Source organism: Tursiops truncatus, chromosome 1 (genome assembly GCF_011762595.2).
Source record: "Tursiops truncatus isolate mTurTru1 chromosome 1, mTurTru1.mat.Y, whole genome shotgun sequence".
NCBI lineage: Eukaryota > Metazoa > Chordata > Mammalia > Artiodactyla > Delphinidae > Tursiops > Tursiops truncatus.
In genome coordinates, this window is record NC_047034.1 from 1,819,514 (window position 1) to 1,958,164 (window position 138,651).

The window sequence follows — 138,651 nt, forward strand, 5'->3', positions numbered from 1 at the left end:
CGAGGACCTCAGCGCAGAGGAGTCGGCTGGGCCTGGACGGCCAGTGGGGAACGCCAGGGGCACTGCCCGTCCACTGAGGTCGGGGCCACGGGGCGGCTTGTGTGTGCATTCCGTTTCATGTTGATTTGAGGTGGGGTGATGGAATAATTCTTTTTTTGTTGGTTTTTGTTTTTTGTTTTTGCGGTACGCGGGCCTCTCACCGTTGTGGCCTCTCCCGCTGCGGAGCACAGGCTCCGGATGCGCAGGCTCAGCGGCCATGGCTCACGGGCCCAGCCGCTCCGTGGCATGTGGGATCTTCCCGGACCGGGGCACGAACCCGTGTCCCCTGCATCGGCAGGCGGACTCTGAACCACTGCGCCACCAGGGAAGCCCTGATGGAATAATTCTTGATCCACAGCAGGCACTTCTGAGAGTGAAAGAAGCATTATCACGATCAACCTGGCCCGTTCTGCGCAAACTGGGACATGAGGTCACCCTAGCTGTGGCCCCTCTGGTCCATGGAGATCCCCAGGGGTGGCAAAGCCTAAGGAGGGGTGGGCGCGCGTGTCCACGCCGTTCCGGTCAGGAATTTCTCTCCTGGGCCAGTTACAAGACAGGAGAAGCAGGCAAGGGAAGAGGCTGGGGAATGGAAGGCTCTGGCCCAGCCCTCCACGGCATCCCAGCCCCCAAGCCTGGGTTTCTCCTCAAGACCCACATACAGCGTGGACACCTGAGGGGCCACGGGACATGTGGAGCAATTTTTCTGATGTTTGATCACGTGCTTGCTGCTGAGGGATGCTCTCGTCCTGGGGGGCCTGGGGGCCACAGCCTTCTTCCCCAGAAGGCCAGCCGAGGTGGTGCTGCCTTGCAGGAGCCCGGGACAGTCAGGGACAGGCCCAGACCTGCCGGGCGCCTCTCAGCCTGGGGCATAGAAGGGGCGTAAATCTGAAAGCTCAAGATGAACGGCCGGAAACCTCCAGGTGGAAGAGAATAGGGCAAAGAGACCAAGAGGGTCATGGAGGCAGGGGGTGGAGGGGAGGCAGAGTGGCCTGTTTATTAAAAACACAGAGGTTCTTGTTTCCTGGGCTGTGGTCTTGTGGTCCCGAGCACATGGCGGATTTTCTCTGCCAGGGCCTGGGCGTTGGGCCTTTCCGCATGTCTCTTGGTGGCAGGAAGCAGCTCGGGCCAGAGCTGGGGGCGCTGCTCTGGGCCTGGCCTGCCACGTGTCCAGCCTGGCTTCAGTGACTAAGGCCAACTCCATGACACTGGTCTCTCCTCCCCTCTTCAGGGGACCCCCCTCAGGGTTAGAAACAGTCCATGAGTGGAAACTCATCGCGGTCAGCTGAGAATCCAGGCCACTGCTGATGGGTGTCAACACAGCAGAGAGGAAATGGTCCTCCCTCTCTCCATCCCACCCGGGGGCCTTCCTAGGCCAACGGGCCCTCCTCCCTCTGGACGGCTGGAGCCCGGGTGGCCTGGTCACCTGGGCCAGCCTCACCCTGCCCGTGGGATTATCAGCTCCTGGGGTGAGGGAGGCTCGCCATCACCGCGACTGGTACAAGCCTGAGATCAGAGGAGATACTTAATAAGTAAATATCCGACGCTTTGAACTAGATGGCTTCCAGGAGCATTTTTATTTCTGGCCCTTTATGGGCTGTATATTTAAGCCCTTACCACTTCCCCCCTCAATGTTAATTTTTCTGTACAAATAATCATCTTAACTCTTTTGGAAAAATTTTGAAAATTATCTCGCCTTTTTCATCATAAAAACCACAGTCACGTCGCAGAACGTGGAATAAGAAAAGGCGTCCCAGCCCTCGTGAAGCATGACGTGGTGAATTTCTTTCCTACCAGTGAAAGACATTTTCAGAAGTGGAGAATTCGTCTGTAATCCCATTATTCTTGGGCTTTCTGTTTTGTCAACATTCCATTTCAGATGTTCTCCACGTACATAGATTTTACACAACTGTTTCAGAGGCATGTATGTCATCAGAATGTGCCCTGTTCTATAGTCTGCTTTTCTCAATTCATGCAAATTCACATTCTTCTATGTTGCTGAATTTTCTGATCCCTTAATATTGGACATTTAGGTTGTTTGCAGTATTTTTTGCTGTTATAGAGATTTGTAATGAGTAACTGCACTTACAGCTTTTTTCTTCTTTCACTGTTTTCAGGGTATAAATGCCCTCGTGAAGGTCAAAGGCTATAAGCATTTTCCTGGCTTGATACAAATGCTTGCAGTGATCAGTAATCACCTGGCATTGTAGGAGGGTATGGGTTCAGTGCAATCTTGTTAGAGACATTCATCAGTAAAATATATTTTTCCACTTTAATAGGTAATGAGGTCAAATGGTACCTCATTTAAATCTACATTTCTTTGAAAACAATAAGACTGAAAATCTTTCTAGATGTAATTCCTCTTATGTGAACAGCCTAATTACATCTTTCAGACATTTATCTATTATAATCTTTTGTATTTCTTATTAATGTGTATGGACTATTTTATTTAGGATAAACCATTGTCCCATTTGGTTTAAATATTTTTCCAGACCTTTTTCTTAGCGATTTTTAATTTTTTGTTTTACATTTCCATAGTCATTTGTTGCTTTTAGCAGTTTCAGAGTTTAGAATGTTATCTTCTCTTTGATGATCTAAAAACATTCAATTCTATTCTTGTTAAAATTTTGTATCTTTTTTAATCCACCTAGAGTGTGGTCATTCTTTTTAGATTTCTGTCGAAATTCCCCAACACCACTAAATTAAAAGTATTTTTAAAAACCCTGCTGTGTTGTGATGTCAAGTTCATCATGTACACACCTCACACGCTATGTCCGAGTGTCTGCTTCTGGCCAGTGAACAAACGGGTCAGATTGTTACTGACCTGAGTTTGGCTCCCACGTCAGTTTTATAACTTGACAGTTGTGTGCAGCTGGGCTCCAGTTCCTGTGTCTTAGAGCGGGCGGGAGAGGGTCTCCCTGAGCGGGTGAGGATCACATCAGAGAGCCCTGGGGAAGGCCCCCCTCCAGCAGGGTCTGAGCAGGGGGGTCAAGGGCTCCCCCCCACCCGGAGCTGCCAGGCTCAGCTTCCCCCAGCCCCATCCCCTCTTTGCTTTCTGTGCACACAGTGGGTGGTGGGTAATGATTTGGAATTGCTCTGGGGAACTACCAAGGGATCATCCCCATCTGGGGGCTTGTAGACCTGACCACCACAGGTCCCTGGGCCTGGGCTCATGGGTGGTGAACTCCACGGGGTGAGGGGGCTTCTGCTGCAGATGCTGACGGGGCTGAGGCAGACAGGTGGCATTTTGCCAGTTCTGCGGTCGACGGGTTAACGGCCCGTGTGTGTACCTGTGTGTGCATTGTGCATGCGCGTGTGTGCATCCGAGCATGTGTGCCTGTGTGCGTGTGCAGGGCAGGGAGGGGTGTCCAGGGAAGGAAGGCGGCGGTCCTGCCCCTGCCCTGCAGCCTGCCCAGCCGAGGGGCCCCACCCTGGCTGCCGGCCGAGCACTGTGTCACATGCTCGACTGTTTCAGAAACTCTCAGGAAATAAACCTGGGTGGCTGGGAGGGGGCATCAGTGTACCCCAGGTGCGCCGAGGTGACTCAGAGTGAAAGCGCCTCAGGGCTGCGACCTCACTGCCAGCCTGCGGGTCGGGGGTGGGGGTGGGGGTGGGGGTCGGGGGCGGAGGGTGGCTTTCAAGGAAAGGGAGACTCCATCCCCTCCATGGCCGGGGCGCACACAAGGCGGCAGGAACCTGACAGATGGGCGGCAGGGAAGTCCCTCGGCAGGACCAGGACCCCAGAACGTGTTTGGAAAGGAAGTCACAGCTCTCGGTAGCCATTACTCAGCCCACACAGGCTGCTCGCTAGGACCTGCCATTACTTTCCAGTGATTTCACTGAAAGCTGGAGTGGGAAAGTGGGTGCACATTTCTAGTCATTTCAGTAGGAACTGGAGCGGGGTGGGGGTTGGGGGGCGGCTCTCTTGGTTCTGTGACCCTGCCCTTCCCACCCCATCCTGCCCGACCCTGCCCTTCCCACCCCATCCTGCCCCTGCCCCTGCCCTTCCCATCTGACCCTGCCCTTCCCACCCCGTCCTGCCCCTCTTACCACGGGGTGGATGCCCCACCTGTCAGGTAACAAAAGACAAGAAGAAAATGACGCCCTGCTTCCCTGAGAACCGCTCTCAACGTTACTGGAGAGGATGAATTCTACCACATGAATCAGCATGACTCGAGGCAGCCCGCGGCATCCTGTCCCGGGTGCGGGCAGCGGGGCGGCCTCGCAGAGAAGAGGACTGCGTCGGGGGCAACGTGATAAGCGGGGTGATGTCCTGAGTGGCCCCAGCGCCGAGGGGTCACAGTCACCCCAGCACCATCCTCCCCGCAGCTCGACAGACACAAGAGGAGTTAAGATAAGCCCAAGACCGTCCTTACAGTTTGACCTTTTCTACGAGTACCTTGATGACTTACCTCGGAATGTCAGACTGTCTTCTTTTCGCGGTGTCTACTGGGGATCTCCCTGCCGGTTGCCATGACAGTGACCCGGCCGGCTGGGGAGGGCTCCCGAGGCGAGGTCCGGGCCCAGGCGAGGCGGCCCCGGGGTTGTGGGGGGGAGACACTCGAGATGCATCGGGACCCGAGGCTCACCTGCGAGAGCCGCCTGACAGGAGACTGGGGGCGGAGGGAGGCGAGGATGGGACACGTGACGGGGGTCCGGGCCTGGGTGCCTTCCGTGCTGCACGGGGGAAGGAGGAAAGGATGCTCTTGAAGGTTTCGGCCTTGGTGGCTGGAGGCTGCCAGGAGGGAGTTGGTTCCACTGGGAGGTTTGCTGTTCGGTTCCTGAGCAGGTTGAGCTGGGGATGGCCGTGAACTTCCAGGGGACAGGTCAGACGGATGGTGGCGGCGGGCGGGGCGTGGGGGGCCGGGACCCTGAGGGGCTGGAGGCCCCGAAGGAGGGCAGGGGGCGAGCAGGGCCTGGGGTGGGCGTCGGGGAGTGCGGAGCTCTGAGACAGGCCCATAACTCGCGGGGGGAAGATGGGGGCCCAGAGAGAAGGTCAGAAGGTCACCGTCGTGATGACCCGGCAGTTTGGAATTTCGAGCTGCCCCCGGGTCCCAGGGAATGCTGTGTGAACCGGAGGGGTCAGAGCGGGAAAGCCAACGCAGGGTTCTTACTTTGAGGGCAGAAATATCTTTAGTAGGAAAGCAGGGGTGGCCCAGCAGAGACCAGACTAGGTCTGGGTCTGATTTTCAATTCCGGGCCTCCACTGACTCACCTGGCGAATACTGACTCAGCACTGTTATGTTTACACACGGATCGCAGGGTCAGGGATGTAAGCACAGACTTCCAGTGTCCGCAGGCACAGCTGTGTGCTCCCCCGGGGCCCCGCGCTCCGCCACCTTCACACCCTGTGGGACGTGGGACGGGCAACACAGTGGCTGCCTCTGGCTCCAAGTCAAGAGGGTGCAGTTTACAAGCCGCTACCTTGCTGAAGGGCCGTGGTCGTAAAAGTAGGCCCTTACGGCGACTCAAAATTCAGGTCTGAGACCACGTTGCACGCGCGTCCTACAGCTAATACTGTAGGACCGTCTTATGTTCCTTACAAAACTGGCTTTCATGAGACTGAACTTGCTGCCGTTAAGGAGAAAAGGACTCGCTTGCCCCCATCACAGTAGAGACTCTACCAGCTGTTTTCAAGGCCTGAGTGCGTCTGCCTGGAGGCAGTCGAGCTCCCTGACGGAAGGGACCCTACCGTGGTGACCCTCGCACCTGACGACTCTTTCCCCGATACGTGTAGTCAACCTGTTGGCAGGCTTCGTTTATCTCCAGTACACTCGCGATCGCTCCGTCTTCCCATCCTTGTGAATCCAGGTATTCAAGGCCACGGGAACACACTCGGCTGGTTTTAGCTGCTGCTGCTGTGTGGATGTTTGGAGAACTGGGCACCAGAGGGAAGCCCACCTCAACCCTAAGGGCTGTTCCCCACCGCCGGTGAATGTGTGACCGCCTTTTGCAACCGTCAGACTGCGTTGTCTTTTCACGCCACAGCACCTACGGCAGCGGGAAAGGCTGCCCCGTGTGGCCTGGGCGGGGAGGGGACCTGAAATCCCCAGGCTGACACGCCGGCTGGGACGCCGCCACTTCTTAGCTTTGTGTCCCTGACAGAGTCACTAACCTTCCAAGGCCTCGGCACCCTCGTCTGTAAAATGGAGATGTCAATGCTCGCGTCTCCACGGAGAGCACGTCAGAGGACCCTTCAAGTCCTCAGGCGATGTGAAAGGGGACGGTTTCTGCTTGGTCGGGGCTGAGAACCACGTTTCCTTTCTCACATCGACGAGAACCACCGCAGCCGAGTGTAACTGTCAGCGACACGCGCCCCCCTGTGTCTTCAGCCTGCGGTGCTTCGCACCCCAGCAGATGCTCCTGAAGGAGGGCGAGGATTCAACCACCTCAAGCCACAGACTGGGGTGGAGCAGAATAAATGCATCAGGAGCTGAGGTTCCACAGTGGCTTCGCTTCGTATGGTAAAAAAACCCCACAAAAACCCTTCGCGGGCCTTAAAATATGTTTCTGTTAACTCAGTTGCCTTTACCCTCTTCAATGGAAAGTAAAAAAATCCTTTTTTTCTTTCTTTCCGACATAAATAGGAACTCACTCTTGTTGGGGCACGTGGAAGGGAACCCGGAGAGAGCGGGCCACCGAGACGAGGTTCTAGAGCCCCGACGTGAAGAGCAGCTGACGTACCCCCCAAATGACACAAATAGTTAATTTCTCATGTGTCTCTGAGAAGCAAAACTGCCATTTTAAGGAGATGCAGGTCTACTTTTTAAGCACCCGTGATTCTGAGGGAGGGCAGAGCTTCAAACTCACGCCCGATCCCTAGGTCAGAGCCTCACAGCCGTGTTCCCTTTGCTGTTATCTCTCCGCGTGGACAGGTTACGAAATAAAGGCGCCTGTTCCTATCCACCAGGCTACCTTCCTCTGCCCTGAGTAAGGACTCCCAACGAGCCAGGCCAGGGGGCGCACTCCCGGGCACCACGGTTTGCGCACGCTTCTCTAGTGTCGCCTGAGTCTCACGGTTAAATACTTTCAGTTTTGAAAATGGAAGCGCAACTCCGTGCTGAGGCCCGAGTGTCCTGTCAAAGGACCAAAGGCGGAGGACGCACTTGGGCTTGGCAACCGCAGACATTTCTTCAGGTGTGGAATTATGCGGGAAGGATTTCTGTTGTTGTTAACCGGTTGTTAGATCTTTCTTTTTTTTAACTGCTCTGCTCTGAACGAGGAGAATCAGCAAAATCAAAGTGAAACTTAGAGAATAATGGCCAAGACCTGGCTTCCCACCGCTGCCAGAGACGGCGGGGTAGGCGGTGAGGGGGTCGCCTCAGCAGCCGTTCAGTTCCAAAGGTACAGAGGGTTAGTTCTGACACGATTACTAACTCACCAGAAGGAAGTGAAGCAACACGGACAAAATTAGTGTGGGACGAGCACAAACACTTACACGCCACCACAGAGACCGTCTGAGCCGAGCACGGAAGGCAACAGACTTTCAGCACTGCCTAAGTCAGGGTTCAAACAACATCTAGTATTAGTGGCCTCTTATGAATATCTCAACTGTTCAATGTAAACAGAGGTGAAGAGATAGGAGAAACGATATGATGAGTTTGCCCAAGTTCAATTTTTTTTTTTTTTTTTTTTTTTTTGCGGTACGCGGGCCTCTCACCGCTGTGGCCTCTCCCGTTGCGGAGCACAGGCTCCGGACACGCAGGCTCAGCGGCCATGGCTTACGGTCCCAGCCGCTCCGCGGCATGTGGGATCTTCCCGGACCGGGGCACGAACCTGCGTCCCCTGCATCGGCAGGCGGACTCTCAACCACTGCGCCACCAGGGAAGCCCTCAAGTTCAAATATTACCCCCCAAACCCGTATTTTATTCAAGAAACAGAAAAGGTCATTTGGTGCCATGCTTTTATTCAAATGAAAGGGGAAAAACTACACGGTACCAGGAAGTAGCAAATAGGACAGTCCTTTACAGCACAGCATCGTAAAAAACCTGTAAGCGATGCTCCGGGGCGCACGGTAAGCACACCAGACACTGCACCGCCCGAAGTGCCCATGAAACCACATTAAAAAGCTGAATTCGGCTTTAAAAACAGCCAAATAAAAACGGTTAACAGTCGTTCGAAAGCAAAAGGGAAAAGCCGAGAGGAATGAAAAGCTTTCCAAGGCTGTGTCACGTGGCAGAATCTGACAGGCCGCACTGGTAACCGTTACGGGTCTGTTTGGCAAACGTAACTGAATAATTGTCCTAATAACGTGACCCTCCAATGAAGAGAAGCACCAATGTGTTTCAATAGGGTGGACGGATATCTCCAGACTGTATGAAGTAGCGTAATTTTCATGTGTATAATTTTCAAAACATAATTTAAAAAAGATCTGCAGACTTAAATAGATCCATATTCTTTCCGCATGAAGAAAGCAAAACATACTGAGAGCGAGGAACTTCTGTGGCAACATTCACATTCTACCTTTAGACACTGTGGACATTGCTGGACACACACAAATTTGAGAATAAAGGGTGGTCCTGTCCGGTTTTACATAGTCGGTTCCTCCATTGTCTGGCAGCCAATTTAAAAAAATTTAATGGCCAAGTAATGTCACCAAGAAGATTGCTTTGATGAAGGAAATTTAATTGCTCGAAAAGAACAAATTTAGTAATGTAGAACGCTTATTAATTCTCCTTTTGTCTCTATTATTTACCACATTTTGATTAGATTCACTTACTTGTTTTTTTTTTTTAAAACTAGTCAATCTAAACATGTATTTGACAATCATTTCCTTCTCATTGTGATAGAAACGGTTGTCTGAAAGGTAACATGTGCAGTCCCCCAGTTTAAATCTCCATATATTATATACACAGTATGTATACACTTAAAATACAAGAGTTACATATATCCTGGTCTCTTACATGCAAACAGTAGGTCACAAATAGTTCTGAGCTACACATATATCTTGCACAGGTACTGGAAAAAAATCTGTGAATTTTTTTTTTTTTACAGTTTTAACAAATATACATAAATATAAGGACATAAATTACAGTAAAATATTGACAGCATTTGAGAAAATGTTGACAACCCAGATGCACTGATGCCTAAAGGCCTTATAATAATAGAAAAGTACAGTTCAGGGACATCTCATTCCTACTCTTTTTAAAAAATAAGTAAATACATCATATGAGATATTAGTTATTTCTCTAAACAACTCAGTTAGAGAAATGTATAAATTTTAGTCTCTACTTCCCGTGAAAGAAAACAGACTACACATCTCATATATGCTACAATACTGTCTTTCCCTCTAAGTTTACACGGTTGTCACAACACTGAAACATAACAGGGTCACAGAATCATTCAAGTCTTTTCCTGAGAATGAAGTTTTTCCCCAACTAACCCTCTGGTATACACTGTTAAAGGAACAAAGACCACATAGAGAAGATTTCAAGTGTGTACTTAATCTAAGCTGAACCACTTGAAAAGGATAAAGAAGAAGAAAAACTCAACGTAAGCAAAAGAATGTGAAGCTATTTTAAAATTAAAACGTAGCCCTTTGTACATGTTTAAAAATTCTAAATATAATTTTTTATATCAGTTATAAATATAATGTAAAGACCTCTTGAGAACTCATGGCAGGAAGTCTTACATCCTCTGATTCCGAGACTATTCTCCAAGTGTCCTTCACTTCCGCCAGCTTATAAAGTGACATACTTTCAGAGAGATAGAAAGCCTTTTTGTTAAAAGAACAATCCAAATTATTCTGAGTTGGCCAGAAGTGGTGTAAAGACAGCACTGATTTAATCAGCAACTTCTTATAACATCTTCTTGGTTAAGCTCATGTGGTTTAAGTGAACCTATAGCAGCTCTTCACGACTTCTCCTCTTATTTAATAGAGAAACATTAATACTCGAGTGAATAATAAATATGGAATTGTAAATACTCAGCAGAATAATTCTTGCAAATGCTCTAACACCATTAAAACATGAGGGTTGCTGTAAAGCTAAACACTAGTGTTTCTCTCGGCGTCCTAAGGAAGACGCAAGTTACCTCTGAAGGCCTATTTCCTACTCGCATGATCTCCACGTGAAACAAAATACAAAGGTATCTTGGGACAAACCCCCAGCAGAGAAAAACAGCAAAATAAACCATCTGAAGACAGGCATGTACGTTAAAAAGTTCTTTAAAAAAAAGCAACAAACAAAACACACAATTCGTAATCTTAGCCGTATTTCAACTAGTGTCCATATGAGAACTCAGTGCTTCGATGTATCGAATACCGAGCAGGCGAACCTCCACCTGTGAGCTGGACAGCGCGTCACCGCCTGGCCTATCACCCGTGTGGGTCCTCCTGCACTCCAAACACTGCGGTCTACATTCCAGTTGTCATGACAACAGAGCTGGATGTCCAGTTTCAATTAATAAAAGTCTGTTGGCAATTAGAAAGGTTTTCTATAGGCAGGAAAGATGAAGTGCAAATTTAGCATGAATGTTTTGAAGCGAGTATTTCCCGGTTCCTATGCTTTAGTGGGCAAAAGTTTCTTGGGCGTCACTGGTCTCTTGGTCTGCCATAAATGGCTGTGAATGGTAATGGCATCAACACTGGCAGATAAAGTTTTAGCGGGGATGTGGCTGAACTGTTTCCTGTCAGAATTATATTTGTAAAGGCCCTCGATCATCTTTTTAGTGATAGATTTAGGGCCTATCCCAGTCAGCTTATTAATCTCTTCAGTCTCTGGGCAGTAAGTGTACAAAGACCTGAACTGGCAGCCTGAATCCCGGAACAAGATTAGGAAGTTGTTGGCATCTGACTTCTCCATCTCCTTTAGGATAAGAAACAAAAATAAAAGCCCTTAAACATTTTGCTGAATATAATTTATATAACTGTGTTACATTTCTTGGCCAGTTTTTACGACATGTAATTTAAAATATAAGTTCTTAGTAGCCGAGATGAGGCATGCAATCCACGTCCAGCACACGGGGATTGAGATGTGTGCAGAGACCTTACCGCTGAGGTCCTGTTGGCTGTGCCGGAATTGTAATCCCGGAGGGACTTAAAAGGGCTGCAGGGTCTGCTAACTCTCGGTCTCAGTCAAACTGTCTCTACCACTAACAAGCAGGCACTGGCGATCTCCTTCGCAACAGAGCTTCATTTTAAAAAAGGCAGATCACGTTATCTGCATTTATGAAACGTGAATGAGTGACTCTGGGCAAGAAAATAATTTATAATTTTATATTATCATCTTAAGTCTATGCCTAGTCTTTAATAAAATCTGCGGTCTTCCAGAATCCCGTTTGAAAGTAAACTCGGTCTAACAATGAGAACATAGTTAACAGATCTTTCATATGCTATTGAAATTCTAGGAGTCCCCTGAAGAGCATTTCCTCCTGAACTGAAAGAGAAGACTCCGACAGTTTTACAGTGTTGCCAAGTCTAATTTTCATGCAGACATGCTTACCTCCAGTATCTTTTTCTTCTGACCTTCATTTACTTTTCCAGCCAAACAGCAATGCGCTAAAGCATTTTGTATTATGTGCTTATTGGACTTTGCACTGGGTTCTTTGAAGAGCTTTGGTCCTGTGGCAGAATTTAATAACAGTAGTAAAACAAAAACAGCATTCCTACGTCAGAAATACGACTGTGTTTAAACGATGCGGCTGTCCCTACGCTGATTACACTCTGTGATGGAAAACCACATTCTGTGCCTGAGGGCCTCTGGCTGCTCTGCAGCGGTCAGAGCAGGTCAGAGCACTGCTGCATCCCCAGGGACACCCCTGGGGGCCTTCGCGGGCCTTGCTGTGATCGTCGCACTGCCCGTTTCCCCTCTTTCTCGGGTTTGGTAAGGTGATTGGTGAGCTTAACGCACAATGGGACCGCAAGTAACTTTAGCTTTTAAAAGACAAGAAAAAGCTTCATCTTTTTCTTCTTCCGCACCTCTGGGGTTTTTTCTTAGCATTTTTTTTTTCACAACGGTGTCTGTAAAGCACAGAAACCCTTTCTGCCACTTTGCTGGGACATTCGCGCTCGTGAAGGGCCGTGTGTTGGCAGGCTCCCTCCCCCTCACACTAACTCAGCTCTGCCCCGAAAGGCCCTCGGTAGTGTGCCGAGAAACTGGTTCTTTGGGAAAGAAAAAACATGAGCCCTGACCTTTACCTATTTCTAGAGTAAACTACTCCTACCGTGGCTGACTCAGGGCCAGCAATTGTTCTGCAGCCGCATAATTCCTGGAATTTTACAGTCAGCCCGTGAGCTGGTCTGAGCTGGTCAGGTGCGTGCCGCAGGCCTGCAGCTCTGGGCTCCCAGCGGTGCTGCAACACGGCCATTAAGCTGGCCTTGAAGGCTGACACGCTGCTGAACGGGGCTGTCGTAGAAGCCATAGAACAGGGAGGGAAAGCTCACACCAAGTCAGCCAGCTTTGCCTCCCGGGGCCTTTGGGGGCCACTTCCAGGGCCACACGGATGCAGGCGGGACGCGGGCGGCCTCTGCTCCTCCGCACTTCTCCTGTCCTCCCACCTACCTCTCCAGGGCGCTCACATTTCCTCTCCTGCTTCTTTTCTTTAGTTCTTACCTACTTTCCATTCCATGAGCTTTTCCTTCAATAACACCTCTGCAAACAGAGGCTGGAGGCGGGCCTGACGGGGACGTGCAAGGCTGGGTGCCCTCCTAGACCCAATGCATTCCCATGTCTTCTAGAGCCTCTCAACATTTTTTCAAGACGCACTGTTCCAGATACTGAAATCCCAGCGTTAGAGCAGGGGCTTGGTGGACTCTAGCTGTTCCCAGTACTCAGGACCGATGCACTGCTGAGGGACCCTCTCTAAAACTTCTTCAAACCCAAACCACAACACAGAAACGGCCTGCATTTTTAAGGGAGAAGTAGAGGAACGAGGTGTTAAGTGGTGCTACTACCTTTTAGAAACTTACCTTAATTCTTCTGGGACAAACCATATCACTGAAACCGACTTACCTGAAAGCGACCACCTGCGTTCACTGTTTCGGATCAGTCTTCCGTGTTTAGACCAAGAGGCAAATCAGTGAACCTTTCTTAGCACAGCCTGCGGTTAGTCTCAGCCCCATGTTAAACTGTTTCCCTAAAAATGCACAGGCACTGACCTGTGTACTCTGTTCCAGAAGCCACAGAAGAAGTGGTCGAAGCGTTCTCCCAGTCCTTCTCGCCATTTCTACTGCCACAACGGCTTGGGGACAAGAAGCCTTCTACAGACTCTGATCTAAATAATAAATAACATTTTAATGCCTCAGATAGAGAAAAACATTTGGGGTTCAGAAGGGTATACGTGAGCACCAAACACACTCAACCCAGAGGCTTTAAAACAAGAGGACGGTGATAACTTCGTCTCATTCACAGCTATACATCCAAGTCCTGAGAACTCAGCAGGCACTCCCTAAGTGTCTGCTGAATGACAGAATGAATGGTTTGTCCACATGACAATCGGCAATTAACGCAGTGGGGTGGTGATACAAAGATCAGAGCTCAGAGCTGATGACTGTCCCTAGAAACGCTCTTTTCTGTATATGGGTGTTATAGTATAAAATAATGAAATACTGATTTTTAGCTTCTAAGGTACATATATCCTAGAGAAAGAAAGAGACAGCGTACAAAAGAGATCTTTCCTAAGTCACGAGCAATAATTCCTTACTTTGGAATTATTCTAAAGGGGAAGAAAACTAGAGGCCGGCACTATACCGATGAGGTACTTTCTGTTTTTACCATGATTATATCACAATCGTAGTGGCAACGACTGATGTACAATTACGGTTAATGTCTTATTGGTGTCATAATTCTAAAATTCTGCAGGATAAAAAACTGAAAGATGAACAGACCTCTTTACATATAAATTTCTTTTAACAGAAACCCAAACTCTCCTAGCGAGCAACACTTATAAACATTTGTGACTATGGTCCGTTCACTGGGAAATACAAAGTAACGTTTTCTATGAAAACGCTTACGCTGCAACTTACCTCGGGGTCCTCCTGCCTGAATGCACACTCTCGCTGTCGCCTGTGTTCAGTGACGCCAAAGAAAGGCTAGAGACTGAAAAGACACGATAAATTTGTGATCCTGAATAAAAACAAGATTAGAAATTCAAAAGGAACAACTGGAAAAGAGTCTGCTCATTAGGCAACACCAGCATATGAAAACGGAGCTCACGCAGTTTCTTTTCCTTTTTAGATGCATAATATGCTTGCATGCATGTACGCACAATTTATTCAAAATGAGCAAGGAACTACTTTTGAGAAATAATGAAATAAGTGAGGAATTAAGAGGTACAAACTTCCAGCTGGAAGATAAATGAGTCACGGGGATGAAATGTACAGGGTGGGGAACATAGTCAATAACTGTGTAATATCTTTGTACAGTGACAGGTGGTAACTAGACTAACCCTGGTGATCATTTTGAAACATATGGAAACATCAAATGAATCACTATGTTGTGTAACAGGAACTAACACAGTGTTGTAGGTCAATTATACTTCAACAAACAAACCAACTCATAGATAAAGAGATCAGATTTGTGGTTACCAGAGGTGGGGGGAGGGAGGGGGAACTGGAAGAAGGTGGTGGAAAGGTACAACTTCCAGTTACAAGACAAACAGTCCTGGGGCTGTGATGTACAGCAAGACGATTACGGTTTATAATTTATCTAACACTGCTGTGTGATATATGACACGAAAACTGCTAAGAGTAAATCCTAGGAGTTCTCATCACAAGGAACAAACATGTTTTTCTTTTCCTTTAATGTTGTATCTATACGAGATCAGATGATGGATGTTCGGTAAATTTACTGTGGTCATCATTTCATGATGTATGTAAGTCAGATCATTATACTGTACATCTTAAACTTATACAGTGCTGTATGCTAATTATATCTCAATAAGGCTGGAAGAAAAAAAAAAAGAAATAATGACAAAATTAATTGCTGTTAGGATTTATTCCAGAAACAACGTGGTAATATGAGATATAATACAGTGATTATAAGGAAGAAGTTAACAATAAGAAAAATTAACAAAGAAATCAACAAGAAGAATAAAATATATTTAGGAGTATCTAATTACCAGGTAGAAAATTAATTTATTAATTTCAGCCAATACCGGGTATCAAAAATTTTCACTGACTAGAAAAGGTAGAGTTCTCTTTATTTTTTGAACTGAAGTATAGTTAATTTACAATGTTGTGTTAGTTTCTGGTGTATAGCAAAGTGATTCACTTATATATTATATATATATATATATATATATACACACATTCTTTTTCAGATTCTTTTCCATTATAAGTCTATTACAAGATACTGAATATAGTTCCCTGTGCTGTACAGTAGGTCCTTGTTGGTTCTCTATTTTATATATAGTAGTGTGTACCTGTTAATCCCAAACTCCTACTTTATCTCACCCACCCCGTCCCTTTTCCCCTTTGGTAACCATAAGTTTGTTTTCTATGTCTGTGAGCATTAGAGGTCTCTTTAAACAGTCAATGTTATGTTATTTTCCTTCAGTTTTAGAATTACTCTAGGAATTCTCTAAAATTTTCCATGGCATTTAGTTTTAATAAAGTAAACATTAAAAAAATAAGAATATGCATGTTGAATTTAGAAAAAAATATTATCTCAACTCCAGAAATTATAAATTTGGATTTTTGACCATTTATATCTTAAAGGAGGGACTCATGAACTCCTGATCTTATATTCCTGGTTCTACTGACATGTTCTGTACACATTCCTGGCACACAATGCTTATCCTTCAATTTACCAGTACAGAAAGGGCAGTTAATGATCCAGGGAGCTGACGTCTGCGGGCGAGCTCCCTGCCAGGTTAGTGTTTAAGCTGGATGTTCAGCCCCTGCGTTTGCTCTGTTGGCCATAGGCATGCACACATAATACACTCAAGTCACCGGAAGCATCCTCTGCTCGTTCTGGTTCTGCACACAGGGAGTGTGCAGTTCAGCCCCGAGCACCCCCTGCCAGCGTGACTGCCCGGGCTGCTGTGGCTATGAACAGACTCCTCACAATGCACGTGTTACCTGGAGGACCTTTTATGGGTGTTTTGGGGGATTCAATGTGGTCTCTGTGGATAGACTTCGGCCGCTGCTTTTTCTGCTTTGCTCCCTGAGGCCGAGGTTTGATGACCGTGTCCATGTCTTCCATGAGCTTCAGCTGCTTGCGCCTCAGGTACTCCTGCCGGATGAACTCCCGGCGGGCTCGCTCATCCTCCTTCTTCTGACGTTCTTCCTCGGTTTTACGCCTAGGAAACAAGCGGGTACATTTCTTTGTGCACAACACTGTCAGGTGTGCGCTTACGTGAGAAGGAAGAATGATTCAGCCCCTGGGAAACTGGTTCATTTAAAATGTACTTGAGGGCTTCCCTGGTGGCGCAGTGGTTGAAAGTCCGCCTGCCGATGCAGGGGACGCGGGTTCATGCCCCGGTCTGGGAAGATCCCACATGCCGCAGAGCAGCTAGGCCCGTGAGCCATGGCCGCTCGGCCTGCGCGTCCGGAGCCTGTGCTCCGCAACGGGAGAGGCCACAACAGTGAGAGGCCCGCGTACCGCAAAAAAAAAAAAAAAAAAAAAAAAAAAAAAATGTACTTGAGATCATTTAGGTCACTTAAATATACCATTAATAAGTAAGTACTTAAAAAATGCGTGTGTGTGTGTGTGGAAAATTACTTTCAATTAATGTTTCTGGAGAACTTTAAGATGCCTCAAACTCAGGATAAAAATATGCAACCAAGTAACACTTTGGGAAAATAACTTCTGAAAAGCACCCCAAATCAGCGTCGTCTCTATATTCTGCAAAGGTCCCTAAACACTGTTAACAAGAGTCAGGGGGACACCACCTCCCACGGACCCCGCGCAGCGGCCCCCACCTGGTCTCCTCTTTCTTGTGCTCCATCTCAGCTTCCAGCTGTTGCTTCCGCAGCTGGGTCTCTTTCTCCCTTCTTAATCGTTTCTCCAACAAAGCTGCCCGTTTCATGGCCATATCATTTTCTGCTTTTTGATCATCCTAAGAGTGAATGTCATTGAGAAAGAGGAAACATCTGAGGCACCAATATCCTCACGTTCAATGCTTGTGGCCACATGGAGGGGTCACTCTTAATAACTGAAACTCCAAACTGTCTAGTGAAGCTCACTCCAACCGCACCATAGATGCACATGTTCCAAAATTATGAGGGGAGAAATGAATTAAAGTGGTAATACTTTTATCAAGTAACAGAGGACACCAACTTCTTTGATTACATGTTTTCAAAACTTAGGAAGTTAGCAAAGAACAACATAAAAAGGAAGAAAAAAGACAAAGTTTTTTTGGGCCCTGATAAATAACTGATAGAGTGGAGAGTTTCCCCACAATTTTTAAAACTGCATTTAAATTGTATTTAAATAATGCTTAATATAGAAAACTCAAGTAAAAGCATCAAAAAAATTAGCTACCCAAAGCTGTATCACATAAATGAAGCTATTGCTCCATGATTTTTTTTAAAAAGTTGAGGTCCTGACAGTTTGCTTGCTGGGTTCTGAACTATACCACAGGTTTTCCTTTGAAGAGAAGACGAGCATACTCATACTCCTAACCCCAGAGCTAGTTTATGACCTGTAGGTGTCCTGAGCCTGCCCCAGCTTCTACCTGAACGCTCAGGGAGCTCAGAAGTCAGGAAAGTAACCAGCTGTAGAAGTGGTTCCCTGTCGTAAGGATGCCTTGCTTATTAGTTCAACAAGTGTTTCCTGCGTGTCTAATACATTCACAACATAGTGTCAGACATTACAGATACTAAAATATGAAAAAGATAGGGCACCTTAGGTTAAGGAGCTTCTAGATCCCACGGGGAAGAGGTACAAACAAGGTGCTTTGCACAGAAACCCAGAGAGAGATGAACTCTGAATGGAGAAAGTCAGAAGATACCCTTCAAACAGTCAGTCCAAACATTCACACGTCTGTGTCAAACAAACTACACACACTGCAATTTGCCAGGCACTTTACTATGCTCTGGGGATAAGGAGATGCAGTGTCTCTAGGAGTTCACAGTCTAAGAGAAATCGTAACAGAAGCAGATCACAAGGTAGTTGGAAATTCTGGGTCAGCAGCATTACTATGAGGATGTTTAGGATACAAGAGACCCAGAGGAGAACATATTCACATCTACCCAAGGAATCATGAAAGGCTGCAGCAAACAGATGAGGCCTGAAGTTAGTCTTACAGAACATCCCAAACAGAGTTATGGGGGGAGAGGGTGGACCAACAGGCTTGGATCAGTCTGTGCAAGGCCCCTGAATACATGCTGAGGGGTTTAAGTTTATCCAACAGGCAACTCTAAGAGACTCTGTCGAGTTATGCTACCAAGTGGCAGTGTGACGAATGGGACCATGACAGAGGCAGGGAGCCCCGTGAATGAGCTATGACCACGGTCCAAGGGGGGAGTACTGGGCAGTGAAAACTGAAGTGAGGAAACGAGGGTAGAGATGGACTGTGTGTTTTACACCCAAGGATGCCCCTCTGTTCTCCTTTCTCTGCAGGAGCAGAGGTAGCAAGGTCTCTAAAATTAAACACATCTATTACTGTCTACAGTAGCAGCCTATTAAAAAAAAATAGTAGTTCTACACGGTTAAGAGACAAAATACAACCCACATTCAAATTTCTAAACATTAAAAAGGGCCGAGAGGGCCATCTCTCTATGACCAACTTCAAAGTAAGTTACCAGGTTCCAATATTTAATGATCCTAAGTAAAACTAGCAGTTGTAACCACTTCAGTATTCGCGGGTTTTGACCCCGATAGGACTGCTGTACGTTTCACTTAAAACCTGAAATTATAAACTGTTGCCACTGAGTGCTGTCTTTCTATCTATATTCCCAATTGTGGAGCTATTCAGGATCACAAACTATTTACTTTAGTCCCTTAACTAAAAAGAGAAACATGAGTAGCACACATATACATGTTTCTGATTATAAAGAACCCTGTATTATTCCCTATAGGGAATTTGGAAAAATGTAAAGATGCAAAAAGGGATGACAGGAGAGACATTTTTAAATACTATTAGGCTTTTCTGGTTCTAATACCTATGATAAATTTCAAGATCTTACCATCACGAGGTGATCCTGCTCAGTATTTGTGTTAGTTGGCTGTAGTATTGTTTAAACACATGTCACACCCAACACCGACCCTGAGATTAGGGGTCATAGGCTACACCTTCGCCAATGCTTCTAGAGAAGCTATTTCAATGACAACTGCTCCAATTATGTACTTTTAAATGTTTCACCTTGCACGAGTCTGTCTGGTCAGTTTTCAAAAGATTTTTTAAAAAACAATACATACAAGGGAAGATGGTCAGTATTAAGAAAATAAACTAAAACAGACTCACATGCAATGCCAAGTTATGAGCTTTTTACAAAGTGGCCACTGAACACCTTTTGGAAGAGTGTGAATCACTTGGTTTTCAAAAGGCTTTGGTGAAAGTGAGAGAGTCAGAGGGACAAAAACCGCACGTCTAAACATGTACCACGATGTGATGAAAGGAGGACTGTTCTAGAAACCAGTGTGCCCGAACAGAACCGCAGTCCACCAGGGGCGGGCCAGAACACATTTTAGGGTTAATGGCAGACCTGGAACGAGAAGGGCGGCTGCTAAGGCAGCAAGCGCGCCGACTGAAAACACCCACCGGCGAAGAGGCCTGGGCCACGCGGGTCGGCTTTACCTTAAAGAAGAATCCACAGCATACTTTCTGGTCGTCATCAACTGGTTCTTTATCACTTTCTCCGTCATATTTTTCAACAGATACATCAGCCTTTTCAGGGGCTTTCAAATCTGAGAGGGAGACTTCAATCAGATTAGCACTTTTAGGAGCAGCGGGTGGGAAGGCAGGTCTGCAAGGAGGCTCTGCAGGCTGACTCACGCGGTCCTCGCTCCGGGCGGGCCGCGCCAGGCCCTCGGGAGCCGCAGGGGGCGGAGCCTGCGCCTCCTCGTCCTCCGGGATGTGCCCGTGCTGCTCCCGAGGGCCCGTGGACCCCTCCCCCTCCTCCTCCCCCTCCTCGTCCTCCGCTCCCTCCTTGCGTCCGGACTCCTTCGCTTCCGGCTCTCCGCCGCCCCCCAAGCACACGAAGGACCTGGTCTGAATGGGGACCTGACTCGGGGAGAACCTCCTGAGCCGAGGGAGGCTGTCCACAGAGCGAGGGGGCGTCAGCGTTCGGTGCAAGGGCGTGAGTTTCAATTCATTTGGCCTGGGAGTTCTCTGAGTTTTGACGGAGAAGGAGGCGCTCTTCCTGGCAGCGGGCTGCGGAGACGGGTGGGCAGGGCGGGGGGCTTCGGCCGGCGGCCGGTGGGGCTTCCCTGCGCGGGCCGGCCGGTGCGGAGAGGGCGGGGGTGGGGAGATGACCCAGGCCTGCTGCTCGCGCATGTGCATCAGCAGCTCCTGCTGCAGCGCCAGGCGCTGCATCTCCCGCTGCAGGACGAGCAGGGAGGCGTTGAGCCTCTCGATGGAGCGCGTGTGCTCCAGCAGCTCGCCGTCCTGCGGCGGCTCCTCCGCGGGGCAGGCCGGGCTCCACGGCCCCTCGGGGTCGCCGGGCGCGCTCGGGGACGGCGGCCACCTGCCCACGGGGCTCTCCGTGCCCTCCTTGGGGTCCGCCGGGGACCCGCTCCTCGGCCCGTTCGCCTTCTGTGGCTCCTTCTCCGGCGGCCGCTCCGCGTACACTTTCCCGTCTTCCGCGCCAGCCGCCTCCTCCCGGGGCGGGGAGGGGCCGTCCCCTTTCCTTTTCACCACGGTGAGAAAGGCCGTCCGCCCCATCTTCTGCCTCTGCTTGGTGAACGCGGCCTCCATCTTCTTCTTCTGGGCCTCGATGGCCCGCCGTTTCTCCTCCAGCTTCATCCTGAGATGCACCACCTCGGAGGCCAGCAGCTGCGTGGTGTCCCGGCCGTGCGGAAGGCCCGTGTCCTCTGGGGTCTGTGCCCAGGCCACCACGTGAGGGATGTTGAGCTCCGAGCCCTCCGGCGTGGTCTTCTGAGAACTGCTGCCGCTGCTTTTTCCGTCGGTGTGATTCAGCTTCCTGAACTTCTGTTCGGCAAAGCTGGTCATCTTCACGCCGGAACTGGAGGAGGCGCTGCTACCGGGCTGGGACTTGGTGCTGACGGTGCTGGGACAGGGACTCAAGGCCTCTCTGGGGTTGTAGTCCTGGAGGAATTTGGATGTGTCGTCCACGTCAGAGTCCAGACTCACGGTGTAGTCTCTCAGGGAAGAGTCTTCATCCATAGTTTCCGGAATGTCCTCTGAAGGGACGTGGATCCCCGTGTCCACCTCCGTGTTGTCAGTGACGGGGCTCGAGGCGCCTTTCGTGTCCGCCATGCTCTCGGGACTGGACTGGCTGCGCGGGACGCTGCAGTTCAGGACGCCCATGTCCTGGCTGTGGAGGAAGAAGCCGTTGGCAAGCTGGTCCGGCCGAGGGGTGTGGGCAGGCTGCTCGGTGTCGTGGATTATCTGTAACGCCTCTTCGATGCTGGGGGTCCCGACCTGACTGCCGAACTCATCGAGGAGCACCCTGCTCTGCAGAGCTCCATTCGGAAGCCTGTGAGCCATGTTCTGCTTAGAACCTACTTCGTTTGTGTTTAGGGGCACGTAGGCCGTCAGGTGGCCGTGAGAGCCCACCTGAAGTTCTTCTTCAATGCTTCCTGCTCCCTCCTCCCCATTTACTGGCTTGAAGGACAGATTTTTCCTAATGTTCTTGGATACACGACTGTTGTTCAGAGTAAGTCCTTCATTACTAATAGAACGAGTGATTCCTTGGTTTGGAGTGGATCTCTGTATACTACTTTCTTTATCGAAAGAAATATCAAATGAAACGCCATGCACTGATGATCTAAAAAAAAAATTAAAGAGAAAATCTTTAAATAATCCCAGAAAGGAAACAATCTGATATCACTGAACAGCAACAGTTATTTGAAATTATGCTTCCTTCCTTTCCCATTTCTCATAAGCACATTGTCCTCAAGGCGAGGGTAAGGCTGTCGGGCCACCCGGCACATTTGGCCCCTTTGCTCACTCTATCATCGGCCCACGTTGCCCTTTTCAAATGCAGGTACTAATTAAATTGCAATCTGGCTAACAAGGGGGTGGGGGCGGGGGATGAGCAGTTCTTGAGAAGGTGAGTACACTAAAAGCAAGTCTCTGTGTACCTTTTCTCCTTGGGCCATGTCCCTATGAAGCCGTCAACATAGGACATAGATGAAGACCTTCTTATTCCTCCTTCAAATGCATAAAAGTAAAAGTCATTGAAATCATGTTAAAAAAATTTAACTTACAATAATTTAACAGATTTCACATAAGGTAAGTACATGTGGAGAAATAAAGATCATTTTGTTAAAAGCAAGCATAGAGAAGCAGCCCTTTTACTGTGTCATATGTAACACTTTTTAGAAAAAAGAACTGGATACTTTTATTCACATTTATTCTCAATCATTTTCTAGTTAACCACTTAAATGGCATTTTCCTAGGCTTTTTCAAATACATTACCTGAGGCTGAAGGATGAGCTTGGGGACGTGAGTGTCTAGAAGGCAAATGAGGACGAGAGTGTGTAAGCGCAGCTCCTTCCCCACTGCAACGTAAAATACACGTCAATCAAATGTCATAAAGTGTCTAGCTCTTGCATACAAATTTTAGATACAACAGCTGAAGTCGGAAACAACACTGTCACTTCCGACTCTCCATCCTAAGTGAAAAAAAAAAATAATAAGGAAACATAATATAGTGTTTAAACCAAAGAATGGCGGTGATTATATGTATCTATTCATTTTATGTCTTTTAGCCCAAGAGCTTGAAACACTACTTTCATGTACAGCTCAACGTCCTTATGAAACAAGATACGGCACATTATTTTCATTTTACAAATAGAAAGACTGAGAATTAAAGTAAAGTCGTCAACTTGCAGTATTCTGGTCGAATCTCAATCTCTAAAAGTACAGGAATGATGAATCCTTGTGAAAGAGCCTGGCACCCCCTGCTCGCGGGCAGTCTGCATGTCTTTAACATTTACATTTCTTCTGATTTAACTCCACCCTGTTCCAGTTAATGCAGCGGATCACACAGTCTACTTCTCAGTTTCTGACGACATTTGGCTACAATTTAGTTTTTCTTTTTCTACGTTTTCAGTCCACCACGGCCTACCTTGTAGCAGGTGGAACTAAGCATCCCGACCCCAATGGGCTGAGCCTAAGCTGGGAGCAGGACGCCGTGACCTCTGCAGCCCTCTGCGACCACACTACCTCTCGGCTAATGCAAACTGCGAAGGTGGACAAGCAGCTAAAGGATACAAAGGTAAGCCACAATGCTGCGTTCTTATTATTTAATGAAAGCTTAATTCACGAGCTTTCCAGAAGCAACAACGCCCGGAGCACGTGCACACCTTCGCTGTCGCTTAGCTCCCACAGCCCCCGCCCCTGCCCCGCACATCAGTTTCCTCTCACTGGCGTCCTGGGTCGTTTCCTGGGAAACCCGGGGAGAGGACCCCACGCTGCTCCCTGTCTCGTCCGTCTCTCTCATCCCCGCTCCAGTAGCCTTTCCGCAACCTCTACCCTTCCTACATCTACAACAGGAGCATAATCCTGAAGAGATGCAAGTTCAGTTATTAAAATAGGTTCACTCTTTTCTTCTTCCCCAAGAAATGGCTAAACCGTGGTACCTTCCTACAGTTGCCTTACTTCACGCCTGCACAGAGGATTTTGATGTGGGGTGATTCCCATACAGGTTAGTAGCCAAGCGTGTGCAGTAGCTGCTACCAACGTCTGGCTTTGCTGTCTTCTTCCTTTGGCTTTTTTTCCTCGTAAGGTCACCATTCAGGTGCGATAACATTTGTAAATGTGGCTGCATTATTCCCAGGAAGAGCAGAAATCCTTGAATCCTTCCCCAAAAGTTCTACAATGGGAGAACTACAAATGGACCATATGGAAACTCATAGAAATGAAAGGATTACACAATGACTCTTCAAGGAAAAGGATTCAGACATCCATCTGGTTATAGGAAGTTCTTCTGCTGGGAGAAAGGAAAAAGGTAGCCACTCAGATATCTGAGAGACAGAGAAGGAATGAGCCTTCCAGAGAATCTTAAGACATTTCCCAGTGTCAGAAAGGTGGAAGGTCGTCCACTCAAGTTCCTAGAAATAATAATCATGGAATAACCTAGTCTTTAGCTGGAAAGTTTCAGAGGTTTTAAAGATTTAACAGTACAAGAGTTACGACCCGGAATACTGAGTGTTTTCTAAATTTTCAGGGAAGGAAATGCCACTATCCAACCGACCCAGGAAAGCACTGAGGAAGCAGCGTGTACAAAGAAGTTTCCGACGGGATAAAACAGAGACGCTCCTGGATCAGCCACACTCTAACCTAATCCCTTTGTGGTAAATCTCAGGGGTGGTTACGAAATAGAAAACTTAGTGGAAGTAAGAAAATTTATAGGAGTCAATCAGAGGGTAAGGGAAGGAAAATGCCTGCTTAATCTGAAGGAAATACTTAGCGAGATGAGAAGTGCACAGCGCTAAGAAGCCCTACCGAAGGCAGTAAGAGTAATATAAGGGTTCTGTCCGTGCTCATTAGCACACAGTGGAGAGAGAAACTTCTTAGATGTGAGGAGGGGGTGACAACTTCAGTACAAGTTCATATTTCATGCAGAAAGATTCAATTTCTTACTCATAATTTTTAAAATGTATTTTTAATAGATCTGCTTGAATTTCTAAAAAAATCCCCAAATACATCCGTTTTAAACTTAAAATAAAAATCAGGTAAGTTAGGGAGCCCAAAGTCAATACACATTTTAGGTTCTAGTAAATACGCATTAAAAGTGCTTATAGGATCTGCTGAAAGACAGTTTTAAACAAATTAATGTCTCTATCACATACTTGGGTCAGAAGTCAGGATTACCCGGCTATTAAATGTTTACTTTGCTTCCAGTTCAGTTCCTGATACTAAGAACTAAAGCATGAGATAAAGATTCAACAGGACAATAAATATTCCACTGTGCTCTATGAATAGCTACAGTAACCAGCAAACAAAACAGTAGGGAAAACTGCCTCAAAGATTAAAAAATTATTAAAAAATGGAAAATTAAAAAATCTCCCCCTGGCCTAAGAGCTACCTGTCGTTTAAGCATCATATAATCTCAATTATAAACAAGTTATGCAGCAAAAGTTTAGTTTTAGGCCGATTACTTGGACTTTCCCACCTTTCAGTGCGATTCGTAAAAGCCTATCTATGAAACATTCATTTCAGTGTAAAATTTCAATTACGGTGATGTTAAAACAGGCTTTAATAGGGTAAGTTAATTGAAACGTACTTAGTTCAAAGTCCAACTGAAACTTTAAAAGCTCTAATGTAATAAGATTTTGATTTCCTGAGTGAATGGAAGCAATGTTCTGGACTCTACCTTGGGGTGAAGTCAGAGCTGTCCAAGGCGTTTCTCTGGGCAGCAGTTAAGACAGGATCTGAGGGCAGATCGTCCACAGGTTCAGCTACAGGAAAGGAAAAAAACCCTCAGAATTACATAGTTAGCATGTTTCCAACACTGCTTCAGGAATTATGAGCCACAAATAAATGTTTAAGTTTAACCACAATTTTCCTTACTACTTATAGAGAAATCTTAGCATATTTAATTTTCTCCTTAAATAATTTTCAAAAGGACAGATTTTCTTTAAACTGTTCTTGGAAGTGTTCTGGCTTAAAAAATCCATTTGACTGGGGCTTCCCTGGTGGCACAGCGGTTAAGAATCCGCCTGCCAATGCAGGGGACACAGGTTTCAGCCTTGGTCTGGGAAGATCCCACACACCAAGGAGCAACTAAGCCCGTGCACCACAACTACTGAGCCTGTGCTCTAGAGCCCGCAAGCCACAACTACTGAGCCCACGTGCCACAACTACTGAAGCCCACGCGCCCTAAAGCCTGTGCTCTGAAGCAAGAGAAGCCACCGCAATAAGAAGCCCGCGCACCGCAAAAAAGAGTAGCCCCCACTCGCCACAACTAGAGAAAGCCCGCGCGCAGCAACAAAGACCCAACGCAGCCAAAAATAAATAAATGAATTTTAAAAAATCCACTTGATTAAGGCTAATTGGGAAAAAAAGGCTTAATATAAGATAAATAAACGTATTTAAAACAAAAATAAACGAGTGTCTAATTTTGCTAAAAGCTTTCACAGAACTTCAGTTACACATGGTCACTTTTACATCTATGAAATAGTTGGTATTTTGGTAATCAATTAGAGACAGAATTTCATTGGTTAGTAATTAAAACCACGGGTATAGTTTACATTTTTGTAAATAACGCTCATTTATTTTTTGCTTTGGAGGCCTAATATAACAGCTGTTGAATATTTTGAATAGTGGGCTTCACAGATGAGATCACACAAAGCGACGTACATGAAAACTCCACGTTAACGGTGAAAAGCTGTACAGTATCGTTTGTGGTAACTACTGAAGACACCTGGCTTTACGCAGTGGCTTTCGGGAAGGGCCTCGGCTGCTCTCTAGGTCTGCCTCGTTACACGACAGCTCGGCCCTAAGCAGCTCGGAAGCACAACAGGTTAAACACTCATTTCCTGCATGTTTTACAGAATTTGGCCTGGGACGCAGTGGGCCAGCCGACTGAAGGCAGCTCCTTCTACTCACCAGAGTGGTATCGCCCTCCCACGTCCCTTACCCACTGCCGCCTGAGTACGCAGTTTTCCCTCCTTCTTGATCTCTTGCTCTTCTTTAATATTTTTTGAGGGAAGGGGTGGGGATGGGGAGAAATAAGGGAAAATACAAAAATGGGGCACCAAGGAAAGCAGCTAGCTAGCTGGGAGGCACAGTAATCCCACTTCGTGCTGGGCAGACCGCTGGCAGCAGGAAGAACCCAGAGTTACGACGGGGGCAAGTTCTCTAGTGGGCCCACACTTATCATGTGGAATTGATTTTCCCCTACAGAAATTAAACTCTGGTCTTATAATGGAAGCTGATGGAAAATTTGTTCTGCTTTAGAGAAAATACAGAGAGATTTTTTTTTCTTCATTTCCAGAGATCTTTACAGTAACTTACCCCTTTATTTCTTACCAGTGTCCTTATTATGAGCAATCAATAGATCGTGGTACCGTAACAATCACAAAACCTACTAGGGTTAAGAATAAATATAACAAGCCCCTATATGGTTTAAGGGCAAGCTCAAATTACAGTTTAAAGCCAAGCCATAATTTGAGTGGCTTCTGGGCAACAATGTTAAAACTCAGACTCTGACAGGGAACAAAAAGCTAGGGATGGGGGTAAAAGATGCAAAGAGAGGAAAGTGGGAAACAGTTAAAGCTACAAGTTCCACAGCATAAGCCGTGGAATGCAGGGCTATTCTCGCCACCCCCTTTGCCTCCCCTACACCATGTCTGTCACGGAGAATTTAGTGGCTTTGAACGCTGAGAGAGAATTTATCAAGGCTAGCCTAGGACACAGCAACAGGCTTCCCTGTAAAAGAATAACCAGGTGAGGCTATCTGAACGCTCCATCCTGCTTGTTTACGGGAACATTGATCACCTCCTTGCGGACGAGCATCGCGGGGCTGGACGAAGGAGGGCTTCACGACCTCAAACCACCAGAAGAGCTCCGCCATGAACACCAGGTAGTTACTCTGTGCGAGAGGCAAGAAGTTAGGAGAGAAAGCAGGTAACGCCCGACCAGAAAGCAATGACAGGGAGTTACCTATTAAAACACAGCTCGAAATAGCATTCACCCATCAAAATCTGTGATTTTTTTTTAAAGAAATGATAAAGCTTATAATCCCTAAGGCTGTGCTGTGGGTTACCTTCTCAGAAGCTTTCCATTCTCAGTTATATTCCTTTCTCCTGGATGTTTATTCTTCTCCTCAGCTGAGTCCTTCCTGCTTGGCTTTTACACGTGCTCAAACCTCTGCCACTGAACGCAGCCGAAACCGGCACGCGATCCTTCACCCTCCGGCATGCGCCCACGTGGCCTGCTCATCGCTTCGGACTTCTGTAACACCGGCTTCTCCCACAACCTGCTCTCGGCCCTCCTCTCCCTAATCCACTCCAGTCTGGCACTCAGGCGCCCTCGCTCTGAGCCAGCATTTGCTCAGGTCACCAATGTCTGTGTCACTAAATGAAACAGATTTTTTTCGTCTTCGTTGCCCCCAAGCCCTCAGCAGCATTCGATACCCCTGATGTCTGAAAACTGCCGCCCACACCCACCAGCTATCGAACGGCCCCCAAAGGCACAACTGCACTTGCACATGCACTTTCTGTTTCTCTCACTGTGCCAGTCGTCTTCCCCACAAGTCTGATCAGATCCCACCCTTATTTCCCTGAATGGCAGCCACCTTCCCGGCGCACAAAGCAAACCTGGGAGTCACCGCGACACCGGCCTCTTTCTCCCCTCATACCCGATTCACCGCCGAGGCCTGCAGGTTCTGCGCCTCAACAGCCCTGGAATCCACCCACTTCTCTCCACCTGCATCGTCACTACCCTCACTCAAACTGTTTCCGCCTCTTGGTCAGCACACGGTCATTTCTTCTTCGGCTTATGAAGCCAAATTTTTCAAAATGCAACGCCCCTTCCCCCGCTCACCCTTGCCCTTGGGAGACTGACTATAGTTTACAAGCGGGTACCTGATGGGGTCCCTTTTCAGTTTCCCCAGCTTCATCTAATACCATAGTCTCCAGGGTTCCTCATCTTACCCATCAGACTATATGGTCAAAAGGACAAAGCTGTGCTCACCACTACATCTTCAGTGTTTAAGACAGTGCCTGGTACATAATAGATGTCCAATAAATATGTATTGAATGAACATAGAAATGAATGAATAAACATATTATAAGAAAGGCCAGTCACTGGCAAAGCATCGAAATGTTGATACGGAATATCTCTGGGTAGTACGATGATTGTGATTTATAGTTTTTCTTTATACTTATAGTATACTTTCTAAAACCAAAGTATAAAATTATATCTAAAGCATTGGTGCTAGGTTCCAGCTCTACTGGTACAGTTCACTGAAAGCTATGTGTATCTTTTGGAAAAACACTGTTGAAGTACCCCATAATTGTCTGTTGATAGGAAATTAATTACTATCTTAAGGACCCTGAAGCTCAACATCACTAATCATCAGGGAAACGCAAATCAAAACCACAAGGAGATACCGGCTCACACCTGTCAGAATGGCCATCGTCAAAAAGATAAGCGATAACAAGCGCTGATGAGGGTGTGGAGAAAAGGGAACCCTTGTGCATTGTTGGTGGGGATGTAAAATGGTGCAGCCACTATGGAAAACGGCATGCAGGCTCCTCAAAAAATTAAAAATAGAACCACCCTATGATCCAGCAATCCTATCTGGGTACATAAGCAAAGAAAATGAAAACAGATCTCTTGAAGAGATATCTGCACTTCCATGTTCACTGCAGCCAAGACATGGAGACGACTCGAGTGTCCACCAGCAGATGAATGGATGAAGATGTGGTGTACGTGCAGCCACGAGAAACAAGGGAGGTCTGCCATTTGCAACCACACAGACGGATCTCGAGGGCACTGTGTGAAGTGAAATAGGTCAGACGGAGAAACACAGATGCTGTACGGCATCACTTGTACGGGAAATCTGAAACAGCCAGACCCACAGAAACAGAGAACAGAGCGGTGGTTCCCAGGGACTGGGGTAGGGGAAATGCGGGAGTACTGGTCAAGGGTGCAAACTCCCAATTATAAAATGAATACGTTCTGGGGATCAAATAACTATAGTTAACGGTAACTGTATTATATACAGGAGAATAGCTGAAAGAGTAGATCTTAAATGTTCACAACAAAACTGGTAATTATGTGACGTGATGAGGGTGCTGACTGATACTATGGTGATAATCGTTCTGCTGTATAGAAGTGAATCAAATCAACACGCTGTACACCTTAAACTTATACGATGTTATATGTCAATTATGCAAAAAATTTATTTTAAGCACCTTGGTAAGATAACTGTCCTAATAACATAATTGTAATGTGTCTGGCCACTAGATGTCAGCGTAGTAAGAAATAATTTTCCCAGTAACTAGTTTATGAAGAGAATGTCTTTCTGAATTTACGATGATTAAACAGCAATAAATCTGTCACCATGTTCCTGGAATGGTACCAGATTAATTTCATTTAAGAGCTCTTCTTTCCTTCTTTCAGTTAAGACAGTCATGCAGCTGTACATTAACGTTCTTAAACACTGTAAATGATATCAAAGAATACAAACATACGGAACATAGAATAAAAAGTAAAAGTGCGCTTTAACTCCTCTCCCTCAAATCCTACTACTGCAGTCAGAAGAAACCACTGTTAACAGTTCCGTGTTCATCTCTCTACAGACCTCTTCCCACGCCTCTGTATGTGTGTAGATGTGCACACAAACAGAAAAAGGATTTTTAAAACATATGTAAATTGCATCATGCCGCACATAAGGCGTGCTCCCCGCACGCTTCCCTTAGTAACTCCCAGCGAGCTTTCCGCCTCAGTAAGATACCCCTGCCTCCTTCAAACAGCTGCTTTACAAGACGTTTCAAGTGTGGCCCTCCCAAGGTGAACTGCTGCCAACTCTTCACCACCACGAACAATCCTTATACGTCCTTCTGTGCACTCTGAATGTGGTTAGACAACGCCCATCTGCCCTCTAAAAAGAGCACACCGGTTTACAAGTCCGCCACGAGGGGAAAAGAGGGCTCGCTCCCTACTCCCCACAAACAGCTGTTACTCAAGTTAACAAATGACAAGGCGGCCAGCACCATGGACCGAGCAACCTCTTGCGGGCTTAGAGCCTTAAAATACTCATTTGAGGTCAAAACTGTGGTTCTAATAATTTAGCAGAGAACACGGAAAGTGACCAAAGTCTTCTCTGCAGATAAGTATCTATTTTTAAAGTGCCTGATTGAAGAAAATGTCTTTGTATCCGGATCATGCCCAGACTAAGTTGATCTAAACATCAGGGATATATGTTATTTATTGGAAGTCCAAGGTATACAACTTAAGCAAATGTAACCTTACAATTCAATGTATTTAACGAGGTCATTTTTCTTCTTTGAGATCTCAGTAAAAGTATTTAAAATTTTTAATAGGAAGCGCCAGAAAAAGTATTAAGATAAATATGAAAATATCTCCTAACTTCCATTTTGGTAAAAACGGCAAAGTGTAAACATTCAAAATCAGTCCAGGTTTTTCTTGTGATGTGCTGGACAGTGGGGAGTGAGCGCTATTCTGGTCAACAGGGGCAGTGGCTTATTCTGGAAACGCCGTTGCCCCTGGCTCCGTCAATCTGCCTCACGGTAACCGAGGAACGGGTACAGGAAAAAGAGAGAGGCCGGAGAACAAGAATTTAAAGCGTCACGAGGCACTAGCATTGCGCTGGGAGGGGTCCTTTGGCAGCTTCTATGAAGGTGGGCATCGCAGGTGCAATTAGGACTGACATAAAGCTGTCCCTCTCGGACGTCAAACAAATCGATTGTAAGATCATTTACTCCTAAAGCCTTTAAACAGAAGTGTTAACTTCAGGCAGGTGTACGAGAGCCGTGAGCTGCAGCTGCCGGTGCCAACAAGGGCAGTGTTCCCACCATGAAGTTCTGGAACCTGTAGCTCAGAAGCCATCACGCCTTAGACACGCGTCTGTCTTCACCACTAGAAAGAACGCCCTGAAAGGACGGGGGGGGGGGGGGGGGGGGGGGGGGGGTGGGGGGGGGTGTGTGGGATGTGTCTTTGTGTTGTCTGCTGAGTTATCCCAACCACCTAGAACACTATGAGGCGCTCAATAAACACTTCTTGAAAGAAAGGCACTAAGCAACGGCCCCGAAGCTAAGAGGTCATGTGATGTCCTGAAGCAAGGGACAAGTGTATGGCTAGTAAATGCGATGACTTCCTAAAAGGTTCATTTCCAGGTAACTGTAATATTTCCTTCCCTCTTCCTTTCCCAAGGCTTTGCCTCAAGTTCTGGGACCTGAGGGCCCCTTCTTCCCAGACAGAGTCCACAGTCCTGCTGAGTGTCCCGAGCGGCCACACCTCCTGCACGCTCCCCACAAGCGGCAGCAGCCCTCCAGGACCCAGAAACGCTTACTGGCTCGTCCGCTGTTTTACTAACAACATCAGAACAATGGTTTAATTCTGTACTATGACATTAAGTTTAGCTTTGCGCTACAAAAGAAACCTGTAGCTAACAGTGTAGGTTTTTAAGAAATAAGAAATAAAATAAAATCAGCAGAAAAATCAAACAAAAACGATTTTTTCAAGAGTTCTTTTGCCTGAAATTACAGTTAATTTCGTAAGCTTAAAGCAGCTATACTGTTTATGTACCTGGTTATATGTTTTTTCAGCAAACTTGAACAAACAAAGGGGAAGAGGATGGTTGAAATACCTTTATGGAGGAAGCGGCGTACAGCATGTCTTCCAGGGCGAAATGGCAACACTGGTTCAAATATTCTTGGCAAAATTCTTGAATCAGCTGCAGATTATAGAGGCTATCAGCCAATGACATGGTTTCTTTCAAGCAAATATCTTCAAACAGGAAAAGAGCCAGGGTTAATTCTGATAATGTACATTTCATGTTCATTTTGTTCATACCTTAATACAGATACACAACTACGTAGAATCTGTCTGACCCACACATGTAACGGCAGTGATCACTACACAGAGGCTTAGAGACCAAGCACTCCTTCGCTCAACCACTTCCTAGAATTATACATAAATGTTCTTCTTAAAAGAAGCCGTCATTACTTATTAAATTTACTGTCTTAAATATTTCTTACCATCTATCCGCAGTTTCGAGACATTTCAGTGGAACACTTACCTTCTAATCTGACGACACCAGGACAGTAAAAATGAATAAGGGCAGCTAACGCACAGCCATCCGAGCCGTCTTTCAACAAATTTTCTACCAACGGAATGCAAGGCAGTTGCTTAAGCAATGTCTGCTCTTTCCTGTAACGAGCCTACATTTAAAAAAAAAAAAAAAAGATGAAAATGAATAAGTACTAAGCAACATACAGGAAAAAGACAGTATTGTAGATTCCAATGTATCAGTAATAAAATATAAGTCAAGAGAAATGAGAACTACTCACCAACATCCTTCTTTTCTAAACATTACCTAGACCTCACTTTACCAACAGCACTTTGGTTCTGAAGCCAAGTACTTAACGTAACATTACAGCGCTCATTTACGTGAAATTCACTTAGCCTAATTTACACGTGAAAGCATCACAAAATGGATTTTGACCATTTGTTATCCAAATCATCAGTTCTGCTCTTTTGCAGATGATGAAATTCTTTCACTTTAAGGGTAGACTTCACTTAGACCACACGTTCTCACATGGAAAGAGTGAGACTCGAGCTGAAAGAACGAGGAGAGGCATCAGAGTTGGGAGAGCGGGCAGAGGAATGTGAAACCATTCTTAAAGGAAATGTGGCGAGAAGAAACATCACTTTAGGAACTGGAATAATATCCAATACCACGAAGATATTCTGGCTCCTCATCTGAATGCTGAGACGATGCAAATAAAGTGTAACGACTTGGCAACTGAAAAACACCCTCCTGGTTGAGGTCGCATTAACCAATAACAGAGCAAGTACGAGGGTTTCTGCTCCCTCGCAGAAAAACAGATGAAATTCTTGTTTTCTAAAGACTGGCTGGCGTGAGTGGATACAAACGTGTAAGGCGGTTCTCTAGACATGAGACGTGCTGTAGAACTCAGAGGTCACGAGAACGAGCTCTTAAGCCAGACCACCTAGGCTCAAGTCCTGGTTCTGCCACTTCTTAGCTCTGTGATCTTGGACAAGGTACTTCAGTGCTCATTTCTCGCTTTCCCCATCTGTGAACTGGGGACAATCACAGTACCTACTTCACAGCAGCACGAAGGACTACAGAAGATGATGGACAGAAAGTGCGATGCACACACGGGCACACAGCGGGTAATCGCCAGTGGTCAGCTGCTACTAGCTATTAGCTCTCCTCAGGCCAAGAAAAGTACTGCTGAAGGCTTAATGAAGATGCACCCTGAAGTACTTTCTTAGCAAACTTTACAATTGTAGTGGTTACTGATATTTAAATACAGTTTTTTTTTAAGTAATCAAAACTAATTTTTCTTCTAACTGCATCTAACCTGATTATATTTCATAATTAAAATACAATTATGAAATATAATACTTTCGTGAGAATAACAGAAAAATATTATAATTTACTGAAAGAGAAAATTTACTATTTGGTGGTGAGGTCAGATTTCCTCTAAATGATATCCCTCAGAAGAGCACACACGTTCAAGGAGACATTTATCCCTATTTCCCTGTCACTGGCTACTCAAGAGCAAGGTTCATGGAACATCTCTTCCTCCGAAGATTTTCAGAGGAGCTTGTTCTTATGAATCAGTGGGGACTAGACATCTGTGTTTAATGGTATGTTCCAAACTCACAGACTACCTATATTCAGAAAAAAAAAATCACACAGATACACTACATAAATTCTTTAATTGATTACTGACTTTTACATAATCCTTAGAAAACGGCCTCATTTTGCTGCTGGCAGACGGTTTAAAAATCAGCCATGAAAAAAGAGGAGAGAGGAGGGGAGGAAGGGGGAGAGAGAAAGCAATCAGCCAGTGGCCTCTTCCGGCCTTACGCTGCCCCTCACACTTGGTAGTAAGCACCCTTCCAGGTCCTCTTGGGCCGGCTAGAAACAAAAGAGTCACCTCTTGGGAATCCCCTACATGGGCTGGGCTCAGGGCCAAACTTCCCAGATCTCCAGGTCTACCCTTGTTTTCGGCCCACGGTCTGAACTGGACTGAGCCGAGTGCCCAGAGTCATGGAACAAAGAACTGAACTGTGTGCTGTGTTGTACCGCACCCTGCACGAGGCACACACAGACACACACGTACAGAACTCATAAGGCTGCAGCCACAGAGGCCCACGGCTTAGACCAATCAGAGGTTTATAAGTGGCACGCCGAAACATCTTCCTGAAGATTATATCCTAGGAGAGGCATCAGGTAAACCAACTTTTAATACTCCCTGAAAGTTCATCTGCAGTTCACAAAGGGTACAGAGTCTTTTACACTTGAACATGCTCTATGCCTCACAAACTTACTGCTCTTTCTACAAATGGAGAAATCTGGCATTTAAAAGGGACATACTTTCTATCTTTCAACATTATGGTGCACTTCTAAGTTACATTTCTGTTTCCGAGGGTGTGAAATACTTAAGTGGTCTAACCCCCAGATGTCACCGTGAAAGATCAACTCTTCAAGTCAAACCAGAATTGAATCTAGCTCAGGTCCAGTGCTGGGAGGGACACAGAACCTGTCACTTCTTTATTACACAAAAAGTATCCTCTACAGTTCAGGCCAAAAGGAAATGATCCTTTCAAAGAGATGACTTTACAATACAAATAATTTACATGTGCAATTCATATTCACTTTTACTAACATTATTAAAACTAATGCAAATCTATAGCCATACTTTTTTTGTTACCTGGTTACTGATGGTCTGTGAATACTGACAGACTAGCTTACACTTTAAATTATTTTTAAAGCTTCTAATCCAAAATTTGACTAGATTTAAAAAACCTTTCTGTTTTACATTATGATCAAAAACACCTTAAAATCCAATCTCTACTTGTGACTAACAGAATTATACGTAATGACCATATCGGCAAGACATAAACGATACCATTCTACAATTACACTTCTGGAGAGCAAGTTGAAGAAGCTGTGCAAACTTACTGGAACCAATTTCCAAAACCATTTGGAAGGAGACTTCAGAGGAAGCAGCAGGAAGAAAGAGGAAGCAAAAGGTAAAGGGAAAATTCATCAGAAGTTTTTAAAATTAACAAGTTATAGTAAAGTTTCTGTTAGTGGAGTTCCAAGTTTATAGTTCTCAAAATATTTTTTAAATGTTAATACTTTACAATTTAGCTTAAACTATAGAGGTTCCTAACGATAAAGACCACCACCTTCCCTCCCCTCTCTCCTCTCCCAACATGGATGTGCGTTTTTAGGGTACCCAGGACGTGCTGTGTACTTCGGCAGCAAAGAATTTTACCTCCCAGTTCTGGGATCACACATCACGTTAGAAACTAAATTTATATCACAAGAGGGAGTAGAGAGATTCTAGGGCTGGACTTGCAATCATTAAAATTCTTAGACATTAGGAGGCCAAGTCTGATAAGGTAGACTTCTTCCCAGAAGGAAAAGAAGAAAGACTGTTTCACAAGTGCATGAATAAAAGCAAATAACAATGTAGAATGGAACACAATGATCATTTCTTTTAACGACATAAAGAATTTCTTTCAATTAATGCGGGATAAAAAACCAGTTGGCAATTCTCACCAGTTAGTATTTTTATAGAGTCTCTAAGGCAAGTAGCTACTAACACAAAGAGAATGTAAATGTTATTAATTTTACTGTCTAGGGGTGTTCCAAAGAATATAATTTTATGTCTTTAAGCAGATGAATATACAATAAGCCCATCATTTCAGATAATATGAGCATAATTTGTAACTGTTTATCTTGGTATTTCCTAGCACAGTTTTCTGGCAGCCCTAAATAAATATTTGTTGAAGTGAACCAAACTAAATGGGGTCTGAGTTAAAATTCATATTCAACTTCTATGCAGAAAGTTTTTCCCATAGAAATTAATAGCACAAATAACATTATTCGGAAAAATAATATAAATGAGGTATTTTCAAGAACTTCAAAGATCAGAAAAATGTCATCTCAAGAATCAGAAAAGTACCAGCTTCCCACAAAGAGATAATATTTCCAATAATTTTTTCTTATTGCATCAGGAAGAATAACCCTAATAATTTTTTTGCATGTATTTGCATCTCTCATTTAGCCAAAAGTTTTTGGCAGCTGCAGTTATAATAGCCATAAAAAGTGCACGAGCAGGACCAGAGAGCAGGAAGCCCCCGGGAACGCGTCAGGATTCCCAGTGAATGACAGGAATTTCAAAAACAGGAGTTCTCTCGTTTCTGAGACTAGAAGAATCCATAACACAGAAACTGACGACAACAAGAAATTACTATGGATTATACAAAACAGAAGATAAGCAAAGGAGTCTCTCGTGGTTCAAATGAGTCTGCATTTCTTGCAAAATATTCAATACTTGACCTTTTTACTAATTCAGACAACTCTGAAAGAGCTCCCCGTGGCTGCAGCTGGAAAAACGGAACAAGTCAATACCACAGACTGGATTGTAACCCAAACTATACAACACACACTGGAGCCCATAACAATACAAATTAACACAGACTGGATTGCAACACCAAGTACAGAGCACATACACACCCATCCACACTGATACAAATAAACGGCTGAAGGACATAAATAGATGGAGAAAGTACGAATCTCACTTACAGAATTCCAGATGGTGTATAAACTCTTCCCTTCAGGGAGGGAGCTTAACTTCCCTCTCCTGGAACACGGGGTGGATTTAGTGACCCACTTCCAAAGAAAAGAGCATCAGAGGGGGAAACAGAAACGTTACAGTGAAGGAGACCACTTTCAGCAAGTGGTCAAGGTGGACACCATCAGTGACGAATCGCGTTCAGGCCACGTGCTCCCTGATGTGGCGTGATGAGATGTGAAGCCACTTCTGTGGTGTTCTTCTCAAAAGGCCCACAGGCCCAACCTCATCACAGGACACAGGAGACAAACCCCAATTCGGGGACACTGGTAAAACACCCGGTCAGGACACAAACTGGTGTACTGTACATAAAGTCTGTAGTTTAGTCAATGAGAATGCACCAATGCTATTTTCTTGGTGTTGCCAAGCAGGCCACGATTACGTAAGATGCTAACATCGGGGGAAACTGGACGAAGCTGTACTATCTTTGGAACTTCTCTGTAAATCTAAAATTATTCCACAACAAAGTTGATTTCAAAAATAAATACACACGAAATTAAGTGAAGGTGGCCAAAAGGCACAAACAGTTACAAGATAATAAGTACTAGGGATGTGATGTGCAGCGTGCTGTCAACACTGCCGCATGCTATATAGGAAAGCCGCTAAGGGGGTAAATCCCAAGGGTTCTCATCACAAGGAACAGATAGGTTTTTCTATTCCTTTATGCCGTATCTATACGAGAGGATGAATGTTCACTATATCTATTGCGGTCACCGTGTATGTAAGTCAAATCATTATGGCGCACACCCTAAATTTACACAGGGCTGTATGTCAATTAGATCTCAATAAAACTGGGAATGAACGAATCAATGAACAAATGAATAATGATGGACAGACACAGATTATAACCCATTAAATAAAATAAGAATCCATCAGTTCATACAGATAATAAAGAGAGGATAGGTAGACTGATAAATAGATGAGGTCACATTTGCTTATAATAGAATCCTAACTAATAAACGTAGAAGAAATGATAAAGTTAGAGAGTTGCCATTTGTAACCGCCATGGTAAACAGTAACTGAAGTAGGCGTCGTCAATAAATGCTAAGCCCAGGAGGTGGGGCAACACTGAAGAGGAACAGAACATTTACAGTCTCAAAGTACCCTCCTCTCCAATTACTTATTACGGAAGGAAAAATAATCATCATGCAGTCAAAAAACCCAAACAACATCTGAACCAACTGATCAAAGTTAGTATCACCTAGTAGGGGCAAATGGATATCACACGCCTCTGGATACAATACTGGGAAAAGGACACACTTTACATAGTATTCTAGGCTAAAGAAAGCACAACTTAATCTAACGATGAGGAAACATCAGAAGAACTGAAATTGAGGGATAGTCTATGAAAATGACCTGTATTCTTAAAAAATGTCAAGGTCACGAATGAAAAAGAAAAGCTGAGGGCTGTTCCAGTTTAAAGAAGATGAGAGATAACAACAGCTAAATACCTTACCTGACCCTGGACTAGATCCTGGACTAGAAAAATATATAAAGTTCAATTGGGATGACTGACAAAACTAGAACATAGGCCGTAAGTCTGATCAAAGCACTTTATTGACATTGTTACCTATCCTGTGGTCGTGTAAATGAATAGCTTTCTTCCTAGGAAATATACATTGAAATATTTAGGGGTGAAGGGGTATGATACATGCAACCTTCTTTCAAATGTTTCAGAAAAATGTACACATATATACGTCTGTGTGTGCAACATGTAATGCACAGAGCACACAAAATGTTACACTGATGAATCTGGGTAAAGGACGTGTAAGGGTTCTTCGAACTATTCTTGCACCTTTTTGTTAAATCAGAAATATTTCAAAATAAATGTTCTTAACAAGTTATATTAAATCCATCCCAATCCAAATCTTTGTAGGGTCTTGTACCCAAATGCACAAGACTACTGATCTATAAAGCTGCTGAAGAAACCTCATTTTTATAGTACTCTTAGGCACTAGGATACTAGGTTATCTAACTAATGTGTAAGTTTCTTCAGACCAAATCATCTTTATAAAATATTGCTTGGAGAAAAAAAAGTTACGGTACCATCTCTGAATTTTAAAAATGTTTAAATATATACATAAATGTGAAAGTTGATAAGGAAGAATTTTGTTTTTACAAGAATGTAAATCAAGAATATAATGATTCTATTTCTAGCCAAAGCAAATAGTTCAAATGCCCAAAATCCCACTGTTGGGTAACAGAGCAAGGCTGCATCACCTACTCTGTGCTTGGCAGTGTGCTCTTCATGAGGACCCCGTACTTCACAGACTATGTGAAACGAACACTTACCTTCACAAAGATTTTCACAATGAGAAAAAGGATAAAATTCATTTGAAAAATGAAGGTATTGAATCTAAAACATGGCACAGATGAACTTATCTACGAAACAGAAAGAGACTCACAGACATAGAGAACAGACTTGTGGTTGCCAAGGGGGAGGGGAGATGGGGGAGGGATGGAGTGGGAGTTTGCGATTAGCAGATGCAAACTATTGCATATAGGACGGGTGAACAACAAGGTCGTACTGTACAGCACAGGGAACTATATTCAATCTCCTGGGATAAACCGTATGGAAAGGAGTATGAATAAGAATGTCTATATGTGTATAACTGAGTCGCTCTGCTGGACAGCAGAGATTAACACAACATTTTGTAAATCAACTAGACTTCAATAAAAAAGTAAATGAAAACAAATAATAAAAGAGGAAAAAATGAAAATGAAGGTATAAATGCTATGCTTGTGCTCAAGTAAAAATGTGTACTGACCCAAATATTTAAGTGAAGCACACTCATTCATTCATTTACTCAATCACTCACTCAGCAAATACTGGCTGTGAGGTCAGTATGTACAATTCCATGGGCCAAGTGCTGTGAAAAAGTCGGAGTGACGTGATCCAGTAGTGTCTGGATACCATAGTTTGCTTTTCTTAAAGGTCACTTAATCTGCAGTTGTTTGGAACACAAATAGCATTTTTTTCCATAGAAACAAGGTTTACTGGATCCTATGTCAGCATATAAAATCCCCATTTAGTTCATAATGTGTATGCAAAACTACAGAATTAAATCATATATATAATAAACGAGGTTTCCATGGAAATCCTATACCGCAGGATGATGCTGAACCTTATTCCTGATTAGAGCCAGGAGCAAAATGGGGGGTGGGGGGGGGCAGGATTAAATCCATCTCTAGGGCAAGGATTTCTACTACTAAAGGGAGGGAAAGAGCAAGGGGGGAAACTGGAAAGGGCTGGGGGACTCAAGGGACAAGGCGGGGGCAGAGCTGGGGGAAGCAGGGAAGCGGGTGCAGATCTCCACTGGGGAAGGTGGTCAACAAAGACAAGAATCAAGCCCAGGGAAACCACTGTGACCCCAAGCACCAGATTGAGACAGAAGTGTAGGTGGTCTCCGCACAACTTGCCTGGCGCAGCTGGTGATGCACAAACCAGCTTTTTCCCTTTCCCTCCTCCGGTCTCCTCTCTTACAGAGTATCAGTAACTAGCAGCATTCGCCCAAAATGAACAGAAGTGCTGTATAATAATGAAGAGACTTAAAATAACCCAGATGGAAAATAAAGTCTCTGCATAAGATAATTTCTTATACCTCAATTCAAATGCTAGACAACATGTTTAAAGGGCTCTCATTATAATATATTTTAAAAGATGTAGGAAATATACTTTAGGTCTTAGTATATAACAAACACAAACACACAAGTGTTTGGAGAAAAAAAACTCTAAAAGCCTGTTCAAGAAGTTTAAAGAATTAATCCGTGTTAATGTTTCTTCTTCCTTCACAAAATAACCATATGTACAACTTATAATTCCTGGAATGTAATTTTAGAGGCTGGTCTTACTACAAGTCATTATAAGGCTGATATATTGAAAAATGTTTTCCTGTTTCATATATTTTATCAAACAAAGACAAACCCATTATTTTTTGCCAAAAGAATGTCAGAAGCTGAGCTCTAGTCATTAACAAATTTTCCTAAACACCGTCATCCAATTAACCTTCATTTTGCACTGCTACTTACTTGGTATTTATGGAAAGGCTTTCTACGGTACAGTTAAGATCACCAAAAACTAATTTGATGAACACACTCTTAACGCTTCCCCAAACAGCACACACATATGAACACAGGGTCTCACAAAGGCGCCTTTTTTTCTTAAGAACATGTACCTTTTGGCCTCCTGAAGCTTCCACTGTGTGGTGGTCTTTCAATTTCTGTGTTTGTTCCATTATGTCTTTCAAATGTTCATTTACCTTAAAATATAAAAACATTAATTTGAATTTATAGTCAAATATAACAGTAAAATAACATGTACCTTAAAATGCCTGTGTTCGGATCTCTGATGTCAAATACCAGTACCACACAAATGAACAGAATTCCATTTTCCCAACCAGAAAAAAGTATTTTACAGGTGTTGTTTGAAATTCTAAAATTCATGACTTTACCAAATATTTGTTGAGTACCTAGTACACGTCAGGTACTAGCTGGAGTGCTAGGGGGAAAAAAAGGTACTTGATAACTTCTGTTTTAATGCTTGGGAAACAATAAAACTTTTTTCAGTAAAAAGTTTACAATCTCTTTTAGGACTGCTAAGTGAAAATTATTTTCCTCAAAAACACTCGGAATCAAACTCTTTTTTTTTTTTAAATCTCTTCCTTGTCTTTTATTCTTTTCTTTAAAATAAATTTATTTATTTATTTATTTTTGGCTGCGTTGGGTCTTCGTTGCTGCACGTGGGCTTTCTCTAGTTGTGGCGAGCAGGGGCTACTCTTCATTGCGGTGAGCAGGCTTCTCATTGCAATGGCTTCTCTTGTTGCAGAGCACGGGCTCTAAGCGCCCAGCCTTCGGGAGTTGTGGCACGTGGGCTCAGTAGTTGTGGCTTGGGGGCTCTAGAGCGCTGGCTCAGTAGCTGTGGCGCGTCGTCTCAGTGGCTCCGCGGCATGTGGGATCTCTGAGCCGGACCAGGGCTCGAACCCGTGTCCCCTGCATTGGCAGGCGGATTCTTAACCACTGCGCCACCAGGGAAGCCCTGAATCAAATTCTTAGGCTGTGATCTCATAGGCATGTCCCTGGATCATGAGTAGGTTTTAGTGTGGTCATAAGGCCACAGTTAAAATACATGAAAAAATTTTGCATATGGGAACTTCTTAGGGAGAAGGTCTGACTTATCTATCAGATTGTTCAAACAGCCCATAATTCAAGATGATTAAGAGACACTCTGTCTAGTGCAAAAGTATTTCTTCAGAATAGTTTAGACAAGTTTGGATTCTGAATCACTGATTTTAAGGTCAGTCCAGTAATAATAAGCAAATGTTCAAGTTAATTAATAATGGCATTCTGGAAACTCGGAATGGTACTATCAACCACTGTAACTCTAAACTAAATCAATAATTTTCTAACCTCTTCTGCTGCTTAAAATTCAGTTCAGTGCCTAAGAAAAAAAGACTGAAGAATTTGAATTTATGATAAATTTAACTAACAGTTACGATACACTCCGAGGCGTCAGAGGGAATTTAACCAACACACAGATTCATCTTGGGCTGTACTGCCAAGTAGGCTGCCGTGCTCTAAGATCTTAGGGCGCCGACCTGGCAGTGTAAAACACTCTTCCGAAGAGACAGCAGAAGCAGAAGCGACCCGGCTCTGACTCAAGACCCCCACTCACAAGCCACGACCTTAATAATTTCCTGATACCTGAGCCTTCGTTGCCAGCTGGAATAAAACCTACTTCACAAGAGGTCTGGAGACGATGGCTCTAAGACGGTCCCCAATGATCCCCCTGAGCGTGGGCAGGGCCTATAATTTGCTCCTACCCAACAGAATACAGCTAAGGGGATGGGATACCACTTTGGCGCTTACGTCTCGCACACTAAGCCCCACTCTCTCCTGCTGGCTTTGAGGAAGCACGCAGCCATCCCTCGAGCTGCCCTACAGAGAGACATGCATGGTAAGGAGCTGGGGGCAGCCTCCAGCCAGCAGCCAGTGAGGAACCGAGGCTCTCCGTCCAACTGCTGGACCTAAGCCCTGCCAACAACCATGTGGGCTTGGAGTGGACCCTCCACACCCAAACTTTCCAATAAGACCCCAGGCCTGGGCAACACCTTGACCCAACCTTGTGACAGACCCTGAAGATGGAGCATGCAGGTAAGCAAGGTCTGGATCCCCGACCCACAGAAACTGGTAATCCTGAGATGATTATAATAAGTGAGCAAATAACTGAGCTACCAGAAGTTTTAAGCAGTTAAGTTTGTGGTAATTATTACAGCAAAACAACTAATACAGAGAATAAAAGAGATAATGTATAAAATGTACCAAGTAAAGTGCATAATACAGAGCACAGACCCCATAAATAGAAACTACTGCCCTTACTTAGAAACAATACACCCCCAATGTAATTCCAGATATTACATGTCTGTAAGGGCTTTAACAAATCCTACTCAAAATACTTTAAGTTGATGTAATGGCATAAATCATCCAAAATACCAAACTCATGATTATAAGCAAATTTTACATGTTGATAATTCATTAACTTTCTAATAGGGAAACTACACGGAAAGTACAAGACCTGGTCACTTCAAGTTATTTAACCTACCTGGGTACACAAGACAGATAAATGAGATAATTAGCTTAGTAATTCTTAAGCCAGCTCCCAGATGCTGGTTAGAAGGTTCTAGCACTAAAGTTGAGTCGTGACATTCTTTGCGCAACTCACGGATAAAAGTTAAAGATGTGTGTGTATCAGAGAGCCCATCGCGACTTGGAGGCGGTTCACCGCTGGAACGAGCGCTGAGGACCAGTGAACTAGAGAACATACAACGAACAGCCGGCACTGGCATATGAATTAAAAATAAATGTGCTAAAACGTCACATGCATTTTTAAATATCCATTAATTTAAAAACGGACACTAGCTTTTATTTAATTTTTTTCACTTAAAAATACAAAATAGTCCTGTGTATCCTTGCCTTGATGTAAGTCTAAAGTCAGTCAATACTTTTTCCTTCCTCCTGAATAATACAAAAACCTTAGAAAGGCTTTAATTCAAATCACCTCCTCTCACCCCTCATGTTACTTTAACCTAGCAACATAGTTCTTCCTTTTTAAGGGCCTCAGAATTAGGCACGATGGTGATTTTTTAATAACACTTGCTTAGATTTACCCATGTGCACACCAACCCCCCCTTTTTATCATTGCTTCCTACACCCCACCTCTTCCTCTAGGTTCCCCTTCTTTCTTCCTGAAGTACAACCTTTCAGTACTTCTTTCTGCAAAGGTCTGAATGATAGACCACCTCTGTCTGAACAAATCTCGATTACAACTTTAGTCCTGGGCCAAAGTACAGAACTCTAGGTTCGTCGTTATTTTTCTTCGGCACTTTGATGATTTTGCTGCACTGTCTTCTGGCTCAACTATTACTGCTGAGATGTCTACTATCGCGTTCCTTTGAGAGAGACTGTCTTTTATCTGTGGATTCTGCAGTTTCATTGCTATATATGTAGGCGTGGATTTATTTTAATTTCTCCTGCTTCAAACTCACGATGGTTCCTGAATTTGAACGTCTATGCCTTTCATCTATTGTAAAACATTTTCATCCATTGTCTCTTCAATTATTCTCTCCCCAGCCTACCCACTCCCTGTTAACTCCTTTTGGAATTCCAATCAGGCCTCTAGGCAAGTCTGTTAACCTCAATGTCATCTATCCCATCTCATCTCTCTGGGCTGATTCTGGGTAATTTCTTCTCGTTAATTAACTCCCCTCTTCAACTATGTCTAATCTTCTGTTTAATCTTTTTTTTTCAACGACTAAAATTGTCAATTTCTAAAGTTATATTTTATTCTTTTTCCAATATACCCTCCACGCTGCCTTATTCTTTCCTATGGCCTTTATTCCGTGTTTTATTTTCAGCCACTCAAGCATTTATTTTTGTCTTTTCAGACTGCTCTGCTCTCTGCAGCTCCTGCGTGTGGGCCTTGTTTGTCAGGTTTGCTGACTCTCCCGTGTACGTGACGGCATCTTCATCATTTCCTAAACGCTTGTTGTTGGTACTTTTGCATCTGCGAGAAGAGTGTCCCTCCCCCACTGCTGGGGACTCCCACGGTTTGGGTGTAGAAGTGACCTTCAGAGCAACTTTACCTCTGCTGGTCTGCCAGGTGCCAGGAAGATACCACTGGCCTGGCACTGGGCTTTCTGGTCATCTGTCGCCCCCCACCCCACGCTCAGTCCAGGAGGCCTCCTCCCCAGACCTGGAGGGAGATGCAAAGTCAGCCCAAGACGACCCGACAGGCCGCATCTTCTCGCCAGGGGGTGGTTTAGGTGTGGGCCTGAGAACCACCCTCCTGGGGGAGGCCTTCTGGGGGAAGGTTCCTTTGCCGATAGCAGCGCCCAGAAGACCCTACTCTCATCTTTGCCGGGCACCGTTATGACTGCGCGTGTGCGACCTCTGGAATCACCGCAGCCATCGTAAAACCACGCGTGGAAGTAGCCCCGTGGCAGGGCTGGAGCCCCTGCGTTACTGACGACACTAACACCGACAAGGCCCGCCTCCAGGTGGCACTTAAGAGCAACGACATCGCGGCTGGTGTGCTCGTTTCCACTGAGGGCGCGAGCTCTTGGTGGGTCTCCACAGAGGTCACGGTTCCAACTTCCCGCAACCGGCAAAACCCACGGCCTCCTCTGGCACCCAGCGACTCTCGAGCCCCGGCAGAGGCTCCACGGCCCCTGAGAGGCCACCAGAGCCTGCAGCCCCACTTTGTTTCTGGCACCCGACAGTTTCCTTTTCTGTCTCTGATGCTCAGCTCTGTAGCATAAACCTTTCCAACTGCATTTTATCAAACACGTCCAGGAGTTTGTAACAGGAAGGGCTACTGCTGAATGTGACACGCTGCCAAAATAACTAAAATGTTCTGTCCCGGCAACATGTGTTACAAGGCGTCATAACGTCCATGCATCTTGAAGCATTTTGATGGATTTACCAATTATGGGGGGGAGGGGTTGATAGGGCCCAAACCTGGGAAAGTTTATAACTTTTTCTGGGTTTTTGGTTTGGTCCTTTTTCTTAGCATTTTCTTTTCTTTTCTTTTCTTTTTTTTTAAGTTAAAAAAGAAACACTTTCAAATTCAATATCAGGTAGTTGTAACTGATCTGTCAGTTTGGAAATATCTTCATGATTTTTTAAATAGTCCTTATCTGATTCTCTCCACAAAGCAAACTGGTCACATGTGAACATTCTGAACCACTATTCCTTCACTTACTCATCCACACAGTCAACAGCGACTTACTGAACTCCGGACGTTATATTAAGAGGCTATAGGGACACAATGGTGCATAAATACAGTCTAGTCCCCGTCCTCACGGAACAAGGGAGACGGAACAAAAAAGGAAAAAAGGGTGAAAAACTCCCCCCCACAAAAGCAATCTGTAAGGAGTGGTACAAATCAATAAAGAGGTGAGTAGAAAATCACAGGAGTGGGGAGACCTATCTTGGCAGGAACACTGTCCCAGAGGCGGGCTCTGAAGCGGCAGCCACGACACAGAGGAGGATGAGAGACAAGCAAAGGCCCTGTGGTGGGAAAGCCCGGTGTGTTCGAGGGAGTGAAAGAGAACAGGAAGGCTGAACCCAAGGGGGGCTACAGATGGAACTAGAGAGAGGTAGGGCCGAGTAACAGAAGGCGCCTGTATTCACAACTCTCGTGTACCCTGCCTGACTTAGCCATTGCAATCTTGTCCTCTGTGATCTTGCTTTTTTTAAGTTTAAGCTCATTTACAGTCAACAATGCTGATAACTATTCTAGCCATGTAATTCCCATTTTTCTATGGTAGCTTTTTTTTTTTTTATACTTGTATTATCCAGAAGAAAAGGCAACTAGGTCAGGATGAGGCAAAATAAGAGCCAGAAGGAGAGCGGAAGGTGACGTCACACCCAGAGAACAGACGCCGACGCCGGGGCTGGTGGAACCGGCGAGAAAAAGCTACTCTGAGCTACTCTGAGGTGCAGGTTCAATCAACTGGTTCCAATCATGACCTGAAAACGGAAGAGGACACGGCTGCCTAAAGGTGCTGGACGTTCCGAATCAGGTGATCTCCTTATCTTCCGTAGACTCCGGAAGTTCTACAGCGCCGAGCCTGATTCTGTGGCTTAAACTCCCTCTTCGAGGTATTAAACACCACCGCTTTGCCAAACACGGCACTAGTCCAGGCACTTACCACTAAAAAAAGAAAGATGGGCACAGTGCCTGTCCTCACATCGATTATTCTAGTTTGTTCAAAGGATTAAACTCGGAAAAGTGCTATAAAGGAAACAGAGCATCACAGTAGAAAATAAGACTTGCCAGGTGCCTACTTTGGACAGGCTGCGAAGGAGAGCGCCATCCAAGCTGAGAAATGATAGCGCAGAGGCACCGAGCCGCACAAAAGGCTGGGCGATGGGCCACCCAGGAACGGGAAGCATCGCGTCCAAAGGGCCAGAGGTGAGCCCCGCAGCTGGGATGAAGGTCCTGACCTGGGTCGGGCTGGGGGGTACTTCGTCGGCACTGGTCCACTTGACATTTTCAGTGTAAGATGTGAACTCAGCATGATCCGAGTGGCCTGAAAGCAACACCCTGGGGGTCCTGGCTCTGGTCCTGCTGAGGCAGCAGGTGTCACCCGGAGCTTCCCGGGGACACCGAGGAGAGCTCTGGACACGACGGCAGGACCGGGAGGGGGAGCCGCTGAAGGAGGAGCGCGCCAAGTGCGGTCTGCCTGCGTGGCTCTGCCCTCAACCCACGCGAGGCTGAGTGGCTGGACTCAAGCAGGGAGCTGCAGCCCCGGTGGCTTGAGGAGCAAAGGGGTCAGTCACCGGCGTGGCTGGGTACCAAGGAGGAGCAGCCTGGCCGGAAGGACTCGTTCACGGAGGGGACCCCAACCCACACGGAAACTGCCACAGATCCTTGGCTGGCCTGCACTGTGCTAGCAGGAAGGGGCCCCGGAGCCCAGGGAGGGGACAACTGCTGGGACCCGGCAGGGAGGTGGCGTGGCGCTCGGGCTTGGGGAACGCCCGGCGGTCCCGGGGCTTCACAAGGCTCACGTGCGAATTCGAGACGCGGACAGAAAAGCAGCCACTGGATTTGTCCCAATGGGAGCCTGCAGTGGCCTCAGCAGCGACTTCAGGGTGGGAGTGGGGGAGGGGACGGAGAGGTTCTGTGAACAGAGAAACAGGGTCTGAGGTGGATGGGGAAGCTTTGTTTACCGAGATGGGAGACAGCAGACCAGCCTTATTCTTAGAGGACGACCTGACAGGGAGGGAGTTGGGTGGCGGAGGAGCGTGAGTGCGGCCCACAGACCAGCGCTGGGGCATTACCAGGAGCTTCTCAGAAGCGCAGACTCTCCACCCCAGCCCAGACCTACAAGCTCCCAGGAGATTCTTTTTTTTTTTGCGGTACGCGGGCCTCTCACTGCTGTGGCCTCTCCCGTTGCGGAGCACAGGCTCTGGACGCGCAGGCTCAGCGGCCATGGCTCACGGGCCCAGCCGCTCCGCGGCATGTGGGATCTTCCCGGACCGGGGCTCGAACCCGCGTCCCCTGCATCGGCAGGCGGACTCTCAACCACTGCGCCACCAGGGAAGCCAAAGGTGAACGTTTTTAATAGTGGGGGTGTGAGAGTGAGGGAAAAGAGTTAATCAAGAACGGAAGGTCTGCGGTGGGTCGTGAAGGCCACGTGGTTTCTGACGATGAGTGGGTCCAGGATAGGACCGTGATCCCTACAGCTAACGAGTGGAGGGCAGAGTGCCACATGGGCCTTTGACACTGACGCCGATACTACAGACCACGATGGCAGGTGCAGGAGTCTTCACACTTAGCTTCTCGTTACAAGCTCCACGCAAGCACTCAGCGGAGGACACCTGAAGATGCAACTGCTTTTCAATCCGTTCGGGTCTGTCTTGCTCACAGATAAGGTCTGATTTCTCTGGGGTTACAGTTGTAAACGAAAGAGAATCAAGAGGAATTAACTATTCAAATTGGTAAAGGGAGTGACAAATCGACAATTGAAGCATCTTCAGAGCACAAATAAGTAATCACAGCTCTATAAAAATTTCCAAGAGGAGGAATCTACAATCTATATAGTCTTATGCAAGTCAGCCAAGCAAACCTAAAAATCATCTCGTTGGAAATGAGAAACTTACTTCATTCCTGGATGTAAAAAATACTTACTGAGCGCTTGCAGCGTATAGTTAGTTCCCTACTTGGAGGGCTCTGAATTTTCTAATAATCTAATATGAACTAGATTAATCATTAAATGTAACTACAGATATTGTGGAATACATAAAATCTATTTCCTTCATTTTAACAGTATATATATATTTTTAAGTCTAAAGGGAATGGGAAATTTCAAGTAAGATCACACAACTTTCGTTTTCACTTTGATTTCAAACAAAAAGAGTAATGGAACCTGTCTTAGTCCGTTCAGGCTGCTACAACAAAAATACCACAGACTGGGTGGTCTGTAAGCAACAGAAATGTATTTCTCAGAGTTCTGGAGGCTGGGAAGTCTGAGATCAAGGCGCCAGCAGACTGTGTCTGGTGAGCCCGCTTTGTCACACGGCAGAAGCGGCGAGGGAGCTCTCTGGGGTCTCTTGATAAAGACAGTGGCACAGGTCCCACGCATGAGGGTCAGGCCCTCACGACCTAGCCACCTCCTGACACCACCACATTGGGGCTTATGACTTCAACACATGAGCTGGGGGGCAGGGGGACACAAACATTCAGTGTGCAGCAGAGTGAGGATGTGTGATGTTTTCTGGTTCTGAGACTTTTTTTTTTACCCGAGGGAGCATATCCCTACCTTATTTATCCAGTACATGACGGCATCCTCGATGTCATAGGGCAGATCTGTGGCTTGGAAGAAGGCCGAGTACTGCTGAGCACACGCGGCCACCTTCTCCACACTGACCATCTCCACGGTGTAAGCCATCATGAGGGTGTCCATCATGGCCAGGTGAGCGCTCTGGAAACAGAAACCGAGAACAACCGTCAGAAACGGCTGCTTCTATATGTTTACATATTAATAACATTTCCTTACGAACAGGAGCAGAACTCAAGGCTATGGAAGACGAGCCTTGGTGAGAAAGCACAAATGGTCCAGGCCAGAGGTGAGCTGACGGAACCCAAGTCATCTATCACTCAGATACTTCCTGAGGATCTATGCTCAAGACACTCGCTATCTCCTGCTCAGAGCACGCTCCTTTTGCTCTTGTCCTGCCTTCGAAAATGTCGCGGTCATCGGCTCGGCAACGCAACTTCAAACTTCAGAGCAGTCTCTGAGTAAGTGCTCTCCTCACTCCTCTCGTCCACGTGGTAGAAATGTACACATGCTACTTGTAAGCTGTCTCTCAAGGCTACCCTCCTGGTCTGGTGGCTCCGCTCCCATTCCCCTGAACAAGGCAAAAATCCTGAGTTTCCTGTGGCTCCAACTTCTTCCTCACGCTCTGCATCCGGCACAGGACTTCTAGTCTTTCCTTTGTGGCTGCTTTTTGGGAGGGGTGGTTTCGAACAGAAACGTTATATGGGGGGAGGGGGGCGTTTCTTAACATTTCCCAACATTACAAAGTATCTAAAGTCGAAAGTACCCTCTCCCCATCCTGTTTCCCAAGAGCGTCTACGGTTTGGTACGTATTCTTACCAAAAATGTAATTTTGGTAAGAATTTACACTGCTTCCTATTCTTTGGCGTCACAAACAACGCTACAACCTTGTGTGTCTCCAGGGACGATTCTCCACCGTGGGGCTACTGGGCCCGAGAGCAACCGCATGCTAAGTTTTGATGAATAATCACTTATCTGCCCTCTAGAAAGGCTGCAGCAACTTTCACATCCCCCAAGAATGTTAGCAAGGGTGCTTGTTTCCCCACGCTGTTTGCCAACATTAGACATCATTCCCTTTTTATCATCTGTATCGGTCTGAAGGTTAAAAACCCCACTCTTGTTCAGGCTTTGCATTGCTCTGACTGAGGACGGGCATCTTTTGTATGTTGGGCAATTATTTGTATTTTTTCCTTGGAAAACTGCTTGCTCATGTCTTTGGCCTACTTTTCTCTTAGGTATACTCACCTTTCTTTATTTCTTGATTTGTAAGGGCTCATTATTTATTAGGTACATTAGCTCTGGATCATTCAGGTAGCAAATACTTTTTCCTAGCCTGTCTTTGGACTTTCAACTTTATTCGGAATGTATTATGCTGCAGAGAAGTTCTAAGTATTTACTCGGTAAAACCTGTCAATCTTAACGTTCTCCTTCACGACTTTGGAATTTCTCCCAAGTTTACAAGAGGCTCCCCCCGCACACCCCCAAGAATATAGAAATAGTAGCCTCTACTTTTTCTGTTATTGATACTTTAAATCCACGTGGAATTTATTTTTGAAGACGTTATCAACTAGGGACTAGTTATTTTTCCACATCAGAGACGTCATCATATCAGAGACGTCATCATATCATGCTCCCCTGAAGTCTACCTCGTCTTCTATATAATAAAGTCTAAAGCCCCTCCCCATCCATCCAGTTTTACAACCCACATTTCCTTCCCCCAATCTACATTCCATTTAGAACAGCCTCAGAAGAGTGTCTGCTGCTCCCCAAACCTGTCGCCAGGCTTCAAGCTCCCATGCCCTCACCTGCTGTCGCTACCTCACACTGCAGACTAAGTCCTGTTGTTGGTCTGACTGTCACCCTCTTTCCGACCCCCTTTCCAATCAAGATGGATCATTCTTCCTACAGAGTGAGTATACTATTTATACTTGCATGAAATCCTTTTCTTCTTTGAGTTTTATTGCGATGTAACTGAAATGCCACGCTGTGTGAGTTGAAGGCTGGACATACAGATATTGTGAAACGATGAGCACAAAAGGTTTAGTGACACGTGCACTGAATTCTGACTTCATTATCTGAAGCAGGGCACGGAAAACAGTATCTGTAAGAAGCTCCCCGGATGAGGCTAACGAGAAGCTGGCTGAGGACCACAGACTGTCTTGCTGCAGGACAGGCACCATCTCCCTGGTGAGACAGCGAGACCCCAAGGGCAAGGGCACTGTCTGAGCATCTTCGCACTCCTACACCTCACACGGTGACTGACAGCGAGCACGGGCTGAAGGAAGGAAAGGAGCTGGCCTGCTGCTCATAAAGGGCGAAGAGCTAGCTCGACTCTGGAGGCTGAGGAAGTGGGTTCTGACTTGGAGGTGGTGGACCAGCGTACTGAAAGCTTAGCGGTGTTTACAGGAAGGCAGGTGCTCTGTCCGAAGCGGTGCTGTGCTGAGGGCTTTATTAACATACGAGCTCTTCCAGTTCCAATCTTTGCGGAAGTGAGGCTGGAGATAATATACATTTGTTATAACCCTTAAAGCTCTGAAGGGAGCATCGTTTATGTTTTTAATGTGAGGAAGCTGAAGCTCCAGAAATTAAATAGTTCGTCCAAACCCATGTGCTCCTCCTACTGCGTCGTGCGGTTGGCAGAAGCTAAGTCACGTACCAATAGTTAGGCAAGAAATATGTTCTGGAAATGGTAAACAGACATCATATGCAAGAAAGAAAAATCAGCATCATTATTTGAACCTCAAGTCATATTTTCACATTCTCCCTCTTTTTCAGGCGGCTACTGTCCAGAGAGAGACCCCAATTCCTTTTCAGACTCAGAGTGGACACGGGATCAACCGCAGCGCGCCCTTCCACTCAGGTGATTTCTGCGTCCTCTCTCTATTCACTCGAGCCCTAGGGAGCGGGGTCCCGTCTTTCTCATCTTTGTTCCCAGCACAAGGTTTTGAGGGCAAAGTCTCAGTAATCAGTATTTACAGCATTACAAAGCATAACTCTTTTGAACAAAAATGTGGGAAAACATCTCAGGAGCTGTAAAACCATTCACCTCCTCTTCACTAAGACTCTTTCTCTTGGCAATTTATTCTACAGATACAATTTAAGGGAGAAAACGGAGCTGTAGGAATGAAACTGACCGTTACAGAATTGTATATAACAAGAAAGGAAGCAATGTTACCACCACAATGAGCAATTTATGCCATCCTAAGCTATTTAACAATAGGGGAAAATGCGCACAGTACAATGTTGAGTAGAAGAAACAATGCCATACTATAGCAATGCTCAAAATAAATATATACATATAAATGGGCAGACGTAAGCGTATGTACACATACACCTTGAATATACATATAATATATATATATAAAAAACAGGAAGGAAAAGGAATGAATAAAAATAACACTTACTTAGAAATGACCTTGTTATAATATGCAAAAAATACATTAAAAATCTATAGTTTACTTCAAAACTTAGGATAGTAAACGCTAAGTATAATTAGTAATACATTTTCAGAACAAAGCTCATCTCACTGATTACTTCACTTCCTAAATTTAAAAACAGACTTAAAAAAATTCCACTACAGTGTTTACAGATATTTCCATAAGACGTTCACCCACTTTTAAACTAAGAACCTTCAAATTTTATTATGATTTTTTTTTACCCCTTAACTTTATGAGGTAGAAGTAAATTTAGGAATTATATATAACAGAAACTATATACATAATGACTCTAGAACGCATCGACAGTGAAAGATAAGCTGTAGGCTACACTCAATCCATTTGGGACGATTTATGTCTCTAAATAAAATACACGCATTTAATTGTTTACCCAAAGCATTGAGGTCAGAATAACAATAACGGCAGCTAGCACTGAGTGTTATGCTCCAGGCAATGTTTCCCGCGTTTGTGTCAACTCACTTGATAACACAGCGCTGTGAGATGCACTCTTATTAAACCTGTTTTACAGATGGGAGAACGGAGCCACCTGTCCGAGGTTACAGAGCCAGGAGGTGCGGAGCTCGCACGGCCCAGCAGCAGCCTGCAGACCCCAGGGCTGGGCGCCGCGGTGGCAGTGCAGAGCCCGCCACCCAGGAGCAGCAGCAGAAAGGCTAGTGAGGAAGGAAAGCAGGAAGGTTCCCTGCATTTTAGTGAAAAAGGCAAGGACAAGGAGGCCCGGGAACTCACTGAGGCCTCTGCTAGCTTCTAGATCTGGGTTACAGGTTACATTTTTGTTATCTCCGACCAGTGGAGTCTAGACAAAAATGATTTACATTTAGGTATCAGAAATGAAGGTTAAGGCTATTAAATAAAGAAGAGCATCGAAGTGTTGTAGGTAAGAAGGCTGTTAATGAGCCTCACAGATTAATAACATCCAAGTTCTACTATTTCATGGCTTTTTTATTCTTTTATCAGACGCAGGACTAAGAAAATATTTCCGAAACTGAACTCAGGCCTGTGGCGCAGTGGCCAGTGCACCAACCGTGTCCAAGCCCTCTTAGAGGGACACGGGAGGGAACAGACTTAACAGATGGACACGAACAGGAAGAATTGGAATTATTCTGCTAAAATGGCACACAACAGCATATACATATCACGCTATAGTTTGTCAAAGTTAATTCCGATTCAGAAAATAATATTTTACACATCATTTATTTATATAAACAAGTTCACCAACATTTTCATTTATCCTTCATTTACATGGAGATACAAGGAAAACAGCACTTAAAGCCCTACTGAGATACCACTTCCCACCAGGAAGGCTATAATTAAAAAAGTCAGATAATAACAACCACTGGCAAGGATGTGGAGAAATGGGAGCCCTTGTGCCCCGCTGGCGGGAATGTTAAATAGTGCAGCCACTGTGCAAGAGTCTGGCAGTTTCTCAGAGTCTGCCCCAGCAGCTCTGCTTTTAGGTTCATTATACCCAAGAGAAACGAAAACGTGTCCACACAAAATCTGTACACGAATATTCAGAGTAGCATTATTTGTAAGAGCCAGAAAGGTGGAAGCAAGCCAAACGTCCATCAACTGATGACTGGATAAGCAAAAACGATACCGCCATGATATTCTGAATGGAATATAATTCGGCAATAAAACGGAACAAAGCCTGACATAGGCCACAACATGTGTGAACCCGGTAAACAATGTTGTTTTCTAAAATGGATTGTGGCAATGCTTACACAACTCTGAATATACCAAAACCATTGCACTGTACGCTTAGAATGCATGAACTGTATGGTGTGCCGATTACACCTCAAGTCGTTACCCCCCGAAAGATGAGATTGATTTATGATGCTCTGCTGACCCTTTTCCAGTGCAAATACCTCAAAAATGACCGTTTAGGTCTAAGTTAGGCAGTTAGCTATATCCGTGTGTTTGCAAAGTATCTTCAGAAGGACTTCAAGGTGAAGGGACACATTTTTCTGGACAGTGAAGTATTTTAGATATTATTAAAAAATAAATTAACATTTGCTTACTACCATAAGTTTGTTTCCTACATAACGTTAAGCAGGAAACATCTATACATGAATTGATGACAAAAAGAAAAATAAATAAATACGCTGAGTGAATTCTATTTTCCTCCCACAGATATTTATGTTCACTTTCTTTTTTTTTTATGTTCACTTTCTTAAGGCTGCAACTAATCTGGATAAAAGGTATAGTTTACTTTAGAAGATTATTATTTACGATCTTTCTTAGATACCGTTCATTATTTTAGTAGCTAGGATCTTAGCGATAGATTTCTATAGTTGGTATGAGAATAGAAATTTTCCAGAAAAACAATTTATTTCCAATCATAATGTTGGTCCCCTTATATGATAAGAAAATCTTAGCGTATCAAAAATTCAGGCTATCAAAAGTAGGCTGGACTCACAAGTGTAGGTAGTGTGCTACAGGAGGGGCAAGGTTTTTGCTAACATCACAAGGGTCTTTGGCCCAATGAGTGGAGTAATTTGATTTGATAGTAATACTTGCTACAAATGTAAAAAAAAAAAAAAAAAAAAAAAAAGTAGGCTGGGCCAAGGAGCAAAAAGCACTGGCCTTAAAGACAAAGGCAGGACTTCCCTTGCGGTCCAGTGGTTAAGACTCCACGCTTCCACTGCAGGGAGCATGGCTTCGATCCCTGGTCGGGGAACTGAGATCCCACGTGCCATGAGAGGCGGCCAAAAAAAAAAAAAAAAAACAGAGGCAGACTATCACTGAGGCAGTCTATCACTGAGACAGCAAAGAGTTTAGCTGTAACCTACGGGAGGATCCAGGCATGGCTGTTCCAGTCATAATGATGCTGTATTCAACCTGTAGTAAACACACTCAGGACCAAAGTGGGCCAGCGTTGTTCTGCTACACCAGACGGAACGGTGGAACTGGGCGCCTTGGCAAGGGAGGTGATGTCCGTGAGGTTCAAACTCTTAACATGAATGACATTTGCTTGTGACCACACAAAAGTGATACATCGATTTTATTTGGACGCATCTGGTTAGACATGTGAATGGGGTAAAGAGAGAAAGGTAAAAAGTACGATTACCAGCATGGGACTGTTAGCACGGTGATGCTTACTTAGCTGCCATTTAACTCTGCCTAAATTGAAAACATACCGTAGGACGCACAATAAAGCAGTCGAGAGTTCTCTTTAATCTGTGTCCATAAGGGCGGCACGAGCATCTGGCTTACATTCTGTCATTTGCACTTGGTGAATCTGATAATCACACACCCAATGGAGAACTGTTTCCGAGATAATGTTGAACCAAACTGATATCAAGCTTTATTACAAAAGGAACACATGCAAGAAACAGTGCAGCCCAAATGTCTATCAAAATGCAAGTCCCAGGCCAATGAAAGAAATGCTGTCTCCTGAGCAGCTCCATCACTTCCTCTGGACTATATTTAACCTCAGCTGGCAAGTTAAGGATGTTTGCCTGAGGCTGCACCGGGCGGACGCAGACAGGGACTGCACATTAGTGGCAAATAAATACGGTAAACACAGGAAATGGTTTACAGCAGTGGTTCTGAAACTGGCTCATCATCAAAAATCACAAATTTCCTGGCCCCAAACGTCATAGGGGCCCCAGAATAGCATCCTGACAGGAGTCCTGCTCCCAAAGGCCCTCAGCACGACAGACTGACAGTGACGTCACTCCACAACCCAGCGCCGTCAGGGGCGTCCCGGGGCCCACCGCCCTCCAGGGTCTCCTCTTTACTGCTTCTCTGCGTGAGCCTATGGTCCAGGAGCGCAGGTGACGAGCAAGCAGAGTGCCTGCGTGCAGCCTTGACTCTACACCCGCTACGTAACCCTGGGCAAAGCCCTCAATTTCTTTATGCTTCACTACCCTCAACGGCAAAGTGGGCTGACAACAACAGTACGGGCATTCCGTGCCCTGACGACAACACGGTTTACGTCAAGAACAGGGCTGGGGTAGGCACCTCTGTGACCAGGAGGTAACCTGGAGAGCCCGGCTTCCACCGGGCTGGAAGCTGCCCCAGTGCGCAGGGGAAACTGCACAGAAGCGAGTGTGGACGTGCTGCGTGCTTTCTAATTAGAGGCTGGCTGGTGGACGATGACATGATGACACAGATGGACGTGGATCTCAGCCAGCAGAGGTGGACCCGGGAAGCAGTGCAGCTGTCCCCAGGCAAGACTGCACTCGCGGGGCTGCCCTCGGGAAAGGGCCCTGGGCAGGTGCCCCTCTGAAGAATGAAAAGGAGAGAAGGCTGTGGTGGCAGTTTTGGACTGGAGGCTGCCCTAAGAGCTCATGATCCTACGTGTACGTCTCCCCTAGCCTAGAAGCAGGAACACGATAAATATACCTGTGCCCATTTCCACATTAAAATAAACCCAAGGCTCTTTAGAGAATGGCTGATTCCAAGTCAGAGACAGGAAAAGCACAAAGTGAGCCTGGAATAGCTAGTTGGGTCAGAAAGAAAAAAGTATTCAAAGACTGCTGGGGAGCTGTTAAAAGGATACAGGAGTCAGCCTAGCGGGGCGTCCCATTGGCCAAATATGGGCCCACGTGAATACAAAAAAGATTAACAAGAATGAATCATAACACAAGTAATCAAAACCAAAATGAATCCATGAGTCCACAGTGATGATCACTAAAGGGGAAAGGAGGATGAGAAAGCTTTTCTTCACAGAACAATGCCAGGTACGAAATATAAAAGGAATGAGAGAATTTTTAAATCACCATATTGCAACCACCACTGCAGTAATTCATTCAGGCACAGATCACCCAGAGATGCTAAAACCGCTAGGTGGTGTATCACTGGGAAACACAATATGCAACAAATGTCAAAGTAACACTCCACATAATGTCCCCGGTTACAAAGGGAAAAGTGGTCAAACTTAGAATCACCAGTAACGGGACATGATAAGATTTAATCAAGAGTATAACACATCACCTATTCATGTCATAGCGCTCATGTCAAAAGATTTTACTTGGGCTTCCCTGGTGGTGCAGTGGTTGAGAGTCCGCCTGCCGATGCAGGGGACACGGGTTCGTGCCCTGGTCCGGGAAGATCCCACATGCCACGGAGCGGCTGGGCCTGTGAGCCATGGCCGCTGAGCCTGCGCATCCGGAGCCTGTGCTCCGCAACGGGAGGGGCCACAACAGTGAGAGGTCCGCGTAACGCCAAAAAAAGAAAAAGATTTTACTCTGAATCTTGTATTGATATTCTTATCCCACAAAATTACGTTTACAGAGCAAGCTTTAAATGCTGTCTAGCTAAAACAGGAGCTGCTGATACATGCACAGAATTAGCTGTTTCTGTTTACCTTTTTAATTCCTAGGTAACTGTTGGTGGCTTTCTCCCCAAACCATACCACACAAGGAATGCATTCCACATGTGTATCTGTCCATTAAACAAGTCATCAGATGGGTACAGGAGAATGTACGGCCTTAATGAAGTTCTAATCAAGCGATACTTGCCAGTCCGGTTGCTACAATTAGATACAGAAACTGAGGAGTTTTCAATAAGCCAAAAAGAAAATATATATAAAATCAAGAAAAAGGCTTAAAGAATAAAAGGCCTTCAACTGAGGTTACACATAAGCCCCCTAAACGATTCGTCAGTACACAGAGCAGAGGTCGGAAAACTGTCCTGGCATCAGTGCCATCCAGGTGAGGCAGGCTTCTCTGCAGCACCCCTTCCAGAAACAGCGCCACTCCTGAGAAATTTTAGGATCTAAAGTGAAGATAAATTTTATTTCTTTTAGTTACTATTTTGCTTTACCACACATTAAGTAACCATTTTTATAACAAGACATATGTAAATATATTATTTTGAATTAATTAACATACTAATATTCAGTTTACAAAAGACCTAGGAAGAGAAATAGGGCAGCAGAAAGCGATCACAATTGCTAAAATTTACTGACCTCTTATCGCAGGTCAAGTACTACATTAGACGCTTCCCCGGCCTACTCTAATTCATCCTCACAACTGTGGAAGGTAGACAACAGTGTCGTTCCTTACATGGACAAGAAATTGGACCGCAGAGAGCTTCAGAACCAGTCCAAAGGCAGACAGCTATTTGCTGCCACCCGAGCCTGTCCTGCTCTAGCGACAAAGGGCTCCAGCACCACCACTCTGCCTCATCAGCAGAGACGCGTTTGCCAAAGGGCACAAACCATTTCTGCTCCAAACTGTAGCATTTCCTTTCAATCTTAAACGTCCATCCTTCATACACTTTTTTTAAATCAAGCTTTTTATTTTGAAATAATTACAGGTTCACGTGCAATTGTCAGAAGTAACACAGAGACGCCACGTACCCTTTACTTGGTTTCCCCCAACGGTAACATCCTGTAAAAAGCACAGCGTAACGTCACACCCAGGAGACTGCATTGACACAATTAAACCGCAGAAGCTGTCCATCCCAAGGGTCCCTCCTGTCGGCCTCTTACAGCCACATCTACCTCCCTCCTGCCCCTCCCTCTCCTTAGACCCTGGCAACACTGATCTGTTCTCTGCTTTTACAATTTTGTCCTTTCAGGAATGTTACGTGGATGCCATCATACACTATGAAGCTTTGGGGATGGGCATTCTTTACTCAGCGTATTCTGTGGAGATTCATACAAGCTGCTGTATTTATCCATCGGTTGTTCCTTTTTATTGCTGAGCCCCAATAAAGCTCTTGAGACACTGATTGCTTGAGATTATGACTGTTAACACTTCTATAAATGTACACACGTCAGCTTGAGCTACACGCTGAACATCCGACAGAAACTATCTCACGTACACTTTTAGGGGCCTGCTAAATAGATTACGCTGAAGTACTAAATTAGTCAACATCACAGGTGGCTGAACTTTCCCAGTTTAACTGGCCTTTCTTATGAACATTTGAAGCTCTAACTAAAGTTTGCACTCTTAAAAAGAAGGTTGCAATGGCACAGTTAAAGTAAGAAGCAGTTTATTTTTGGTCAGTAGTAACTGAATTCTTGACCTAACCAGCTTATACGAAAGGTAAAGGTCTGTGAAGGTGTTTAAGGAAATAATAACTATAGGTGGTAGCCGCCCCAGAACACGTCTTCGATGGACAGCACAGGAAAAAGTCTAGAAATGTAACAGACCGCTCCAGCTCTCAGTGGCATGTCAGGCTCTCCAAGCGGCGACAGGAGGCGGTGGGCTCAGAGATACCTGTACACGCGGGGTTATCCACTTCCTACCAAGCGTGCTCAGCCCGAAACAGACGAGCACACGCACGTGTGCACCTGTACACACATACAGAAAAATGCCAAGCCTTAAAGATTTCACAAGGACTTGTCGGGCAGTGAATAAAATGCACATCTTAGTTCTTGTGCTTTTGTATGTAATCTTCAGTTGACTATTTTTAACTCATGAGAAAAAAATCTAAGCTAATTTCTACTCATTTCTTTAGGTCTTGGACTACACATGGCATCACCCAGAAAGGTTTCCCTGATCACTGCTCCCCACCTCTGACTAGATTGGGCTTAGGTGCGTCTCTGGGAGGTTCCCCAGCACCTAGAGCAGCAGCAGGTCCCATGAAGCAGTTGCCTCTTCCCTGTCTGTCCCTCCTGCTGGACTCTACGTGTTCCGATGGTGTAGCTCTGTATTAACACACATTAGGTGATCAGCAGAGGAGAGCCTGCCGACGAATGAGCATGCAAGACACACACAGTGTAGCGCTGACTGGGAGAACCAGTCCTCTCATGACACACCCTAGAGAACTGAAAACAGGTATCCCAACAAGAACGTGCAGATGAATACTCACAGCAGCACTGTTCATAGTAACCAAAAAGTAGAAACAACCTAAATGTCCATCAATTTATGAATGGATAAACAGAATGTGTTCTACCCATACAATAGAATGCTTGTTGGCAATAAAAAGGAATGAAGTATGGCTATGTGCATAGAAGAACCTTGAAAGTATTATGCAAAGTAAAGGAGCCAACCAAAAGGAGGCCACATATTGTATGAGTCCATTTATATAAAATGTCCGGAATGAACAAATCCGCAGAGACAGAAAGGAGACTAATGGTCGCTGTGGGCTGTGGCAATGGAGTGGGGAGGTTCGGGAGGAACTGTTGATGGGCTTAGGCTTTCAGGTGTGCGGTGGAAAGTTCTGGAGCTAAGTAATGGCGACGACTGCACAACACTGTACTTAATGCCACTGAACTGTACTCTGTAACATGGTAAGTTCTATGTTTTATATAGTTTATGATAAACAGATAAATAGATAAATAAACTGGTCATACAACCAAAACAAACCCCAAGATTTTTCCATTATTAATGAAAGATTTCAACCCATAGAACCAAAAATTTAAGTGAGCCCTTTGCAGAATATATATAAAGAAAAATGCACATAGGCATCTCATAGTCAAACTTCTGAAAAAAGGGGAAATCTTGAAAGAAGCCAAAATATTAATATATGAAGAAAAACAGAATTAAAAAGAGAAACAGAGAAATCCAAAATTAGTTGAAGTTTTTAATACTTCTTTTTCAAGAATCAGTAGAATAACTGAACATAAAATCAGAAGGGGTATGGAAGACTTGAAAAGCATCAAGCAAAATGACCTGATGTTTACAGAACACGATACCAAAGAACAGCTCTTTTCAAGTACACATAAACACTCACCAAGACAGATTCAAATGCTGAGGCATAAAACAGTCTCAACATATTTAAAAGGACTGAAATCATACAAAATATGTTCTCTAACCACAACAGATGTAAATTAGAAATCAATAATTAAAAAAAAGGTATCTGGAAAACATCTAGGTACTTGGAAATTAAATCATCTGAATTTCTATGAGGCAAAGAAGAAATCACCAGGGAATTCAGAAAATATTTTGAACTGAATGGTAATGAACAACATTCACTGGTTTTTGACTCCATGTCAAAATTTGCAGGTTGCAGCTAAAGCAGAGCTTAGAGGGCAACTTATGGCTTTCAGTGTTTTTAACAGAAAAGAATACTTTTAAATCAATTACCTATGATTCCATCCTTAAAAAGCTAAAAAAAGAGGAGCAAATTAAATCAAAATAAGGAGGAGAAAGGAAATAATAAAACTAAGAGCAGAAATTAATGAAACAGTAAAAAAGCAAAAAAAAAAAAAAAAATGAGGGCTTCCCTGGTGGCGCAGTGGTTGAGAGTCCGCCTGCCGATGCAGGGGAGACGGGTTCATGCCCCGGTCCGGGAAGAGCCCACATGCCGCAGAGCGGCTGGGCCCGTGAGCCATGGCCGCTGAGCCTGCACGTCCGGAGCCTGTGCTCCGCAACGGGAGAGGCCACAGCGGTGACAGGCCCGCGTACCACAAAAAAAAAAGAAAAAGAAATGAAAGCTGGTTCTTGGAAAAGATTAATAGACTTGATAAACCTCTACACAAATTAATAATATCAGAAAAGAAAAAGGGGGCATCACTACAGGTTCTACAGATATTAAAAGGATAATAAGGGAATATTATGAACAACCTAGTGCTAGTAAATTTGACCAATTTAGATGAAATGAACAAAGTCCTTGAAAAGACACAAAATAACCAAAACTGACATAAGAAACAAAAAAAATTTATGGCTGTAAATATAATTTACAGCATTTATAGCATTCACCACCCACCTAAACCTATTTTTTTAATGAAGTTGTAATTTTAAAACTTTCCCGCAAAGAAAACATCAAGCCCTGATGGTTCACTGGTGAATTCCATCAAACATTTAAGGAAGAAACAATGCCAATCTTAGACAAAGTCCTTCAGAAAACAGAAGAGGAAAGAACATTTTGCAACTCAACATGTAAAGTCAGTATTACTCTGATTCTGAAACCAGACAAAGAAATTAGAAGAAAAATATCTTTCATACAAATGGCTGCAAATACCCTGGAGAAAATATTAACAAATGAAATCCACCAATATATAAAAGAGATAATACATCATGACCAAATGAATTTAACTCCAGGAATTCAAGATGTAATATATATATATAATATATATATTATGTGAGAATCAATATAATGTGATTATATTGATAATCACAATATATTGTGATTATATATTGATAATCACAATATATTGTGATAATATGTGAGAATCAATCAATGTAATTCACATGTTAACAGAATAAATGAGGAAGCCATATGATCATATCAACAGAGGCAAAAAAAGCATTTGACAAAATACAGCACCTATTCATGATTTAAAACACACACATACACAGAATTCTTAGCAAGCCAGGAATAGAAGAGAACCTCCTAAACTTGATAAAGAACATCCTACAGATATTCAAAATTCCTACAGATAACATCATGCTTAACAATGAGAACCAAATACGCTCTCCTTAAGACCAAGAACAAGGCAAGGATGTCTGGTCTCACCACTTTTATTTAACATTGTCTGGAAATCTCAGGCAGTTCAATGAGAGAAGGAAAAAGAAGGCAAACATACTGGAAAGGAAGAAGTAAATCTGTTTATTCATGAACAACAGGATCGTGCATGTAGGGAATTCTGACTACTGCACAAAAAGCCTACCAGGAACAAATGCAAGGTTGCAACATACAAAAATCAATGTTCAAAATTCAACTGTATGCCTCCGTATTAGCAATGAACAATTGGAAATTAATTTTTTAAAATTCCATTTATAATCAAAATAAAAAATATGAAATAAAGTAAAATTTCACAAAATACGTGTAGAACTCATACACTAAAAACTACAAACACTGCTGAAATAAGTTAAAGAAGACCTAAGTAAATTGGGAAAAGATAGCATGTTCACACAGGAGGAGTCAATAGTGCTAAAATATCAATTCTTCCTAAAATGATGTATAGATTCAACACAATTCCAATCGATATCTAAGCTAAATCTAAGCTTTTTTGTAGAAATTGACAAGTGACTCTCAAATTTATGTGGAAATACAAAGAACCTAGGATAACTAAAACAATTTTGACAAAGAACGACAAAGTTCAATGACTGACACTACCAGATTTAAGACTTACTGTAAAACTACTGTGATCAAGACTGAGTGGTGCTGGCCTAACAGACACATGTGTCAAAGTCAGTCAGTGGGGAAAGGACGGTCTTCAACAAATGGTTATGGAACAACTAAATATTCTGGTTAAATAAATAAATAAACCGTGACGCTTCCCTCCCATTATACAAAATAATAACACTCCAAAATGAGTCACAGAACTAAACGTAAAAGCTAAAACTATAAAATTCTCGAAGAAAAAACAGAGAAAAAACTCTTTTACAACCATGACATAGGCAAAGACTTCTTAGGACATAAAAGCACTAACCATAAAAGAGAAAAATTATAAATTGGTCTTCATGAAAATTTCTGGAAAGACATTATTAAGAAAATGAAAAGGTAAACCACAGACTAGAAGAAAATATTGGTAATACATATAATGGACAAAGGACTTGTAGTCAGAATATAAAAGAATTCTTAGAGTAAGAAAATAAAAAGCCCAATAAGAAAATGAGAAAAAGATTTAACACACAAAAGACAACGTATGAATGACCAATAAGCATATAAAAAACACTAAACTACATTAGTCATCAAGAAAACGGAAATTAAAACCATACGGAGATACTGATTCACACTAGAATGGCTAAAATTAAAAAAACAACACCAAAAGTGTTGACAAGGATGTGGAGCAACTGGAATCCTCATACACTGCTGGTGGCAAAATTAAAAATACAGCCACTTGGGCTTCCCTGGTGGCGCAGCGGTTGAGAGTCCGCCTGCCGATGCAGGGGACACAGGTTCGTGCCCCGGTCTGGGAAGATTCCACGTGCCGCGGAGCGGCTGGACCCGTGAGCCATGGCCACTGAGCCTGCGCGTCCGGAGCCTGTGCTCCGCGACAGGAGAGGCCACAGCAGTGAGAGGCCCACGTACCGCAAAAAAAAAAAAAAAATACAGCCACTTGGGGAAACTGCTGGACAGCTACTTAAAAGTTAAACACGTGCTTACATATGGCCCACCAATTCAACTCCTAGGTATTTACCCAAGGGAAATGAAAATATATGTCTTCACAAAAATGGACACAAATGTTCACAGCCACTTTATCTGTAATAGGTCAAACCCTGTAAGCATCAATGTACACCAACAGGTGAATGAATACTGTGGTTTTCATCAAATGGAATGATACTAGGCAACAAAAAGGAACGGACGACACATAACAACGTGACCGAATCAACAAAGTATGAGCGAAAGCATCCAATTTCAGAAGTTCGTTTTTCCCTGCAGCGGTACGTGCTGGGAGGTGGCGGCACTGACTCCTGGGAGCCGGGCACAGGGACAGCCGTCACCCTCGGACCTCCTCCGGGGACCCCTTCTGGGTGCGCCGAACCATGGATGGTGTGGGGCTGACCCTGATGCTAGGAGCTTCGGCCTCTGGGGTGTCTCTGGGCATCTCCGAGCTCAACGTGAAGACCCTGGTGAAAACTTGAGAGTGGACCACGTTACAGATTGAAAAAGGAGCCTCAAAGGAGTCAGTTCTTAAAAACTCAGCTTCCAGAGATGAGTCACCCGTGGAAAATGGGCTGTCCGGTCTGCGAGGAAGGGACCTGGAGCTGTCTGACGTGTTTTATTTCTCCAAGAAGGTATTGGAGGCCACTATGGAAGATGAAGTGACCCAGCGGTTCTCCTCAGAGGAGCTAGTGTCATGGAATCTCCTCACAAGGACCAACGTAAATTTCCAGACATCCGTCCGTGGCTCACCATGGTGTGGCGCTGGCCGTCACAGTGCGCTACTCTGTCCTACTGCCTCTGAGAATTACCTTGGCTTTCACTAGGATCAGTTTGTTGGTTTACAGCAAGTACCCTGGTTGGACAGCTGTCAGGAAGCAGCCTCAAAAACCGGCTGAGTGAACTGGTCCACTGCCGGATCTATGTTCATGCCCTCCCTGTACTACTCGCTATCATAACACGCAGTACAGACCCCAGAAGGGAGGCATTTGTGTTGCAACCATACCTCCCTGTAGATGTTTTATGTTGACAATGGATGGATGCTATGCTACGGTTGGCCAGGTGCATGCATGGTGGATGGGAATTATTCAGAGCTATGGTCAAGGCCTGTCCACATGTCTGGTCCGAACGCTCAGAAATGAAGGCCTGACACCTGGTTACCAACAGACTAAAAGAACATATTGCTGATAAGAAAAAATTACCCATACTCATCTTTCCTGAAGGAACTTGCATCAACAATACTTCAGTCATGATATTTAAAAAGGGAAGCTTTAAAACTGGAGGAACCATACATCCAGTTGCAATTAAGTATGATCCTTAGTTTGGTGATGCATTTTGGAACAGCAGTAAATACAACACGGTGAGCTACCTGCTTTGAGTGATGACTAGCTGGGCCATTGTCTGTGCTGTGCGGTACGCGCCCCCCATGACCAGAGAGAAAGGAGAAGATGCAGCCCAGTTTGCTAATAGGGTTAAGTCTGCTATTGCTGTACAAGGAGGGCTGACTGAGCTTCCTTGGGTTGGAGGGCTGAAGAGAGCCTAGGTGAAGGACGTCTCTAAGGAAGAGCCACAGAAGAAGCACAGCAAGATGACTGTGGGCAACGGGCATCTCAACACGGAAGCAGACGGAACGCCACCCAGGCTTTCCAGAACTAGCCCTCGGAAATGGAATGTGGTGGAGCTTTTTTTTTGGGGGGGGGGGGTGCACTGTTTTGTTTTACCGTTTTTTTTATTGTTAATCTTTTCTACTGGATGACTGTCTCTACCTCTTTATGCCAGAGGCAGAATCCACGGTGCCCTTTTTGGCTTTTGTTGTTGTTACAGCATTAGCCTCATGAGCTGTTAAGTAGTTTACTGAGTTTCAACATGTTCTGCCTTTTGTAAAACGACTGTGTCACTGTGAATTGAATGAAATATTTGCACCGGAAAAAGTACTTCTAAAACATCTGTGGAACTCAGTTGTGTTTGGAACTCGTTGATACAGTAATTCTCAAGAAAATACCCCGAGCTGTGTTCGTGATTAGCTTTCTCACGCCCCCTCCTCCCATTTCCTTCTATCACTTAAACATGGATTTCGCATCACTCGAGTTACTGTTATGGTCTTGTTCTACTACCAGGTTGAAAAGAAAAATGGAGGACAGTATTTAGGAGAAAGGACAGATTTGTGGCCACTTGATCTGAAAGGTGAAAGGAAATTAAATATTTTTTACTAGCGTGCTAGACGAGACCTTCTATTTGGTGAGTTTACCAAAGAAAACGAGTCCACGTTGCTGTGTGCGCACGTCTGTATGTAGGCAACTGGCGAATAAGCTAGCCAGCAATAGGTGATAATGTTTTTAGTCTTCCTTGTTTGTACGCTAAAGATCTATACTTAAGGCCTCTCCCGTCTACTGATTTGTCTGATCTTGTAACCAAACACATTTCAAATAGGAGCCTTTGACAACTGCGAATCCCACTGAGTGTCTTCAGCGGGGGCAGGAGTGAAGGAAGCACTGTTCCTCCCCTTCCACCCCTTCGTCCTTTATTGCAGAATTTTCCCAGTTTCTTGAACAGGAAAATAAGTGGTAAAACTACCTTTTGGAAACTGAGCTTTAAATTTCTTTAAAGGGGAAAGTAAGTGTTTCCCGACTCTGCAGCATAAGCAATGTTGATAGCAATATAGTATCATCCAAGTGTTATTTCTCTTCCGGTAACCATGTAGAAAATGTGACACCGTTTTACGGTGAATATAAGTAAATTATACATTTCTAAAAAAAAATAAATTAAAAAAATAAAAGTTCATACATTATGCTTTCATCTATATGAAATTCTAGAACAGGCAGAACTCACCTACAGGGACAGGAAGGAGACTGATGGAGATCTAGCATGGGATGCAGATAGGGATCTGACAGCAGAGAGGCACGAAGGGATTTTGGGAGCCAATAAAAACATTTTATATTTTAACTGGAGTAGTATTTACATGAGTGTATACATTTGTCAAAACTCAAACTATTTACTTTAAATAGGTACACTTTATTTAAATGATGCCTCAACAAAGCTGATTTTTAAAAAGAAAGCTCTGACCTGAAAGTCACTCAGACTTCATTGAGATTCCTCTTCTTCATCTGTTAAATGTGGATAATACATAATTTCTCACCCCACAAGGCATCAAATGAGACCAAAGTACATCAAAGTACTCTAGAGGTTGTTCTGTGACACAATGATTTGTAGTGTTTTATTACTTCAGGTATTAGTCAGTGTATGACTATGGGATTAGCCTGCAGAACAATTTATTACCTGAAGATAATCTTCAAACTTCATAATCATTTATTTTTTTTAATTATTATTATTTTTTGTGGTACGAAGGCCTCTCACTGTTGTGGCCTCTCCCATTGCGGAGCACAGGCTCCGGACGGGCAGGCTCAGCGGCCATGGCTCACGGGCCCAGCCGCTCCGCGGCATGTGGGATCCTCCCGGACCGGGGCACGAACCCGTGTCCCCTGCATCGGCAGGCGGATTCTCAACCACTGCGCCACCAGGGAAGGCCCCGTAATCATTTATTTTTATGTTCCCCCACACAAATGCTACATGGATCGATACTTTAAGGAATGAAATTAGGAGTGTGCCTGGCCCACTAAGAGTGGGGCTGCAATGAGCCACCAGACAGTGGAAGCAGGAAAAGACAGCCACCATGGGGACAGCAGAGCGTGCGCTGCTTTACGGAAAACCCACGAGAGTAGATGATTATATCCAACACATCGCGATTTAAGTACAGAACGTCTGTGTTTTTCAAACGTCCTAACCATAGTGACCTGGGCAAGTTTTATTTTTATGACCGCTTATATATGGCAGCTCAGGCTCGTCCACCACCACTCAACATAACTGCTGCCACCTCATGCCAACAACGTAGAATGACAGCTATGTTCTTTCATTTGCTAACCAATGTGACATTCCTAGTAGAGCTGAACCAGCCACATATGGTGTACTTCAAAGTATGTTTGTGTTTTATAGCTTTCCAGATTTGAAAGTTTTCCAGGCATATGGATATGCCGAGCCAAAAACTGCCTCAAATCTCAAAATCGAAAACATGTTGCATAAAATACACCGAAATATGCTTCATCATATAAAAATAACCATCAGTAAAAGCTCCAGTTAACACTCAAAAAATTACCCGAAAGGAAGTTGGTCAGCAGATTTCTTTCAGCTGGGTACGTATGAAGACTGCACCTGACAGTACTAGCTTTACCAGAGAAAAAAAGACAGTGAACCACACGAGGTTCCGACACAATCATAGCTGTTCCCTGACGCCCGCCATGCAGTCAGGACTCACCTGCCAAGCACTGTCTACGGGGAAGAGAACAAGGAAGGTCATGATGTCTCTCCCTGGCGACGTGGAAGGTTACCGCCCAGGTTTTTAGAAACTACAAAGACAAGTTAAAGTTGAATAACAGTGGGCAAAATGTCACAAGATTTGGACACAGTTATGGCAGAAACTCGAACAGCAAAGGAAGAAGTAGGAACACCTTTCCTCCAAGCCACCAAGCAGAGGTCACCATTTCCTTCCAGATGAAGGCCTGTTGGCAAGCAGTGCCGAGACACACAGGCCACAGCGGCGGAACTAAGACACCTAGCTTCACCGAGGCCGGCATCACGGCCTCTACACGTAGATACTGGCCAGAGGTAAAGAGCTGTAGATCTGGGAGGTACCTCACTAGGTAACTGGCAGGAAAACGAGTGCTTACATGAAAGGAGTTTAAATATGTACAGGAGCCAGTGCACTTAGAACAGATGCTGTCAGCACGAGACCCCCAAGCTAATCTAGTGGCGTAACTCTCAAGAAATGCTCCTACCTACGATAAAACTGTCAAATCTCCCCTATGTTCATTCTAAGGTGAAGAAATGTGTAAAGAGATCAAAAGACTATCAAGTTTTTTTGTTAACCCTCTGAGCTGGTAATACAATACCTTACTGTCCACATAAAATGACACGACTATAATTTTGGTAGACCATAACAAACATAACTCCTTTAAAACATTAATTTTTAATGACCCATTAAGTACTGACATTATTCAAATCTAAATTCTAGTTTAGCTCACTAAAAAATTCAAGAAATAATGCTATTATTTATCGATAACAATGCTGTCTAACAAAAGAAAGATAGAAAAAAATCAGTTTTCCTTGTATTTTCAGGCTTTCTTCAGTAACGTTCTTATAGCTATATGGAAACTAGCGGTGTGGCATCAATTCTGCCAAAGATGGGAAGGAAAAGCTGAATATAAACAAGTGGTACCAGTGCACCATACTGCAATTAATAAAATGTCAAAATACCCAAAGCATTTCTGAACCTATATGCCTCATCTTTTTTTTTTTAAAGGAAACTTGTAAGGTTTTTTTTCAAAACTACTTTAGAAAAATCTATGAGATCACTCTTAATATATCATGATGTTCTACATATTGAACAGACAGGTTAAAATATTTTCCCAGTCTGGGATATAAGACGAAAAGAATAATTACCGAGCAAAATGAGGATAAAAATCATTAAGAAAAATAGATGCCATCAGAACAAGAAGACTCCTGATACTGTCCAGAAATGTTCAATTCTTCATCCCACACCTTTGTCTGTTCTCCACAGTGTCTTCTGTGCATTACTTAAATATTGGTTGCTTCTCACAATTCCATCCCTAACCTTCTCTCTTTCCTCTAAAACATGCCCTCCCCGGTCACCTCAATCCCATGGCTTCAGCTCTCCAGGACTACCCAGGTGATTCCCAAATCTCTATTTTCAGCACACACCTCAACAGGCATCTCTTCACTGTAGCGTGGCCATTCCCCGCACTGCAATTCCTCCTCTCCCCGTTTCCCTGCCTCAGGAAAGGTCACTACGATATGCACTCAGCCTGCTCAGTCTTAGTGACACAGTCTCTTATTTCTATGTTTTAAACATGGAACTCTGATCACGTCACCGTTATACTTACAAACCTTTCAGCGCGGGGAGGTTCTAAACATCCATCAAGGAACTGGGCAAATAAATTATGGTCTTTGGGCTTCCCTGGTGGCGCCGTGGTTGAGAATCTGCCTGCCGATGCGGGGGACACGGGTTCGAGCCCTGGTCTGGGAGGATCCCACATGCCGCGGAGTGACTGGGCCCGTGAGCCACAGCTACTGAGCCTGCGCGTCCGGAGCCTGTGCTCCGCAACAAGAGAGGCCACGACAGTGAGAAGCCCGCGCACCGCGATGAAGAGTGGCCCCCGCTCGCCGCAGCTGGAGAAAGCCCGTGCACAGAGACGAGGACCCAACACAGCCATAAATAAATAAATAAAATTTTAAAAAAATAAAAAAAATAAATTATGGTCTTTTCACACCACAGAGTATTGTACAGTCTTGAAAAATGATGGCATGGGTCTATATTCATCAATATGGAAAGATGGTTATGATCCTTTCCAGGCGCTCTCCCTGCCCCTAACTCCACCGTCTGCCATGCCTTCCCAGCCCTAACTCTCCCTCCTCAGGACTCTCTGCTTAGTTTCTCCATCTGCTAACAAGCAAATTCCTTCCACGGTTTGTTCAGATTTCTGAAGCAGAGACTCTCATTGGCTTCGTTTATCACCTTGGGCTAAGCAACTAGGCAGAAGCTAGGGGTCAACGACTCCTTGGATTTAATCTGCTCTTACCAAAAACTGGCTCTGGCCAAATGCAAGAAAACTCTGAAGTTACTTTATAATTAAACTATTTCTAGAGAAATACCACGTAACTCTATAATGAAAGAATCTGAGCAACAACCTAAAATCTGCTGTAACTGGATTTAGTTTCTAAACTATATCCTTGGTATTAATAGACCTAAATATATCTCAGGCATACTTCACTTCATGAAAACAAACTGGTAAAAATGCATTAATTAATTCTGTGTTATAAACAGAATTAATTAATGTGAATTTTTTTTAAAATTTCAGCTTTACTGACATAAAATTGTTAAGACATTTAAAATGTACATCCTGGTGATTTGATATATGAATATGAATTGTGAAGTTGTTTTGTTTTGTTTTGTTTTTTTACATCTTTATTGGAGTATAATTGCTTTACAATGGTGTGTTAGTTTCTGCTTTATAACAAAGTGAATCAGTTATACATATACCTATGTTCCCATATCTCTTCCCTCTTGCGTCTCCCTCCTTCCCACCCCTCCCTATCCCACCCCCCCAGGCGGTCTGAATTGTGAAGTTTTAAACCGCACAGCTGGATACAGAAAGCAGAGGTGGAGAGGGAAGTCAACACATGCTCATCAGCTGATTATCTGAAAGCAGACAGGCGCTTACTATATTAAAATGGTAAAGTAGAAAGCCAACAATCTCATCACTTAATTAGATTCTCAGGGTCTCCCTCCCCCAGAAGACCTCATGTGGAAGCTCAGTAAACATGCGTGTCGTGTCATGAATAATCAGAGCTCACGCTTTTCAAATCTGTAGGCAAACAAAAACAAAAACCACATCTCTACCACTCTCGGTTGTAATTCTGAATGACTTCTCTTTCAAAATAGATTTAATTCTTAATTTAAATATTCACTAACATCTCTTCTTCCTTCACTGAGGCAGCATCTTCTCTGGGCCAGGAGCTGGGAACACAGCATGATCAACACAGCCCTGATTTTGTGGAGCTGATTCGGCACAAAAAGCGCACTCCCTGTCGGCTGGATGGAGAACTGCGAAGTAGTAAACGATTTTTCCCCATTTAGAACTTTATCTGAGGAATTTCATTTTGGCTCCAGCATACAAAAATAAGCTGAACTCTGTGATTCACTCTTTCTAAAAAAACGACTTCTTATAGAGTTAAAAAAAAAAAGAAAGAAAGAAAAAGAAAAAAGCTTTAGCAGATAAAGCTGTTTGTCGTGTGTAGGATCAGTACTATCTCTCCATCCTCATCTCCCAAACAGAAACCCAAAAGGCTTCAGAGTAGGGATAAAACGGAACCTACTGCAATCCAGCAATATAAACATGTATGCTGTACACCTAAAACTAATACAATGTTCTATGTCAATTGTATCTCAATAAAAATAAAACACTGTAAGAAAGAAATGGAGATAAATACAACATTCTATTTCCTTCCAGATTATTATCCAAGATTTTCCACCATTGCTTTTCCAATTAGTTTTAAGTGTTTTTCTGAAGTAGCTTTATCATCCAGACAAACAACAACAACAAAAATCTAAACCCTTTTAATCATAAAATTGGCTGAAGGAAAAGGAAATACACTCTCTCTTCTAAGCCCTCACATCCTTCCCTTTAGTCCATACCCAGGAAAGGGAAATATTGATAAGAAATGGACTCCAGCCAAAGCAATTGTGAGAAAAAAGAACAAAACTGGAGGTGTCACGATCCTTGACTTCAGACTATACTATACTGTCATCAAAACAGTACGGTACTGGCACAAAAACAGACATATAGATCAATGGGACAGAATAACGAGCCCAGAAATAAACCCACACACCTATGGTCAATTAATCTACAACAAAGGAGGCAAGAAATACAGAGGAGGAAAGACGTCTCTTCAATGAGTGGTGCTGGGAAAACTGGACAGCTACACGTAAAAGAATCAAATTAGAACATGTTCTCACATCATACACAAAAATAAACCTCAAAATCATTTAAAGACCTAAATGTAAGACCTGAACTCCTAGAAGAAAATACAGGCAGAAAACTCTTTGACACTGGTCTTAGCGATCTTTTTCTGGATCTGCCTTCTCAGGCAAGGGAAAGAAAAGCAAAAATAAATCAATGGGACCTCATCAAACTTAAAAGCTTTTGCACAGTGAAGGACACCGTCAACAAAACAAAAAGGCCACCTACTGAATGGGAGAAGGTATTTGCAAATGATAAGGGGCTAATACCCAAAATATACAAAGAACTCATGCAACTCAAATCAAAAACAAAACAAGCCAAAAAAAAAAAAAAAGACCAAAAGAAAGCAACCAAAAAAAAAAAATTTTTTTTTAAATGGGCAGAGGACCTGAATAGACATTTTTCCAAAGAAGACATACGGTCGGCCAACAGGCATCATGAAAAGATGCTGAACATCACTCATCATCTTGCTCATGACCAACCTCAGTGGCCTTTCAGTTCCTGAAACACACATCCAGGCCTTTAGCTTGCTGTCCCTTTTCCCTGGATTGTTCTTTTCCCAGATGTCACGCATGCTGCTTCTTTCTGGTATTTAGGTCTCAGTTCAAATGTCAACTCTCTAGACAAGCCTTCCCTGACCACCTCCTATGAAAACAGCATTCTTCACTCCCTCCACCTCTTTCTTTTTGATTTATTTTCTTCAGAGCGTTTACTACCATCTGCAATTATTACAATTTGTTTAGCTTTTCATCGCTCGTCTTTGCTACTCAAATATTAGCTCTGTGCAAGCAAGGCTTGGTCTGTCTTCTCATCTCTGTCTCCTATCGCCTAGACCTACAGTAATTCTCAACCAGGATTACTGAATGAATCAAGTAGTTCATACTGTACAAATTACAAGTCAAATAAATGTGGCCCTAAAAATTCAAGTTCCTGAACATGTTTCGTCCAGGAAACTCTTAGTAGGAACTTTATCATCCAGACGTGAAGCTGATTTATTTTGAGGCTCCCTCTGTCGGCGATGCTCTCCCCCTTGTCTCGGCCTAACTGAACCCTCATGGACACCTCTGCTCATTCTCGCGCACAAGGCTGCCCCAACCATTCTATCCATGATGGACCTGCACACGATTCCCCCGATCGCTCTGTCACATCATCCCGCTTTTATATGCTCCACAGTCCTTCCTCATCACTCTCTAAAGTTACCTTTTTAATCTGTTTACTAGCTGGACTGTTTACCACAAACTAAATATTTTAGCTTCAGGAGAACAATAATTAGCATTCTTAGATCCCTGAAAGTATATAAGAACTTCCTGAAAAGACAGGCCCCAGGGACGGCTTTGTAACACAGCTCACTTTGTAACACAGCTCATTAAAACCCTCTTTTCAACCACAGAACAGTGTGAGCTCAGAAGAAACCGAGTATTACAAAGATTTTTTTCCCCCTTTACAGAAGCTCATTTATCCAGGTGTCTAAACACAGGCAAGCATTCAAATGGAACAGTCTGTAAAGTTTTTTTTTTTTTGGTAAAGTTTTTAAATAATCATCTATTTTCCTCCTTTAAAGCTCATCACTGACATTAATTAAAAACAATCTGCTAAACTGCTACACTCTACCAAGCTACAAAAATGGGTCGGTATCATGGGGATGGGGATGGGGGATCAATCTGTTCGACACAGACTGGGGTGTCGGTGGCTGCGAACCACTGCTGGGACCGTGCACCGCTAGACAGCACTGGACTGTAAGTGTGCAGGTTAGAAAAATCCGCATTTCTACACCAAACCTGCTAAAACAGCTCAATCTTGGTGCTCCAATTATATATACTAATGCTGTATATATCATATAAATAAAGAAAAATCATCCTCTACAGTACTACCTACGTAAGTTTAGTAACCTACAATGAATAGATAGGTATCTTTCTTCCCTTCTTAAAAGACGAAAAGTCCTAGTTAATACACATTTACTTCACCTTCAATAATCATCAAAAAGTACTCCTGGCAGGTCTGTAATATCAGACAACTTCCTAAGTATCTTAGCTTTTGCTACTTTGAATATGTTATGGAGATGGGATTACAAACAGAAAGAGTAAAACTTCCATTATTTACAAGTGAATTATCTATTTTACAGACAAAGTTTGAAGTAATTGGTTACACCACACTTTAGACACTAGCTCCGAAAGTCAAATTTTTTCAAAAGAATACGCATCTGAATCTGTAATGTATACTGCATTTCAAGTCAAATAAAATGATTAAAAAATTTTAATTGGAAAATAAGACAGATATCAAAGTGTTATTTCAGGAAAATTAATCTGGCAGCAGTATACCATAGAAATTAGATAAGATAGATAGATATAGATATAGATATTTTTTGCCTCACTGTGTGGCTTGTGGGATCTTAGTTCCCAGACCAGGGATTGAATCTGGGCCCACGGTAGTGAAAACGCTGAGTCCTAACCCCTGGACTGCCAGGGAAGTCCCTAGGTAACATAAATCTTAAGGAGGCAAGTCCACATACAAACTCTATTCCCACAGTTCTTTTCATTAAAACAGATACACGTTGGTAACTTGTATATTAGAATACATTTTTAAGAAAAACATGAGTATGGTTATTTAGTTTTCAGTACCAAGACTGTCATTTCGCCATTTTTTCTCTATTAAAAAAAAAAAAAAAACTTAACTAAACAAGCAATTTTAAACGTGGGTTTATGCCCCACTCATGGTCACGCGTGAAGTAGGTTCAGTCAATTGCAGTCCACATTTTTTCCAAATGGAACAGGAAAAGAATCAAGTTACAAGGATAACTGTCACATGCGTTTATCTAGCTAGACCAGGCGTGGGTCCTGAGGCAGAATGTATTTCTAACTGTGAGTCTTAGTCAAGAGAATTTCAAAAGTCCAGGCCAGATGGTTGTGATGGTCTCTTCGCTCTAAAACTTTTACAGTTAAGTCTGTCCTCACCTGGAAATAAAGGGAAATGAGTGGCTTCTTTATTTAATGTTTAGCTATGTTTCTTTCAATGGCAGGCAACAGAGTCTGTGGAACTAATTACGCTCATTTAAACAACAACTGGGACTTACTGATGGGGACACTGAAGCAGTGCACAGACTCTGGGAGCGCTGGACCCGTGGGCTCAGGAAGGACAGAAACCGAAGGGCTCCGGGGCCTCGGCAGGACGCCTGCAAGCTCGGCCTCGTCTTCCACCACAGTGCTGTGAGTTTCTCCCCGCACAGTGCAATCAGCCCTCCTACATCAGGCAGCCTAACTCCTGGATAAACCAGCGACAGCAGGGAGGGAGTGCAGACATGGTCTCTGGGGAAACAAACTCTCCACCATCCCAATTTGTCTAAAACATCTGATTTTTATGGCCAGAAATTAACATTTCATTTTTAAGCACTATGAACTAGGCATAATATTTGGTTCGATATGATCAGTATACGTAGTGTATGTGTATATTAAAACATTAAATTATATACCTTAAATATATGCAAATTTTATCAATAAAGCTGGGGAAAAATGAGAAATATAAAATATGTTTTCAACAGATAAAGGAGACTGTGCACTATATGTAAGAGCAAGTCTTTTAAAATAATGAACATTACATTGAACATTATAATATGGACGATATTTTTCATTTCACATATTCTTAGAAACTTGGGTTATTAAAAGGCGTATTTTTCCAAAGCAATGTTGTGAAAATAAATCCCGGTGTAAAGCATTTTTAAAATTTAAAAATTATTTTGCAAAGTGAATCACTGTATTTTTAAAAGTCTGTATCTTCATACGTCAGCCGTCACTAAATGAGACGTCCCTATGTAAGAAGAGTACCTGCTGTGATCTGAATGTCTGTGTTCCCCCAAAACTCCTATGCTGAACCCTAAAGCCCCAGGTGATGGTACGAGGAGGCGGGGCCTCTGGGAGGTGGTCAGGTCCTGAGGTGGGGTCCTTGTGAACAGGATTCGTGCCCTTGTAAGAGAGGCTCCGGAGAGCTCTCTGCCTGTTCCCCCACGTGAGGTCACAGCAGGAAACTGGCAGCCTACAACCCAGAAAAGGCCTTCACCAAAACCCGACCATGCTGACTCCTTGACCTTGGCCTTCCCAGCCTCCAGAACTGGGGGGGATAAACTTCGCTTGTTCATAAACCACAGAGTCTGTGGGATTCTGTTATAGCAGCCTGAGGAGATTAAGACAGCCCCTCGCTTGGGCGACCAGAACAACTCCCCTTCCCGCCGACCTCCCCTGCTCTTGGGGTTCCTAACCCTCTCCTCTCACCATTCTGTGTGTCTGCTGCACACCCTCTCACTGTGTCACATCCTGCTTCACACTGACATTCTCTGCCGGGCTCCCCAGAATCCATGCAGAATAAAATCCACAAGGACAGGAACAAGGGTGGCAGCACAGTGTATGTGCAGAACAAGCACTGGGTCAGGAGTCAGGGAGGCCCGAGCCTGTCACTGTTCTGTCACCAACTGGCTACACAATCACCATCTGTTCACTGCCTCTTTGCACACCTGTTCCAGTCGGAACTGAACAAGTAGTTACTCACAACATCCATCCATAAAGTTTCCTTACTTGTTATAAAAAGAGATGGTAATAACTGCCCTATTTACTTTTCCTAGTTGTTACCAAAAAAAAAAGTGTAAATGCTTTATAAACTGTTAAGCACTACAGAAATAGTAGGGGTTTTTTTGTGTGTGTGTTAGGGTTTTTGGAAGGCCATACGTATAAACGGGATGAGCGTGGGCTTGGGAGTCAGCAGATACAAGCTAAGCCCGAGCATCAGCATTTCTCACCTGTCTGGCCTTGGGCAAGTCAACTCACCTTTTGGAGTATCAGTTTCCTCATCTATAGAACAGTGATACTAACACCTGTATCACATATTGCATGGATAATTAACATCTGTAAAGTATATTCAACTCTCCTCACGCCTGACTTCATCCCCACAACCTTCCGCCTTCGGTCCTATCCCGTTTTCACACTACAGATCCTTCAATCCATGTGACTCCTCACCTCAGGTCTCCAGGAGCATCTTTAGGGCAGAGACCATAGACTGCATCACCAACGCCTAACCTAGAGTACACAGTGGGAGCTCAGTAAGTACATTAAAGAAGTGAATTCCCATCCGTCTTCTTGGTAAAAACATAAATGTAACATAACAAACTAAAAAACCAGACATTTCTAACAAAATGCATATCAATCTTACTCCATTCCTTAGTACAACAAAGACCCACTTTCACTTACATACATCCCTGTGTTTTTCAACAGGGGCTAAGAAGAAAAGAGAAGCTGAAGATGAGACTCAGAGTAACCTTTATCTTTCTGACCAAAAATAAGACGTAAGACCATCAGCTCAAGATTTTTAAACTAAAAGGCTGTCCCTTTACTTATTTTGTTTTTTTAACCTATTAGGTAAAAGTATCAGCATTCAAAACCACCAGAAGCAACAGAGGATGGGGAGCTAAAATCTAGAGCCTGAGGCTCCCAGAACGAAGCGAAACCAGAGAGCTGGTTTTCCCAGCTTCTAGCAGTTAGCCAACAATTAATTACTTGGAGTTGATCTAAGGGTTAAAATCTTTTGGCCAGTCCTTATCCTAGGTTCTCTTCTTCATTTCCCAACTGAGGACTTGACTTCAGACTATATTACAAAGCTACAGTCATCAAAACAGTGTGGTACTGGCACAAAAACCAACATACAGCTCAATGGAACAGGACAGAAAGCCCAGAGATAAACGCATACACTTATGGTCAACTAATCTACAACAAATTGTAGAGGTTTGAGGCAAGACTATTAAATGGAGGAAAGAGAGTCTCTTCAATAAACAGTACTGGGAAAACTGAACAGCTACATGTCAAAAAATGAAATTAGAACACTCTTTAACACCACACACAAAAATAAACTCAAAATGGATTAAATACCTAAATGTAAGACCTGATACCATAAAACTCTTAGAGGGAAACATAGGCCAAACACTCTCTGACATAAATCGCAGCAATATATTTTTCGAGCCATCTCCCAGAGTAATGGAAGTAAAAATAAACAAATGGGACCCAATTAAACTCAAAAGCTTTAGCACAGCAAAGAAAACCATAAACAAAGCAAAAAGACAACCCACAGAATGGGAGAAAATATTTGCAAAGAATGCAACCGACAAGGGATTAGTCTCCGAAATTTTCAAACAACTCACGCAGCTCAATACCAAAAAAAACGAATATCCAATCAAAAGATGGGCAGATGACCTAAAGAGACATTTCTCCAGAGAAGACATACAGATGGCCAAGAGGCACATGAAAAGATGCTTAACATCACTCATTATTAGAGAAACGCATATTTAAACTACAGTGAGGTATCACTTCACACAGGTCAGAATGGCCATCATCAAAAAAATCTACAAACAATAAATGCTGGAGAGGATGTGGAGAAAAGGGAACCCTCCTACATTGTTGGTGGGAATGTAAATTGATAATAGCCACTATGGAGAACAGTATGGAGGATCCTTAGAAAACTAAAAATAGAAGTACCATATGACCCAGCAATCCCACTACTGGGCATATATCTGGAGAAAAACTTGGTTCAAAAGGATACATGCACCCCAGTGTTCACTGCAGCACTGTTTACAGTAGCCAAGACATGGAAGCAACCTAAGTGTCTATCAACAGAGAAATGGATAAAGAAGATGTGGCACATATATACAATGGAATATTACTCAGCCATTAACAAGAATGAAATAATGCCATTTGCAGCAACAGGGATGGACCTGAAGATTATCACACTAAGTGAAGTCAGTCAGACAGAGAAAGACAAATACCATATGATATCACTTACATGTGGAATCTAAAAAAAAATGATACAAATGACCTTATTTACAAAACAGAAACAGGCTCACAGACTTAGAGAAGGAACTTATGGTTAAGTTCCTTAACCATAAGTTAAGGAACTTATGGGGGGAAGGGTAGGGGGTAGGGACACAGATTAAAAAAAAAATCATCTCAATTCCACCTCAAAAACGCTTCTGCTGAAATTCCACGGCCTCCAGCAGTGTCTCTCCCATGGCAGAGTGACTGTAACACAAGTCTGATGCCCTCCTCCCTGGTTTAAAGCCCCATCACTTCCAGGATGAAGTGACACTTGGGGGACACAGAAGCTCATCCGTGCCCTGCCCCCATCCAACGGTCTGGCCTCGGTTCTCATCGGCCCCGACACGTACCCTGGGCTAAAGCTGTGACGGCGCACACGGCTCTCACACCCTTGGCACTCACGCACCATCTACAACAGGCGCTTCTGTGCCCACCTGGCAACCCCTTCAGAGCCGTCAAGACTCAGACTAAGATTAGGACTGAGTTTGGTGCCTCTGAACTCCTGAAACGTACGTACTACAGTGTGCTTAGGTTTCTATAATCTCCAGTAGAAAGCGAGCCACTGAAGGACAGGGACTGTTTCATCACAGCAGGTAATACAGAGTACACGACAGAAGCTCCGTAACTAAACTGAATAAATTAATAAACGGCCTGACTGACTTCAGTTTTATTATAAATATAAAGGTTACTGTGAGATCATCTGGTGAAATAAGCACCAGTCGTCAAGTTATTTCTATGAGGAAGGAATCGGGAGTTCTAAATAACTGTTACAGATAAACGCAGACACAAGAAACACGGCTGTAAGATACCAAGAGATGCTGTGACTTTGTAACTGAGGCGTATACGCTACCTCGAAATACTAATGGAGCCCAAACTAGGTACATGACCCATGGGAAACAGAAAGACCCGGCGCTATGCATGAAGAAAGAACCCTGCTCAACAACAGCTATGAGAATTTAAAATAATTTTTCACAGACGAGCTCTGCTCTTAAGTTTGTAAGGCACTATTATACAAGGGTGACTAGAAATAAGTACCTTCTCAACCACTACTATAATGTTACATGTATATAATCCTTTTCCTCTAAAGTGCAATTTTTAACCTTCTTACGTGGGGAAAAGATTTTTTAAAGCTTCTACATGGGTACAGGACCCCGAGTTCCAGCGACAGAGGTGCCAAGGAAATCCCAACAGCAGCTGCTGACCGGCCCAGTGTGCTGGCAGTTGGCAGGGAGGCAGGGAAGGAAAACAGGAGGAAGGAGGACTGCACGACGCTCCCCCAGCTCGGCTCGTCCGTTCCGCGCTTTCCGTGAACCCAGCAGAATCGGTGGTAACCGGGGGATCACCACGCACAGTCTTAAACCACCCCCCAGGAAGACCTGATCACAACTGCTTCACCCGCCCTCCGTCCGCAGCCCTTCACACAAGGCTACAGGAGCAGAAGCCGGGGCAGAGGGCTGCGCAGGCTTCCAGAGGCACGCGGCCCTGCTCCCTCCCGCCTACAGCCCCTCTCTCCTCCCACCCGCTCCCGTCGGCCCACCTCCCAGGACTTCCCGTACCCAGGCGAAGACGAAACTACAGCCAGCCGCAGCAGAGCTGGCCTGGATCCCGCCTCCGCCCCTCCCTGCGCTGGCTCCGAGGCCGAGGCCGCGTTCTCAAAGCCCCAGCTTCCTCATCTGTACAGCGGGGACCATACACTCTCCTCTAAGGACTGTTGTAAGATTTAAATTATGTGAGACGGGGGATGAAACGTGGAGGCACACTGCCGGGCACAGAGTAAGCTAAACCAACAGGGCTTCCAGGTGGGATGGTACGGGAACACGTATACAGATGGATATAAGCAAATCAGCACACAAAGTGCTTCCCAGTGTTTTGCCACGTTTTGCTTGCTTGACGCAGGCTGGAAAAAAAAGTCAACAAACCACCACTACCACCACCACCACCGACAAAAACCCCAGAAAAACAGTATGAAAACTTACCCCATGATCCTGTAACCACAAAAAGAGCTACAGACCCTCAACTTCGGCTCAGAGCCTCCCCACCATCTAGGAAGCCCACCCTACCTTTCAGCCTCATCTCACATTTATGCCTCCACACAGGCAACACTGTAAGTAGTGACATATATGCTTTCAGTTCCAACTTGGGTCAAGAATTCCTTCAGGGCAGTCACCTCTGTCACCCACCCCTTTTCCCAACCACTGGAAGCCCATTAACAATTCATCCTCTGAAGCCTTTCCTCATCCTCCCCGGCAGGAATCATCACGCCCATCTGTACGTTCCCAACGCCTATTGCTTAAACTCACACTTAGAGCACTTGTTTCATGCTAGTTAGCATTTTTGCCAATCTCCTTCCTCACTGGATTCTAAGTTCCACGTCATTCAAGTGGAGGTGTCAGCGGTCAGGTGAATGCACAGACCACAAAACGTAACAAAATAAAGGAACACTTCTTCACCTACAGGAATGTCCTTCTTGAGGGTAAACAAATATTTCAGTCATCTTTCTGTGTTCTAAACACAGCTTCACTGGCCTGCCGCTACTACAAAGCAGTGTAATGGACAGGAGCAGGGATACGTACTAACTTTTTAGCTGATGTTTTCTGAATATCCAAAAACATCCCTTATGACAATCCTGACAGTTCACTGAGAGAACATTTTATGCCTTACTTATCAAATGATTTATCAGCCCACTTTAATTGCCATTAATTAAGCAGAGTATTCAATCTTTTTGCTACTCATTAAAAGAAAGCGCTTCAAAATAAAATTTGTGTTATATGAGGATGACTGTTCCAAAACAAGATCTGATCAAATAATAAACGGTATTTTATAAATCAAATATGAAAATCAATCTCCTTGTTTCATATCACACATCCTATGTACATTCACTCTGTGGAGTTTTATAAATATCAACGCTTATTTCCTACATATACAAGCATGGCTGGAAAGCTGATTTACAACCAAGAGTTTGATTCATAAGCAGTCTACGGTTTAGACAGCATGAGTCCAAATATTAAAGTGCTCAAATTCGCTTCCAATTACAGCAGTCTAAATTAGAAAGCCACAGTTTTAGCTCATTCAGATTCTAATTCTACTTTTGCTACTAAATAACAGTGCTGCCCTAGGCAAGTCACTCAACCTCTCTAAATTCTAGGTTTTACATATTTGAAATGACTCTGGATTAGATCAGATTTCCCAGATCCCATTCTTATCATACAAATCACCTTGAACACTTGTTTGAAAATACATGTGCTGACCCCTCTTCCAAAGGCTCTATGCTAGCAGCTCTGCCTTGGGGGCCAGGGGGTCTGTGTTCAAAGCTCCCACGGACTCGTGTTCCCCAGCCTCCTCCTGTTTGGGAAGTCTCCTACTACACACCGGTTTCTGATCTCTAATGCTCTTTATGGCTCTAAAGTTCTATGAATTTAAGATTTTATGACATGGATCAAATCCCCCAGCCCAACCTGATGATATCGAACACAGTCCACACGCAACTTCATTTCGCTGTGCAGGAAAGGTCAAAAGCTATCATTCTTAACATCTGGCTCCATTTGCTGTACAAGTCCCTCAACTCTCAAGCCATCCTACATACCAGTATTTGTGCTGACAAATAATCTGACAGCTAATGTGATCTGGGTCAGAACACACTTCTGGTGGGAGGGCTCCCCTGTGGTCTTAACGCACACAACTCGCCGTACGTTTAACGCGGACTCACGTGGTAGCGTCAGCTCTCAGAGCCTGTGCTTCCAGCCCTGCAACTGTGCCTGGTTCACAATCTGTCCTTTACTCACATATGTGTGACAGCCATCAGGCAGACCACGACTCTACAACCCCTTCTAGCGATCTGACAGATAATTCAGTTCATAGTTATGAATAAACTTTAATACGTCATAACTACTAACTGGCTTTGAAACGTAATGCCTGAAAACACTTGCCCATGGTTATAAATACAGAAGAAAACATTTTAAAGGCTATACTCTCAAAATCTGTCTTTAAAAGCACTGTGATAGAAAGCATGTGCTCTGCAACGGGTGTTGTCATTTTTTAAAAAGGCATTGCTTTCAATCCCCACCCACCCCAAGTTAATAAACTCTGCTTAGTCACACTTGCCTTAGAATGATATTTCCGCTACCACCACACATTTCTTTCCCCCAGAAGGCTGTGAGGCAGCATACAGAAATACAAGATCTCAAACACACCAAGATAATTTAGAGGGGGGAAGTGTGGTGGGGGTCAATATATTCAGTACAGTTAAACATACCAGTTTTCATTATACTTCTCAAAAAGCAGGACAAGGCAGGAAACTGATTCTTACTACTGTCAAACCAGACCAAACAGCTTCTCAGGAAACAAAGCTTTTACTAGTACTCTGAGAAATTTTCTCACGCGGGTCTTAGAAAAATAGTTAGAGTACGGCATCATCAGTCAAAATTTCACAGCAACTGGAAAACTTTAAATCAAACTGTAAGAAAAACTGCAGGTATACAATTAAAACACAGATCAGTAGGTGTGACACCGCAAGGGTGAAGGTGATGTAGTCAAGCATGAGTGCCTGATGCCCACAGACAGAAGCCAGACCCAGAGGACCAGAGGCCGTATCATCTACATCACGTTCCTCAAGTCTCATCTACTGGAGTCCGATTTAATAGCAGGATCGATACAGAGTGAAAGAAACCTGACAGGAATGCGATTAGTCGTCTACCAGACTGCATCTTCACACACACAAGCTGCACTAGGAAAACTAATGAAGAAAATGTGGCAGGTTTGTTTCACTCTTATTGAAGAGGATCTAAAATAGATAACCTCCTCTAATGCTACAAGGACCAGGTCATGTGACGTGTATCTTTGGTACCTGAAAGAACGGGTACTGAGCAAACACAGACACAGACTCAACGTTGCGGACGTGCTTTATAACCATCCAGTTGGCCTGAACGATGGAAGCAAAAACAATCAGAGCAGGAGCATCCCACCAGCGCAGTGACTGCAGAGAGGTGGCGGTGAGCGCCTGTGGGGACACCTGAGCACAGAGACAGGTGCACAACGATAGGGGGAACCCGCAAGGTGGACCTGAAGCCGTCAGTGAGAGGTGAAAGTCTCACATCTGATAATAAACACTCTTCGTTTTCCTTAATAATTCTATTATAAATCTATTACTAAATTCATTAAGTTTTTCTTGAGACATTATTCTCCATTTCTTGAAAGTAACTGTTTTTTTTTAAGAAGGAAAATAGGCAGAAAGCAAAAGCGGGTCAATCATCTCTTTCAGCACTATATTCGGGAAACTAATTTTCGTTCATTCTTCGAAATTCTTCAATTTCAAAACTTCATCTCTTCTTCTTGCATATTTCTCTCCTTCCTCCGAAGTAAGGAATGTCTCATACAAGAGCATGATTTAATTAAACGTGCGAAGCCGCTGTTCTCATGCCATTCTTGACGATGCCCAGCGGTTTGTCAACCTGAGCTACAGCGGTGCCGCAGATTGAAGCGGCATGCGATGCACCTGAGCGCCTGTGTGTCTCCACAGACTCTCATGAGAGAGGCCTGCCTGCTAGTCCCCAGCCAGCGCAGAGCCCGTCATTGTGTGTTTTCCACAAGAACGCATTCACGTTGTTAAATAAACTGAAGTATCTGATATACAGACATTTACCAAGAGGTCATTCAAGCATGTAAATGAACACTTACAAATCCCATCTCTCTCCTAATGAGAATAAAAGGATGCACTTTACATCTCTTCTAGTCTCTATGATGGAAAAAAGTTTTTAAACCAAAACAGAAATCACTTTCCTTTCGTTGGAAATTATGTAATTGTTTCTCCCAGGCCTTATAATAGCACCAAACATTCCAAAACAGTTTATTAAAATCTTCCTTAATTTGTTCACTTTGCTATACACCTGAAACACAACACTGTAAATCAACTATACTTCAATTTTAAAAAATCTTCCTTAATCTGAAAATGAGGCTTGTGGGAAAAAAGGTATTTTTTAAACTCTAGGCAGAGATGCCAATGCAACTGTAAAACCTATGTCCCTCTGCATTATGATACAATTCGCAAACGTACACACTTGAAACAAGATAACCTTGGGTGTGTAGACTCACCATCTGTATGGGCTTCTTGTGGAGATCTCGTTCTGTTACCAACTTCTCTTGGTCAGTGACGTACAGACCCTTCTGTGCTAAAGCCTGGATGACAGCGTCATGGCCCAAAAGGGGTTTGGCAGCGTCGCTCTTCAGAATGAGGCTCCCAGCGCGACAGTACAGTTCAGCCGAGAGAAGCAGGTTCACAACAGGCGGCTTGATGTGTTCCTGGTCATACTGATCTGTGTAAAATGGCTCTCGAAGCTCCTCTGGCACATTTTCTACAAAGATTAAGGGGAAACAATTTCTTACAAGGCTTTTATAAAAGAAACACAGTTTATCTAATAATCATTCATGTCTTAAAAGTTAAGATTCCTTCTAAAAATAACAATAACCCTTTAGCTGAAAAGATGATTTAGTCGACCTTGGCAGGTAATCTGGAACGAGAAAGACAGAGAATTTTCCTTTACGGAAGATACGGTTCCGAGAATATTCTAAAAAGCGACTCTACCAAGCCATCAAGGAGAGCCGTCTTCTGAGTCCGGGCAGTCTGCGCAAAGTATTCCCACGTGCACGCTGGAACACAGAGAGCGAGCTACAAGGCTCCGAAGAGCCCATTCCAGCGGATCCGCTCACATTCAAGCGCTCACGACAACAGCTGCTTCCGGGCACCGCTAGGCCTCGACGCCTGGGAGTAGAAAATCCTTTGCCCAAAGCTGCCCGTTTCGCCGGCTGCCAAGCAGGACGCGCCCACTGCGCGCCGTCCCTCCGCCTCCCGCCGCCTCTGGCCTCTCCTTCCTGCTGGCCCGCGGAGGCTGCTGAGGGGCAGCTACAGCTGCGGTTCTCGGAGAACCGCCCTTACAGGTCCCGAACGCCAGCAAGCCCTGTTTCCTCCGCCTTCCCACCGACCCCACCCCAACCCCAAAAAGCCTTCCTGGGCACCCAGCTGCTCCCTTCGAGCGAGACAGACAGGGCAGCTGGGCGATGGGACGGTCTCTGAGCTTCTCTCTGGCGGCCAGGCCATCGCCCGGGAAGAACGCCAGGCAAGGACGGGCGTCGTCCCCCGCGAGGAAAGGCGGGCATCTGAGCAGGAAGCTGGCGTAGAGCCACAGTCACAGAACCTGGCAGCTCTGGCCCGACACCAGCCAGGCCCCCGCCTGCCTCCTCCGGAGCATGAGGGCTCGGGGCCACCCGCCGCCCATCGCGGCTTTGAGGAGCCTCCTGAACGGGCAGCTTCAGCGTGAGCCCGACGACGCCACAGCGCTCAGCCACGTCAGCCTTCCAAAAGGTGGACTCGCGAGTATTAATATACTCCGTAGCAATTTTACCTTCAAGTTCTTGACAGGTCCTATCATTTAGAAAAATATTTTCATCAAATAACAGTATCATAATGATTGCACGTTCACTGTCTGTATGAGTATGGTTCTGGGGAATTCAAGCATTTAGAAATAATCCTTACCCTCAAGGAGCCAGTAGTCTACAAATAATCGAGACAGACAGGTAAAGTTCAGCAATTCAGAAACTGGAGACAACACTAAGCAATAAATGATCAAGGGGCTTCCCTGGTGGCGCAGTGGTTAAGAATCCGCCTGCCAGTGCAGGGAACGCGGGTTCGAGCCCCGGTCTGCGAAGATCCCACATGCCGCGGAGCAAATAAACCCGTGCACCACAACTGCTGAGCCTGCGCTCTAGAGCCCGCGAGCCACAACTACTGAGCCTCTGTGCCACAACTACTGAAGCCCGCACACCTAGAGCCCGTGCTCCACAACAAGAGTCACCGCAGTGAGAAGCCCGCGCACCGCAACGAAGAGTAGCCCCCGCTCGCGGCAACTAGAGAAAGCCCGCGCGCAGCAATGAAGACCCAACGCAGTCAAAAATAAATAAATAAATTTAAAATGAGAAAAATAAAAGAGAAAAGAAAATCAGAGGAAGCATCAACTCCAGAAGCAAGATCATAAACTTAGTTTTACATATGCTGAGTTTGAAACAATAGCAAAAATACCCAAGTGGAAATATCCAAAAAGCAGCTGGGAATACAGGACTCTGGAAAGAGGTCAAGAGTAGATGTACCAATTTGGGATTTTGGAGACATCTAAAAATATCATCCTCATTTAATAATTGAAAACACTTTCCTTCCTTCATAGCTGCATTAACCAGTAGTGAGCCAGCCTTAAACTTAGCAGCTGCCTCAGCGTGACACATGAGCTCCGCTGTAATCTACAGAACACGGTGCTGGCACTCACTTAAATTCTCGTATCACAGGAGCTAAATGGAAGCTACTCGTAGAGCAAATTTAAAGGGAAATTATTTGATCTGAAGACAATTATTATAAAATGTATACATAATAGATTTTTTTCCCCTATAACAATAAAAAGTGACTAATGCGGTGACTTGGTACCTAAACATCTGCTGTGCAAAGAAAAGTGACTGCTCATCAACAGGGTTGCAAACTTCACCGCACCTGTACATCCGCTTACATTTATTTACGGCTTTTACATCCATTCTCACACACGATCTTTATTACAACTTGGTGGAACTGTCAAATCAGACAATACACAGAAAAATATCAGGAATGTATAATACTTAAAAAGGGCTTTATGTGCGGGCACTGTCACAAACAAGCATTCTGTCCTTCAATGCTAACAACCCTCTTGTCCCTATTTTACAGATAAGGAACTCAAGAAAGGTTACCTTGCCCAAGGACACATAGCTGATAAGTGCAGAGTCTTAGCTCTAAACCTTGTAGCTAAACAGATTCAAAAATAACAATGGTTTGCCAGGATCAACAGGCTGGAAGGTGGAAAACATACAGCTTAGGGGCTATTTTCATTTTATTATGACGAACCCACAAATCTAAGTGATGAAAATGTAAGTTTCAAAAAGATCTCAATGCAAGGAAAAGGGAAGGAATCCAGCAAGTCAAAGAATGTTTCAAGAATATGACAAAAACAGATTATTCCACCCCAAAAGAATGCAAAACTGCATACTGAGTATTGTAAAGTAGGTCACTTTTAAGAACAAGTCTTCAGGAACTAAATATGCTTAAAAGAAGACTTCGAAAATGTCTATCATTTTGCCAACAGTACAAGACTATCATTTGTTAGAAAACAGTTTGGACTTGTATCACATTTTTAAAACAAATGACCTGAAACCACATATTAGAAAATAAACAGGCAAAATCAAAGATAAGAGGTTTCACCCTGCCCCTCACCTCCAGAGTACAAGAAGGTAAGAAATTAATACTTCAAGAAACTGAAACTCCCAGAATTGCAAAGGATAAGAGACAAGTTTTTCTTGTGCACCAGGACTTAAGCAAGAACCTACCTTACTCATGTTATTATAAATCCTGACTAGAGCTAAGCTTTGAAATTAACAATCACCTGAAATGCTTGGGCACAGGCAGAGGGCACAGAAACAGTCTTGCCCAAGGCACTTTTCCATAAAGCTGAGTTAGTACTAGTTGCATCCATGCACCAGCAAATGACACAGATTTCCTTAAAGCAGTGAATGGTCAGGGTGTAAGGGGAATGCAATTCAGAAATATCAGCACTCAACCATGGGAACACTGCCTTATTTTCCAAATCTAAAAATTATGTCTAAGGCAATTACTAAGACAGAATTTGTGAGTTTCAAAAACTCCAAGTAAAAGTAAGCCCTACACCTGGAACTCTAAATTAACCAAAAGACACAAAAATGGTCAGTTAACATTTTTTTAAAAAATCATAGTACTGGTAATCAAAGAAAGTTACAATGAGACTTTGCCTATCAAAATGGCAAGTAATTTTTAAACCCACAGTTGACAAGGATGTATTAAAATGAGTACCTCACAGAAATCCAAAAAAAGAGGGGAGGGCTTCCCTGGTGGCGCAGTGGTTGAGCATCTGCCTGCCAATGCAGGGGATACGGGTTCGAGCCCTGGTCTGGGAGGATCCCACATGCCGCGGAGCAACTAGGCCCGTGAGCCACAACTACTGAGCCTGCGCGTCTGGAGCCTGTGCTCCGCAACAAGAGAGGCCGCGACAGTGAGAGGCCCGCGCACCGCGATGAAGAGTGGCCCCCGCTTGCCACAACTACAGAAAGCCCTCGCACAGAAACGAACACCCAACACAGCCATAAATAAATAAATAAAGCAAAACTGTCAACAAGTAAAAATAAACACTAGTATAAAAAAAAAAGAGGGGATATATATATACTATAGCTGATTCACTTTGCTGTAGAGTAGAAACTAACACAACGTTGTAAAGCAACTATACTCCAATAAAGATTAATTAAAAAAAAAAAGAGTACCTCCTACATGACCAGAGGGCAAGGACCATAATTATTCCCCATAATACAAACCGTAGCATCTTAGTGCCTGATCATGGCGAGCACGAAATAAATATTTGATGAATGAAAATGTTATTATTTTTTTTAAATTTTAGTCATCAGTCTTGTCCTAAAGGGACTCCCAGATTTCAAATTTCCCCTCAACTCCCAGATTCTGTACTAGTAATCCTAATTTACTCCGAGTACCTGCTTTGAAAAACCTGACAGTTTTCCCCTAGGCCACTCTTTACTTCTGCAATAGTATCCCTCTCAAAACCAAACCTTTTCCAGTTAACCTACATTCACTACCAGCAGGAGGCAGCATGACAGAGTGGGGAAAACGGGCTTTGGATTTAAAAGCTGTGTCTTCCCTGACCCGGGACCGTGAGTACAGGAACTGCCTGTCCTGAGTTCGGGCTCTCCAGCCTGCACAGGTGTGCAGCCATGGTCGCTCCTGACTTCAAGTTCCTCCACCTCTGGGCCCACCACACCGCAGACGCTACAGGGTGCCACGTCTGTCCCTCGGGGCCTGGGCACCAGCTACTCCCCGGCCCCTCACCCTCCTCCCGCGGTCGGCCCTTCCCATCGGGAGCTCAGTCAGTGGTCATCTCCCAGATACACCTTCCCTGACCCCACGCAGTCGTCCTGTTTCAATGACTACTATCCCATAATATTTAGGTTAGCCTATTTCTACCCCCTCCCACTACAATGCAGCCTCGAGGAGAGCGGGATACTTTGAGACGCAGGGACCTCTCCTGAGCTCCAGGTCCTCACAACCCTTCACAAACCCCACACCAGAGCCTGGTTTCTCAGAAACATGGAAAGGGCGAGGGGGTCCGAGCGAGCTCTGTGGGGCTGGACTGAGATGGGAGTGTCAGTGTGGACACATGGTGGTTGGCATGTATCTGTGACAGAGAGAGTCACACCTGCACGTGCGTGTTTCCTAGCTCTGTCTGCTAAATCCCAGCGGCAATAAGCCTCACACCTATATCTCAGTTTCTAATACGCCTCCCATTAAAACGAACCAGGACTCCTCCAGAAATGGCTGTTTCCTCCCGGGCTGGAGCAGGAAAACTGCAAGATCAGCTAAGAACGTGTGTGTGTGTGTGTGTGTGTGCGCGTGTGCAAAAGCTAACAAATGATGGGACCATGTCAAAAGTTCACAGGATTCAGAAGGAGATCCCACTGACCAAACCTGAGACAATCTGAACATCAAAATAAATAATGACAATAAAAGATTAGAACCCACGGAATAAAACAAGAATGTCCACCCTGATGGAAACAAATAAATGAATAAGTATGTGAAAGAAAAAGAAGGGAAAACTCTTCTTTGTAGTGGAATACCAACTAAAAATGGGATAAAATAAATGGGATAACAACTGATTCAAGCAAGAATCATTCTGGATGCTAAATTGGTGGGTTTGATGAACAGGGTATTTCAAATTATCTCCCCACGAATTGCTTCTTAATTAAAGATGGAAAATAATAACTTTATAGCGGAGAGAAGTGGCAGATACCGCCTGAAGCGAGTGATCAAAGTCTGCACCACCAACTGAACGTACATCGCGTGTCCCCGACACAACCCACACTGAAAACACAGCACCTCTTCTGTGGTCGTCCCGCCAGGTTTGTATAACTTGAATCCATCAAGAAGACACGTTAGATCCAAATGAGGGACGTTCTATAAAATAACTGGCCTACTGTTTTCATAAGATAAAAATACATTTTAATAAAGGGAGCAAATCAACACTGCAGGCTCAGACATTTCGGGGGTACTGAGAACCTGGATTTCCTACTTCCTGACCCCCCCTCCCCAGCATCTCGGTGCATGAGGGAGGATGTCAAGCGGTCTGATCCTGGGAGCAACAGAGGGTAAGGAAACTGCGCTCTGTCTAGATACTTCTCCTCTGCGGCTGCCTGGCTGCCCAGCGGTTCATCTCTGGTGCCTCCCGGGCATCCCTGCCCAAGCCCCCTGAGGAACGCAGGGATGCGGCCAGGCAGGGGGCAACGAAGCACACCTGCTGCTGGAGAGACAGGTGACGGAGGTGGCAGGGATGAGGGGGTGCGAAGGCGGTCAGCTGCAGGCGAGCAGGGAGGGAAGGAGGGAGAGTAGAGAGTAGGTGGTCAAAGGACAAGAAGGAAGAAAGCCAAAGAAGACGGGGTGGCACCAGGGGACGGGAGCGGGGCGGGGGTCGGGAAACGTCTCCGGTTACTGGGTCTCCATCACTTCTTGTCTGGGGCAGGGGTCTGTGTACTGTTCCTTCAGACTGTCTAGGTTTTCTTGTTGGGACACTGCCCGCAGCCACACCAGAATCTCATCGTCGTCCCAGTCATGGAGCCCAGGGGCGGAATGAGGGCCCAGCGTTCCAGAGAGGGCAGAGGACCACGAGGCAGGAGGTGGCCCAGGTGGAGCCTGCAGGGAACTGCCTGCTTGTGCCAGGAGCACCGGGCAAAGACAGTGCCCAGGGCAGGGGCCTGCTACCCAGCTCAGCAGGCAGCTGGGGCGCTGAGGCTTCACAATGTCCGTATCACGGGAGACAGAGACAGACCGAGACGCCGTTCCAGGTTAAGGAGCCGATGGAGACAAGTCTACCAAATGTGATGCCCGATCCTGGACTGCATCTTGGAACGGGGGAAAAAGCAGCAACACAGGACATCAAGACGATGGCAAATCTGAACAGGGGATGTGGACTAGGTAATACGGGGTCCAAGTTAAATTTCCTTATTCTTATAATTTTACTGAGATTACCTGAGGCTTATCGTTCATCTCTCATCAGGAGACAGCCTGAAGTATTTAGGGGTAGAGGGTACAATGTCTCTAATTCTTTCCCAGACAGCTCAGAAAACATTACGTGTGTGTGTGTGTGTGTGTGTGTGTGTGTGTGTGTGTACAGACACACACGGATTTGTGTGGGGGACGGACGGGGAAGGGAGAAAATGGGACAAAAGGTTAACAACTGGTAACCCTGGGGAAAGGGTATGCAGGAATTCCTTGTACTATTCTTACGCATTTGAAATTACGCTGAAGAGAGTCATGAAACCTCAGAGTGCCCCAAATCAATCTTCTCCCCAAGCGTAATCATTCCCGGTGTTCCCTGCGTCACAGAAGTACAGCGGCATCTAGGCGTCGTCCCTCAAGCCCCAGACCAAATCCATCACCAAACCCAGCCCAACCCTCCCCTTCTCGCAATCTCAACTCCCACCTCCTGGTCCTGGCTCTCGGAACTTTGCATCTGCACTACTGCATTACTCCTCAACTTGTCTTTGCAATGCTCACACCTGTCCCCACTCCAAACCATTCTCTACTGGAGCTAGAATCTGCTTACTTCCCGTGGGCAAACTTGAGCGGGTCACACACCCTGTCAGACCTCATGGTTTTCGATGACCTCTGCTTCTTTAAGGACTCAAAGCCTTCCTCTGACCTACAGGAGAGACATGGCCCTGCCCCTGGCGGCCCATTCAGTTCCTGGCACCACGCACGCTCCCTCCCCCCGCAAAGCCTTTGCACATTCTCGTCACCACTGTTCACGTGCTCTTCCTCCCTGTTCTTTCCTCCCTTCCAGATTCTCGGGGGCCAGTGATCCATTCAGTTTGGTCCAATAAAGGGAAAGAACAGAACAGTTATCCTGCCTTTCCTGTACCTCAGAAAATGCACTTTTACTTCCGAGGCTATCCAATTCTGTTATAAAAGATGCTTAAGTTTGTAAAATATATGTGAAACCTTTTAAGATATTTGAAGTATAGATAAGTACTAGTAAGCAAAAAGTTGTTAATCACGGACAGAACTCAAAGAATTTACCAAATAAAGGTTAAGTGGTTAGCAGCATATGTATGCTAAACATAGTAAGGAATGGAAAAACCAGAAGGTACCTAATATTCATGAGGTCCCAACGTGCTAACTATTCATGATACACCAGGCAATAAATATTCATGATATATTAAATAAACATGAGGCTAAACAAACAATAGGCAGTGAACACTAAATATACAGGAACACTTAAAATTCATGAGTGCTTAACTGGGCCACCCATCAGTGACACACATTCTGGCCTGCGTGTGCTCTGCCCAAGGCGCACGGGCCCAAGCCTATTCATCAGGCTTCCCGACAAGCCACAGCTGCGGCAGGCATGCATGTCCTCTGCGTCTCCGATGGAGCAAGTGTGCGGCCTTGTGTCACTGTGGGCCTCCTTGTTCAAACCTCAGCGCTGGTTGTTGCAACCGTACCATCTGTGGGCAAGGCTGATGGAGCACAAAGAACGAGGTGTGGTGTGCTGCAGGACTCGGGGAGGGTGTGTTAATTCACCCCACCTTTCTTTGCCCTCGCTTCTCACTGTCAACCGATTTAACAATCCCTGTGATTGAAGCTCTCTGAGTTTGTCTGTGAATATTCCTGCTCCGTGACCTCCAGGGTGGCTGCCCGGCAGTTCGCTGTGGAAACTTCTCCCCCAGGGCACCCAGACATTTAATACAGGGAAGAGAATTCCCACTAACAAACAAAGAAGCCGTGACACAAAGAGAAATAACGAGACATTAAGTGCCTCCTGGTGGAAGTACACAAATCTATGGAGTATGCAAAAAAAAAAAAAAAAATCAAACTTGAATCTGTACAATTCTCTATATTTAGCTGTCAATGTATAAGAAATACAGGGGACAAAAAGAAACCTGTTAAACAATCTCATGGCGATCCAGGCCGTGGGAAACGACAGGACAAATACTATGGTTTCTCCAGTAAGTAAACTGTAAGGAAAACAAAATTAGATGGAGGGGGAGCCGATATATTTAAAAAACTTAGACATACCAAATTGCAAAGGCTGGCCCCTATTTAGATACTGACTGGAACAAATGAACCGTAAAACAGAAAAGTGAAAACAGAAAGATGACTGGTGACGTGGAGCGGTGTGATGCTGGCAGCACCACGGCAAAGTTTAAAAGGGAGCGCCCGGGGACTTCCCCGGCGGTCCAGTGGTTAAGACTTCACCTTCCGAGGCACGGGGTGCGGTTCGATTCCTGGCTGGGGAGCTAGGATCCCACATGCCTCCGGGCCAAAACAAAAACCAAAACATCAAACTGAAGCAACACCGTAACAAACTCAATAAAGACCTTAAAAATGGTCCACATCAAAAAATCTTAAACAATAAATAAATTTAAAAAACTAAAAAGGGAGCCCCTGGTTGCCGGAGACACTAGTATGTTTACAGATGCAATGACACGATGTCGGGGACTTGCTTTAAATAGCCGGTGGCTGGGTCGGGGGTGAGCCGCGGCCGCGGAGGTCAGACGCGCGGGGTACAGGGAGCTCGCTGTCATCGTAGCTGTTTGGGACGTGCCATCGTCACATGGCTTTGTCTGCTTGAAGAGGAAGGAGGAGGCGGGAGAAGGGCAGAGAAGTTTCTCTGAGGAGCCCTGGGTGCCGTGGGAAAGGACGTGAGAGAGGGCGGGGCGCGGGAGGAGGGCTTCCGCCGCCGCCCCCCCCCCCCCCCCCCCCACCCCCCCCCCCCCCCCCCCCCCCCCCCCCCGCCACACCGCTGCCGTCCGCCGACCCAGGTGCGCCACACCGCTGCCGTCCGCCGACCCAGGTGCGCTTTCCATGCCGCAGCGAACACGCCCCGGCCGCCCCGCCCGCTTCGCTCCCCCGCTTCCCCTCCACACCTTCTGCCGAGCTGCGAAATCCCGAGGTGCCTCCGGCCGCGCCTTCACCCCCCAGGCTGGGCCTCCTGTCCCGCTTCCTCGCTTCCCCTCTGGTCACTCTCTGCGGCTCTCCTGTCTTGGGGGCCTCCCTACACTCTCCCACGGGGTGACTGGCACCTACCCACCCTGTGTGTCTCCATCACCACCTCGCCTCTCATCCCCGAGATCTCCTGAGCCCCACCTGAGCGGGACTCTTCAAGGGCCCAACGCACACCCCATCGTCTCGGCGCTGCTCTGTCCCGCCCTCTTTCCTTCGCACACACAACCTGGCCCTCTCCCACTGTTCTGTTCCCCCGTAAGGAAAATCAGTCTTCACACGCCCCACAATATCATCTTTCCTTCGCCGTGTCCAACCAACCACCAGGTCTTACCTTTGACGCGCATCCACTTCCTTCCGTATCCATCCACCTTCAAGCCGCTGCCACCTCTCACCTGGACGGTAACAACTTCCTAACTGTTCCCCCTTCACAACCCTCCGTCTCCCTCCAATGCATTTCCTGCTCTGTATCCAAGAGATCTTTTTCCTTGTTGTGGCCAAATACACGTAACATTAAAATCACCATGTCAACCATTTGTAAGTGCACTCCCAGAGATCTTTTGAGAAACAGTCTTCCAACGACATTACCAAGTTTAAAACACAAACTGAGTGGCTCAGGGTCCAGGAGGGAAGGAGATTTTCCACTAGACCTAGCCCTTTACACCTCTGGACTTTTGAATCGGTGCCTGTCTCACCTCTTCAAAAACTATTAAGTGTCAAAAGTAAAATTTCAAGAACTTATAATCAAGACCTCTAAAGTCTATGTTAAAAAAAAATGGAGGTAGCTAAAAAAGAAAAAAGGTTATTTCTGCTGTTTCAAAATCTGTTACAATACAAAATTCCACAAAACGCGTAAATTAGAGAAAAATTTACAAGCCAGCACCCTCGTCATATGAATGTCATAAAACAAAAAGAATGGAAAACAAGAAGACAGTTGAAAGAGAATCTTGAAAGTAGCAATAAAATGCCAGCAGACAAAAATGAAACCATCTACTTTGAAACGTTCCTTTGCTGAGGACAAATGTCTTTTAAAGTATTTCAAACATTTCAAATATTTTTTATTCCAAGAGCCTAAAGTACTTAAAATTTCCTTGTAACTCCCATTTAGAGACAAAATGGTTTGAAGGAGAGGGCTGGGAGTGGGAGCGGGGGTAGATTCAAAATAACTTTTCAAGATCATACACACATGTTCCCAGGAACCTATATTTGTTAAATATGGAGTAAGGAGACGAACACTTTTTCAGTGAACTGAAATTCTATTTCTTTATCTCAAAAAACCATTTTCAGGTGCTTCATAAACACGACTAGGCCTAACACTCAGGGTGTGACCGTGACGGTTACAGAGGGACTTCGGTTTTCTCTCTAGTGCTGGAGTCCCAGCCTCTGTTTTATTTTTCCCAGTTCATAGTTGAAAAAGTTTATTTTTTTTTAATTTTTGAATTTTATTTTATTTATTTTTGTATACAGCAGGTTCTTATTAGTCATCGGTTTTATACACATCAGTGTCTACATGTCAATCCCAATCGCCCAATTGATCCCACCACCACCACCCCCGCCCCCACTGCGGCTTTCCCCCCTTGGTGTCCATACGTTTGCTCTCCACATCTGTGTCTCAACTTCTGCCCTGCAAACCGGTTCATCTGTACCATTTTTCTAGATGTCACGTATATGCGTTAATATACGATATTTGTTTTTCTCTTTCTGACTGACTTCACTCTGTATGACAGTCTCTAGATCCATCCACGTCTCTACAAATGACCCAATTTCATTCCTGAAAAAAGTATTTTGAATAAAAAGAATTCTTTGAAATTATTAAAGAAATACAATCCCATTCCACAACGGGAAACAGAATATCCAAAAGTAGCCTAAGTGTGAGATGGATCAATTCATGTTTCAATGTATACGCTTTTTCTTCTAAAGAAGGCAAAACAAATGCTTATTATCATGACTATTTGGCAAGCAGGGGAACTGAGACAAAGACTTTAGGGAAAAGGCCCCCCAAAAGGGAGCAGGTGGTAGAAGGAGAGCTGGAAAGACACTACAGTGTTGGGGTGTCGCCCTTTAACCCAGAATGTTACGTTGATGCAGAATCCGTGTTTAAAAAGAAAAGGAGAGACCCTACAAGGCACAGGAAGGAAGTGCTAAACGTGATCAGTGAATACAATTATTATCTCAGCAGAAGCACCACGCTGTGACTACTGACAAATGTGTAATATTAAGTTAAAGATCATTATTTGTAATTTACCAATAGAAAAGGTCCATGAACTAGTACCTAAAAAACTAGATCCACTGGGGTGGGGGGTGGGGACGACCCTGAAATGACAGACCGATGCTAAACATGTTTCCTATTTCTGTACTAACTAATCAAATACAAACAGGTTTGCTGAAGAAAAATTAAATATATTTTTAAATTCCGCAAAAAACAAAAAATTTAAGACTTACTTTTGAACGGTTTTCACGCTTTCTTTGCGCCTTCACTTCCAGTATTATACTACAGAACTGTAATGAACTCTAGGCACAGAGGTAGAACACAGAGGTCAAAATACAAACTTTAGTATCATAAAGGTTTTGACTCTAATTTTTGTTCCACCATCTACAAGCTGGATGATCAAGGGCAAGTTATTTAACCCCTCTAAACCCATTTCCTCTTTTATAAAAAGGGCAGACTGTCATATTTCCTAAATTCTTATTTTCCATTTGAATATCTGTGAAATCAGGACATGTTGTAACAAATTTGTACTTCAATGTCCAAAAAACCTTTTTAAATTGAAGGTGTATCTCACAGTCTTCATAGCAGTGATTCTTAAGCTGGGGTCGTATTGGCCCCGGGAGACACTGGCAATGTCTGGAGACATTGCTGGGTGTTACAACTGGGGAAGAAGTAGGAGTGGGGAATACCACTGTCACCTAGTGGGTGGAGGCCAGGATGCTGGTAAAATCCTACAGTGCATAGGACGGCCCCCTCAACAAGGAAGGAGCCAGCCACAAGTTCTGCAGTGGGAAACCCTACCTTAGAGTGGCAGACGAAGAAATAAAATGGTATCAAATAGGGTCGTTCTCAGAATTAAAATAAGGCATATAAAATGTTCAAAACTGTACTTAACACAAAGTATGTGCTCAATAAATCATAGTAGCTTTTTCAAAAATCCAACGTGCTTAGGATAATTTATTTATCTGCTAAACAAATACCAAATTCCCTAACGTGGTCCTTCAAACAATCCCAATTTACCTTTCAAGCTGCATCTCCCACTACTCATCACATAAACCTCCTCCACTCCTACTGGTCTATGTTGTTGCACTAATGGTACTCGGGTTCGGAGCTCTGTGCCGGCACACAGACCACGTGCTCCACCCGCCACCCGTATTTGCCACTCAGGCATGGTTTAAATACCTGTAGCCTTTGACACTGTTAATAAGACCACCCGCCTGGAAACTTTCTCCTTCCAGGGCCTCAGTATCTTTACACTTTCTTAATTCTCTTCCTAACTCTCTGCTCTCATTCCACCTTCTTTTCCTCAGCCTCCTCCCAAAACTATTCTAAGTGTTCACCACCCTAGATTCTGTCTCAAATCTTTTCTGTCGCTCTATGGTGTCATCTCCTTCTGATTTCAATCACACTTTATACGCAGAAGATTCCCAAATTGCTATTGTGTTGCCTCACCTGGTCAATCATACTCCCTACCCACATTTACAGCTACCTACCTTACTAGATTTCTCAGATAAGGTATCTGGCCAACACATCAAGCTTAAGGTTCCCCAGAACAAAGCCGACTTGCCATTTAACTTGCTGCTCGCCATCTCTGCCAGCGGCACTGGACTCACCCTTCCCAGTCACCAGATCTCAAAAGCTCAAGTAACCTCATTCTCCTTGCCACCTCAGGGGGCCTCATCCTCCCCCCAGGCACCCCGAATTCAGTCATTTAGAAACACGAGGGATTATACCTTTGCAATGTTTTTTTCTATCTTTTGCCTCTTTTCCATTAATTTGACTTCTCCCCAAACAGCACATGGTAAAGTGGGAGGCCTGAAATCAGGTTCAGAGCACAGCACCATAAGCTGGGTGGCTTTGCGTGAGTCCCTAACCCTCTGGGCCTCATCCCCTCATCAGTAACACTGGAGTGATGGACAGTTTCCACCTCTCAAGGCCGTCATGAGGATTAAAATGAGATGATACATGGAGAGTGACCGACACACAGTAAGTACTCAATAAATATTAGCTGCATTTCCGCGCGGCTGCTTCAAGCTCTCACCATCTCTTGCCCAGACTCCTACGAGAACTTCCCAAACAGGCCTCTCTGCAATCAGTCTCTCTTAACCAGAGTGCTGTCCGCTGACAGCACATCCTTCACACGTGCATGAGAGTCAGGTGTGAGACGGGATTTTGAGAAAACGTGTTGGGATATATAAAGAAATGAAATAAGGGGTATTTAAAATAGCAGATGATTTTATATTCTCCTATATGTTTTGTAGTTTGTATCAAACTACACTGTATGAAAGGGAGAATGATAGTTGATAAAGTTGAAATGATAAAGTGACACTAGGAATTGGGCCTTAAGCTCCATGTTTCGAACTCCAAATGCTGGGAATTCCCTGGCAGCCCAGGGGTTAGGACTCAGCGCTCTCACTGCCATGGCCTGCGTTCAACCCCTGACTGGGGAACTGAGAGCCTGCAAGCCTCACAGAGTTGCCTCCAAATGCAAGAATTTAGTAAGGAAGAAGGTCATAAAAGGGTCTGCACCCACCATTTTCCCCAAAGCACTTAGAGCAAACTCAGTAATATCACTGCTAGATGGGTTAAGCTGTTCAAATACAGTAGACACAGCACAGTTTAACTCCCCCCTCTTCCGCAATTTGCTTAAGGTATCTATTTGGTTTACAGATTAAAATTCACCTAAACAAACTTATTCTTCATTTGATCAAAACCGTACCTGCATTCTTCCACAAAATAAACTATGAAGATTTGAGTTATGTGGAATATTTTTAGTGTAAAGAAAAAGAATATGATTCCAAGCTCTGATAGAAGACTTCAAATTAAGTAGATACTCTATTTGCTTTCTAGGTACTACAATGCTAGCGCTTTATTTACTTTTTATAGTTCAGTAACTTCATTCTGTGCCCAAAATTGATTTCTAGCTATGATTTTAAATGAATTGTCCAACATAGGGTTTAAAATTGACTTCTTTTTAATATGTCAAAAGTTAGAAACTTTCTCACAGAAAAAGACTAAATTGGTGACTGAGGACCGGACATGTCATCATTAAAGAAGCGATTTTAGTAAATCATAACTTAAATTTGGGCTAATGTTTTGAATGATTAGCTGAACACCACCTGCAATACCTCTGAAATATGTTGTCTACTATCATCTGCCATGTAACAGTGTCTGCAGCAAATGCACAAAATTTACATCAAAAGAAATGAAACACGACATTGTTTCAACTCACTCCATGTAAATTTGTACTTTCGAATACTGTTGATTAAAGAATAAACAAAATGCACAAAGATAACATTCTGAATAATATAATTTCTCGTTACTAAGTGACTCTTAAGGTCTTCTGAGCTTGATTTTCATTCCATTTTGAATATGACTTTCATCCACTCTAACTGTTGCCAAGACAACTGCAAGTACCAACAACGTTCATCTAAGCCATCTGAGAGTGTGTTAAGAGCTGCCCACCCTTTAGAGGAAATAAACCAGTAAGACTTCTAACGCGTGCTGTGCGCCCATTCTGCACACTGGCAGACGAGAGGCTTACTCTGCAGAGCAGGGTAAACAGTGCAGACTTAAGAGTCAGAAAGACCTGCACTGGCCCGCAGGATCCGCCGCTCGCCAGATGTTTAACCTTGAGCAAATTCATCCGAGCTTCTTCCCTCACCTGCAAAATGAGGACAATATCTTTCCAGAGGGATGCTGTGGGAATAAACGAAGCAATGTGTTTGAGGTATCGGGCATACAAGAGGCATGCCTGCCCTCACCAACGCCATACCCTTTAGGCAGACAATCAAATCAAAGCTCACGTCTGCCCGTACTAAAACTGTGACCGTGGGGAAGTTGTTTAACCTCTCTCTGCACTGGCGTCCTCTCTTTTTTAAATGGGGAGTACGCTACCTACATCACAGAGCTGCTGTAAGTCCCGAACATACAACATAATGCAAAGCATCTAGCGCAGTGCCCAGGCACAACACACATTCCACTGACACTCTGTTTCTTCCTCTTCTCTTCTTCGCCAAGTGTGTTCAACACTTGTTTCTCAAGTGGTCCAGGATCTAGTAAACTTGCCTGACAGGCATCCAGAGAGTAGGCCGTTTTCTGGTTAGGAACCCTTGTGAATCCAGGGCAACGTTGTGACATCTGTACTACAAGTTTCCTCTCAGTTTCAGAAGGAAAGAAAATATTTTTGCTATTCCCTCTGCCTTCCATTTTGTACACACTGCTTTTCCACAGAGGTCACTATATCAATTTTACTCTTTCCATCTTTTCTAAATACTTAAATAGAGACTTCCCTGGCAGTCCACTGGTTAAGACTTCGCCTTCCAATGCAGGGGGTGCGGGTTCGATCCCTGGTCGGGGAGCTGAGATCCCACATGCCTCCCAGCCAAAAAACCAAAAACATAAAACAGAAGCAATATTGTAACAAATTCAATAAAGACTTTAAAAAATGGTCCACATCAAAAAAAAATCTTTAAAAGAACCCCCAAAACTTAAATAGCTTTCATTTCTCTTCTAAATGGATATTAGCTTCAGTATGCTGCTTAAGTTAAAACCAAAATACATCAATTATTTTCACCACCAATATCAGTGGTGCCAGAAAACAAAAATATACTAAACACCTTGTGTTTCCTCCGAGCTGCCCCTCTACACATTTGGTTCCAAAGAAATCTTTAAAATCTAAATTATTTCAAAATAAATTTTTTATTATATTTACTCCTGATGCTAGTTTTAAAACCTTTAACATCAGGACTTCCCTGGTGGCGCAGTGGTTAAGAATCCGCCTGCCAATGCAGGGGACATGGGTTTGAGCCCTGGTCCAGGAAGATCCCACATGCTGTGGAGCAACTAAGCCCACGCGCCACAACTACTGAGCCCACGCGCCACAACTACTGAAGCCCGTGCACCTAGAGCCCATGCTCCGCAACAAAGAGAAGCCACCGCAACGAGAAGCCCACGCACCACAACGAAGAGTAGCCCCTGCTCGCCGCAACTAGAGAAAATCCGCACGCAGCAACGAAGACCCAACGCAGCCAAAAATAAATAAATAAAACCTTTAACATCTTTCTACTTCAATATCAAAGCATGATAATTCAAATAAAACAGAAGCTGTCATAAGCACAAAATCACTGTAACGTGAAGTTTCCCTCAAAACTAATTCAAATAGTTTTCTAAACACTGAGATTCATTTGCTAGTTAACTAAATATGCAGCCCTGATAGTCACCTGTGTATGTATCCAGCTGTGTATGTTTAAACAGTAAGAATGCATTAAAACATTTACCCACAAATTTTCACGGTCCTAAAGTTGGAAATAAGCCATCCTCTTCCCCTCAAAAAAAACAAAACAAAAAAACCCCTGTATTTAACATCCGGAGAAAAGTCTGTAAATACTAAGAAACTTCTCAATAAATATTTTACACATCCAATCTTTATGAACTAGGCCACAGAAATCTTACAAAATAACTCAAAGTTATCAGATTAAATTACCTTCCAGGAGCATCTCCACATGAGAAGGTAATGCTTCCAGAGCTCCACAACATGGGCTCCTAAAGCAACAGCTAAGGAATTACAACAGGAGGCCCTTTTCCTGTCATTTTGCAAGGACTGGGTAAAGGTGGGAGTGTCTGACGCCTACTGTCCTATACAATTTGTGTCAACAGCACATGCCCTCAAAAAACTCTTCTATTAAAAAAAAAAAAATCCCACAGTAGGGAGTTGTTGTTTTTCTTAATTTATGAAGCCAAAATGTTTGGGAAAAGGAATGTGTCTGAACACGAAGTAAAAATAGGACGTGACACTCAGCAAGCTAAATATTAAATAGCTGGTTTAATAGAGCCTGAAACGTGTACGGGAGGACACGGGCTTCAAAAATGACGACAAAAATTAATACTGCGCTCCGACAGAGGCCACGGTACAGTCCACGGATCCTGAATCGCAGCCATGGTTACAAATGTCAAAATCAATGTAGTCTGTGTGCCATCCACCTCTTTCCAATAATAACGAAACCAACTCAGATTTCTCGGTGGTGTAATCACAACTATGACTGTGGGGGAAATGAATGCAGCACAATGAGGAAAATACCACAAATTAAAACCACCCCATGTAAAAACATGACAAAATTGGTCACTGGGAGGGGGGAAAAAAAACCACCCACTTTTGCTATCCAATAAAAGAAATCTGGCTGCATCCCACCTGCCCAAATCAAGGGCTCCTGATTGAAGAGCAAACCTGCGTTATCCCCCCTCCTTTCTTCTCCCATCGCGTCCCCGAGCCTGTGCGCGGAGACACGCGCGAAGGGGACCAGAGGATGGGAAACAAAACGGGGACGCGCGCAGCCTGCGGGGACGGAGGGATGGAGGGATGGGGGGCGGGCACCACGTACCTGTCCCGAAGGCCTTGGCCACCAGCCAGGCCAGATTGCAGGCGATTTTGGCCCTGGAGAAGTCATAGTGGTCGAAGGGCTTGATGGCTGGAACAATGAACGTCCTCCTCCCGTCCCGGGGGTCCGCAGCATCCCCCATCTTCACGCGCTCGGGGCGCCGGCCCGCCCTTCACATGGTGCTGCCGGCCGCGGGGTAGGCGCTGGGGGGTGGGGGTCGGGGTCTGGGTCCGGGCCGGGATCCGGGCCGCTCAGAGCATCGGCCCCGCGCGCCCGGCCCGGGATGAGGCGGCGCCGCGTCCGGCCGTCCCGCGAGCCTCCCGCGAGCGCGCGTGCGGGCGCCTCCCCTTTGTCTCGGCGCGGCCGGGCCCGGGCGCGGCGGGGGCGTCCTCAGCGGTCACGTCGCGGGGGCCGTCCCGCCATCGCGCCGCCCGCAGCGCCGCCCTCCGCTCGCGGCCCTGCCCTCGGGGCGCCCGCCGGCCGGAGCGCGGGGCCGCTGGGACTCGCCGGAGACGCGGCCGGGGGACTCGAGCGGCCCCCCACCCGGCGCAGCCGGAGCCGCCGCGGAGAACGTCAAAGTCCCTGCGGCGCGGGCGCCGACAGCCGTCCCTCCTGGCGCCCGCTCCCCGCCGCCGCCGCGCTGCTGCCCCGCGCCCTTCGCCTTGCGGACGCCGTCAGCCCGGAGCTCGGGCCCCGCCCGGCCAACCCTGCCCCGCGCTTCCCCTGCGGCCGCCCGCGCTATAGCCGCCTCCGCCACCGCAGCTGCGGTTTTCCAGCTGCCGCACTGGACCGAGCGGCGGCGCGGGTCTGCGCATGCGTCCTCGCGCGGCCCGCCCCGCCCGCCGCCCCGCGGGGGTCCAGGCGGCCCGCGGAGCATGCGCGGTGGCGGCGGTGGCTCTGCTGGTCAGCCGAGTGCACATCCTGGCGTCCTGGCCCGGCGTGAGGCGGCCGCTGACCCTGCTGGAGAGGCGGGGAGGGAGGGGGAGACGGGCCTCGCTGTGGCTTTCGTGTTTTCGCGACGCAGTGCTGAGGCACAGAGAACTGATGTTTAGTAAAATGCTTATTCGGTGACACACACTTTGCTGCCAACTTGTGCCTAAACAATTCCATCTAGTCCTCGAAGTAACCCGAGGGGATGGGTGTGATCGCTGGTTGACCACAAAGGTATAGAGGTTAACGTGGGGTGATTAAGTCACACGTGGGGCTTGACCACGATTGAGGATCTGGGAAGCTCCGCACCGGTGTTGATTTCACGACTTCAGGATACTTTACTCCATGCTCTCCACTTAAATGTCCTCTCTCGGGAGGGGGCACATCCATCAGCGCCTCCAAACAAAGCGTCAGTTCCTGCACAGAGCCAACCGCATGACCTGGCATCCACAAACCCTTGTGGCTGCATTTTGTCAGAGCTGCTCCGTTTTCCCGAAGGGGCGTCTTCTCAGATGTCAGTGTCCTGGCTCGGCCGTACTCCTTCTGTCCCCTTGGCTCACTCCTACTTGGCCCGCAAGGCTCTCACAGGAATCACCTCCTCCTGGAAGCCTTCCCTGACAGCTCTTGATCCTCCCGGTCAGGGCTGCCAGGCAGGTGCTCTCCTGTTCCCAGAGCACCGTCTTCTTGTTCTGTCCCAGCTCTTGCACGTACTGTACATGCAATCATCTAGGACTTGTCTGTCTTCCCACTGATGACAGCGTCTATCTCCCGCACCCGTGTAGGGCCCAACCCATAGTACTTGCTCAATTAATGTACAAGGACTCGGGATGGATATCATTGTAGTTCACTCTTGTTGAGCTTATTTAACTCAGAATTCCTCACATTATCTCCTTTCAATACATTGTTGACTTTTAATTGTCCAACCCTGTGTTATCCTCATTTCACACACATACAAAAAAAGGAAAGCTCAGAAAAATTTGAAAATTACCCCAGATCACACAACTAGTAAACTGGTTGACCCAAGATTTGAACCCAGAACTGTCTTACTGCAAAGCCCATGCTTTAACTACTAGGGCTTCTCTGGTACTCCCTGCCCTTAAGATAGAAGCAGGACATATGAAGTATGGGGGGTGGGGAGGGGGCTTTGGACCCTACTATCTAAAAGGGCAGCTCCACTGGCAAGCAGGCCCCTTTGATCCCTACAGATACTCCCCCGGAACCTAGTAGGGCATTACAGATAAACCTACTAACAATAGGGGCTACAAAAAGAAGACAAGAATAATACACCACAGGGTGGTTGATGTCATTTTTCAATGAGTGAATGAATATTAATAAAGTATTTCTCATGGGCCAGGCCTTTTGCTAGATCATTCAGGGGATAATAAAACTAGCACATGAATGACAGTTGACACAGCCCATTCATATGATAACTACCTTAATTCTCACACCCATGCTGTGAAATAGGCGTTATTACTATCTTCCAATTCTAGATACAGGACTGAGGATCTGAGGGATTAAGTTGCCTGGGCAAGATTTCATGGCTGATTCATACCTGGGGCTGGCTTCAAAAACAAGCACAGGTCTTCTGGCTCCACTCCCAGGGTTCCTTTCCCTGTGCCTGTTCCCTCCCCAGATTATGGAGGTTGACATGTACATAAGTAAATACAATACAATGATGTAAGTGCACATAAAGTGCAGAGGGGACATCCGGATAGAGGAATCGGGGGTTTCGTAGAGACTCTGTTAAACCAAATGCACTCAAGTTCACCTTCAATGAAATCCTAAAGTGACAAGTCAAATTAAGAGAAACCTATATACTGGAAAGGTTGAAGAGAGACACCAAAGCATTTCACCGGTCACCGTGACCATCTGCAAACAAATGCAAGATTCTCGAGGCCAGAAACCACGCCCAACCAACTCTATGCTGTGTCTGTGACCTAACACAGTGCTTCACTCACACAGGGTGCTGGGTGAATGCTTGTTGAATCTTACGGAAAACAATTTCAACCTAAATAAACACAATGAGGAAGAGAAGGGAGCACAGACAGCTGTTCTGCTTGTCCTTCGATTCAGTGGTGATGCATTTAGTAGCGATGGCGTAACTATGACCCCAATTGGGTAGGAGTGTGTGTAGGAATGGAAAACAAAAAAATGCCTACACAAAGAGTAGCTTTTACTTTCAGGGAGGCTGTGAAACTTGGGGTCATAGTAGGAGGCTATTATTAACAGAGAAACACCCTGAGTACAAAGGAGGAGGATTTACTTTCAGGGAGACAGACACTCTAATAGGGTGCTCTTTGTGATACCTTCCGAATGATCCCTTTTAACAACTGGAAATCTCTGCAGAGTACCACTGTCAAAAAGAAACGCTCTCCGCGGCCTTCTTGAGGTATCTGACTTCATTAAAAAACAGAAACAAAACCCAATGATTCTTTGGGCCAACTTGTCCAACCGCACAGCCATCCCTCTATTTTTTATCTCCAGGCTTGGAATCTAGCCATCAGGCAACAGTTACACTATTCCTACATGTCTATTCCTCATCCTCTCTGTTTTAAAAGTTGATCTCCTTTCTCCTGGAAAATCCACAGTGTCAGCCAGACTTCCTTCCTTGGGGCCGTCCTCCATTTCTCTGTCTTTGGATAGACTCATACATTTATTCATTCATTCATAAGCCAATATTGATTGAGTACCTGCGTGCTGAGGCTGCAGTGTCGAACAAGACAGCTGAGAAAGCAAATTTTGAATGGGAAAACTGAGAGATCTCGGGGCCTGGGCAGCCCAGCTCTCCTCCCGTTGCCATGATTACATCTTCGTAGGCTCAAAGCCTTGGTACTTCACCCACGGAAATCTTCATCGCGTCCCCTCGGAAACAGAGAAACACTAAACACTACGCTACACTAAGCACTACACTAAGTGCACGTTATTTCTTTAACTGAAGGCGTGTATTCACATACTGTCATCCATGTTCAATTACTTACACTGACAGGAGCTAACGCTTATTGACACTTTCTGTGTATCAGGCCCTGCTCCACATACATTAACTTTTTTAACCTTCACCACAGCCCTATTTTCCTCATTTGGCAAATGGAATAACCAAGGTACAGAGGACTTAAGGAGGTGGTGGAGACCTTATGTTATTTTGAAACTCAAGGAACTAGAATAAGTCACCTTTGAATCATCCAAGTTAAGAATGACCGGCAGGGGTGGGGTAGGTTTAAAAAGGACAAGAATGCTAAGCTAACCGATGACAATAAGAGGTTAAACTGGCTGAAGTATAGCCGCATCTGATAAACCAAGTTGGGGTAGAAGAGTGTGGGCCGAATGGCGGGCACTCCATCATTTCTAGACACGGTTGTGGTTTTCGTCCGCAGAGCTAACAGAGTTCTACAAGGATTACCTCATCAACCTTCACAACGACTCCAGCAAGGCCTGTGTGGTCTGAGGCCAAGTGTGGAGCTGCAGCAGCTGAAACACTGGGATCCCCGAAACCTCCCAGCGGGGCGGGAGGTGAGTCAGTGTCTAAACCCAACCGTGAAGCCTGGCCCTCAGCTTCCCAGGGGCGGCCCTCCCGTTTCCCAGATCCCTAAGACATTTGTCCTTTATTTATTCCCTGCTCAAACCTGAGTCTCCAGTAATGGGCAATGCTTCTACCACTTTCAGAATCACTGAAGACAGGTAAGGATGTTGGAGGAAACAGAAAGAACACCAATCTGGGGGAATTCCCTGGTGATCCAGTGGTTAGGGCTCTGCGCTCTCACTGCCGGGGCCGGGTTCAATCCCTGGTCAGGGAACTAAGATCCCACAAGCTGCATGGCGTGGCCAAAAACCAAACAAAACAAAAAAGGGAGTGAGGGCTTCCCTGGTGGCACAGTGGTTAAGAATCCACCGGCCAATGCAGGCGACACGGGTTTGAGCGCTGGTCCGGGAAGATCCCACATGCCGCGGAACAACGAAGCCTGCGCCACAGCTACTGAAGCTCGCGCACCTAGAGCCCGTGCTCCGCAACAAGAGAAGCCACCGCAGTGAGAAGCCCACGCTCACTGCAGCTAGAGAAAGCCTGCATGCAGCAACAAAGACCCAATGCAGCCATAAATAAATAAATTTATTTAAAAAAAAAAAAGGTAGTGAGGATACTGGGCTCCACTACTCTTTGGCCACATGATTTGGGGGAACACATGTCACTTCTCTGCTCTCCGATTTCCACTTCTGTAAAACAAAGGAGGTAGAGTTATGCAAATTCTAAGGTACTCGCAATGCCAACAGTCCACAATGGGAGGGTGACATCTCTCCCATAACTGAAGGTTTAATCAGTCAGCTGGCTAGCACTCAAGATTTAAATCTTTAGAGCGGAAGTTACTTTTTTTATTTCCAGAAAGCATTATGATAGGATAATGCAAAAAGGCTAGGGGAGGTTACAGGACAAGAAATGGGGTCCTCCAGTGAAGGCAAGGACCAAATAAAAACTGGAAGTGGGGGCTTCCCTGGTGGCGCAGCGGTTGAGAGTCCACCTGCCGATGCAGGGGACGCGGGTTCGTGCCCCGGTCCGGGAAGATCCCACATGCCGCGGAGCGGCTGGGCCCGTGAGCCATGGCCGCTGGGCCTGCGCGTCCGGAGCCTGTGCTCCGCAACGGGAGAGGCCACAACAGTGACAGGCCCGCGTACCGCAAAAAAAAAAAAAAAAAAAAAAACCTGGAAGGGGACTTCCCTGGTGGTCCAGTGGTTAAGACTGCGCATTCCCAACGCAGCAGGGAAGGGGGCACGGGTTCAATACCTGGTGGGGGAAGATCCCACATGCTGCATGACTCGGCCGGAAAAAAAAACCTGGAAGGAGTCTAGCAAGAGGGAATGGATGCAGCTGTTTGTGGGTAGATCGGTAGTTCTGCTACTTGAGTCATCAAGGTCTAGAGTTTTAGAACGTCACCTAGTCACTCATGAAGATTTTGTTCTCTTTATCAAGTTCTTGATGGAAACATCCCACATATCCACCAGTAGAGGATTGTGTCAAGACTGATCAAATAAATTACGCTGTACGTCGGGATCATATAGAGAGATCTCCAAGACATCATATGGTCAAGTAGAAAGAGGGGTGCAGAGTAGTAGGTTTTAGTTGGTATTTCGAAAACGTGCCTGATATGTTACTATAAATTCAGATTATGAAGAATCAGGTATATATTAAAATGTGTGAAACTATCATAAAATAACAATAAAAAAATTCTCGGGACTTAAAAATCCCGAAAACCAAAAACAAAAATACCTATTCATTGACTCTCCATGGATATTCCTGAACATTTGAACAGAAATTGGAGGAGTAGGTGAGAGACCTAGGTTTCTCTTTATATGCTTTGGTACCTTTTGATTCATAGGCAGCTGTACTTATTCCAAATATTAACTTAATCTATTTTAAACTCACCTCTTCACTCTTTGCTGCGATGTGGCTTCGGCTCCCCCGGAACCACTGACACTGTGCTCACAAAAGTCCCTCAGGAGCTCCCGTTGTGACTCCTGTGCTCCTGTTTCTTTGGCCCCTGTGACGTGTGGCACTTACAACTGCCCCTTTGTTCCCGAGGCCATCTTCTCTCTCAGGTTCCGTGGGCTCCGGGAGACCCGTGTTCTCTCTGCTGTCCTTCCGAGCCCAGCAGAGGAGATGGTCAAAACCCAGCCCTTGGTCCCCTCCTTCCTCTACACTCCTGCTCTTGGCATGACAGGGATGTCTTGATGGCTTCAACTCTCATCACTGGACCAGGTGGTTCCCTAATCCGCGTCTCAGCTTCTGCCTCGCACGTGCTGCTAACATGTGTCATTGTCCTTGAGTCCTGCACCAACCAATCCGAATATCTCTCACTTCCGTTCCCTCTCATCCACTCCCACTATTTCTCACTTTCTGAGCCCACAGGTGAATGTGAGAATCTTCCTAAACCTGGATTTTGGTGATCCAGCAAATATCCACGACCAGCAAACTGTCATGGTTTCCGACTATGTGTCTGATACTGTCCTAGGCCTTTCCCGTACTGCGGCTTATTGAACTGAATAATACGATAGCACGTCATCGAGGTATTAATCACATTTTACAGCCGGAAAATGGAGGCCCAGAGAGAGTAAGAGAATTCCTCAAGGTTTCATGGGGAGAACAGCGCGGACGCTCAAAGTCGCGCCTCCTGATTTCAAGGTCAGGAATCTCTCCATCCGCACACACCTGCTTGCTCGCTCTGCTTGGCTTCCTAGGTGCGGTCTAAACATTCGCCTTGATTCTGAGGATCCCCTACGAAATGGCCTTCGCTATGTTCGTATTTCCCCAGGACTCTCCAGTACATATCGAGCCATACTGCTCTCAAGACCTTGAACATATTGAATCCTTTCCCAGGCTGACTGGTTTGGATGACTTTTTTTTTTAACCTCCTTCCATAACACCCTCCACCAGACCAACGTGAGCTATGGAAATCCTCTCATCTTTCAATATCTGCCTCAAATGCCACCTTCCCCATGAAGCCTTTACAGCCCCACCCTTGGCTTCCCGCATCGATCTGTGCCCTCTCATGGTAAGTTTTGTCTTGAATTATAATTCTTTCTGTGCACCATAAGAGACAATCTTCTCATGCAGCTCAATATTAAAAAAAATAAACAACCTAATCAAAAAATGGGCACAAGACCTAAAGAGACGTTTCTCCAAAGAAGACATACAGATGGCCAACTAACACATGAAAAGACGCTCAACATCACTAATCATTAGAGAAATGCAAATCAAAACTGCAATGAGGTATCACCTCACACCGGTTAGAATGGGCATCATCAGAAAATCTACAGACAACAAATGCTGGAGAGGGTGTGGAGAGAAGGGAACCCTCTTGCACAGTTGGTGGGAATGTAAACTGACACAGCCACTATGGAGAACAGTATGGAGGTTCCTTAAAAAACTAAAAATAGAATTACCATATGACCCAGCAATCCCATTACTGGGCATATACCATGAGAAAACCATAATCCAAAAAGACACATGCAACCCAATGTTCATTGCAGCACTATTTACAATAGCCAGGACATGGAAGCAACCTAAATGCCCATGGACAGACGAATGGATAAAGAAGATGTGGTACATATATACAATGGAATATTACTCAGTCATAAAAAGGAACAAAATTGGGTCATTTGTAGAGACGTGCATGGATCTAGAGACTGTCATAGAGAGTGAAGTCAGTTGGAAAGAGAAAAACAAATATCGTATATTAACGCATATATGTGACATCTAGAAAAATGGTACAGATGAAACCGGTTTGCAAGGGAGAAATAGAGACAGATGTGGAGAACAAACGTATGGACACCAAGGGGGGAAAGCGGGGGGCGGGGTGGGGCAGTGGTGTGATGAATTGGGAGATTGGGATTGACATGTACACACTAATATGTATAAAATGGATAACTAATAAGAACCTGCTGTATAAAAAATAAATAAAATAAAATTTAAAAAAAAAAAGAGAGAGAAGAGACAATCTTATTCTGCTTTATAACCTCCATCAGTGCCTAATATATAATAGACCACAGCAAGTATTTGTTGAATAGAAGAAAGAATCAGTGAATTAACAGGTAACAAAAAATACACATTAACACACATTCTAAGACCGTGAAACAGACCAATATAACTTAACTAGCTTATATGGGAATTAAAAATGGAAAGTTAATCTCAATACTATACTAAGTCGTTTCCATTGGTTCCTAAGTACTAGTCTATTATGTTTTATTAGAATCTATAGTGAGAAAATGTAGTGATTTTTTTCCATAAACTAATTTTCTTCCTCTGAAGGACTATTTTTTATTATGAGATTGTTCCCTTCCTGATTTTTTTCTGTTAAAATGTCCTTTCTCTCAGGGAATAACCATGATTACTGACGATGGTTGAGCTTTTTGTATCATTTAGAGAAATGAAAAGTGGACAACCCTGTATTTTCTCCTCTCCAGTTTATTCACTTATTCATTCATTTGGGAACCATCGCTGCTCTGTGAAATCCCAGTCTGGAGGTCACTGCTCTAATCGACCGAACTAAGTGAATTAGTCCTGCCTAGGCTTCTTAGACAAAACTGGCTCCAAATAGCATTCAGAAAAACAAAGCACAGATGTGTTATTTTTGTGTTACCATATTTGCTATGGAAACAGTTATCACTCTCATTTCAAATATGTTCGTATTTGAACAAGCGATGGCATATGGGCTAAATTTTCCTTCTTTTTTAGTCACTAAAAATATAAATCAATTCTTCCTTTAAACCTCTTGTTAGGAGTTATGCTTCAACTTTTGTGGACCTCTTTCTAAATGGATTTCGAACTGTTGCTGAAGATAGGATATGGTCGTTCCTTTCGTGATGCCCTATAGACAGCTAGAAAAATGTACTGCCCCCCCCCCCGATGTTTGATCTTTTGGGCCACGGTACTGGGACGATGCTGCATATATGATTTTGATGAACAGAAACAAAATATGGTGGCTTCCTTCTCCAGATTTAGTTTTCTCATCTGTCCCCATCTTCCTTCCCATTTTCTACATCAGAGAAAGGCAGCTTCCTGTTTAGTTTCTTCTGTTGTTGATTTAAGGTTCTGGATAAAACTGGAAGAGGAAAATTACAGCTTGGGCTTGAGCATTTGAAAAGGAAAAAGCCTGTGGCATCCAAAATGATATTGCGTATGGCGCTTGGGTAACTCAACATTATCTTTGCCACTTGAGAAACACTTGGGGTCTTCAAAATCAAAGCTGGAGGTGAAAAGGCAGGAAAAGCAACAAATGGCCCAGAGGGTTAAAAATGTGCAAAGATCGTCCTCCACGATTCCCAAACAAACGAGGTGTCCTTGAAAACAGAAGAAAGACTCCGGAGCTTCAGCTAATCCATTTTAAACCTGCTTAAACCTGTTTCTTCTTGCATTTTAAAACATTTTTTGATACATTAGTGGACACAATTCAGAATAATAACAAGCATTTGTAAAGAGCATCAGGAGATTTTTATTTGAAGGTAAATAGGATCGGAAATGCTCGGAGCCACCTGGACGTGTGCGAATACCAAACCATTTTCTTACCGCTGATCTCGTTTGTCCACAAGAATATTCACAGAGCGGGGCTGGTTCAAGCAGGTTGGATACTTGGACATCATTTAACTTTTGATTTCATTTGAAGTGAGTTTTGTTGTTTACCTTCCACAGGCCACTTAGCTAGTCTGGTTAACTTTTGGGAGTGAGGATGGACGTGAGAGATGAGAGCAGAGACGTGGTGGGTAGGATCGGAAAAAAAATGGTCGGGACCACAGCCTGTTCCCAAATCGTGGCCAGCACTTTTTAAAGTATGTATTTTTTCATTAGGAAAAGGGAACACAGTACAGATAACTTCAGGAACCCTACATTAATACTAAAAACAATTTAGAATACGGTCTTCTAACTGCAATTGAGTATATTTTTTATACTTAAAACTCACAATTTTTTCTCACGGTGAAAGCAATCCACATTTATTTCTTTGATTTAGAAAATACAGAAAAGCAAATGGAGAAAAGAAACACCTGTAATTTCACCACCCAGAGATATGCTTTGTGTGTACTTCCATATATTTTGTACCAAAGTGAGATCATATTGTATATCCCATTTGTACCTTGTTTCTTTCACATAATAGTATTATTAATATACCTTGATATTAATAATTATTCATCTAAAACATCAATTTAATGCATAGTGAATTCCACTGTTTCGATGCATTACTTTTGTTTGTTTGTAACCAAACCCCTGTTACAGGATATTTTTGTTATTTCGATAATTTTTGTTTTTATGATAAAGCTGTAAGGAATACCCTTGAACATACATCTTTGCTTACTTCACTGATTATTCTTAGATATGGATAAGTTCTTAAATGTGAATTGTCCATTCATTTTTGTTGCCTTTTGATATATATGCTATACTGTTCTTCGGAGAAGTTGTACAAATTTTCATGCATACCAGCAATAGGTAAGAGTACACATTGTTTTTTTTGTTTGTTTGTTTGTTTTGCGGTACGCGGGCCTCTCACCGTTGTGGCCTCTCCCGTTGCGGAGCACAGGCTACGGACGCGCAGGCTCAGCGGCCATGGCTCACGGGCCCAGCCACTCCGCGGCATGTGGGATCTTCCCGGACCAGGGCACGAACCCGCGTCCCCTGCATCAGGCAGGCGGACTCTCAACCACTGTGCCACCAGGGAAGCCCCACATTGTTTTTTAAATTTATATTTCTTTAATTGCTAACTAATGATGTGAAACATTTCTTCATAATTTTATTTGCCTTTTTTCTCTTATAAGACTAGTTTCCCATTTATCTATTACAGTATTCATCTTCTTGTATTGATTTGTGAGAGACATACTATATATTAAATATATTAGCTTTGTCTCTCAAATAGTCATTTTTCCAAATTTATCACTTCTTTTTTTTTAAAATTATTCCAAATGGATGCACCATTTGTTTTATTTTACTTTTTATTGGAGAATAATTGCTTTACAATGTTGTTAGTTTCTGCTGTACAGTGAAGTGAATCAGCCATATGCATACTTATACCCCCTCCCTCGTGGACCTCCCTCACCCCCCATCCCATCCATCTATGTCATCACAGAGCACTGAGCTGAGCTCCCTGTGCTATACAGCAGGTTCCCACTAGCTGTCTATTTTATACATGGTAGTATCACTTCTCTTTTAATGTTACTTATAGCATTTTTTTTTCGGTCGCACCATGCAGCTTCTGGGATCTTAGTTCCCCGACCAGAGATTGAACCCCGGCCCTTGGCAGTGAAAGCACCAAGTCCTAACCACTGGACCGCCAGGGAATTCCCACTTATAGCATTTTTTTTTAACAAATGTATTTTTTAAAATTTATTAATTAATTTATTTTTGCTGCGTTGGGTCTTCGTTGCGGTGTGAGGGCTTCTCATTGCAGTGGCTTCTCTTGTTGTGGAGCACGGGCTCTAGGCGCGCGGGTTTCAGTAGCTGTGGCACGGGAGCTCACTAGTTGTGTCTCATGGGCTCTAGAGTGCAGGTTCAGTAGTTGTGGTGCACGGGCTTAGGTGCTCCGTGGCATGTGGGATCTTCTTGGACCAGGGATCGAACCCATGTCCCCTGCATTGGCAGGTGGATTCTTAACCACTGCGCCACCAGGGAAGCCCTGCCTCTTCCTTTTTTTAAATAGGTCCCTTGACAAATATTCTTTGGGGGCCATCAGCTACAATATGTTTTGTGTCTTGAGGTAAGTTCTTTCCTTCAATAAACTGTTTTCCACCAGACACTTCCAACTAAACATCCAAAAGGCTAGTATGTCATTTTACAGAATAACTGTATGTAAGAAAGCAATAAAATCTCAAAATAATGATGTGTTGTAGCAGGACCTATAGTATGACTCCACACAGAACTATCTCTTCTGAAACATAATGACCAAATACAGTAAATGTTTGAATTGTGCTAATCTATAAGTTACCTACCACCCTAATATCCAGGCCCAAACAGAATTCCAACGTAAGAAAAGAGGGTCATTGCCTTAATTTTAAATCTCTTAACGGAGATCAGAAGCCGCATTCAATTTAGGAAAACCACTCAGCATTGCTTCAGTTGATGAAATGCTGGAATAACAACTGTAATTCCAAGGACTGTGTTGTGTTGCTTTAGACATTCCAAGGGGACTAGAGAACAATGCTGAATAGAACAATGAAGGGGACAGTCTAGCCTGGTGGAAAGACAGACTGAGTGGCCTCAGAGGGCTTGTCCAACCCTTGAGCTCTGTGACACTTCAGTGGCTTCTCACAGTTTCATGAAAGTTAATAAAAATGGTTTTGTCATCCTCTTTTTAAAAAAATCTATTAATTATTGTAGTTTAGAACAACATTACATGGTCTCTACTACAAGGTGTTTTTTTCAACTGATTCAGTAGGACCCCAGGTACTTTTCTGCAGAGGAAATTCTCTAAAAGAAAACAAATTACCACTTTTTCCAGGCAAATATCTTAGTTCTTTCTAAATCCCAAATGGAACTAAAACTACATTATGTAAAAGATGCTTGCCAAGAGCATGATCGGGTTTTGATCAAAGGTCTTATTGAAACACACACTTTCCTAATTGCATCCTTTCCCCAAACTTCTTACAATAAAAAGTGAGAGCATAACTGATGGAGAAAGTCAGGCTCTACACAACATGTTCGGTTTGCTTTACCTGGTGTGTGTGTTTTCAGAATTTGTAAAAAAAACAAAACAAAACAAAAGAAAAAACCTACCACCACAACAATCCCCTGAAGCAAAGTTGTATGACGAATAAAGTGTTCCAGCCAAGTTATACATCTCTGCAAAGGGAGGTTTGAATGGCAAGTGCTGGGCAGGACGGAGCCCTCAGGTCAGCAGAGCTCCGAAACAAAGAAGCATTCAGGAGTCTCCAGGACACTGCACGCTCCAGTCTGTCACTAGCTAAACATGAGGCTGCTGGAGCTGTTAGTGGGGTTTGTCTGGAAAACTCAAAGGCATGGAAAGAAACACATTGAAGGGTGCCTGGATCTGCCCATGCACTGCACTTCTGATAGACCAAATATTATTTTGGCACATGGATTATTTCATTAGCTAATAATGGGCTTTTACCATCCAGCAAAACTAAGACACTTCAAGCTCAGTGTATCATGTCCCATTTGGTTTTTGTTTGCTTTTTTTTCCCCTTAACTTCACATTCTGTCTTAAAGCACATAACCAGTTCCTAACCATCAACGTCAAACAATCATCAAAAACCACAGTTTAGGGGCTTCCCAGGTGGCGCAGTGGTTGAGAGTCCGCCTGCCGATGCGGGGGACGCGGGTTCGCGCCCCGGTCCGGGAGGATCCCACATGCCGCGGAGCGGCTGGGCCTGTGAGCCATGGCCGCTGAGCCTGCGCGTCCGGAGCCTGCGCTCCGCGGCGGGAGAGGCCACAACAGTGAGAGGCCCGCCTACCGCAAAAACAAAAACAAAAACCCCACAGTTTACTGTTTAAATTTGATATGTCATTTTTTTTTAAAAAAAGGCAATCATTGCAATCATCTTGGAGGTGTGCAGAGGCCAGCTTCTCCTCTGCGGGTTGTACTCTTCTTTCAGGGCCTAATTAGAGAAGATTCCTTTTAGATACTTTACTGGATTTCAAGCAATGAGTTACAGAGAATGTTCTCCCGGAAAAGCAGAAATAAAAATAGTATGAGAATGGATTAATGTAACAGTTCTCAACATTTTTTATTCTCAGCTGTCCATTTTTAATTCCCTATATCATTTGTCAATTTAAATACCTAAAACAGAAGAAGCATGCCCACTTAGCCTTTTTAAAGAAGGCTTAGGGCTTCCCTGGTGGCGCAGTGGTTGAGAGTCCGCCTGCCGATGCAGGGGACACGGGTTCGTGCCCCGGTCCGGGAAGATCGCACATGCCGCGGAGCGGCTGGGCCCGTGAGCCATGGCCGCTGAGCCTGCGCGTCCGGAGCCTGTGCTCCGCAACGGGAGAGGCCACAACAGTGAGAGGCCCGCGTACCGCAAAAAAAAAAAAAAAAAAAAAAAAAGAAGGCTTAAAAATACAAGAGGAAGACTACACAGGTGTAAAAGTTTAACTCACTATGTCCCTCTGCTGCCTTTTTTGGGTTTTTCTCAGCCTGGGTGTGTCCCTTGAACTGCCCTCGCACCCCACCCTCACCCAGCACCCCTTCGTGGCAGATGGAGACCCAGGTGCATGAGGTGGTGCTGTGAGGAGAAAGAATCACTGCATCCAGGTGCCCTCAGGGCCGTGCATTCTTCCAGCTCTGCACTTGACCACAGGGTGACTTACCTCATTGGGACTCAGTTTTCCCATTTCGAAGTAGGGTGTTGAAGAAGGCGTTAGGAATGGCCTAAGTTAAATTAAATCACATTTGGCATCTAAGTCTGCCTTTTAAAATCGTTTCTATAATTACGTAACGAATTACCCACTCTATACATATATACAGTGAAATACTACTCAGCCACAAAAAAGAATGAAATAATGCCATTTGCAGCAACATGGATGGACCTAGAGATGATCATACTAGGTGAAGTAAATCAGAGAGAGAGACAAATATTATATGATATCACTTACATGTGGAATTTAAAATATGACACAAATGAACTTACCTACAAAGCAGAAGCAGACTCACAGACATAGAGAACAGACTTGTGGTTGCCAAGTGGGAGGGGATTGGGGAGGGATGGACTGGGAGTTTGGGGTTGGCAGGTGCAAACTATTATATATAGTATGGATAATAACAAGGTCCTACTGTAGAGCACAGGGAACTATATTTGATATCCTATGATAAACCATAATGGACAAGAATATTTTTTAAAAAAGTATATGTACATATAACTGAATCACTTTGCTGTACAGCAGAAATTAACACAACATTGTAAATCAACTCTACTTCAATAAAAAATACTAAAATTGAAAAAATGAAAATAAAAAAAATTAAGGTTCTGAACTTTAAAAAAAAAAAAGTACCCACTCGTATTATTTTCAATTTGCTCCCTTTATTTTTGGTCTTGGGCCTGCTTATTTAAAACTTATTTTCCTTTCCTCTGGTTCCCTTCTCTCCTGGTTGCTCAGCTGTATTCCTCTCTATCCCTATGCTCCCCGCCAAGCCTGGTTCACTTTTCACTTCATTGTTCTCCCAATTTTATTAAATATGACTGCGTCTTCACTCTTTCACCCTAGTAAAGTAATTTTGGAAAACACTGCTTGATTTTAAATGATTTCTTCATTTGCTGTGTTATAAGTAGAAAATGCTAGTATTAAATCAATGTATCATAAGACATTCCTACTCAAGTTCAAAATGTTAGAATAATAGGACTTGTATTTCAGCAACTACTGCAACATTCGAAGGTATAAATCAGGCAGGACTGGTTTTACTTTGTTTTAAAATATTTCAGGAAACTTGCTTAGAATATTTCAAGAACACTACAGAAAGTTACAGAAAATAGCATAAAGTACTGACCATTGATCTTTGTCAAATCTGAATATTTTGCTATATTTGCTCCAAGATTTTAAAAATAAAATGTTACAGGTACAGTTAAAACCTTCTGTATGTTTTCCCCATCTCATTCCTCACCCTCTGCTTCCCATGTATACATTATACACTGAACGTTTTTTCCCTTACTTCTTTTTATAATTTTATTACATATGAGTGTGTAACAAATAAAACACATTATTGACATATGCTTTTAAATTTTATATTAATGATATCAGACCACCTTTCAATGTTAACATTTACCCATGTTGACCCACTCAACTCAAGTTCATTCTTTTTTTTTTTTTTTTTTGCGGTACGTGGGCCTCTCACTGCTGTGGCCTCTCCCGTTGTGGAGCACAGGCTCCAGACGCGCAGGCCCAGCAGCCATGGCTCACGGGCCCAGCCGCTCCGCGGCATGTGGGATCTTCCCGGACCGGGGCACGAACCCGTGTCCCCTGCATCGGCAGGTGGACTCCCAACCACTGCGCCACCAGGGAAGCCCAAGTTCATTCATTTTGATTGTTGTATAGCATCCTTTTATATGAATATACTACGGTTTATTGATCCACTTTACTATTAGTGGATATTTAGGTGGTTTCTAATTATTTGCTATTGCAAAGTGTTACAGTAAATATTCTTGTACCTGTTTTCTTGGGCACGTGTGTGAGAGTTGCTGGGGGTTACAAAGATGCACCTTTTCAACCTAAATATGTATTTCTCAAAGGCTCTCAAAAGTGTGTGTTTCAGGGGACTTCTCTGGTGGCAGGTGCAGTGGTTAGGAATCGGCTTGCGAATGCAGGAGACACGGGTTCGAGCCCTGGTCCAGGAAGATCCCACATGCCTCGGACCAACTAAGCCCATGTGTCACAACTACTGAGCCTGCGCTCTAGAGCCCACGAGCCACAGCTACTGAGCCTGTGTGCCACAACTACTGAATCCTGTGTGCCTAGAGCCCATACTCGGCAACAAGAGAAGCCACCGCAACGAGAAGCCCGCGCACCGCAACGAAGAGTAACCCCTGCTCGCCGCAAGTAGAGAAAAGCCTGCGCCCAGCAACAGACCCAATGCAGCCAAAAATAAATAAATGAATGAATGAATTAAAAAAAAAAAAGATGTCTCCTCGGTTGTAAAGAAGTGTGTGCGTTTCTCCTGGTCCACATCCATACCAGCTCTTGACATCATCAGATGTTTACATTTTTTCTGATCCGATGTAAGGAAATGCAAGATCATTTTCGTTAGAATGTGCATTTCTCTGATTGCAAGTGAGTTGGATCATTCTTGTTTCATGTTAATTGAATTTCTTCTGTGACTTGTCTATCTTCACCCTTCACTCATTTTGCTTTTGAGTAGTCTTTATTTTATTTAGGCTTTTCCTTTGTGCATTGTGTGTGATAGGTATGTTATTTTATTTTTTCCCACATGATTGATCAGTTTTGCCACCAATTATTGAAGTGTTTGTCCTTTCCCCGCAAATTTGTAATGTCATGTGCAGATTCCATGTAGGAATGGTTTCATTTTGCAAATTGTTTGGTGTTTTTGATCTATTTTCCCATCACTGAACCAACATTAATTATAATAGGCACAGTCATAACTTATAATAAGCTTTCTTACATGGCAGGGAATATTCTTTTACGTTGTTCTTTTTCTCTAAAAGCATCTCTTCATATAAATTTTAGAATTCATTTGCGAAAACCCTGTAGAGATTTTGGTTGGAAATACTGTGAGTTCAGAGATTCACTGGAAGAGAACGGACATTTTTACAATATTGAATCTTCCAACAAACAAGATATAGCTCTACATTTATGTCTCCTTTTATTTATTTTGACTAGTCTCAGAATTTTTTTTTACAGGTTTAGATTTACTCCTAAGAATCTTATGGGTTTGGGTACTATCATATTGATGATATGTAGAAATGCAATTTGGTTTTCTAAAACTCTATTATTTATTTATTTATTTTTTTGCAGTACGCGGGCCTCTCACTGTCGTGGCCTCTCCCGTTGCGGAGCACAGGCTCCGGACGCGCAGGCTCAGCGGCCATGGCTCACGGGCCCAGCCGCTCCGCGGCATGTGGGATCTTCCCCGACCGGGGCACGAACCCGTGTCCCCTGCATCGGCAGGCGGACTCTCAACCACCGCACCACCAGGGAAGCCCTTGAGTCAGTTTTGATCAGTTAAATTTTTTTCTAGGAAAATTTTCCCTTTCATTTATGTTTTCAAATTTATTTACATAGACTTGCTCATAGCATTTTCTCATTACTATTTCAATTTCTGCTTAATCTCCTAGTTATTTCCCTTTTCTCATCCCAATATTTCTTCCTTGTATTTTTCTCTTATTTTCTGATTAGTCTTGCCAGAAACATGTCTATCTCATTAATAGTTTTAAAAAGTAACTTTTGGGGAATTCCTGGTGGTCCAGTAGTTAGGACTCAGCACTTTCACTGTCAGGGCCCGGGTTTGATTCCTGGTCAGGAAACAAAGACCCCACAAGCCATGCAGCGCAGCCAAAAAAATAAGTAAATAAATAAAAATAAAATAAAAACTAACTTTTGTTTTTATTGATCTAGTCTCCCTTTGTTTCCTACCTTGTTAATCTCTGCTCTTACCTTTATTTCCTTCATTCTATTTTCTTTGGGTTTACAGTGCTGTTCTCTTTATTACTTCTAAAGTTGATTCTAGCTCACTAATCTTTACTTTTTTTCCTTTTTTAATGTGACTATTTAAGGCCGTAAACTTCTAAGAACTCCTTAGTCTTTGACCCACAAATGCTGATGTATATTATTTTCCAGTTATAAGAATTGTCTAGTTTATATTATTACTTCTTTCTTGACACGATAATTATTTGTGCTTTTATTAAGAAAAACTTCAAAGCACTGTGTTCCGAGAGCACATCCTATGTAAGATATTGATTATTTGATATGTGTTAGGATTTTTATTGTGCTCCTGTGTGATGTATTTTATATATGTTCCATGCATGCTTGGACAGACTGGATTTTATCTAATTATTTGTTGCAAGGTTCTTTATATGTGCATTTGATTGAGGTTGATACATGTTTTTTCCAAACATCTATATCTTTTCCAATTTTTGTCTGCTTTCTATGTCCATTACTGAGAGAGGCATGTTCATACCTCAACAATATGCTTGTTCATGTTTCAGTTTCTCCTTGTACTTTGGACAACTTTGGCTTTGTATACTCTGAAGCTATGTTATTAGGTGCCTGCAAGTTTAGTGTTATTATGTTTTTCTGGAAAATTGTTTCCTCTTATCATTGGATAGTTACTCTCTTTGTCCCTGATAACGCTCTTTGGCTTAATCACGGAGCTTTCTTTTGTTAGAATTTACCTAACATAGCTTTTCCCATCTTACCTTTTCACCCTTTTGGTGTCCTTACATTTTAAGTTTCCTGCTTATTGATGAGAGACACACAGGTCGTCCTTGAGGCTCATTCCCTCCTACATTTGGTAGCTTAAGGAGAAAGTAGCTCAGCAGATTAACTCGATGGAAGGACAGGCTGATATCACATCCTAGTAGTGCCAGCTTCCTCTTTCTAATAAGTCCATTTCTTCCATCAAGAAGGTCCCACTGTTTTGCTGTAAAATAGATGTTCCTTGCCTCTCCTTCCAACATCCCTAGAAATATGTAGAACAATAAAGGGGGAGCCTCTTTTTGGATCCTGTGACACATCACAAAGTCCCCACTTGAGCACATTTCTCTGCGGGATAATGAGAGATGGGAAGATCGTGTGCCCTCTGTTGTTCTCGGCCTCTAAGTTTCCTCAACAAACAGCACTTTAATTTTCCATCACATGTACCTAGTGGTATATATTAGTCTGCTCAGGCTGCCAGGACAAACACCATAGACTGGGTGGCATAAACAACAGAAATGAATTTTCTCCTAGTTCTGGAGGCTGAAAGTCCATGATCAAGGCTCCAGATGACTCAGTTTGTGGTGAGAGCTCTCTTCCTGGCTTGCAGACAGATGTTTTCTCGCTGTGTCTTCACATGGCCTTTCCTTGGTGTGCACATGTGCACACGCACGCATGGACACACACACACCAAGCTCCCCGATAAGAACACTAATTCTATCAGATCAGGGCCCCACCCTTATGACCTCATTTAACCTTAATTCTTCCTTAAAGACCCTACCTCCAAATAGAGCCATACAAAAGGCTTGAGAAAAACTCCAGTATAAGCAGTGAGAGGTAAGGTAAGGTTATTTTTATATTTATTTAAATTTAGAGAATTTATCAGAAACATTTAGTCAAATATCTCCTAATAAATTTGGTATGAAAATCTGAACATGTGCTAAGTCAACTATCACATGAAGTGTTAATCATTCTGTTATTACTCTAATGTTAGCCAAGAAGGCTTTCATCTTGCATAACATCTATAATATACAGCAAAGTAGATGAGGAGATCATCTTAATGCATTCTGTAACTCATTCCTTAAAATTAAATATCAATTATAATCGTTTTGCCTAAATTCTAAAGTGTCTCTTAAAGGAACTTTGAAATTACTACTCTTTTTAAAAAAATAAGTTTATTTATTTATTTGTTTATTTTTGGCTGCATTGGGTCTTCGTTGCTGTGCTTGGGCTTTCTCTAGTTGCAGCGAACGAGGGCTACTCTTCATTGTGGTGCACAGGCTTCTCATTGCGGTGGCTTCTCTTTGTTGCAGAGCGAGGGCTTCAGTAGTTGTGGCTTGCGGGCTTAGTTGTTCCGCGTGTGGCATGTGGGATCTTCCTGGACCAGGGCTCAAACCTGTGTCCCCTGCATTGGCAGGAGGATTCTTTTTTTTTTTTTTTTTTTTTTTTTGGCAGGAGGATTCTTAACCACTGCACCACCAGGTAAGTCCTGGAATTACTACTCTTATTCAATATTCAGAGAGGGAAATTTTGATGACAAATCAATAACATATTGCTTTAAATATTTTATAGAAAGTGTTTTAAATAAGACACTTGAAATGATAACCACTTTTTCAATAATCAATTTCCAGTACTTGCATTTAGGTGCAACTTTGCCTACCAAAAACCTTGCAAGAGCCGACGTACATCTACACTAGCAATAAAAACTGTCGTAAGTCCTTTAAGTGGTGCTTGGGTGAAATCAACTTCTAAATACTCAGCTACAATGAATGGCAGGGTTTCTTAATCAGAACTGTTTTGGTTTTGGGCAATAGAAATCTACTCAAGCCATCTTGAAAATATACTATATAAAGGGTTTATTATAAGTAATTAGGTTATCACAAGGAACCTCAAGAATGGGGTAATGTGAAGAATTAGACAACTAAACAAGAAAACTAAATTAGAAAACTAAGCCTCTGCATTCTTATTTGGGGACTCTGTGGTTTCCTGTGTTCATCACATTTCTCTCTTTCTCTCTGCAGACCTCTTTCCCTGTGCTCATAGTTAAACATTTGCCCCCATTTGCTCTCAAGTATAATCATAATGTAAACCTGAAAATGTATGAAAGGACTCTCTAATTTCAGGTAGTCATATCTAACAACTAGGCTCAAAGCTCAGGAGTAAAGGTGATTTTTTCAACAATTATCTAAAAAGTTTAGAATTCTTATTTTCATTCACCAAACTCAGGAAGGAAACTATTAATTTTTGAGTTGGTTTATTGCTGGAGTTTCATAAGATCAAAAGCAAGTTTGAGGGATGTGATGGTTTCTTTTTCCAAATCACCATATTTGGAAATATAAGACATGCTCCAATTTTACAAAGAAATCTTTCATTGGGAAAATTAAATACTTGTCATCACACGTGTATTGATCCTGCCTTGCTTTCCATCCCTTCTTCCCGGGACCCCTTCATCAGTCCCCAGCCTCTGGCCCCCGTTGCTTTTTGCCCGCGTCCCAGGCAGGACTGCTCACTCTTAACTGTCCCTCCTGAGATACTAGCTGAGGTCAGAGCCCGGGCTTTCCACCACCAGGGATACAGATCACGTGTCGGACATGTTGCTTTAAACACTACAAATTAACTTTAAACAAGTGAGGGGAAGATGGAGGTTGGGCTGACTTATCTGTGGAATAGGCAAATTCAGATCCAGGTGATGACAGGTAATCTAGACAATTCCATTTCTGGACTTGTTTTCCTGAATTAGCCAGACAATTAACTCGGCAATTAAAGCTCACCAGATAATCTCATCATCTTTCATTCGGCAGCTTCTCGAGACAAAGCATGGCTACTTGCTGCATCGGGAGCAAATGCTGATTTTGTACTTAACCTGCCCTGTGCCGTCATAGGGCACAGAAGACTCCTGGTGACTAACAGAGAAAGAATTGGAAAACGGGAGTTAGGTACAAGTTTCAGCCTTTAGAGGATGAGGAGCCTTTGGGTTAAGTCTCTCCTTACATCGTTTGAATCTTTGAAATGAATCACGACTGATTCATGGCCCAGCTATTTTATTTTATTTATTTTTTTACTTTATTTATTTATGGCTGTGTTGGGTCTTCGTTGCTGCGCGCGGGCTTTCTCTAGTCGTGGCGAGCGGGGGCTACTCTTCGTTGCGGTGCGCGGGCTTCTCATTGCGGTGGTTTCTCTTGTCGCGGCGCACGGGCTCTAGGCGCGTGGGCTTCAGTAGTTGTGGCTCACAGCCTCAGTAGTTGTGGCTCGCAGGCTCAGTAGTTGTGGCGCATGGGCTTTGTTGCTCTGCACCATGTGGGATCTTCCCAGACCAGGGCTCGAACCCATGTCCCTTGCACTGGCAGGTGGATTCTTAACCACTGCGCCACCAGGGAAGCCCCCCAGCTATTTTATGTCTAAAGGACTGACATCTTGACTTTTAAATTGACAACAGTAAAAAGTGAAAGTCTTTCTTTGAGAAACTGGTATCCTTTCAGATCATTTCTGTATCTCTCCAGAAATGATGTTGCAAAAGGCTAATGATATATAATCAGATTTACAGAGCAAACCAGTTCACATCATTTCATTTGGTTCTACTAATATGTTTACTGGTTATGCAGAGGAAAATATATTGTTGTTCCCGTCTCAGAAATAGAGAAAGTGGCACAAAGTCCTTTTAGAGTCCTGGCCCACAGATGGCTGGCAAAACAGGGAGTGAGCCGGTGGAGCCCCGCCCCCCATGGTTTGAAGTGCTATCTTTTTCCCTATTTCCTGGCTCTTCTGTGTTGAAACTCTTCATGCCTTCAGTCGGGAAATGCCTTCATTAGAAATACAGTTTAGTCATTCTGGCCTTTTGGAAGTGGCTGTAAAATGACGGATCCTCGTGTTTTGGTTTGTGTTGGGATGTTTCAGAGCTGGGCGGTCCAGGAGATAATTTACGGGCAATAAGGACTTGCAGGAAGCTCCCAGGAGGCGGGAAAGCACTGAATTATTAGCACCGGCAACACCACCAACAAACACTTCCGAGAATCTACTGCAGGCTAAGTCTGGAGACATAAGACCAAAACAGACAAACACATAATCATGATGTAAACACTGCCCTCAAGGAGTTTCTAATGAGGTGTGGGGCATAATCGTAAACATAGATGACAATGTAAAGTAATAAGGCTAGGTGTACAGTGAGCACTTTTTTCAAATGAAATTTGGGTGGTGTGGACTAAGGGTACTTATGGGGGTGGAACCTCTTATTTTATTGCCAGTCAGCAGATGGACCTCAGAAGAAGGGGTGATTCTTAAGCACCTGGGCTGGTTGGTTAGACCTTGTGGAGGAGGCATGGCTTGAAAGGAAGCCTTCAAAGAACATTGGAGCATAGACAGGCAGAAAGGAGGTAAGGAAGGCATAACAACAAAACAGGAGATGGCATGGGTGTGGGACTTCCGCGTAATGTTAGTTGGAATAGAGGGAATAAGTCATTAAGAAATAAACTTGGGGGCTTCCCTGGTGGCGCAGTGGTTAAGAATCCGCCTGCCAAGGTAGGGGACACGGGTTCGAGCCCTGGTCCAGGAAGATCTCACGTGCCACGGAGCAACTAAGCCTGTGCGCCACAACTACTGAGCCTGAGCTCTAGAGCCTGTGAGCCACAACTACTGAGCCCATGTGCCACAACTACTGAAGCCCGCGCGCCTAGAGCTCGTGCTCTGCAATGAGAAGCCCACGCACCGCAGCGAAAAGTAGCCCCCGCTCACCGCAGCTAGAGAAAGCCCGTGCGCAGCAACGAAGACCCAATGCAGCCAAAAATAAACAAATAAAATAACTAAATTTAAAAGAAAGAAACTTGAAGAGCACGTAAGGGCCAGATGATAGAGGGCTTTGAATGCCAGCTAAGGACATACGAGTTTACAGGTAGCGAATGGGCTGAACTTGGTTGGATGCAATTAGGAAGTGATTTTACTTATCACCACTTGCTGAAAACATACTCCAAATAGGAATTCTCTTCTTCACCCCTTGAGTGACTTTTTGAGCAAGGTCCATAGTTTTCAGGGAAACTTAGGGCTTTGAGTAAATATAAATAAACATGCCAATCCCTCATCCGGTCAGAGCTCCTCTCTTGCCCTCAGCTCAGGCCAGACCTCTGGTTTGGGAGCCAGCAATGGGTGGGCGTCTGGTCTGTTCCTGCTCTATATCCTACCCACCACTGCTCTTGACTTCTTTAGGGTTGGAGACAGTGGCAGGTAAGGGATTAGAGGGAAAGTGGCAAAGTCTATTTCTCACATCTGGTGATGTCTGTAATTCTCATTTGGCCACCTAATGTGTGGCGCGCATCCAAGTGCTGGCTCTTTCACACAGCATGTAGCGAGGTCTTTGGAAGTCCCACTGGATGTCCTGTTACAGCACTGTTCCTGGCCTGTATCACCTCCATCCCCTGGTGGATCACCCAGAGTATCCCTCTGTAGGGATCTAGGCAGATGGTTCTCTTGGATGGGGCTCCTCCAAGATCATCCTTTCCCAGCTACTCGCCATGGGACTCACTTTGTCCACCGGAAACATTGCACATCCTCGCTCCAGGATTGGACGATGCTCTCCGGAACAGCAGACTGTTCCCACTGCTGCCTTTTCTTCCTGACCTGACACCATGGGCAACTCCAGCTCAGCTCCCCACCCGACGAATTTTCCAGGGGAGAGTTAGACATTAGTCCCTACCTTCGTCCTGTATGACCCAATTTCCTGGGGACATTTTCTCCCCCAAATGTTATGTTCCCACATTAGTAGCAAAACAGCCGGCTGGAAAGTGAGATTCCAATCCCCCCTCTTGTAGATAGCGCCAATCTCTATAAATGGGTCAACTGGGATCCCTTCTTTTGGTTTGGAGGTGGGAGGCGAAGCAAAACTACAAGACTTTCTACTCACATTTGAGTTCCCTTACTACCAAGAATCTCACTGAGGAATCTCTTCTGTTATAAAGGTTGGAAATGGGGGATGGTATTGATTATTGATGGATCCGTGTGGTCACCCCTTAGTTAGTCCTGCAGGGATGTGTCTAGTCTCTTTCTTAAATATGGGTGCATTGTCACCCGTTGTCCAAGCCTTGAGGCTTTCACTGAAATATTGAAACAAAATCTCCTCTCACATCCTGTGACATGGGAAGTGGGAGTCCAAGGAGGAGGAAGACACGAGGAAAGGGAACACATTTAAGTTCTCTTCATTGCAATTTGCCTAGGACTCTAGTGGTCTGTCTATGAGCTTCTGCAAACCGTCCTAAATAATTCCATTGGCTTGTTGGCTCGTTGGGCTGTGGCTGCCTGAACTGAACTGGAGTGAGCACTCACAGGCCCTAAAGATTGCAGTTCTGTCTCTTTGCATCATCGGTATCACATGTCCAGCCACACGAGTCCATCTACCTCTCCTGCTTCGCATTAAGAATCATTCTGATGCTTTATTTTCGAGCAGTTGCTATCTAATATTCTTTCAAGCTGAGATTAAACGAATATTTATGCACCTAAATGTGGGTATTATTTTCTCTCCCAAGTTATGTTCCTTAAAGTACGTCCGTTTTCAGCCACGAATGCCTGTATCCCATCTCCAAAATGAGTTTTCAGTACATTCCTCTTTGATGTGTGCTCTCCACAAAGATTATGGCATGCATTTGAGGCGTCATGTGGGAAAACTTGGGGTTTATGTTTTTTTAATTTTTAAAAATGTTTTGAACACTTCTAATAACAAGTGCAATAACATGGAATGAACATATATAAAAGACAAAGCTAATTGTCTCCTCTTTTTTCTTCCTCTGCCCCAACGCCATCCATTCACTGCTGCTACCCTGAGATAACCAACGTCAGTATTTTAACACATATACAAATATATATTCAGATACGTTGGGGGCTTATCTGTTATCATACTTTATACAGTTCCAGATTTTCCAAGGTTCAGTACTGAATCCCAACTTGCTTTTAAGTACCCTCAGCCCATGCAGCCCAACTTACATTTTGTTAATCTGACAGTTTATCATAGATTTCTCTGCAAGTCAGTAGATCTACGTCTGTAACAATGTTTTCTAATTTCTTCATACTTAATCTCCCTCACACATGCCATTTTACATAGAAGAGTTTATTCCGTGTATACTAGAGTACGTTCACTTTGCTTAGTCTTTCCATATTATTTATTTATCTGCATCCTCTCCTTCTCTCCTCTCCTGCTCCCCCATCCCTCTGACCACCCCTTTCTCCTCCAGGGAATTTGTGCAAACAAGATGATGCATATTTTTCTGTGTTTTTCTCCAGACATATAACTATACATAGATATGTAGATTTTAAACCATTATTTGCTTTGCAAAAATGCGATTATATTATATACTCTGCTCTCAAACCTTAGTTTTGTCTTGCAGTAACGTCTCATCCAAATCCCTTTGTGTCGACTGGCAGAATGCTAATGCATTCTTCTTCATGGCTGCACAATATTTCACAGTGTGAATGAATGTAACATATTCAGCCATTCCTCTCTCAGTGGACACTTTGTTTCAAATCTTTTTCACTATGAATGACCGCATGCGGGATCTTCATTGAGGTATGCAGGATCTTTTGTTGTGACACACAGGCTTCTCTCTAGTTGTGGCATGCAGGTTTTCTCTTCTCTAGTTGTGGTGCGCCGGTTCCAGAGTGGGTGGGCTCTGTAGTTTGCGGTACACGGGCTCTAGTTGGGGTGCACGAGCTCAGTTGCTGTGGCACACGGGCTCAGCTTCCCCGCGGCATGTGGGATCTTAGTTCCCTGACGAGGGATCGGACCCATGTCCCCTGCATTGTAAGGCAGATTCTTTACCACTGGACCACCAGGGAAGTCCCCTATTTCTGAGTTCTTTATTCTAAACCATTGAACTACGTGTCTTTCCCTCTTCCAAATCCACACTCTCTTAGTCACTGTAGCTAGATTACAAGCCTTACTATCAGGTAGAGTGATTCCTCCCCTTTTATTCTTCTTTGTCAAGATAGTTTAGCTATTCTAGGATGTGTTCCATATAAATTTTAGAATAAGCTTGTCTATGTCTTAAAAAATCTTTGCTGGGATTTTGATAGGAACTCCATTGAAGCTACAGGTTGATTTGGGGAGAATTGACATCTTTACTGTTTGGTCTCCCAGTCCGTGAACACAGAAAGTCACTTTATTTATTTAGGTCTTCTTTTATTTCATCAACATTTTACAATTTTCAGTACAGATCATCTACATGTTTTGTTAAATATATACCTAAGTATTTCATTTTCTTTGGGGTGATTGTAAATGGTATTGTGTTGTTGTGGGGTTTTTTTTTTGCGGTACGCGGGCCTCTCACTGTTGTGGCCTCTCCCGTTGCGGAGCACACGCTCCGGACGCGCAGGTTCAGTGGCCACGGCTCACGGTCCCAGCCGCTCCGCGGCATGTGGGATCTTACCGGACCAGGGCACAAACCCGTGTCCCCTGCATCGGCAGGCGGACTCTCAACCACTGCGCCACCAGGGAAGCCTGGCATTGTGCTTTAAATTTCTTTTCCACATGTTCATTGTTAGTATGTGGAGATACCCTGTGTTTTGTGTGTTGATCTCTTATCCTACGATCCTGCTGAACTCAGTTCTAGGGTTTGTTTGTTTTTTGCAGATTCCTTGGGATTTTCGATTTTCTATGTACACAATCGTGTTATCTGCAAATGGGGATAATTTTATTTCTTCCATTCCAGACGATATGCTTTTTATTTTATTCTTGCCCTAGAGCAGCGACTAGACTTTCCAGTACTACGTTGAATAATAAAATGGTAATAAAAGGGGACATCCTTGTCTTGTTCCCAATATTAAGGAGAAAGCATTTGGTCTTTCACCATTAAGTGACATTTTAGCCATAGGATTTTGTAGATTCTTTGTGAAGATGAGTTAATTCCTCTATTCCTATCTTGCTGAGAGTTTTTTTTTTTAATCATAAATGGGTGTTGGATTTTGTCAAATGCCTTTTCTTTGTTAATTGATATGATCATTATGATCCTATGATTTTTCTTCTTTAGTCTGTTGATATAGTGATTACATTGATGGATTTTCAAATGTTGAACCAGTCTTACATACCCAGAGTAAATCCCACTTGGTCATGTTGGATAATTTGTTTTAGATACTATGTTGGAATCAATTTGCTAACATTTTGTCAGAATTTTTGTATCTAAGTTCAAGAGAGATACTTGTCTGCAGTTTTGTTTTGTTTTACTGTCTTTGATTTTATATCAAAGTAATACTGGCCTCCTAACACATGAGTCAGGAAATATTCCTTCTGTTTCTATTTTCTCGAAAAGACTATGTAAAACTGGTATTAATTCTTCTTTAAATGTTTGATGATCTCTCCAGTGAAGACATCTGGGACTGAATTTCTTTTAGGGAATTTTAAATTACAAATTCAGTTTTTTAATGGCTGTGGAATGATTTAGTTTCTCTATTTCACCTTCATTGAATTTTGGTAGTTGGTGGTTTTTAAGAAATTTGTCCATTTCTTTTAAGTTGTCAAACTTATGAACATAAAGCTGTTCATGGGATTCCTTGAAGGATTTAGAGTAGCATCCCTGATATTGTTTTGTGTCAGCTCTCTTTACTTTTGTCAGTCTTTCTAGAGATGATCAATTTTAGTGATTTTTTTTTAAGACCCAGCTTTTTTTTTCATTGATTTTCTATTTCCAATTTCATTAAATTTTGTTCTTTTTTTTTTTTTTTAAGTCTCCTTCTACTTGCTGGGGCCTTATTTTGTTTCTCTCCTTTTAGTTTCTTGAGGTAGGCACTTGGATGACTGGTTTAAGACCTTTACTTGCTTCTAATGTGTGTGTTTGATGCTATAAATTTCCCTCTCAGCACTGCTTTAGCTGCATCACACATATTTTGATATGTTGTATTTTTACTTTCCATTATTTATATTTTTAAAAAATTTCCATTGAGACTTTCTCTTTGACCCATGGGTTCTTTAGAATTATGTTGCTTGATTTCTCCATGTGCAGAGGAACTAAGACCTCTGGCCAACAGCCATCCAACTTGCTGGTCGTATGAGTGACCCATCTTGGGTGCAGATTCTGCAGCCCCAGGTAAGTCTTTAAGTGACTGTAGCCCTGGCCCCACTGTGAGTTCATCTTTGTAGCCCCTAGCTAAGCCACTCTTGATCCACAAAAACTGTGAGAGATGATTAGTATTGCTTCAAGCCCCTAAGTTCTGGGGTAATTGTTATCTGTCATGGATAATTAATACAATATAAGCTCTGTTCAGATTAATTTGTTATTTTTGCTCACTTTCTCAAGTTTTTTCCTCAACTGGTGGTTTGTCTATGATATATTCTCTGAATCCTTGTATATTTACAAGTATCTTTCATTCAAACTGATGGGTAAGTGATAATTCACCTGGGTATAGAATTCTTGGATTTCAATCCTTTTCTCTTAGTACTTTGCAAAGTTTGCTCCACTGTCTTTTAACCTCCAGAACTGAAGATAAATCACATGCCTGTCTGATTCTCTTTCTTTATAGTTTGCTCATTTATTTTTCTGGAAACTCATAAGATTTTATCTTTATGTTGAAGTTCAAAAATTTTACTCATATATGCCTAGATATGGTTCTCGTTATTATGCCTGGAACTTAGTCAGCCGTTTGAAGTTGCAGACTCTGGTGTTTCTTCAACGCAAAAATATTTTCTTCTATTTTTATCTCTTCTCCACCTGCTCCTTGCCCTCCTTCTAGAATCCATCCTCCAAGGTCTATCTTCCAAATCTCTTATCTTTATGCTTTTGTCTATGCAATTTCTATCTCTTTGTGCTTTTGCTCTGTCATTTGAGATTTTATTCCATTGAATTTTCCAGGCCTCTAATTTGAGTCTCAGTAATGGCCTTCATTTTACTAAAATTTTAGTCAGAAAATAAAGGTTTGATTTATCTAGAGAGCCTCTTTTATGCTGCACATAGATCTCCTTCATGTTCTTATTAGTTTTTTCTTACTGTTTTTCTTACAAGTTGTTGTCTGTCTCTTCCAGTGGCTCTATTTCCTAAGGGACTTAATCTGATAGTTTGATTTGCTCCTTCTCTTTCTGGTTGTGGAATCCTGGGAGAAGCTTAAGTTATCAGTGGTCCAGGGAGGATGGAAGGACAATGGTCTCTGATTGTCTGATGGCATGGCAGCAGACAGGTCCTCAGGAAGGAAACCCTTTTGCTCCCTGATCTCCTTTAATTCTCCTGGCCTCGGTTTGGTTCTTCTCCAGCTCTTTGGGGTCAACAAGAATATACCCATGTACAAGGGGCAGAAATCAACCTGCTGGCAGGCCAACTATCATGGCACAATCAGGGGGTCTGTCTACTAGACATCATCGTTTTTAGTTCTTTACATCAGTTCCATCCTACCCTGACCCCCAACCCCCGTCCTACCCAGAGTGAAGAAGGCATCACACAGGTCTGTGATTCCCACCCCTCTTGCCTACTGAGTGGCCCCAGCAGAAGGAGTTGGAATGCAGTTGGAGTTAGAAGCAGAGGGAACGTGAGAGACAGTAAGCTACAATCTTTCCCTTGCGTAAATTTGAAATTAATTATTTTTTCACATTCATTCAGATCATCTTTCATGCTAAGTAGACAGAGTGCAAATAAAGTTTTTGTGAGTCATCTAAATATAAAAACATACTTGGAACTAAAATTCCAAGAACGTTTTATAGACTCCTTACAGAACTCCAGCCAACCAAATGATTTTTGTTCAGACTCTCCAATGTGAATGTTTATATGTAGACATCAAGCATGAGAAATGTCAGACCTGGCATAAAAACGGAACAAACGGCAGAATCTATGGTTTTAGAAACCATATGCAAACCTCAGCATATTTCTTCTCTCTCCCTTTTTTTATCCTCTGGAAAGCTATAATTTGAATTTAAGAGCAGTAGTTAGGAGCAAAATGCTGATCAAAATCAGAAAACCATACATTAAACCCTCTCATGAGTGAGGCACTATGTAAAGCAGAACCCAGCAACCGTTCTGAAGACTCGAAGCACTTTTTCTGACCCCAGCATCAGCCCCTCACTGTCCCAAATTTCTTCTTGCTGATCCCAGGATTTCCCCAGATGGCTCCCCTCCTTGGCCATGAACAGTCTGGTTTCTCTTCCAGAAATCCCATTCTCCAAGGTTAGCTTCAAGGGGGGCTACTCCTGCCATTTTTTAAGCCAGAAACAAGCCTTTTCATTTGAAGGGTTTTCACTGCTCCACGTTATTGAGAAATAGGGAATTAAAAGTAAACAAATGTTGGAAAAGTTACAGAAGTTTAAGAACTTACCAAAAGTTATCTTAAATACGTGTCCTTAGGCCGCAGTAAAATGTAGCTGAGGCTGGGATGCCTCATCCAACGTCTCTCTTTGGTTGCTCACATAGAGAGTTGTAAGCGTCAGCCTTGCGGGGCTTCCCCCTTCTGTTTCTATCACCCTTATTCCTCTGGCTACAGCTCAGGGAGACTTCCTCTCCCAGGCCCCCACCCTGAGCCCCTCTCCTTTTCTATCAGGTTCGGATATTCTGATGATCTTATTGGAGTAGAACTTTGGGTGCCCTAGTAATTCAACCAAATGCCTACAGGCATTTGAAGTGGGTCATTTATATCCCCAGAGCAGTTCTGTGTCTATAACCTTCATACAGGACATGTCATTAAATTATCCTTTAACAAGTATCACAGATGGAGGGAATTATAAAGCAATTATGAAGTCAGTGTCCTTAGTTTTCAGTAACAATCAGGCTCACATGTAAGTCACAGCTCCAAATCCAAGTGGGGTAATGTAAGTTGAAGAAGAGGTTCAAAGAAAATTCAAATGATTAAGGACTTCCCTGGTGGTGCAGTGGTTAAGAATCCATCTGCCAACGTAGGGGACACAGGTTCAAGCCGTGGTCCGGGAAGATCCCACATGCCGTGGAGCAACTAAGCCCATGCGCCACAACTACTGAGCCTGCGCTCTAGAGCCTGCGAGCCACAACTACTGAGGCCATGCGCCACAACTACTGAATCCCTCGCGCCTAGAGCCCATGCTCCGCAACAAGAGAAGCCACCACAACAAAGAGTAGCCCCTGTTCGCCACAACTAGAGAAAGCCCGGGTGCAGCAACGAAGACCCAATGCAGCCAAAAATAAAATAAATATTTTAAAAAATCCGAAAGAAAATTCAAATGATTACTAAAGGTCTGGAAAATAAGAATATACTAAGAAGATAACTAGTTTATCAACCTTGGTACTATTAACACTGGAGGATAATTCTTTGGAGGGCTGTGTGCATGTGTGTCCATGTGTGTCCGTGTGTGTGTGTGTGTGTGTGTGTGTGTGTGTGTGTGTGTGTGTGTGTGTAGAACCACCCTGCGCATTGTAGGGTGTTTAGAGCATCCCTGCCCTCTACCCACTAGACGCCAGTAGCATTTGCCCTCCAGTTGTGACAACCGAAAAAGGCTGCACACATTGTCAAATGTCCCCTGGGGATAAAATCACCCCAGTTGAGAATGACTGGGTTAAAGGTTAAAGATATTCAGCACAGGGGGAGAGAGAAATTAGGAGTTTGGGATTAACATGTACATATAGAATAGATAAACAACAAGGACCTACTGTATAGCACAGGGAACCATATTCAATATCT

The 138,651-nt window shown here is 44.2% G+C and overlaps 1 protein-coding gene and 1 pseudogene across 3 annotated transcripts; one reads left to right on the forward strand and one right to left on the reverse strand.

The window, feature by feature from the left end:
* Positions 1-7,925: 7,925 nt before the first annotated feature.
* On the reverse strand, positions 7,926-106,506 carry CAMSAP2 (calmodulin regulated spectrin associated protein family member 2). Of its 3 annotated transcripts, none has more exons than XM_033847380.2 (17): positions 105,789-106,506; positions 87,191-87,450; positions 50,246-50,407; positions 41,600-41,683; positions 32,822-32,963; positions 32,390-32,529; positions 27,550-27,643; positions 25,424-25,508; positions 22,522-22,604; positions 22,185-22,254; positions 19,717-21,868; positions 16,898-17,034; positions 16,055-16,275; positions 14,000-14,072; positions 13,133-13,248; positions 11,478-11,596; positions 7,926-10,841 (listed from the first exon to the last, which is right to left on the reverse strand). In XM_033847380.2, the coding sequence occupies exons 1-17, from the start codon at positions 105,925-105,927 to the stop codon at positions 10,536-10,538; spliced, it is 4,383 nt and encodes a 1,460-aa protein (XP_033703271.1). In that variant the 5' UTR covers positions 105,928-106,506; the 3' UTR covers positions 7,926-10,535. The 3 variants fall into 3 exon arrangements, with proteins under 3 accessions (XP_033703271.1, XP_033703377.1, XP_033703329.1); XM_033847486.2 differs by lacking the exon at positions 105,789-106,506 and adding an exon at positions 97,534-97,561; XM_033847438.2 differs by lacking the exon at positions 41,600-41,683.
* On the forward strand, positions 66,051-67,497 carry LOC141278838 (glycerol-3-phosphate acyltransferase 3 pseudogene; annotated as a pseudogene).
* Positions 106,507-138,651: the final 32,145 nt, after the last annotated feature.

What these genes read in the sequence shown, in the direction of transcription:
- CAMSAP2 (XM_033847380.2), bottom strand. Translation starts at nt 105,927, where the DNA reads ATGGGGGATGCTGCGGACCCCCGGGACGGGAGGAGGACGTTCATTGTT. An exon ending in TCATGTACTGGATAAATAAG is followed by an intron (nt 41,684 to 50,245) that starts GTAGGGATATGC and finishes TTATATTTTAAG; the next exon opens with GTAAATGAACATTTGAAAGA. An exon ending in ACATGGCCCAAGGAGAAAAG is followed by an intron (nt 21,869 to 22,184) that starts GTACACAGAGAC and finishes TTTTTTTTTTAG; the next exon opens with ATCATCAGTGCATGGCGTTT.